The sequence below is a fragment of the Protopterus annectens genome, chromosome 8.part1, assembly GCF_019279795.1.
Source record: "Protopterus annectens isolate FY-2018-M chromosome 8.part1, PAN1.0, whole genome shotgun sequence".
In the NCBI taxonomy this organism is placed as follows: domain Eukaryota; kingdom Metazoa; phylum Chordata; order Ceratodontiformes; family Protopteridae; genus Protopterus; species Protopterus annectens.
The window spans coordinates 78,965,796-79,109,974 of record NC_056742.1 but is presented as its reverse complement, the minus strand read 5'-3'; positions in this window follow the sequence as shown (position 1 = coordinate 79,109,974).

Genomic DNA, 144,179 nt, shown 5'->3' with positions numbered 1-144,179 from the left:
ATACCCCAGGGTTTATTCCTTGGACTAATCCTCTTTAGCATTTACTTCTCAGAGGACAATGCTAAAGTAAAGGGTTTGTGGGTGACCATGTTGGCAGATGACTGTAAATGTAATGCCATGATAAACTTTCAAGAGATCACCAAGATTCTTCAACAGGATCTTTCCCAAACAAAAACTTTTGTCATAACCATAGACTAAAACTAAATGTCAGACATTGCATACTAGTCTCCTTTGACAAACATGACAGCCCCTGTAGCTATCACATCAACAAGAAATCTCTGAAAATTGATTCAGTAGTTAGTGACCTAGGTAGCTATGTGGACAATAAACTATCCTTCAGCCACCATGTACCCACTATTTTAAGAAAGTCCTCTTTCATTGTGCAGCTTATTAGCAAGGGTATGTTGGCTAGGTCCAGAAATGGCATCCTTCCACTGTATTCATCTCTTATGAGTCTGACCATTGAGTATAATACCGCTTTCACTTTATACCTGACCAAATACTTAACACATCTTGAATGGCCACAGTGCTTCCTCTCTAAGAAAATCAAGGGCCTAAATCATATAAAATACTCTGACCATCTCAAGGCTTTGCCCTCTTCTCAGTATCATACAGGCTACTGAGGAGCAATCTTTGCCTTGCATACAGAGACTCGTCTGACCCTATCATCTCTGATCTACTGCTTATCCACAAGCTCAATGGTGAAATAAACACCAGCTCAAGAGATGTTAATCTCTTCTGCAACATAAATAGGAAGTATTGGAAGGGATAGATGTGTATCATAGAGAATACCTCTTCTTTGGAATCATCTTCCTCTCCATGTAAAGCAAAGGGCTTTCTTTACTCTACTCAAATGTAATATGGATTAATGAATGTGAAACTGTAAATTTATCCATGGTTTAGCACCCTTGTCCCTTATGTATAGAGGAAACATGTAAATGATCTACCCGGCTCTGCTCATTCATGATTAAATTACAAGGACTGTAAACTTCATTGCAATGCAGGGCTAGGCTTCTAAAGATCCTCATTAAGCAATAGCTTTGTAAGTACCTGTGAACCTATGAAATAATCTACCTGGTCATCTACTACTATCTGTGTGTTCATTTTGTTTGTAAGTTTTCTTGCTTCTTTATTTATTTGCAATTTGTTGACTGGGTATGTTTCAGCAATGCAAAAAAACAAAGAATACCACTGTTGTAAACTGTCCTGTAAATTCCATACAAACAGCTTTGCTGATTATCGTTTTAATAAAAGGTTGAATGTCACTGCGCTGTTTTCTCTTTTGTATGTTTCAGCAATGACCAGGGTCACATAAGCAGCAACCAGACATTTCTCTAAAGAAGTACACATAGAATTATACATATTTGTACAATGTATATGAAGTAGAAGAGAATAATTGTAATAAAAAATTGCATCATTTTACATTTCTTGATAATTCCAGAAGTTGATATAGACAGATTAGTTGAGAAGTGAATTGTAGCAAAAATAGATTCTTGCAGCAGATGATTTCTCAGTTTAGTCTGAAACTGCTGAGAATGCTTAGACATCTTATTTCTGATGAAAGGTGATTCCATGTAGGTGGTGCAGATTTTGACAGTTTTGAAATGATATCTTATGAGATCAAGTAAACTCTTAGTTAACCGACTTCCATGGGGAGTGATAGAAGCTGGATAACTGTAGTTTCTGGTTGCTTGAGAGTTACTATTAAAATAGGCCTGGCTAATACTGTATCCTATACTATTTGTTGGTTTGACTTGTTCTCAGGTTGGGGAGCGAGGAAATGTATTCCCATCTTCCTTTTTAAAACTCTAAAATTCTAAAAATGTATGTTTTTGTGGGAGAAAACAGAAAGTGCAACACATGAAAATTGTACTGTATTTCTTTTATTTCTTTTTGCTGGTTGCTTAAGAGTACAGGTTGCTTGAGTTCCGGTTAACTGAGAGTTTACTGTATATAACATCTGACTGTCTCAGAGGAAGTAAGAAGGATCTTTAACATAGAATGTGGACCTTAGTGGTGGACATACTGACAATGCAAACAATTTTGAAAAGGCAGATATTGAATCAGTACTGCACACTTCTATACGATAGCCATTGAAAGGTTTTAAGTAAATTACAGTAGTATGTTCTGTTTTCAACTAGAAGAACAATCTTATGGATTTTATTTTTAAATTTTTGAAGCTTTTCAGAACTGGTACTGGAATACAGGGCCAGGACTGAGAAAGAATATTCATGCTTGGGGATTAGTACATTTCTAATGATGGCAAGGTGTGTGTTTGGTGAAAAGAGATGTTATTCTGTAGCAGAGGTTTGGTTGTTATAGGACTTTATTTATCATTTTTGTATGTGGAGTGAATAACAGGGAGAGATCCAACAGGATACAAAAGTATTTTTATTGAGTAACACAAGTACTTTGGTTGTTGCCAATATGTTTAGTAGTATATTAGGAGTCTGAGTTAATTTTTGATGAGTTCCAAATAACATAGTACTAGATTTATCAGAGTTAATAATCAATTGGCTTGTGTAGTGTCCCTTAATGAAGGCTGTGAAGTCTTGTTGTGAGGACTGGCACTAGTAAAACATAATTTGCCACTTTTTATGTATATTTTTTATTTTCTGTTCATAATTCTTATTGTACATAACCTACTGTTTCTCAGGTTACACTCTAATGCAATGTTTTCTACTGCTTCATATAATGTTATGCCTTCAGGACAGGGGTTGAAATGGGGTCATTGGTATTAAGCCACTATGCAGTGAACAAATCTAATAAATACATAAATTAAATTATAAAAAATAAATAAATAAAACTTATAAAAGGCATTCTTGTTATATATTATGTAAACTGGTGTGACGAAAGAGAGAAAAATACATTTTCAGTTTTCATGTAGAAGTACCATGCCTGCCACATTGGTAGGTATTGCTTATAATGATTTTATGTAACACTTCTATATTTAATATTTCCTAAAACAGCTTCTAAACTATTACATGTTTTATGTTGAGACATTGCAAGGTATTGAAGAAAACTATTAATTGTGCTTACACTGTAACTTGTACAGGCCTGAGAAATGTTAATTGTTTATACTAATTATGCAGCTACCCATAATGTATTCATTGTTGTAATTATCTTAAACATTAATCATTTAGAAAGGGATTGCTTGTTGTGGCATGAAAGCTTAGATGTAAGCATATGATAAAAGTACTGCCTATGCTATGTGCCTAGCTTGGCATTTCTTGGTTTCTTGAATTAGCTACAAGTTTCACTGCTCTTATCTTTTTTTTATACTATGCTTGTTTCAGCCAGGTGTCCTCCCATTAGAATTAATTCAATCAAATAGCACAGTCAGATCAAGGAGGAAAATAAAGTATGTACATCATGCAGTTATGTGCATCCGCCAGCGTTACTTTCATGGTTACTATTCATTTGAACCACTGTCTCCTGCTATTCTCACAAATTCTTCCTGTTGCAGGGACTCAGTAAATGGAAGAAAGTGTTGTTATCTGACAGTTTGCAAAACATAGCAAGATGTTCTGCTTCCTGTTTGTGTTCCTACTCCTTCCCCATAGATCATTTAAAGATAATGGAATGACTGTGTAGAATAAATGCTTCCACTCTAAATGTTTAGAAATAAGGTAACACAACTGCCTTATAATATATCTGTGACTATCTGTAAAGTCAGTGGGAAAGCATAAGTTTGTTAACTTGCAGATTCACTTTGGTATGGTCGGCATAGCTATGACAATAAACAGTTTTATACATTATATGAATGCTAGTTAGTATAAGCCACAAGACATTGTTATAGGTCGTATCTGCCACTGTTTCTTCATTCTCCAAAACATATAGAATTGATTTCAGGCCCAGTAATAAAACTTGATTTGCTGACAGTCAAGATTTGATAAAGGACTTTGTTATAAGACAGCTGAAAGTGTACTCCTTCCTATTACTAACCCAGTCACTTAATAAAACCAAAAAATGCTGGAGCATTTTTGGGGTCTATGCCTTGAATTCTTTTTTTTTTTCAATAATTTTTATTTTTGTTTTACATTTGCAAAAACCATAACCATTCCATATTTACAAAATGACCATATTTGCATGTTATTCATTGTGGATAAAGTAGAAACATGTAGGTCATGCAACATACTTAATTACAATATATACAAAGATGCTTTCCCAATTAATGTCATTAGTCTAAAAACAGCACATACAAAAATGATACTTCATCCATAGTTAAGCTGTGTACTTCTGGGAATACTTCCAGTTCATAAGATAAGGTGTACCTGGTGCTTTATGCTAATAAGATGTTATAGGACTGTTCCCAGATTGCTCGGGCTTTCATATTTTTGTTTCTTTTGTCCAATACTATTTTATGTGCTAGTAGATGTTTAATAGCAGATTTCTTGAATTCCTCTCAAGAGATACTTACAGGATCTAACCATTTGCAAGCTATATATAGCTTCATTTATAAGAAAATCATTATAAGTGGGTTAGCTTGTTTTCCAGAGATGTTGGCTGAGAGAATGTGTAAAAGAGTAAATTCCCATGTTAGTGTTGATGCTTGATACCCCATTTTTTTGCAGCTGTAGCTTAAGGGAATTCCAAAGCTTGAAAACACATTTACAACTCCGGAATATATGTATTAGGTCTGCAATCTGGTCTTTACAGTGTGGACAGTATGGGGACTTAGTTGCATTGAATTTGTGAAGAATTGCTGGGGTGAAATAAGCATTATTATTAATCATGAGTTGTGTGTAAGAGAGTTTTTTAAGTGGAATAGTTTTCAATGTTAAGTTGATTGCCTTATTTGCTGGTCATCCATATCAGGCTTTAATTTTCCCCAGTAATTAGAGAAGAGAAGGTCTTTCTGGAATTTGATTTCCCCTATCATTTTGTATGAGTTCGTTATTGCTTTCCTTGACATTAACATAGTCTTCCAAATTCATGAATTGTGCTATTGAGGAATGGGTAGATGTCTTGGATTCTCTTATGTTTTAGCCGAGAGAAGGAGTCTAGGTTTAGCATCTTGTTATTTATTTTTAAGTTAGGATTTTTATGGAGGGGGTGTAGTATTAACATAGCTTGTCCAAGGTTTAAAGAGTGAAAAAGTTTTTATGTTATATTTATAGAATGTTTTAGTTGCTCTGTTATGTTATAGGCTTGTAAATCTTTTTTATTTAAGAAGGGAAGTGCTTTGGGATTGATGTCTAGTGTTTTTATGTACCTCTAGTGTATTGTTACCCGGGCCAGTGAACCAGTCTTTGCCGAGGGGTCATACTCTGCTATTCTCAGTATTCTATTGGTGTTGATAAGAGTAGTAGGTTTTGAAATCTGGCAAGTTCGGACCCCCTTTGTTCTTGGGAAGTGTTCGTTTTTTATAGGAGATTCTGGTCTTTTTATGTTCCCATACAAATTTTGCTAGAAAGGTATGAATTTGTTTTAAGAATTTATTATGTAGAGTTATCTGAGATGTCATAAATAGATATATTAATCTAGTTAGTATGTTCATTTTAATTATTGATATTTTTGACAAAAATGGTAGCTTAAGGGTATTCCATCTTGTACAATCTCATGTTATGTTTTGCCATTTAAGAGTTACGTTATGTTGGAATAATTCCTTGTTATTCTGAAAGAAAGTAATCCCCAGGTATTTGGTTTCTTCTTTTATTTTTATTTTGTCTAAGAGAGTTATTAGGGAGATGAGTCTAGGTGGCCTTAAGGGGAATATATTAGTTTTATTAAGGTTTAATTTGTAGTTAGACATGTATGAGAATTGTTCAATTGTGTTTATTATTTTGGTCATGTCTGAACTTGGTGTAGTAAAGTATATGTTTAAATCATCTACAAATGCTGAGAGATAAACTTTGAAGTTATGTATTGAGGGGGGATTATGATATGTATTTTGTTTAATACATAGAAATAGGGGTTCTAGGTAAAGGTTGAAAAGAAAGGGTAATAGCGGGCAGCCTTGTCTTGCTCCATTTTTTATCGAAATTCTGTTTGACCATGTTTTGTTTATATATAGGGATGTATATGGATTACTATAGAGAATTTGAATGATCTGTATAAAATTTTTAGGTATGTCAAAGTGAGGGAACGTTTGCAGCAAGAATTCAAGATAGACCCTATCAAAAGCCTTGTGGGCATCTACTACCATTGTGAAAATGTTGGTATTTCTCTGATTTGCAAAGGATATTAACGCTTCTAATGTTAGCGTGTTGTCACTGGTCTGTCTACGTGGTGTAAACCCAGATTGTTCTGGAGAAATTATTTTCTCTATCAGATTTTTAACTCTGTTTGCGAGTATTGAGGTCAGGATCTTGGTGTCTATATTTAGAAGAGAGATGGGTCTGTAGCTATCTGGATTTTTAGGGTCCGCTTGGTATTTTAATATAAAAATTGTTTTAGAGGTGTTAAAGTGAATATCATGTATGTTGTTATTTATTATATAGTTCAGCACGTGGTATAATAATTTGGCAACTAGTGGCCTGAAGGATTTATAAATTTCTGAGGTAAGACCATCCGGTCCTGGGGCCTTGTGTGGTTTTAGATGTTTAATTGTTGTGGTTATCTCATTAATAGAAATGGGCTCCGTTAGTTTTTTTTTGTTGATCTAAATCTAGTTTAGGGAATTTTAGTTTTTGAAGAAAAAGATCCCTAACCTCCTTTGAGGCTTGTAGGGTTTGTTTTCCATATATTTGAGTATATATTTGTTCAAATACTTTGATAATTTCCTCATTTCTTGTATAGTTTTTCCCTTGGTAATTTACTTCTGCTATAACTGGGGTAGATTTTTGTTGAGCAATAATTCTGGCCAATGCTCTGGAAGGAATTTGGACTTCTGCATAATTAGCCAACTTTCTTGTCTCATAAAAAGATAAAATTCTGTTCTCGAGCATATATAGGTCTCTTTGTAATTTTAGGAGGTCCATTTCCATTTGATTATTAGGGTTATTTATCAATTCTTTCTCACGTTGTTTTGTTTTCTCCTTTATTGTATGTTCCTCTTTCAGTTGGATTTTTTTATAATATGCTGCTTTTTTAATGAAAGTTCCTCTGATCTGTGTTTTGGTCGATGCCCATTCTATATCCATTGGTGTTTGGGAATTGAAGATCTTTACAAGGGATGTTTTTAATATATCCTCAATCTCTTTTACTACATCTGTTTTGAAGAGCAGATTAGGATTTAATGACCAGTTATTAGCTCTATTGTTTAAAAACCATTTTTTGTCCCAGTTGATACTCAGTGTAACTTTGGAATGATCAGACAGAAATCTAGTGTGTATGACTATTGTAGGGTCCGTGTTAATGAGTATGTCTGAGATTAAAAATAATCTATTCTCGCCCACATTTTATGGCATTGGGAGCAGAATGTGTAATTCCCAGTTTTGTTATCTTTATCCTCATATTTAAAGGGGTCATATAGTTTGAAGTCTTGTTTAAGTTCATTGAAAGGTATTGTAGCTTGTCTATTATGTAGTTTGGTCAGGTTCGATTTATCCTTTCCTGGGTTTTGATATGTGTTCCAGTCACCACCAATTATTAGATAATGATCTTCCAGTTGGTTTAGAATTGGGTACAGTGACATGAAAAAGAGATGTTGATTGCTACAAGGTGCATATACATTTAACACCATTATGGGTTTTGGAAATACCATGTTAGTAAATGTTACATAGCACCACCTTCCCTCTTTGTCAGCCTTAATTTCAAGTATTTTATCCTGAAAATGTTTTTAATTATTATGGCCACCCCAGCACTGTTAGTTTTGTCCCCAGAAGCTATAATGTATCTTATCCACTTTTTTTTCTCAATATCTGTCCATTGCTCTGAAGTTAAATGTGTTTCTTGTATTAAGATGAGATTAGCTTTGGTTTACAGGGCTAAATGCAAAAATAGTTTCCTTTTTTCTTTATTTTGTAGTCCTTTAATGTTCCACATTTCAATTTCCCCCATTTATGTGATGGATATGCTTGTTTTAACTGATCTGTATGTTAATTTAGATTTATGGTTTTTGTATGTGTTGTTATAGTGTGTCATTGGAAAGCATCTAACTATTCCCGTCCTTACACTGTGCCTACCCACTATACCCCTGGACCAGGAATAAACGGGGGAATACAATGTGATTTTAGTATGTACCATAAGATTCCCACTAGTATTAAATTGCATTTTTCCTTTACGTATAAGTTTGTGAAATGGTATCCCCCTTATGTTACTAAATACAATACGGACAAAGCTTAACAGTCTAGTTCTCTACAAAAAAACACTGCTGCATTATATCCCTAGTCTCAACCTTTAAACTATTATACCATTAGAGTGCAGCGGTTAAAGTACAAGACATACAGCTTATAAGTTTATGATCTATTCTTCCTAAAAGTGCATTTTTAAACAACATGTTAATGATCAAATTCTCAATTAGATATGGCAAAATATACAATATAACCTATATTTTTAAGTCAGATATGTCATATTTAAATGATCCTTCTCCAAATAGTTCTCTTACCTTCCCTCTTCTTATATATATATAAATTACCCGGCTTCTGTGTTCAGGCATTCTTCTGTAGCAATCTATAACAAACTCAGATTGCATTATTGGCGTCTAAATAGAAGTGGGTATATGAGGGGAAAAAAGATTGCAAGCTTAGGCAGTTATATATACTGCTAAGACTTGCTTGTTTAGATATTTATAACTTCTGCAGTCAATTAGGTTATATTCATATTGTCATATAATTCCTCTCCTCTAAACTGCTTAAACTCTCATTCCTGCAGTTATTCCAGTTAAACATCATTATTTTAATCAAGAACCATTTACTTGGTCTGGTTCTACCAGACTCACATTCAGAAATTAAGAGTGAGTTCTTTACAATAAGCTTGTATTGGAGAATCAAAGTTGCAATTTTGTTTTGGTAAAACAGTACCTTATTCTTCTGATTCTTCAAAGTCATGTTTGCAAGCTTTACTAGTCATCTTTCAGTCAGTTATTGTCTTATTAATTGTTTTATGTCAATTTTTGTGATTTTGAGTCAGAAATCACTTATTGGTCTTGCTGTACCTTCCTTTTAGGTCATTTTGGTTTTATAGTGAAGATTTTGAGCTCGAAGGGGGACTATTTTAACATACCAGTTTCCTGGGAAATGGTGTCAACTTATATTACACGCATCGGAAATGGCAGTTGAATTTTAATTCCTACCCAGTTTTCATTTCCTTTTCCTGTGTTCCTCATGGCTCCCATCATTGATTTTAGGGCCTAGGCAGCAAGGGGAAGCTCTCAGGGTATGTATCCCATCAAAAACACTCACAAATCGGTCTGATTTTTACTTAAGGCTCATTTTTAATTTCCAGGCATTTTATTTAGTTTCTGGAGGTGGAATCTGCTTGACAATTGACAGAAAAGTCTCTTTTGCTTCCTTGAAGTTAGCAATCATGTATTTAACATCTTTTACATTGAAAAGTAGAAGGTTTGGGGATTTCATCTGGAACTTTATTTTCTTTTCTATCAGAAACTTGCAGTATGGAGATAAAAGTTGCCTTTCTTGCCTTATCTGAATAGGCAGATCTTGATCAAAAGGAATTCCACTATTATTCCAGGTGAGTGTCCCTTTCTTCTTTGCTGCAAAGAGTATTTTATTTACATCTTGATAGTTTAAGATTTTGGCATATACAGGTCTTGGTGTCAAGGATGATTGAGCTTTTCTCAGAGCTCTGTGGGCTCTGTCTATTATTATTTGTTGTGCTGCTTCAGAATCATCTAGTAAAGATTTTAGTATGAGTTTGATAGTTGGTATTAGATCAATGTGTGACACAGTTTCAGGGATTCCCCTTATGATAATATTGTTTCTCTGAGCTCTTGCTTCTAAATCTATTATGTTTGCTTGTAGACTTTGCAGCTCTTTGTCATGGGAATCAGTTCTCTGAGATATAGAGTCTAATTTTATTTCATTTTCTAATATTTGTGCTACAGATTTTTTAATTCTGGTTAGAATTTGATTAAATGAGTCTCTAAATGTTTGAAACTGTGTGGATAAGTCCTGTATTGCTTGTTGAATGGGCAATAAAGCTGTTTTTATATCTTCCAGGCTAGCTGGCTGTTCTGACTTGGTTTTATTTGCAGGCTTGGAATTGTCAGATTGCTTATTTGTCCTCTGTCTTTTTGGAGTTGTGTCTTTGTCTGGTGAGGCTAGTATCGAGAATTTGGTTTTAGTTGCTAAAGTCTCCATATTATTTTCTTCTTTCAACATCTTGCTTTTAGGTAAGTTTTGCAGACTTTATGTATGACTGCAGGGCCACAGCACCACATGGCTACAGATGATTTCTAGAATCTTAATTAATCCTTTTGTTTTAAAAGGAAGCTGTTGTTTTTTTTCCCTTCTTTTGAATGCAGTTTGTTGTCTGGAATAGATATTCAGTCATATTTATTTGTTTTTTAGTCTGCGCTGTCTTCTGGTTTATAATAATCCAGGGTATTTCAGAGAGCTAGGTGCTTGCAGTGCTCACTGAACAGCGGCCATCTTGAACTCCCTCTGCCTTGAATTCTTACAATGTTCTGTTTCTCATATCCATTATATTTCAATCCACACCTCCTAAATGAAATCTGTAAAATATTCCAGTACCTACCCTATGCTAAAAAACTAATTTTCCTTTAATTCTTTCCTTTGGTCTTTCAACTTCCACATCAGCATCCTAACATTCACTTCCCCTTTTGATAACAATTTACCCCTCTTCTCCTTAGCACAGTATGTACTTTATTGCATGTCTCTAAATGTATTCAGAAACGTAACTGCAAGACTTTTGGCAGCCTACCCAGCTTCTGCTCCACTACTAAATGCTTCTTCAAACTCTTAAGCCATGGCTGTCTCTCTTTGTTATATAGTCCATCTGACACATCAATCTACCTGTCTATACTACCTTAAGTGTTCCATTATAACTGTCTCCTTAATCAACTCCTGTGGAATTTTGCTATGAAACCTTTGTAACCTTTTCTTTGAACAAACCTACCCTATCAGTACCTCCCTTTCCATGAATCTGTTCACCACCAACTTGCTTATCTGTACTCCTACCCATTACTTTCTAAATTGTGTGTAAACTGATACCTCACCACTAGTCCATTGCCCATGCACCCAAGCTATGTCCAAGGAATTATTTTTGTTTTTTGTACTATATGTTTTAACAAAGCTTAACAATATAAATCATTATACACACAAGAAAGATATGATCCAAAGACAGCATATATATACAGACATGATCTATGACTTTTTACAAAATGAAGTGAATACATTATACACTGAAGTATACCAAAGGATATGGACAACTGTATTGAACAGCGACAAAAGTGATATAATTTAAACATTTCCAAAATAGTATGCTGCAAAACACAGTTTGCTATATACTAACACCAATAAAATATACAGTCAGAGAGTGGCACACCATCACACCAATAAAATATACAGTCAGAGAGTGGCACACATGAAAATTCTGATACTACTATAAATTCCTCACTCCATATTGTTGTTATACTGCACAGTAAGAGTACAATGTATAGTCATAAATCTCTCCAGCTACTGTAAATTACATTTTAAATGTTTTACTTCTTTGGCCTATCGAATTATTGAGACATTTTCATTTGAAACCATACTGCATTGATTATACACAAGTATCCTGTTTGGTGGCTTTGTTTACCCATAGCTGCTTCTTAGAGACTTGAAGGTGTCATATATAATTATAATCACTCACACCATAGACTCTATACTTTATCAGTGTTCTATACAGGTAAAGAAATATAAATCAATCAGAAAGAAAGAAACATATGTGCCTTCTGATCCTGTAATGTCCATTTACCACTGATCTCACACCATTTCTTGTCTCACTTACTGCATGTGAATACACAACATCAGATATATCACTGTCTTCTGTATTGTTAGACACAGTCAGTTTACTTTCTCTGAAGGCTTCCACCTTTCCTACTTATTCCATTCTGAATTTCTAGTCATGTATTTGTTCACTCTCTTTCTTATAAAGCAATCTTTCTTTGAAATTATTTTTTCATTTGCATGTGTATATATTTGAAAGTGGTTCTGCCTTTTTTTAGTCATGCATCTGGTGGTTCGTCTCATTTAGGTGGACTATTTGTTCATAGTGCCTGCATTTAGATATTAATACTTCTTACATTCTTTGTGGCTGAGCCTTCCTTCTTGTTCACTTTGTTGCAAAGCTTTCTGTCTCTCGTCTGGTACAGTTCTTGTCTTGTACTCATTCACATTTCTTGCTCTATGTGTTCCTATTCATTCAGCTTCCCTTAAAATTTTCTAGTGATTTTTTTAAATTCTAGTAAGCTTTCTAGCATTACTTCTGCCCCTGCTAATTCTTTTTTCTTGCTTTTATCAGACTGACAGTTCTGTATTGCCTGTGTTGTAATCTCCACATCTAAATCGGTGAAAGCACATGTTTTTTCACAATTTTCACTCGTGAATTAGACTTATCCCACGTGAAGAGATTTCCAGTTTTGTAAATACTAAACTGTACATTCTTGTTTGGCTATAAACATTTGTTACTTTACCTTGTGCCTTAAGTATACGTAGTTGCTTCATTTGACATTGTCTTAGATATATAGATATAGTTAAAGATATAGTTAAAGCTGTGTTTTTTATACCAAGTGTGAGCCTTCTTGCCTATGGCTGGTGCGCTGGAAGCTGCTTTGTGTAGATCTCTGATTTTGTGTTTATTCGGCATTCCATTTATTCAAGCAGCAACTATCTTTGTGAATATAGTGTGATATTGTTTATTGTTTACTTTTTACTTTTTACGTTTCATAATTTGCATGCTCCTTGTTGAAATCTGCCCACATCTCTTTTAAATTTCCATAGATTTCTTAATTGACCATTTTTTGCAGAAACAAATGATTATTTAAAAATAACTAATCATAAGTAATACAATAATTAGATATCCCTGTGTTCTTTGTAAGGAAATGTGAACCTTGCCTGTGCCAGTGGTTAAAATTTTGTGGAAAGCAAAAGCCCCTCATATACCAGTTTGTTGTGTGAAGCAACAAAGTCACTACATACTGCTGTCCTCCTTCCCAAGTGCTATATGCTATATTTTATTAAAACCAAAGAAAATAGTGTGTGGACATGCAGCCAGCCAAAAACTCAAAATAAAACAAACAAAAAAAAAAAAACAGCTCAAGCAGTGCTATGCTTCCTGAAGGAGCCAAAACAGTAAATGTTCAAAAACAAGCTCAAAAATCACCTTCCTTAGAACAAGCCATAAAACAACAGTCTGAATGACCACCAGCCAGAATTAAAGTAGTAAATAACAGAATGCACTTTAATATTAAAAACAACAAAATTGTAGAGTGCTTTCATCCATTAATTACAGGACTTCATCAGAACCATTTGATCCAAGAAGTACACACACTTGAGTAAACTCTGAGTCACATGTTCATATTCAAATAGTGAAAAAAGTACTCCTTGTTATTTCTTAAAGTGCAAGGTACTCAGTCAATGAATACAATAGGAACAAAATTAAAATAGAACTTCAAAGTCTGAATTACACAAGTGTAGAATCGAAGAACAATATATAAAAATGTAAAAAATGTAAAAATGTATAAAAGCATGTAAAAACACAGTATTGGAAAATTCTATTACTGTTTTGGATCCTTCGGGAAGCACAGCACTATGTGGGCTGCTTTTTCTTTATTTTATTAACTTAGAATGCCTTATTTATAACTGTTATATTTCATATAATGTAACTTTTGCAAAGTACAACACAGTGTCAGCCTTTTCTGATTGCTTGTAGTCATCTAAAGCTGTTTTAAGTGTATTTTTTACTGTTTGTAGTCATTTAAAGTTGTTTTAAGTGTATTTTTTACTGTTTTTGCCTTATCTTTTCAAAAAAAAATGTCCTTGTTTCCCACCCTTCTAAGCTAGTATAGTCCATTTTTCAGACTAGTGCTGAATTCAGGGCTGTGTTACAAGTTTCTGAGTTGTCCATACTTTACTTGGATAGAAGAATGTTTCTCTGTTCACCTGTGAGAGAGGGAGCTTTGAGCAGCCATCTGTCCCTGGAGGAGTGGTTGCAGCCCAGAAGTTAGTAGCTTATAGGCCATTGTGGGCTAATTTCTATCTATTTCATTTCGCTGTTGTAAAAAATGCATTTGCACGGTTTTGCACATCCGGGCAGTGCCGGTTAGCTAGGGCTAAATTATTCCCAGCTCCACCAAGTATTCTCTTCAGTTTTTCCCTTGAAAGTAGTCTAACTCTCAACCTAAGCACTTAAAAAGCATCCTACAGTCCAGCACTTGCTCAGACCTAATAGCAAGCACTAATATACCCCGACACTTGATTGCCCAGCAAGGCAGGGCTCATTATTCACCCCTCACGAACCAAGCGATTAAGCAGCTCACCCTACTATTCAGGCATAACCACAGGGCAATTTCAGGTATACTCTCCAGTCTAGCTGGTGAACCTGGGTATCCTGAGGCAATGTTACAACTGCCTCATGTACACAGACAACCCTCTCCTCCTACCACAAAACATTAACATATGTGAGAGATGCAATTATATAGCTAAATTGGAGGCTAAGCTCTCTCCACCCAAGACTGGAACAGGCAGTCATGAGGAGAAGGTCAACACTTGCACCACACCTCCAGCCTCACATAGACATACTAAACCAGCAATGGCAAAAAATACACACAATATACTAAATCATACTCGGAGGCTCTGAATAAAAACCTACAAAAGCATCAGAGACCTCCAAAGCAGACACACAAAAAACCTGCACCTCCCATTACAAACCAGACAACACATAAAACACAAAATCAGTGTGCCACACAATCATAGCCCTTAAGGTGAAATAACATGCCTAACACACTAGTAATAGGCAACTCTATAGTCAGGCACACTGACATCCCACTCACTAGGCTGGACAAGGAAAAGGTTACTGTTAACTGCCTGTTGGGAGCCAGAATCCACCACATAGCACAAGCACTCAGGTCACTCCAGAACAAGTACAAATATGACTCTGTCGTTGTTCATGTTGGTGTGAATAATCTGAGATGTACCTCCTTGGGCTACATGAAAAGAGACATGGAAGAGCTCTCTGATCTTGTAGCCCAGGCGGGTATGACCCTGGCCCTGAGTAGCATCCTGCCTTCACCAAGAATGATACCACAGTATAAAGAAAAAAAAGATCAGTTTCAACAATTGGCTAAGCTTCTGGTGTCATTCAAATTGGATCCAGTGTCTGTCAGCCTAGGACGTCATGCTCAACAAGCCTCGTTGCTTTGCAACATACAGCTTGCACCTGCCACCCCTAGGCTTTCGAATACTGGCCAAGGCTCTTGCTGCCCCCATAGTGCCTTTTTTAGGCAAGGCTCAAATGTCAAACCCACCTCTGTAAACAGCACAAATGAGGGTGATGCTATTCAACGCTAGGAGTTTAAATCTCAAAATGCACATGCTCAAAGCACTCCTCTATATGGAGAACATCGACATCTGTGCAGTAATTGAAACCTGGTTCAAGGCTCCAAAGAGCACCCCAGCATTACCGGGCTACAACTCATACCACACATTTCGGCCACAGAACATGGACCGAAACACAAAAGGAGGGGGTGTATCCATATTCATCAAAGATACCTACACCTCCAGGTTAGTGGCGCAGCATGATACCTCTGAGATCATCCATGTGCAATTAACATCGGGCAAATCTGCAATGCAAATTGTGGCCTGCTACAGATCACCCTCCATGACCCAGGACCACCACTCTGCCTTTCTGGAGACACTGGAAAACATGAAGGTCCTACCAAACACCCTGATATTGAGAGATTTCAATTACCCTACCATTAACTGGGAAAACTACTCAAGTACAAACTCCCAGGTCCAGCTCTTTCTGAAATTTATCAACTCAAATTCCCTGGATCAGCTGGTAAACTCCCCTACCAGAGGTGAAAACATATTGAACCTGGTCATCACCAACATAGGCGACAGGAGTTCCGCACTGGAGGTCAACCCATCACTGGTTAGATCAGACCATAAACTAATCACTCTGGATGTCCACACCACACCACCACCCCAACCAAGGAAACCACAGTGAAAAACTTTTCTATAGCAAACTTCATCTTACTTAAGACATATGTGGTAAGTTTCACAGCTCCCACACTAAAGGATAACAGTGTCCAAGATGCAGGAACCTTTACAAATGCACTCTATGAGCACCTACAAGGATGCATGGATCATGCCATCCCTAGCAAAACTAAGACTCACTCCCCTAAGAGAAGGAAACCAGTCTGGTGGACTCCTGCCATAAACAGGCTATACAATAGAAGGAGGAAACTAGTTCAGAAAAAAAGCAAATCCCAAGAAGGAAAGACATCCCTGATAAGTATCAGTAAGAAACTAAGGTCCCTCATAAAATCATGCAAGGCAAACTTAGAAAGAAAAATAGCCAAGGATTCGAAAGATACCCACAAAGCTTTCTTTAGCTATGTCAAGAATCTAAGTGGCAACTTGCAGATATGCTCTGAGCTAGTGCAAAAATAGCACAAAACATACTGAACCTACTGATATTGCCAACATCCTGGCAGATAGATATAGTGCAAACTTCACCCCCTTCTCACCCCCAAAAGGGCCTACAACATTACCAGAAAAGTGTAGTGTCCTGGAAATCACAGACGCACAGGTGAAAACAGCCCTTTCAAAAGCCAAAAGCACAGCATCAATGGGGCCAGATGGTGTCCCAGGCTGCGTCTTGCATGAACTACAGAATGAACTAACCCCCCACCTAAACACACTGTTCAATGTCAGCCTCTCCACAGGCTACATGCCCAAAGAATGGTGCACAGCAATAGTTATTCCACTCCACAAAGGAGGGGCCACAACTGACCCTGGTAACTATTGCCCATTAAGCCTGACTAGCCTGGTCTGTAAGGCTATGGAGTGCATCATCATGGAACTCATTAACAAAGACATTGGGAACCTCCAAACACTTGACCCGACCCAGTTCGGCCTTGTTAAGGGCAGATCATGCCTACTAAACCTGGTTGACTTCTTCGAGACAGTCACCAAGGCCATAGATGAGGGGATGGTGGTTCACACAGCCTACCTTGACCTCACCAAGGCTTTTGACACCATTCCCCACACGAGAATTATAGAAAAACTCACCAGTCTGAACATAAACTCCTACGTCATGAGATGGGTTGCCAACTGGCTTACAGACAGAAATCACACGGTAAGAATAGCGGGTTCCAGGTCCGACTCTAAACCAGTCACAAGTGGTGTCCCACAAGGCTCGGTCCTGGGACCCCTACTGTTCAGCATATATTTCTCAGAAGTACAGGCAGACACAGGAGGACTATGGCTAACCAAGTTCGCTGATGACTGCAAACTGGGAGTCATAATTGACTCTCCGGCTGACACAGACATTCTCCAAAAGGGCCTTACTGAGACAGACACCTAGTGTCAAAGTCATGGTCTCAAGCTAAATGCCAAAAATGCATAGTCATCCCATTTGGGAAAAAAAAAACACCCGTGAATTACCACATAGGTGGCAGCCCCCTTAACACAGAAGAGGTATTAAGAGATCTGGGGACCCAGGTAGATAGTAATCTCTCCTTTGACAATCATATTGCCAAAGTAGTTAGGAAATCCTTCTATGTAGCCCATCTAATTACTAAAGGGTTCGCATTTAGAAATAAAGAGGTTATAGTGCCCCTCTACTCATCACTCATCAGACCCATCATAGAGTACAATGCCCCATTTGGGATGTACCTCACAAGACACTTCCAACAGCTGGAAAGACCACAAAAGTACCTCACCAAGAGGATTACTGGCCTCAAACATATGTCCTATGCAGCCCGACTTTAAAAAACTCTGGCTGTACTCAATGGCATATCGCTTACTCAGAGGTGATCTCTGCCTGACTTACAAAGCCATGTCCAACTCAGAATTGATGGAAATGCTCCACCTAAAAAAATCCAAGTCATTGTGAGCCACTCACTCTAGTGAGCTAAACCTCGCCACAACAATAAATAGAACATGCTGGAGGGATAGATTCCTGTCACAGATACTCCCCATGCTTTGGAACAAAATTCCTAACTACATTAGGCAGAGCCTCTCACTAACATTCTTCAAGAGAAACCTTGACGAGTGGGTGGGTAACAGAAAATACACCACTGGGATCACTTCATTTGGTCTTCTTGACAGAGGCTCAGTTAATTAATCAATGGGACGGCAAAAGTTGACACACTCTGGCTAGGCTTATAAATGCCCTCGGGCAGATAGCCTAGTACCTACCTATGAACCTATGAACCTATTCTTGTATTATTGATTTATTATTTATGATGCAGTTAAAGACCCTCCCATATGATTAAGCAGTAATCCATGACTGTGCATGGGTATATCAGGATTTACCTACAGTTGTTTTTTTTTTATCATGAGGTTGCAGCCCAAGTTATTAAACAAAGACAGCCATGGATAAATCCAGATATACCCACAAACAGGAGTGGATTATTGCTATTATGCAATGACATTATTTAAGAAGGAAATTATTAACCTTTCTTAAATAATCCCCAGGATTCAGCAAGCTCTGCATGGAGTGCACGAATAGTTCAAGAGCTGCTGCAGGCAATATAGCCGAGCGATCCAGGAACAAGATCCCAGGACGTGCACAAGCGCTCCTACACTATTCCTGCATGGACACCACTGCTATATGCTAATTACCCCATTCATTGGTAAAATCCATGCAAATTAGGTGAATTAGTGATCCAGGAAGTAGGCAGGAGTCTGTGCAAGAATAGTGTAACCTGCAGAAATGTATTTGATTACTAACTGAATACATTTCTGCAAATTACAAAACGGAGACATGACAGCTCCAAAGAAAGCATGTATTCAATGTAGTAGGCATGCCAATGGCCAAATATATGGCCATTGGCATGGGAAATAGTTGCAAAATTATAACAAATAACTTTTATTTCTTTTGGCCGATTTTGGACGTTTAAGCGTAGGGCACTGGTGCACAAATGGGATTGGACCGAAAATATGAAAAAAGTTGGAAATAAGCTTTTAAACCCAAATCAGCATTTTGCCATGATAGTCAATGGCATGCATAAGACAACAATACCAGGGAATAGTATTTGCTAAGGGGGAAAACTCAGTGTGAGTGTGGTAACTATGAATTAGCATTCTGTATTATGCAAATGAGGGGATTGATACTGAATCACAGAATTCTTCTCAGTGTTAGCTTGCACCCAACCATGTTGGTGCAGCAACACCATGGTATAAGAGGTAAATGACCTCATAAGGAGGAGTGTCATGCATGCTGTAAGCTTATTGGAGCTCTGCAGTCCGTGTTTGCCCCTAGCTAAGCACAGCTAAGGAAAGGGGTGTGTCTGAGGCTGCCTAGTAGTGTTTACATTTCTTAAACGTGTGTGCATGCCATGCACCATGTTTTAAACAAAAAAAAATAAAAATAAAAAAACACAGGAAATAGCAGCTCTGTTCACATCTGAGCACTGGGTATGCACAGCACACCTCGGGGCTTAAATGGGAAGGCAATGGGAAGGGAAAAAGGCAGTTGGAAGGCAATCAAGGAGAAACAGCATAGCTGGCAGGTGAAATGTATAAGAATCATCCAATTACACAGGCAGCAGCCCAGCCCAGCACACTACTATAAACTATGTAAACAACTTTCACTCTGTTTTTTTCCACAAACTCTACACCACCAGTGTACACAGATGGGGAAATTTTACTTGACAAAACTAACAAAATGTTAGGGGCTGCTGTTGCTCTCATACATCAATATGTGGAAGAGACTGAGGGTGGTGAGCATGTGAATGCTGACAACCAACCCACAGTGAGGAGAAGGAGAAGAGTGTACAGACCCAAGGTAACCTACCAGGGGCAACATGAGCTGGAGATAGTGGAGCACTATAGGGTGGACAGGGACATTCTACAGAAAAATGTTGAGCTGGGCCGGCCACACCTCATACACAGAACCAACAGAGGGGAGCCCATCCCAGTGGATACGAAGGTATATGTAGGCTTAACAATGCTAGCCACAGGTACCTTCCAAAGGCCAACTGGGGATATCATGGGGATCTCACAGGCGTCAGCATCCAGGGTACTCCACCAGTTCCTGGATGCCATGTCAGCACATGCCGGTGAGCACATATATTTACTCAACACCCATGAGACGCTGACCAGAAATATGCATCTCTTCCACCAAATAGCAGAATACCCTGAGGAAGTTGGTGCTATAGACTGCATGCACATACACATCAAAGCACACCTGGTGAGTGGGGTAGGGTCTACATAAACAACAAGGGCTTCCCCTCCATCAACTGCCAGGTCGTGTGCGATGCCCAGGGCATTATCTTGAATGTGTGTGCTGGCAGCCTTGGAAGCTATCATGACTCCCACATCTGGCATATGACACAGCTGTACCACATATTTGCCAGTGGGGACATCCCATATGGCCACCTAGTGGGGGATGCTGGTTATGCACTCGAGCCGTGGCAGATGACACCCATCAAAAATGTACACACACCTGAACAAGAACTCCATAATGAAGCACAAGCACAAACCAGAATCATAATAGAGCATGTGTTTAGGATGCTCAATTCACATTTCCACTGCCTGAACATATCCAGTGGAGCCTTGCAGTACTCTCCAGTTAAATGTACACAAATGTTCATTGAATGTGCCATGCTACACAGTATGATAATGCAGAAATGGCTGCAGCAGGAACAGCATGGGGCAAGGCCACACAGCCCTCCACCATTCCCAAGGCCATCACAGGCACAGAAGGACACGGAGGAGGAACAACCTGAGCCTGCCCATGTAGGCAGAAGGAGGTGCACCCAGTATGCCCAGGCTTTGGCAAAGAGGCAACGCATAGCACATACACTGACACAGTAGCGACCCAGGGAATGACACCTCTCTCTGACTCGCACATACAGTAAAAGGGATGCCAAACATGACACTACCTGTGCTTTACCGTGTATAGGGAGTATACTATGTGCATCCAATATAGTCAGCCCTCCAGCATCATCCTCAATACTGGCACAGCCACAAAGTAAGTCACTCTTCCTATCAACTGCTAAATGGAGTAGTATGTTCTGCTAGTTGTATCTATGGTATGAATGTGAGCATGCTAGGGAATTGGGTGGCTGAATGGGATGGCAGCAGTTAGTGGACACATAGATGGGCAGCGTGAAATCCATAACTAATACTGGTGTCAACAAAGTAGGCAGTACTAGACAAGGTGACAAATCCCACTGCAGTACATGTGGTGACCCAAATGTCTGTTCATAGGACACACACATGCATGTCAGTGAGGCTCACATATCCAACACCAGCCCCAGCCAGCAGGACAGGTGTAGATGACTATAAAGAAAGGCTGTGCTAAGGCCTCCAATTGATGGCAATGGTGAACAGCCCCCCCTCCAGACCTACACAGACAGACTACAAGTCTGGCACTTGTATGTTAGTTCTGAAATATAAGAAGTCTGAAACTGAAATGTAGGTCAATAAAACCTAAGATCTGTACTCAACTGATATGCCTCTAGTCTGCATGATAGGTCATAATACAAAATGAAATGGAAGCCAATAGAGTACCTGAAATACATGTACAGTCAAGGCAAATGTTTAAAGTAATCAGGTGTGCCCCCCCCCCACAATCATATGTAGAAATGCAGTAACATGTATGTGTGAGTTTAATAACAGTGGAGCACAGACTACCTGAGCTGGCCCAATTTATAAGATAGATTGTTGCATGTGTACAGTATGCAGGGGTCCATGTGTTGGGTTGTGTGTTCAATATTGTCTGGAAGTGCTCAGCATGTAGGCATGGAGGGTTGTGTCTTAGTGGCCTATGGCCAGCACTGTTGATGACAGGGCCATGTTCCAACAACTGCAGTGCCTACCTCAATGCATCTCAGTAATACCCATGCCTGCAGTCATCCATACTCACTGTCCAGATGTCAATATCTGTCACCATCTGAAAGAAGGACATGCCATGAATGTGGGCCCAGACATACACACAGTACACAGGTAGTACCCTAGACAGAGTACATAAAATGTAACTGTCAAGTGCACACACCTTTGGAATTGTGCATACAGGTTAGCAGCACAATTAGTTGTTTGTGTAGTATGGAATACTGATGTAGCCTGGCCAGTCAGTGGCAGACCACAAAAGGCACAGTTAGGAAGTAATTAAAGACTGCCTATGTCCTTGCACAAGGCAGTATAAGGGGACTGTCCCAGGTATATCTGTGAGTCAGCTGCAAGAAGCTTCTGTATCATACATGCACTCAGCTCACCCCATCATCAGCCATAGGTTTATCACAGGTCATATCCCTGCTGTTGGGAATGAGTACAGTATGATCCCACACTCCTGTATGGAAATACCCACAGAATGTAGCATGCTGAAGAGGAGTCCCATGCAGGTGTGTCCCCATCTGTAAGCAGCACACTGCCAAGCATCCAGACCAATGGATTAATATGGACAGGAACTATTGCCATCAATACCTTGCACACTTACCCTGTCACCCCAGGGGAATCCAGTGGCTCACGGCCTGGGAATGTAGGAGTGACAGAATGCACTGGCCTGCTACAGGTGACCTGCATCACTACCAAATGGCCTGCACTCCTCTGTTAAAGGCCTGTGCCTTACCCGTATTGCTAATGTATGGTACCTCATGGGGTCCCAACAACCAACATAACACAGTCAAGAGAACATAGATGCAAGGCCATATTTTCAAATCCCAGTAGCATGCCCACCATGACCTACTGCATGAACTGTGGACCAACCCCTAAATACCACTGGGTTGAAGGGACAACTATAGGGATACTTCTCAGATATCGCTTGCATAATGTTAGGAAGAGGATAGAATAACAGTGGAGGGTGTAGAAGCATGGATGTCATAGAGTGTGTGAAGTCTGAAACTCTGATGTGTTCCCATACTACCTCTGCCTGCAAACTCAGTAATGGGTGGCTACAAACCTGCTTGTAAACTACAATATGAAGGAGAACTGACCAGATATATGAGCCCTGCCTCTGGGTAACCTGGGTGAATCTGTACAGCTGAGAGGTATGGGGCACTACAAGATATGGCCATTCTGTTACATCAATATATATACAAGCAGGGGATCCTCAGCCACCACAGTACCAAGGTGCTGGACAATTTACGCAGACCCATCAATAAGTGTCTGCAGCTACCCCTCCAGAATGGCATGAGTTTGCAAGAATATGTAGGCTGCAGACCGCAATACTGGACACAGCTTCATTCATCTTGTATTTCCCAGGAAATAGCTGTGAGCAAATAAGTATATCTGTCAGTAGTTGATGATATCATACATCACATAGATATGTCTGAATATCTCTGCTAACACCAACCATGTAACACAAGCAGCACATGCACAATAGTTATAGTATCCCACTATCTGTCGCCCATTGTGACTCCATATTCTCAACCTATCCATAGATATCCTGCAGAAACAAGTTGCTAGCTGTTGGTGTAGAACACCAAACCCTGGACTGGATTACAACCTACCTGAAATGGATTCACACACTCAGTACAGAAGGTCATACTGGGCATGCTCCTACACTTAGAGAAATGAAGCCCATGTCTGACAACACAGTGGACTATATATATCTGTTAGTCGCAGATATCTGTGCACACACACCACATTGTACACCATTCATGCTTTGCACACACATTGGATAGGAATACTCACACATATCCAAGGCCAACACACTATAATATGTCAAACATACACACACAGAGATGTGGGGATGAGAGAGACAGACAGTGACAGAGAGATTTCCATCATGAGACCTGTCCCACCCACCACACATCCAATTGGCCAATATCACATGATGTGCTGATGTCAATCCCTGTGGACATTGCTTTTGGTAGCCCTCAGCCCTATAGTGTCTGTGGTGCTTGTGGTAACTGTGTAACATGATAGTACAAATCAGTATTCATCTAGCATTGGTATACCCAGTCCTGTCAAATGTAAAGTTGTGTGTGACTGAGTGTGTGTATGTTTCCAGAGGAATGGTTTATGGCCCATTCACACACACTGCACTTCCCATTGCCCATGTTAGCATGCCTGCTGATGTCAGTCACCTTGAAATAACCCTCTGGTCAAGTCTTTGCTCTGTAAGCTGCATGGTGATCGCGATTCATGTATAATACTGTAGTGTAGAAAAGTAGTTAGGTAGAAGGTCTAATCCCAGACATGGCAACTGTGAAAGTTTGTGTGTGTGTGTGTGTGTGTGTGTGTGCGTGAGTGTGTGTGCTGAGATGAATGATTTCAAGGCCATTCACAGTCTCTACACCTCCCATTGCCCTACTTTAGCATGCCTGCTGATGCCAGTCACCTTGAAATAACCTTTTGGAGAAGTGCCAGCACCATAAGCTCCGTGACACTTGCAATAACTGCATAATACTTTAGTGAACCATACTCATTAGGTAGTAGTTCTAATCCCAGACATGGCAACTGTGAAACTGTGTGTGTTTGTGTAAGAGAGTGTGCATGTCTTTGATGATACCTGATTTTATGGACACTGACACTTACTACTCTCCCCTTACCCCTCCTTTAGCACTGCTGCTGATTTTAGTCACATACAAAGATATCTGCAGAGAGCTCTCCAACATATAAGCTCTGTGGTGCTTGCAATAACTGCATAATACTATAATGTAGCATACTAGTTAGATAGGAGTTCTAATGCCAGAAATAGCAACTGTGAAACTGTGTGTGTTCATATAAGAGAATGTGTGTCTTTGATGAAACCTGATTTTATGGACATTGACACTTACTGCTCTCCCCTTTCCCCTCCTTTAGCACTGCTGCTGATGTTAGTCACCTTCAAAGATACCTGCGGAGAGCTATCCAACATATAAGCTCCGTTCATGACAACTGTGTAATGCTATAGTGTAGCATACTAGTTAGGTAGGAGTTCTAATCCCAGAGATGGCAACTGTGAAACTGTGTGTGTTTGCATGAGAGAGTTGGTGTATCTTTGATGATACCTGATTTTATGGACATTGACACTTACTACTCCCCCTTAGCCCTCCTTTAGCACTGCTGCTGATGTTTGTCACTTTCTAAGATACCTTGGCACAGCTCTACTACATGTAAGCTCCATGAAGTGTGCCATAAATGCGGAACAATATATTAGCAGTAACTACGTATGTATGGGTTTGAATCTCATCTATGGAAAGTGTTTATGTGTGTACATATGTATGTCTGTACCTCAAAGATTTTGGTCCCATTTACACCTAGTACACTTCTCAGAGCCTGACTTTAGCAGTCCTACAGATATCATCCACCTTAGAAGTACCTGTTGCCAAGCTTATACCATGTAATGTCAGTGGTGCTTCTGGTAAATGCGTAACATAATGCTCCATAAAGACTGTTAGATAGAGGTTTGAACCTCACCCCTGGCAAATGTAAATGTGTGTGTAGGGTAAAGTTATTCTCACCCCCTACATCACCCAACACCAGTATTTACAAGGGCTGGTGATGTTCCTCACCTTAGAAGTACCTTGGGACAACATCCATCCTATAAGTTCTGTGGCGCTTATGATAAATGTGATACACTATAGTAGCAATACATAGCTAGGTAGGGGTTTGAATCTCAGCACTTGGCAAGTGTGCATGTGCGTTTGTGTGTGTCTGTCATCAGTATCCTGTGTGGAGGTTGCTGTGATTGTTTAATAACAGGATCCATTGTGGGGCAGGTTTTGCTAAATTATTATGTTGAGGACCTAGTACATGTCACAATATCCACCTTACAAGGACAACAGTTGTCAAACACCGGAGAGGTTAGTGTAGACAATCCATAGCCTTACATGTGACATTATGGATTGATGAGCAATATAGGCAACCCTTCTATTACTTAGAGAACACTAACCACCCACGGCTCATACACAAACACACTTGGCTAGGCAACAACCACTATATTGGTAGTTCCCTGCATATTGCCTCACAGAGAGTAACCACGGTGTGATTGCAGTGGACTACATGCCTGTTGACCACAACAGCGCCACTGACATCAGAAAGTACTTTTATGTGTTACATCTCCTGACTGATTGTGTATTATCCACAATGTAAAAGGGCATGTCACCCTGTTTTATCCCCGTAGTAGGCAAATAAATATGTACAGTGGCCCTTTTGCTATGTTCCCCACTGGACACCTGCAACAACTGTAGAGTCTGCAAATGTAACCCACAAAGTGAATACCATGCCTTATACACATGCCTTGTATGGACAGACGCCACTATCTCCACTGAATACCTGTATCATGCTGTCAATGTAGGTGCAAGCATGACCTCAGTTACATAGCCAGGTCTCACTAAATGAGATCAGGAATGCTACATCAGAAGATAATCTGTCCACACAACATGCCCCAGAGACCTCAAGTACACTTCCACATGTCAAAGAACATGCATGTGGGACATGTGCACAACCCAGACATTGTCCATATTATGGAATATAGATCACAAACATGGGAAGCAGTGCACATCACTGGCCACCCACAATAGTTACCCAGATGAGTGGATGGTGAATACAATACCCATCCCTGGAGACCACTCCAGGACTACACCCCTAAGCCACACTGGGGACTATTGTCATGTGGCCTGATGCCAAGGTATTCCCTTTGCCTAGCCTTGTACAGCCTTCAGTCCCATTCACCTACTACACACCTGTGAAGCAATGAACATATGCATCTCAATACTGGCAAGTGTGTGTGTGTGTGTGTGTGTGTGTGTGTGTGTGTGTGTGTGTGTGTGGAGATGAATGAGATGATTTTGAAGCCATTTACCCTCACTACACCTCCTATTGCCCTACTTTAGCATGCCTGCTGATGTCATTCACCTTGAAATAACACTTTGGCCATATTTCAGCCCTATAAGCTCTGTGGCACTTGCAATAACTGCATAATACTGTAGTGTAGCAAACTATTTAGGTAGGAGTTCTAATTCTGATCCTGCCAACTGTGAAAATATGCATGTTTCTGTAAGAGAGTGTCTGTGTATGTGTCTTTGTTGACACCTGATTTTGTGGACATCCACACTTACTACACTTCCCTTACCCCTCCTTTAGCACTGCTGCTGATGTCACTCACCTTCAAAGAAACCTTTGGATAACTCCCCAACATGTAAGCTCCATGTCGCATGCAATAACTGCATAGTGCTGTAATAGCAATACATAGTCAGGTACGGGTCTGAAACTCAGTACTGGTAAGTGTGTGTTTGTGTGTGTGTCATTAGTATCCTGTTGGGGTGATTGTGTAATGACAGGATCCACTGCAGTGTGGATTTTGCTACATCATTATATTGAAGACCTATATGTCCCCCTGTCCACATTACAAGGCCAATATTTTTCAAACACTGTAGAGGTTGTTGTAGACAATCCTCAGCCATAAATGTGTACAGCCATGTGCAATTATTATGTGACAGTATGGCTTAGTAAACAATAGGCAACCATTATAATATTCAGATACCACTCTCCACCCATGGATCATACACAAATATGTTTGAATCTTACTCCCTTCCTTTCTTACTTTCTCTCTGTTTCTCTCTCTCCCTCTCTGGTGGATGTGGAAAAGTACATCTGTTTTGCACAGACAGCAACTTGAGTTTTGTAGGTAATGCTTATGATCAGCTGATGGCCTGTGCATGAATTGAAGCCCTCGTTTGCTAATTGCATGTGGAACAGCTGTGGTATCATTCCTATAGCCAATTGCATGGAAACACACTCCTATAACTAAGCACTTTATGTGGGTGTTGGCCCTTTCTTCACTGTGAGCAGGACTTCATGTGGGTGACTGACAAACAGCATCACAGAAAGTAGTTGGCAATACCTCTTACACCATACACTGTGGAGACAGGCCAACAAACAGGAGGGGGATGTTCCAAACATGGGGACAGAATGTAAGTATTGCTGTTCTACATTTGAAGTAATGTTGGCTTAAAAGGGTTTGTGTGGATATGGCTGTTCTACATGATTTAAAGTCTAGCATGACAGTGTTACCTGGTTGATGAAACTCTCACCTGTAGGGCTATCTGCAGAATGGCCAGAGTTTGGAGTCTTAGATGCAGTGTGTTACTCACACATTTCCTATCTTTAGAAATACAGTAGAATAATCTGATGATTGTAGTCAGTACATGGTGACATCCATGTGAGTTACTGACTTCATAGCCCTCAGAAGAGATATGTCACAGCAAACCCTGTTACACCACAAATTTTCTCAGTTTATCACAGCAATATGTCAATATTGGCCCTGTGTTTGTGCCTCTGCACCCCAAGTCTGTCACCCTTTCTCCATATGTCATGCAGTAAGAGGTGCATATGTACAGTATATCATTATTTACTGACATCATTCCTGATAACAAGCCAGTGATATATCAGACTGCTAGACATGTTATGTAAAGTAGGCCTTATATTTGAGGACAAAACCTGGAGATTTTGTTCTAGTCTGTACAGTAGGGAGGTCTGTGTACTTATGGTGATTGTTGACAGAGTATCAGTATTGTGTAGCAGTGTATTGTTAATATGTTACTTGGCCTGTGTACAAACTGTGGTAGATGTCAGTGTTCTTGGTCCTGTTCTGTCTGACATTGCATGCTGCTCCAGTTTCTGGTACCCTATCAGCATATATGTTTGTAGGGCCAGACTGAGACATGTCCCATACCACAGTCAGGCATCAGACTACACTGTAAATTTGGCCAGTATATGTAGGGTTAGTGTGTGAGTGTCAAATATGAGGATGGTTTTGTTCACACAGTCCATATACTGTACTATGAATTAGGCTTACCATAATGTGACTGTGACTGTGTTGAGATTGATTGTTGGTATGCACTTTCACACTGGTGTCTGTTACTCAATGCTGTTACATGACTGTAGTGCCTCCTATGTTTGCACGTGCATGTGTATTCCCCCATAGGAAACTTGGGTCAGTGTTGTGGCAGTCTGCCTGTAGTTTACACAGTGCTTTGAGACATGCCTAGCAGCTCAGTGTATTTATCTAGTGTGATGTTATGTCCAGATATTTGTCAGATGTACTGTTGCCTGACCACCATATGTGTTGCATATTTCTGAAAAAGCAGTGGGATGCTGTAAAGATGTATGTCACTAACTAGTGGGAAGTATGTGGGCTTGGGACCTCTGCTCCTCTAGTTAATATGTGTTAGGACAGACAGGAGGGTGTGAATGCATCAACTGTGTGAGCTTATCTATTCCAGTATTTGTGTGATATCCCCATTTTCATGGCTGTAAACATCCCCTTTGTCAGGCTTGGTCCACAGGTCTTGCACTAAGGAGTTTTGTGTATACCACTGGACTGACCAGATTGTGTCAGACTGTCCACGTTTATTGGTTATATTTCTGCTGTATTCCACAGAATCATTACTGTGATTTGTGTGGTACTTCACTATGATGATATTATGATGTCTGTCAGTAACTGATGGCGTACATGTCAGTATCAGAAGTGACTTCCTACAAAGCATGTCTGTTGACACAACCCCTGTTACTGTAGCAACATTCGACATTTATACCTGCAATACTTGCATTACATTCCCTTACACTAAGAGGTTGTGACTTATGGTGCTGAGGTATGACTCCACTACATGCGATGGGTATATGTTTTATATATATATATATATATATATATATATATATATATATATATATATATATATAAAATGTATAAATGTATACATAAATATATATGTGTGTATGTACATGTATATATATATATATATATATATATATATATATATATATATATATATATATATATATATATATATAGATATATATCCATATACTTATGTTTAAACATGAGTGTTGTATATACCTTCCCAGATGTATCACACCATATTTATCTATGTGTATATTTAGATATACAAATATGACTGATTGAACACTATTTTCACTTACAAGTACTAAACAATTGTAGTAGTCAAAGCAGTTGTTCACTACTATTCAGTAAGTGTACTGAATGATATATTTGAAAAAATAACAGACATCTTCACAGCTCTGATGGCTTAGTGGTTAACTGCTGTGACTATCGTGTACAGGGTCCTGAGATGAATACCTACAAAGGCTGTTTATTTTGTTGCTAGGCAGAACAAGGACTGTTGCATACAGCATGGTTAAGGCAGTTTTGAGTAGCTTTAAGTGGGTTTGCACGATGGTAAGCAGTGCTAGCCTATGGTTAAACGAATAAGCACTTACACCATGTCAGCTTCACTTACCAGTACGCAAATCTGCTTAGCATTTACATTTAAGCAATTCTTTCACCTGCCAAGCATAGCTCAGCCCTGGTAACTAGTGATCACATTCCATTCTGATAAAACAGCAAGGTAATGACACCTTTAATAAGTGTATTTAATCCCATGTACATAACATGCTTCTATGTGTTTTCATTACAGTAGCAAGTGGTGTGAGTATACTGTATGAAACACCTGAGTATACATGGCTAGTACAACAATCTTTTCTTTTTATATGTGTTTCCTACATGAGTAGTATCCCTGGTTATATGCAGTCACACTTGCATGTAATGTATCATTGCGTTACTACTTTTAACAGTGCTTTTCCAGTAAGAGTAGATTATAGATTGTAGTATTGGAAGCAAACACCCCTGCATGCAAAGCTGGACTCTGAGTACTGACTATCATGTTCTTGGTGTGTGAGCTGTATGTCATTATCTCCTACTGGATATTAATATGATATGTGGATATTAACTGTAGACTACTATCTATTTAGGACATGTCATCGAGGGCTACTGCCATGTAATAATGGCATATCTATCAGTGTCAGACATCTATCTGTCAAAACATTCATCTTAATGCATAACCTGTTGATTAGCTGATTTCTGTCTGTCCTCTGTATAGATGTGCAGATGTCATGTATCCATCTTGGCTGCTTACAGGCAATCTATGACTGACTGACACTGACATGTCTGCCCAGCTGTGTTATGAATGCCACAGTTAGAAAACCCCACCCTGTATGCACCACATGCCATGTATACCTCAACCAGACTACCACAGTCACCAGAACATGCTTGGTACAGGTCTCTAACTCAGACACTGGCCATGTTATGTAATACATGTCAATTGGAGCACCTCACTGGCCCTCTGCAAGAGAAAACCAGACATTTGGTGTGTGCCACATAGTACACTTACAATTGTCCACTGTAGAAGAGCTGCTGACAGCCGCCATGCACTCACCTGTATACACCCCACAGACCAATCAGCCATGTTGCACATGCAGTAACTGTTATACAGACCTGTTACCTGTGTTCAGCTGTACCTGGGATATGACACAATGTGTCAACACAGTGCTACACCCCTTGCAGGGCAGGACAGCAGACCAACATCCTGTTGACACACAGACACCTAGAACACAAACAGAATACATTATGGAGACCACAATCATTCAGTGTTAATAGCAGCTATAATGCATCATGGCTGGACAGCTACACACCCTGACATGTAAGCATTAATCATTCCAGCTGAAAACACGTTCAACAGCATTACGTTGCTAAAGCTTAGGACATTCACCCTGTGCATCAGAACCATATCAGCATGTCCCTGCATTGATGGTATGGATGACAGGGATGTGGCACAGGTATCATCATATGCACAGGGTGTTTTGGCAGGTTTGCCAGAGACCTAGGTTGAGCCATTTGGTTGACATCATGTGTGTGGGTTACGGGGTTCTCTATTAAATGGGATGTGCAGATGTGGTGTTTGAGGGTAATGAAGTGCCCTAGCTGTGTTGGTGAAGTGTGTGTGTATGTATGCACACATGTCTGCCATGTGGCTACCCTATACAGGGGTTTGTTGGACAGCTGCAGACTGTACATGACAGGGTGTACAGTTCCCTGTCTCCTGCCTCGGACACAGGAATTTTACCTGCCAGGGGTTTCACGGGCACAACCAGGCAGAAGTTCAGATATGTTACTCTCCCCTGATGATGACAATTGTCCACTGGATCCATGTCCCTGTTGGGACTGGCCAGGACCATATGTATGTGGCCTGCTGCATTGTAGTGTGGACAGCACCCCCCCCCCACAGTGCTGTTGCTGGTACTGTCATTACAGGAGCGGCTGTGAGTTGTTGCACGTCTGCATAGACCTCCACCTGTCGGTGTTGCTGACCTACGTCTATGTGGCTGCCACCCTACTCCCACCACATGCTCTACCACAGACACCACACAGTCGAGGATTTCCACCATCTCACCCAACCATCTTTCCAGGACCTCTGCAAAATAACGATGGGCACCTGCAAAATCACGGATGTTGTCAACTACAGCAGAATGAGTAGCCCTTTGTAGCCTCAGACTATGTCTGGTGTAACATTCCATGTGTGCCTGTGCCTCCATGAAGGCCAAAAGCATGTGTCTGGTGACACCTGCGGTGGCACTACTGCCAGGTGCATGATGGCCAGCAGCCCTCCTACATGCACCCCTGTACATCTATTTGCATGGTACCTCACCGGTCATCTGGCTATGGCTGCTGTGTACAGACACACTTGCCATAGTCCCCACACTGTCCTGTCCCATGCCACCACCCACCAACTGTCCCTCATTTATGGCCACTGGTGATGGGGTATGTATGGGCATTAAGACTGTGTGTGGGGATGGGGTGGATAAAAGTGGGATGTCAACTGATTGCACAGCTTCAACCCCTGACAACACTGCCTGTGCCTCACCACTCATCCATCATTTTATAAGCCATTCAACAAAGTTTACTAACTTAACTTATCATTCCTTATATAATAATAATAACCATAAACAAACTCTAAACCTCTAAAGTCATTACACAACCCACATTTTTTATATTTATTTCTTATTACACTGTATTATGAATGTTACCTCAAATGCAAAATCAATGACTGTATCCTATATACATTTGTATAAGTATCTAAGCTATTCTATGTTTTATTCCTGCCCTCTGGTTTGCTTTTAAGGCTTTTTTTTTTGTTTGTACCTATTTTGTGTGTCTGTTTTTTGGAGCTTTTCTCCCCAGGACTCCATTGAAAATGGGTTCTTTTAGGCCCAATGGACTATCCTGGTAAACCAACTGCAAATAAATAAAAATAAATAAATAAATAAATTCCTATCATAATTGTCAGAGTCTGTATGGACACTAACATCAGATTGCCTGCAGGACAGACCCTGACCCACCTCACCACTTGTGAGGGGCAAAAAATGTAATTTAAGACCTGTACATTATGGTTTACCTCTGCCCACACTCATTCACACACACACACACACACACACACACACACACACACACACACACACACACACACACACACACACACACACACACACACACACACACACTTACAGGTGAGGTTATACAAAGATATTACACAGACCTCTCATTACCCAACAGTCAACATGCATGACATATGGCACTCAACAGCATTCACTGCAGCCATACTCAATCCTTGTTACCAACATTATATATCTCTGTGATGCATGAGCTGTGTTAGTAGGTGATGCACCCATGTACATGGTATTGCTGTGCACCTGTACAGCACATTGGCATGTAATGTGCACCATACCTCACAAGTGTACACACCGTTGCTGAATGGGTATATGTGTGGCAGTTATGTTTCCTCTGTTGCTCACAGCCCCTATGTGTTTGTCTGACACATACCTGGGATAGTATGAGGGCTGATGTCAATAGTTAATGCCTGACCTCTGATTTGCAGATCTCATCATCAGCAGTGCAAGTATGAGCAATAAAATCTGATTACACTGACAGCCTTCAAATCTTAATGTGGATATGAGGAGTGTACACACACTTGTTGACATGCCAGCCTCTTCCATGGTATGCAATGGGGCCACATCACTGCATATGTTAACATTACACACACCTGATTTGTGACATATGACCTGTGCAATCAAATTCAGTATCAAACAAATGTGTTAGTCCTGCAGATGCTGAATGAGATGCATACAATATGTGGGTTGCATAAGTGTGCACACCCTTAACACAATGGTTTGTTGCAGCACCTGTTAAGTGAACTACAGCAGTCACTATTCCTGGAAGGGGTATACTAGCATGGACCATCTTCACTTGCCATTATTTGGTCACTCCATCCTACAAATGTCCCCCAACTCTGCCGGATTGCAAGGTCAGCTCATGTGCACAGCATTTGGAGGTCACACAGTGGCTTCACTATTGCTGTGGAGTTAGGGTTATGTCTGACACAATTCATGACCTTTACTGTATTCAGATACAGCCATTCTTAATGAGCTTTGGATGCATGCTTCAGTTCACTGTTGTGTTTCAGGATGACACCCCTCCCCAGCCTCAGCCTTATTGCAGCTGCTTGACAACTATGGGCCACACATGAGTGTTATTTTGCAGTGTTCCAAATTCTGAATGCCATGTCTACCAGCCTAGTTCCTGCTAATGAACAGCAAAACTAAAGGTGTACACTGGCACCAGCAAGGTACAAATGGGGAAGGTGGCCCTGAGGTGGAGTGAGGTGTTGATTGTGCACCACATGTATCTTTATGAATACTATCTGTAGGTTTGAGCCTTGGTCTCATGACACCATTACATATTGCAACACATGCCTTTGGGAGGCTTGACGTTATGCATATGCTATCTGTATAGAGTCCTGGATGATGTTGCCTGTGGAACAACTCTTTCATCTGATTACCCTAACCCATAGGCCACACTTATGCAGATTCCAGGCAATTGCTGACACAGGTACTGCACAGGCAGTACTTGCTAGACATTCCTGCAAGTCCCTCAGTGTTGCTGCATGTTTCTTGGCAGCTTCCATGACCAATTTGCAACATGTGTTGTCATCTGTTTTGGATGGGCATCTGTTTATTTTCTACATTAATGTTGTCCCATACTTCATACAGACATATATGACTGTCTGCACTTTTTGCCATGATATATGCAATGGTAAGGTAAGGCTACTTTTCCCACTCCTGAGTGCTACCTTTCGGATATGGGATCAATTTCATGGTTTGTAAGATGTGTGCAAACCATGGCTGCCTCTGTTGCAGGTGAGTGGGCAAATGTCATGGACATACTTCTTGGACAGCAGACCATTACTTGGTATGACATTGAGGCCCTGTACTTGATGGAATGTCTGTACTCAAGAAGAGTGAATGCTGTCAGTACCTCACAAGCTGCTTGCACAATATGTTATTTGGAGTGTGTGCACACATATGCTTCCAGTGTATGTTAAGGTATGTATTCCCCATATTTGTTGTCCTAACATAGGTTTCCATATTACACATTTATTGCTCATGTTAGGATCACATTGCAGGTTGTAAAAGGGGTGGAATGTGGTATTGTGATTTGCTGTTGTTTAGATCATGAACAGTTGCAATTGTAATAGTGGTGTATACACTGTTGTAGCCACTGAAAAAGGGTAATGTTTCAGGCATGTCCCTACTGTAGGCCATTTGTCCCACCATTATGTTCATCTCTGTCCACACATCTTGCACTGACAGGTTGTTAGGTATACTACAGAACTCTTACATACCCTTCAGATATGCCACCATGGTGACCACTGTGATGCAGCGCAGTTAACAGTAACAATAAGTGAACATGTACAGTATGCATTATGGGTAGGTGTGTTATAGGTGTGCATGGCAAATAGCATGGCCATAACATGGCCGGTGTATTGGCAAGCCTGAACAAAACAATTTCATACTCACCAGCTACAGGCTGCTGCCCCAGTTGTATACCAGAGGGACCTAAATAATTTTGTGAGAGACATAATGTCATTAGCCACTCCCATGGCATTGGTACAGTGTGGGAGCAACATTTCAGCACATCAACAGTACAAACCTACAGTACTAAATATTATGCACATCTGTTCATTACTACACTGCAGCAACAGATGTGCATAACCTCTAGTATTGTGCACATCTGTTCATTACTACACTGCAGCAACAGACTATCTTATCTGACATATGCATGTTGATACATTACAGATGAAAATGGATAAGCAACAGTGGTCTAATAATGTGCCCTGGGGCCTTACCTGCATGCATCCATTGTGTGGGTGGCACCCATCTCCACAATGCTGTGTTCAGCTTGCTGGCTTGGCTGGTTGGTGGGTGCCCCAAGGCTGGGAGGAGCTCCTCAGCATATGTTAGTGGGGGCTGGATGGCATGACCCCCACTTGTGGCTAGCTGGGCCCTCTTAACTGCAGCGGCATGCTAACGGGTGTGGTGGATCAGATCCATGCAGTGATGCTGCACCTGCTCATAATTGTGGTTGTGCAGGCTGACATAATTTACCCTGCGAATGAGCTCATTCCATAGGTCGGTCCTCTCCTGCAGATCCTGGGCCCTGTGGCTGAAGATGGCATGATGGACTATGAGGAACTGGATTATAACATCATTTTCCAGGTGTGTGTATGCAGGCAGGCATTCCCGTGTCATTGTACCTGGAAGACATAAACAGGAAAAAAGGTCAGGGGACCTCATACAGTTGTCCATGTGCACATCAACAGTGTGTATTACTTGCAATTAATCCAGACTATACCATAACACTGTAAGCTATCATGCACACTTGACTTGACTTGCACATCTTGCATTACACTCCTGGACCTGACCTATCCAGTTCCCCCAAATGTTGGACACTTAATGGCATAATCCACTACACACCATTCATTTCTATGTAGAGGGATGACAGTGGCCATCTTCCATGTGGATGTTGTGTGGATGGTGGTATGAGTTTGTTTGACTGTAGTGTGCGATGGGACTGTGAGCACATGCCTGTGTTAAAGTAGGAGGCAAACTGTGATGTTCTCATGCCCCATGGAGACTTGCTATTGTTGCCATCAGTCTGCATTATGTCCATGCTCACCACTGATGTGGGCAGGAGTGTGGGTTTTGTGCATATCCCCCTGTACTACTGTTATGGACAGGGTTCTACTGTTCCCACCTATCCTGTCTGATGCAGGTTGCCTGCATCCATGGCATGTGTATATGAGGTGTGCTTTACCCCCAGTACAGGTTGACTTGTGTTACTGGCTCAGAGACTGCATACATATATGTAGACATGGTTGCAACTGGCCTTGGTGGATTGCATATGTCTGATTTCTAGTCATAGTTAGCCTTAGGGGAGGTCATCTGTGAACCTACATGCTTGCTCAGATAGAGATGCACTTGCTTTAAAGTTGTGGTCTGCACCTATGTGTCCTGTACAGCCACTATAGCAACCTATTATGTGCTTTGTGTCTTGGTGGTGTCCACCAAGGGAGATTACTCTATCGTTGGTGGAGGATGGTTGTACAGGTAAGGTACTGCTGATTCCATATAGCTACAGCAGACATGAAGTGCACAATGCATGGTTCTTGTGCAATTGGAACATGACCCCACAAAAGCACATGTCAACACAATCCCTATCTGTGATGTGCTCAGTTCAATAGGGAACATAAAAACCTGTCCTGTGGAAACATATATGTTCATAGATGTGTACTAGGATAATGGCCCTGGAGCCTTTACAAGCCTAGCCCATGGGATTACCCTGGCATCATGCCACTCGACCTTAGTTCCCAGTACCTCTGTCGAATAAAGCCACTGGAGTGATCCCTGTGGTGAATTTTCTATTTCCCATCCACTCATCAAGATTTCTCTTGAAGAGGCCCAGTGAGGTGCTCTTCTTGACATGTATGGGAAGTCTATTCCATAGCATGGGCAGTCTCTGGTTTATGAACCTATCCCTCCAGCATATGGGAAGTAATACTCAGTACAGTAAGCCAGTTGAATGTGTGTGCACACCCTAACACTGGTATGTTATGTAAACACCTGCCAAGATGATTACAGCATCCAGTTGTCTTGGTTTGTACTCTAACGTCATATCACAGCTTCACTTGGCAATGGTTGCTCACCTTCCATGAAACAGCTTTGTTTCTTGTTAAATAGAATTTTACAGGTTATGGGTCACATTTGAGGTGAGAAACATTTTGGCATGACTTCCTGTGGTCTCATTGGCATACAGCACACAGATCTGGCATTCCAACAGGGGTGTGTACACTTTGATATCCAGTGTATATGGGTGTTGATATAGCTGTTAGGTAGGCATGGACAGTGGGTTATAACACAGTTGTGCACTTCTCTGATTACTATGTGATGAGCATGCCTACTGTAGTACCCATACCAGTGTCATGACAATGCAACAATCAGTAGCAGTACACATTTCATTTTGTTGTATGCAGTGACAATGTGAGCATTTTCCCTTTAACTTTCCCATATGGAAAACATCCTTCCTGTGTGTGGGCAGTGGTGTTACAGACAGCAGGTAGCTATACCTCATACAACAGGGCTTGTGCACACAGGCCAACTACGTTTGTATAAGGTTCCAGACCTAGGGACAGTGTGTGAATATTGCTGTTATATGCATTGAATGCTGCTAATTTTACAGGGTTTGTGTGTACATGCTAGTTTTGCATGGAATGCAGTCTGTCTGCATAGCTTTCAACTGTGGGCCTATCCACATGATGGCCAGAGGATTGGCTGTTATGTTTTGTCTGTTCCCCAGACAGGTCTTGTCCCTGACATATCAGTGGCATTCTCTCCGTTGATTGCTTTCAGTACATGGCAACATCCATTTGTGTTTCTGACTTCATATTCCTGAGTAAGGGTATATTGCAACCAACCCTGTAACACCAGCAACTTTCACAGTGTATAACAGCAATATTTCAAATATGGCCCAGTGTTTCAGCCTCTGTCCTCCTCCTATATACCAGGCTTTGTCTAGATGTCATGGAGTAGAAGGTTGACAGTTAATGGTCTATTATTACTTAGTGCTGATATTCCTGCTATCATTACAGTGATGTTGTGGACTCCCACACAAGTTGTGGGGTAGGGTCCATATATATGAGGGCTATAGCTGGACAAAACATGTGTGACCCTGTAAAGTCTGCAGGTCAGTGTATGGAGAACACTGTTATATGCCCTTGTAAGACATTTTATGGGGGAGGGGTATTACATGTTTTTAACCTAGGCTGTTACAGCATGTGTGGAATATCAGTAATAAAAAAACATTAAGGTATATGTCTGTACATTTTCATATATTTCACCATGGGAACAGTGGTGGGCTAGGCCTTAATGTCTTGCACACAGTTCTGTTTGTCAGTGTGACAGTGACATTTTAAGTTAAGCATTGTTATGTAATGGATACATTTACATTGTGACAACTGATACTTTTCCCCCTAGGGGGCTAAGTACAGATTGTAATTTGAGGCTGTTGAACTACATCTGTAATTAAGTGTCGATTGATTCTCATCTTCAAGGCAAGTGTGTTTTTCACTGCTGTACTACTTGACAGCTTTAGCCTATACAGCAAAGTATGTTATGTTTTGCAGATTACTGTATCATATGTTTTCTTTGAGAGTTGCATTATTCAGTTATTATGTATTTCAAACACCTAAATGCTATAAGAAATGGCATAAACAACTGAAATAATACACAAATAAACATTTATATGTATGCAAACTGAGTGTGGTATCATGTCCTTTGCACTGTGTGTGGATATATGTTTCATGCAATAATTCTCATTTGTGGGAAAGAATCAGACACTGGCCATTTGAAAAGGTGGCAACTGTAAGAATAATGGCTGTTTGATATACTGTGCACCCTCTCTCTCTCTCTCTCTCTATATATATATATATATATATATATATATATATATATATATATATATTCTCTTTATATATATCTATAAGTATTTATATTTATATATGTATGTGTGTGTGTGTGTTTGTGTCCTTAGAATGTTTAGTGCTTCCACATTGTCCATTCCCTATGGTAGACTGACTGTTCTGCATGATATGTTAGAGAAATCATCCCAAAATCTTGCAGCTGAGATGGATTACTGGTAAGTTGTTGTGGCTCTGTGTGCAGGGTCCTGGGTTCAAGTCTTGCAAGTGGTGGTTATTTTGTTGCAAAGCAGATCAGTTCAGCTGTAGAGGAAGGGATAATGGCAATAATTACAAGAGATCCCTATTTTGGCCCCTTCATCACCATTTACAGTGCCTTTGGTCAGATGTTTTCCAGTGAGAGGTTCAGAGTGTGGATCCAATGTCTGAATGCAATATATATGTATGTATATATATATATATATATATATATATATATATATATATATATATACACATGCATATACATATATAAATACATTTTCCCTACTGTTGAATGACTGTGCCACATGATATGATTGAGAAAACATAGCACTTATCTGCAGCTTAAATGGCTTAGTTGTAACTTGCTGTGCCTCTGATGCACAGGGTCGTGGGTTAAAGACTTGCAAGGGTTGATTATTTTGTTGCTGAGCAGAACAAGGGCTGTTGGCTGCAGAGTGATAAAGGCATTTTAAGGGGTTGTAAGTGGGTTTGTGCAGTGGTAAGCAATGCTAACTTTCGGTTAAATAGGCTTACAGACAGTTAGCTGAAAAGTGCTTAATCTATGTAGGCATTGCTTAGCACCACACAAACAGACTTAAACCCGCTTACGACTGCTTAAAAGTGCTTACTCCCACTTACACCTGCGTTAATTTATTTAAAAGAAAAGAAAAAAAAGGGGTGATAGGAAAGTGGTGAAAAAGGGGGCACAAAGAGGGAAAGACAATAGGGAAGTAGCTAGGGATGTACAGGACGGGTGTAGGGAAGGTTCATAGCTGTCTATTTCTTCTACAGCAACAGCTGTGCATATATAATGAATTTGGAGGTATATTTGGGCACTCAAATCCCTGAGAGAGGGGTGAGGAGAAAAATAATGTGTTGTGAAGCCAGTTAGACCAGGCAACATGTGTCCAGTGGACGTGTGAAATGGACAGCTACGTATGGGGCAAAATATTTTTTGGGGAACAAATTGCCCTTTTTTTAAGGTGTGAGTGGGATGTTGGGGAAGGATAGTAGGTATATTTGGGGAGGTAGGTTGGGTATGAAGACAGACAAGACAGACAATACAGCATACAGGGGTGGTATATGACACATGTGGGGGGTAAATACCTTGGATGTGGAGAGGTGTTTGGAAATCATAAGCCCATGAGCCCTCAAATGGAAACAGTGGGACTGAGGTCCCCACCCATAGGCAGTCACCACTGCACCTTCATGGCCCCGAAGGTGGCTGTGCTGGAGGATGAACAGGAGGGGCATGCTGACCCTCTAAATGAACCACGCAGCCCTCAAGCTGGCATAGCAGATCTCCAAACTCCCTTTGAAACTTGCTAAGCACCAATCCCTGGACCTGACTTCAGGTGACAGGATCCTGTCTGCGCCCGCTCCTGGGGGGGGGTGAGCCCCATCCCCTGAGGCAGTTCCACCCAAAGGTGGTGCAGGACCAGCAGACGAGGACGTCCCAGGTTGGTTCCCAAACATACTGGAGTCCAGTGCCATGGCCAGATGTGGTGGGAAAGGTGGGTCTGTTGGGACCAGCCTTCACAAACATGCTATGGTGTTGCAGTTTTAGAACATATGTGGGTTAGTAATAGTCAACAAAATCCAGTATTTGTTATAACAGCATGCATAGATATTCCCATTAACCCAAAACACCATATTTGGAACAATTGCATAGCAAACAGAACACATGCATATATGGAACCACAGTGGCCATTACAACGGCATGCAGGTTACATTGATAGAAACAGGTCACCAATGATAGTATTTTAACATGGAACATTAATAGAAACACATTTCAATATTTGTTGAACAATAGGACATATGTCCCAACAGTAGGTTTGGTGTAAACATACCCATTGATTTGTGTGTTTAGATTATTGTTGCAGATATGGTGGGGGGGAGAGATGTCAATTAACAACTTATATATCCTTGCAGTACTCACAACTTTAATGATCATTGCTCTAATCATTACTCTACAGGTATTATTGCAATTCCCTATGACCTTGGTTTGGGCAGTGGTATGTTTGATCACAGTATATACTTCAACTGTTTTATAGCTAAATTCTACATCTCTTACCTGGTATACCTGTGGAGGGAATGTTTGTCAACACTACCTGACTCTTTCTACACATATTCCCTGATTCCTAGTTAATATTATGCACATATCTCTCAATCTCTTAATGCACACACTCTGTACAAAGCTTGACAACATGGGGGTACAAATAGGAACATATTTTGAATATTGCTATTATAAACTTGGAGAGTTGCTAGAGTAACATGATTTATTTTAATATACATTTTCTGAAGGATTTGAGGTCTGAAAATTAAATGTATGTTATTATTTAGTGACTACAATTCTGAGATTATCCCAGTGATTTGCCAGGTAGTCAGAGGAACGGGCCAACAATATGAGCCAATTATCTGGACATTCTGTGAAAATCTGTACAGATGAGAGGTATGATTATTCATACAGCTTACTACCACTGCCAGAATTCGAACCATGGCTGTGTTTGCTAAAAATACAATGTCTGTTTCATCAGAGTGAGCTATTTAGACACCAGTGTCTGTTCCTTCAGTGTTTTCTAAGTCTCTCTTGGTTGTACAATCTGACCATGTAATTACAACAGTCTTATACAACAATTCCTAAACATACTTTTATGTAGCACAGTGTGAGAAACAGTGGTTGGCACAACAGTACTATTCTGATATCAGATGTTAGTTAATGCTACATGTCAGGCCATACAATACTAGGGTAAACACTACCAGTCCAGGATTTAAATCTTTATTGCCAGGCAGTTACAGTTTTCTTATCTGACAGACCTGTGTGTGTGTGGGGGGGGGTGTTTATTAACACTACCTGACTGTTTCTACACATATTCCCAGATTCCTAGTTAATATTGTGCACATACCTTTCAATCTCTTAATGCACACACTCTGGACAAAGCTTGACAAAATGGGGGAACAAATAGGGACATATTTTGAATATAGCTCTCATAAACTTGGGAGAATTGCTGGAATAACAGGATTTGTTTTAATATACATTTTCTAAAGGTTTTGAGGTCTGAAAATCAAATGTATGTCATTATTTAGTGACTACAATTCTGAGATCACTCCACTGATTTGCCAGGGGGACAGAGGAACAGACCGAAAATATGAGCTAGTTATCTGGACATTCTGCAAAAATCTGTACAGTTGAGAGGCATGAATATGCATACAGCTTACTACCACTCCCAGGATTTGAACCATGGCTGTGCCTGCTAAAAATACAACAATTTAATTTTCATAAGATTGTACTATTTGGATATTGCTGTCTATTCCTTCGGTGTTTTCTGTCTACGTCTCTCTTGGTTGTACAATCTGACCTTGTACTTACAACCGTCTTATACAAACATTCCCAGACATTTTTTTATGTAGCACAGTGTGGGTAACAATGGTTAACACATCATTACTATACAGAGAATGCAACACTAAATGCCATATAATACCAGAGTAAGCACAACCAGTCCAGGATTTAGAACTTTATTGCCAGGCAGTTACAGTTTTATTTAAATATGACCTATATGGGACTATTACTGTCATATTGTCTGGTTTATCATGGGTGAGACAGTCCCAGGCTTTTGCTTTATATTGGGGAGCCCTGGTACTGGCCCTGCAGCAGTCTCTCATCATGGTTTTGTACCAGGAGTCCTACCATGATCTTGGACTCCTGTATGTCCTAGCACTGCACCAGGAAGTGAATGCCCTCACCAACTCCTGCCATACTGCCTACAGTGGGAAGTTGCAACCAGTTATGAGCTGTATTCCCACCTGTGGGGTTTAAATACAGCTTATTTCCCACCCTTTGCCGTGATTGAATGGTTTTGAATATGCTGAGCTAAGCTAAGCTATGGGCAAACTTGCTTAGCTAAGGTTGGTAGTGCTTAAAGGGGCAGGGGCAGCATTGTTAACCAATGGGCAAATCCACTTAGCTGGGCTATTCATTGCTTAGTATTCATATGTACAGAGTGATTACTCCCATTCAGTAAAGCTGTGCAGTGCTTAGCATTGCTTGTTTTTTATTTTATAAGCTATCTGCTGTGTGGGATTGATTCATCATTCATTACATATTATAAATTTGTCTACTGTCCCTGACACCCCCCAATATGCTTTCATTACATTTATTCATGTGTGACTATACTGTATGGGGCACTTGTGTTTATATGGGGGTTTCATGTCTTTATTAAACTGACACCTCACATCTGTGCCTACTGCAGTACTCTGGTTAGCAAATATATGTTATTTAGTAGCTAATTATAAAAAAAATGTTAATGTACTGCTTTCACATGTAAAATGCAAATTGGTTACATTGGGGATCGAACCAGGAATGGCTACTTGCAAAGCATACAGTCTAATTACTACACTTTTGCACTACTGCTTTTATTGGTTGTCTCTTGCTATTTAACTTCTTATGCTGTTTAAGCTGGACTAAGCGTAGCTAAGCAATGGGTACACCCGCGCAGCTATGCTTAAACTTTATTGCATGTTTAAAAAAAATATTTGTTGTGTTTTTTTAGTTGTACCCTTCAGAATAGCCATGCTAATGCTGAACCTTTTATTCTATCAACTTTCTGCTTTGTGGGACGATTGTCCCTTTTGGCTTTGTCCATATTCCTTACTCTGACAGGTTGGGAGGTGTGCACTATGTGCTTAAGCTAAATGTGTTATTCTAACAACTTTTGTCTTGTTATGGATGATTGTCCCTTATGGCTTTGACTAGATTTGTTATCCTGATGGGTTGGAGGTGTTTCGAGCATTCTCGCTCATTTTAAATTGCTGAAAGGCAATTCTGGAGTGCAGGGGGCATGTATATTGTGAGAGCTCTGCTCTCAGACACATCCCCTGCACTCGTATATGGAACCATGTCCGTTTTACAGCAGAGCAGTGTGCCTTCATGTATATGCATGGCGCACTGCCGTGATGAACAGGAACGGTCCCTGCCATGCAGGAATAACTTATTCCTGCACAGCTGCTTGTTGAATCAAGGGGAATGTCTTTGTATAATGGCACTGAATTGTTCCTCCATGTTCTTCCTGCATTGCTGATGTACTGAGCATGCATACGGGACTTCTGTCTCAAGGCTTGCACAGTACATCAGTGCAGTACAGGAGAAGCAATGGAGAATAGAGAATCTCCATTGCCATTTTTTTCTGTCAAGATTTTATGAGAGACAGCACAGAAATAGAAGGAAAATTATATACATTTCTGTTTCTTTATTTTTGAAAACATACCTGATTTTCTTCTATTGTACTCTGTCCCTCAGCATATTCCAATAGAAAGTCCAGCCACTCAGTGGTACTTTAGTGGCTGTCCAATCAGCATGCTCATTTTTGAATACAAATGAGCTGTCATCATATAATTCATAATATAATTTAATGTATTTATATATATTGTGTTGACTGGGTTAACCGTGCTGTGCTATGCTCATTTTAAGGGGACACAAAAGAAAAACTACATAAATATATATATATATATATATATATATATATATATATATATAGATATATATATATATAGATATATGTATATAGATATATATATGGGTCTACTTCACTTATCCGAATGCCCACATCACTGACTTCCACTTTACTGAGATGAATACACTGACAAATCAGAAGACTGACATCCAGAACACCGACAATCCACTCGAGGTAAGTAACCACTTAGCCATCCTGTTGAACTTTGCCCCTTACCCCCACAGTAGTGCGATCTTGGAGTTGGTATATTTAGTTAGGGGGTTGAGTGTGGGGTGGTTTACCTTTTTTTTTTTTTTTTGCTTGTTTTGTTTTTCGGGATGGCCAAGCAGTTATTTACCTCAAGTTGGAAGCCGGTGTTTTGGATGTCGGTCTTCTGGTTTGTCAGTGTATTCATCTCGGTAAAGTGGAAGTCAGTGATGTGGGCATTCGGGTAAGTGAAGTAGATCCATATAAATATATACATGTAGTCTATGGGTTACAGACATCTGACATGTGGGCAACCCATAGATACAAACGTGTTGTCGCAATGTCAGAAATAATGTAAAAATAAATACAAATCTTTAAACTTGCTAAAATCTTACCTTAAAATGAAGAATTTTGTTGCATTTTCCTTTTCCCCATTTTCTCCATTTGTGAAGCTGCTCGCACATTTTGTTAGAACAGTTACTTCCACCTTCACGGAGCACAAGCAATCTGATTGGTTAAGACATTGCTCTGTTGGTGATTTCATTGCTCAAGACTGATGGTTTGTACAGTGCACAATATTGAAGCACTTACTGTACTGTACAGTAGAATGGGCAAATGACATTGCTTCTCACTCAGGTCTAGGTGACAGTAGGAGGTCTGGCAGAGGTCTGAAGTTCAGGAAAGAGTGGAAAACATTCATGGGTGATGCCTGTAGTACAGAAATGTGAAGTGAAGCTTACAAAGAGGTAAGTTTAACATATTGTTTTTGTATGGAATGTTCTACTGTACTGTACTGTACTGTACTGCAGCACAGTACAATAGAACATTCCATGTACATGTTTCGACTTACATACAAATTTGACTTAAGGATGGACTAAAAAATGGATCTTGTCCTTAGCCTGGGGACTACCTGTACATATATATATATATATATATATATATATATATATGTATGTATATATCTGAAGATCTCCAGTCATAGCATAACTTAAAATACATTGGCAATGTGTATTGATACATAAAGGATAAATGTCCTTTACAGTCAAAAGAATTATATTAGTTGAGTGTAGATGAAACCAATTTTGGAAGTATCATTCTACCTTCCTTATGATGTCAAACCATTTGTGATACATATTCATCAGAATTTTTTGACATTTCTGTTTATGCAACAAAAGCATCACTTTGTGGTAAGTGATTCTTCTCCGTATCACTTATGTTTTCCATTTTCAACTCATACTCATAGATTTTAATTAAGTTGTCTGACCACCTTTTTATACAGATAGAAGTTACGTGTCTATCTGTTTGCATTTTCTTCTACAAGATTTTTCTTTTTTTAGTTTAGATTTTAAACTTTCATCTTCTGCTTCTCAGAATTTGTCTTCTTCACTACTGCATGTTTATTCATTCATTCATTCATTCATTCACAAATGCGTTCAGTCATTACACACTTAATCCATTTTAGGCTGTCTGCTATGAAACAATAGACCGCTGTGTTTTGCAATCTAAACACTAACATGATGTGTTTGGTTTAAAAATCTTTCAGTCACACCAGTTTTGTGAAACAAAACTGAACAAAACAGTGATGGTGGACTATAGCACACACACACTCCTTACATAAAGAGAAGACGGGTGAGATGCCACTGCAACTCCCTTCTCCACTTAGTAAAAGTAGTTTGTCTGCCAAGAAATTATGTCTATTTGGCTTGTTCAGTTTAATGTGCTGCTAGTGTTTATCATTCCTTTTCTAAGTCATGACATCAAAAACGTTTACCTCTGGCTTAAATATAAGAATACAAAGATGATGTAAGAGACCATGCTATGTTTATTACATGTGGTGTACTCATTCTTGAATGTTAATGATTTATACATGGTTAGTCTGCTAATACACAATACAACTTTCTATTACTGCAGCGGCAACATAGAAAACAGTAGCATGTCATGATTAGTACTGATGTGAAAAGAAAAAAATACTTTGTAGGTCCTCAAGCAATGTAAACCAATAACCACAACAGTAAAAATGCTCAACCATGATTCACACAGGTACTGCTAAACATATTTAATAAGATTAAGCACTTTTTCCACACAGTCCTCATGTTACTTCTTCAGAATCTAAAAAAACATAAATACAACTTCATTCATTTATAAATACAATCGGGGAAACATTACCCTGTCAATTACACAAATCATATCCATCCCAGTTCATTTAATATTATAAATAAATAAATTACATTTTATGAAAACATTTAAAAACTTTCTAAAAAACACAATACTGCACTACTAAAATAAACTTATGATTTAGCTGATCTAAATTTCTATGCACTTCCTAAAGAAATGTGCTTGTTTAAACCAGGCTTGTAGCAAGTGTTTAAATTCAACTGCCAAACTAATTCCTGCTGTTACAGTTTAGTCTCCCAAGAACAACCTTTTGGACTAATCTCTACCCTTTCAGGTATAAAAAAAAATGTTCTTTATGGTGGTTGCAAGTTATGATAAACTTATAAGGTGTCCATATCATTTTAATTGTGAAACATGGGGGTTGTTTACTTACCTTGTTGTCTGTCATGTAACAGTTTTTATGTTTGGAAAACTGAAAGACAATTAAGATAATTTAAGGTATTGCACACTGTTAGCCAGCCTATAGGGAAACTATTTATGAACAGATGAAAACTCTTCTGTCTCTGTGAAGGATGCTGGCCTCTGATCCCAGACTCTTAGCCCCCCATATTTAGAGTTTTCAAATATCTGGAAAGGTAGGAGAAACAAATGGATCAGTGGGTGAAAAAAAGCCTTAATGGGGAGGCAGGCAAAAAAAAACATACAAAGCTGGAGTCTAACTTGGTAAAACTGCTTTCCAAAACTATCTATCAAAAGTAATGCTGTTTATGCAACATTTTACTTGGTCATACAATAAACAGCATATGTGTTAGCATTGTTTGTATGTAATAGAGATATCCAGGTCAAGTAAATAATCACATATAAAGCTATTAATCAGTGTAGCTATGTAAAATCTACATCTGTGTATACAATACAATATATCACTGCCAGAAATAACTATTATTTAGCAAACTGGTTTAATTCAAATGTTTTGCTTGTAATAGTTTACTAACTTTTTAAAGTATAATTGGTTCAGTTTCTCATATTCCAGTTCTGAACAAATTAAAATGTTTAGCAGGAGTTTGGAAATCATATTATTGTGAGAGGCAAAGACTCACACACCTTTATATGTAGGAGATTACTTATCCAACTGTATTTACTTATTTAATCAACCTTGAGTTCACTGCACCTTGGGAAAGGGGAGTTTCTTTTTCTGTAGCCTTCTTCAAAGAAAGCACTTTAACCATCACAAATATTATCTACCACATGGTCATTGATAGTCAGTGATGTCTGAAATTAGTGGACGGCACTGACTGAGATTCCTAAACAGTTGCATAAGATGCAGGTCTACATTGTGCAGACTTGTGTAATGTGCAATAAAAAAAAAACGAGCATGCTTTTCTGTGACACATGCAAATGCAGCAGTCTATGAATGTGGCCTGGGTAAACTAGGCTGTCATGCATCTCAAATGACTACACAGACTACATTATCTCAGAAGCTGCATGTATGATCATTTAACACCCTTTTATCTAGAGTATGCTGAGACTTCCTCCCTCAGCTCTCCCTAGATGAAGCTGTCATTGCTTTTCAACTCTGTGTTTCTGGATATCATAAACTCATTAGCCCCACCTCAGAAAATTAGGACAAAAGCTAAAATATCTCCTTGGCTAACAAAAAACGCAAAAACTCTCATGAAGTCTATAGATAAGTCCTGGAAAAAATGGCTACAAACAAAGACCCAAATGACCTACAAAGATATAAAGAACAAATAAACCAGGCCAAAAGACAAATCAATAAAGACAAAAAAGAATTCTACTACAATCCCCCTACAACACTAAAATCTGACCCAAAGACATTCTGGAATGCTATCAATCAAATACTTCATCCAGGAAAGCCTACCCCACCCAACCCTACCCCAGAAAATACACCATTTGAAACTGCCAACACTTTCAACACTTACTTTGTTGAATCTATAGCCAAACTCTTTAACTCAAACAAATAGTTCCAATATAATGAACCCCATAAACCCAGTTTCCTCTTCAAATACTACCCCTCCCAAAATCTTCTCCCTCAAGCCCATCTCCACAACATACATCCGAATCCTACTCTCCAAACTAAAACCATGCTCGGTATCTGCTGATAACATCCCTTCTTACTTTCTTCAGACAGCTGAGCACTCACTTGCTTTTCCCATTTCTATCATCATTAACCACTCAATCTCTGAATCCAAAGTACCATCCATCTGGAAACAGTTCTATACCTTACCTATCCACAAAGGATGTAGCTCCACTGAAATCTCAAATGTTGGACCTATTGCCATCCTCTCCCCCTCTGTCAAAAGGTCTTGAAAAATGCATACATACTCAGTTCATGGATCATCTCTCTCAAGAAAACCTGCTTACTCCTACTCAACATGGTTTTCAACCAAAACATAGCACCCATACTGCACTTCTATCCTTTCTCAATACTATTTCCCTGGCTATAGATGAACAAAAACTTATTTCTGTCTATTTCTTGATCTCTCAAAAGCTTTTGATACTGTCTATCACTCTCTACTATTAAACAAATTGTCTAACCTCAACTTCTCACCTGAAACAGTGGCATGGTTTGAAAGCTATCTAAAAGATAGACCCCAATCTGTAAAATGGTACACTGCTTTATCTACTCTCCTTCCAATACAAATGGGTGTCCCTCAAGGATCCATTCTAGGGCCACTACTTTTCAACATCTTTACAAACCTGCTCTACACATCCTGCCCACACTCCTCTATTACAACAATACGCCAATGACTCTACAGTCATAGCAATAGCTAACGCCCACTCTGAACTCTTAAAAGCTACCCAGTCCTCCTTTAACTCTGTAGAAACATGGCTCTCAAACAACCAACTCATCCTCAACCCTAAACAAACAAAACTTCTACCTAATCTTCCTCCCTAAAACAGCCAACCGCATAAAGACGTCTTTTACTATCCTGTCACTCAACAAGACTCCTATTGTAGTTGAACCTAGCTCAAAACTCCTTGGTATCACAATTGATGACCAACTAAAATTCGACCTCCACATAAATAATTGTATCAGGAAAACTCACCTTAAATTAGGTCTTCTATATAGAAATAACAAATGTCTTACTCAGGAAGCTAGAATAGCCCTCACTCATGCCTATCTTCATTCCTGATTAACATATTGCTCACAAATTCTTAGTAACCTTAACTCCTCTCTGTTGACTAGACTTGAGACTACATATCACAAAGTAGCCAGATTTGCAACCCAACAAGCCTATAGATTGCACCACTGTCTCTCTCTAAGATATTTAAACTGGCTAGAACTACCCCACCTCCTCCTTCTCTCTCAGTTCCAAACCAAACACTCAATTCTTTACCAGCCACCCTTCTGTCCAGCCTTACACTCCATTATCTCCCACTATGCTCCTTCCAGAAATCTCCGAAGCTCTTCCCAAGATGTCTTAAAAATCTATAAGCCCAAATCTAAAGCAGGATGTAACTTATACAGCTGCCACCCCTCTATTGAATGGAACAAACCTCCCCTCGAAATTAGAACACACACGCATCCCAAAAAATTTAAACTAACTAAAATAATATTTCAACAGGAACTGGATCTGCCAGTGCTCAAACCCTCCCTGAAAACTCTCAACTTCAACTTCCTTAATCTGAGTCTTCCTCTTCATTATGCATGTACTGTATCCTGTTTGATAAATTGCAAAAAAGACCCACCTATGTTGCTGTTTTATACTAAGTACTACTTTTTTTTTTAATTGTTATGGCTGTAATCTGTTTTTAACATTTTTTCTAATTAAATAATATTTGTACAATGACTAAAGGTAATCTGTAAACTCTCAAAAATGCCACTTGTATAATATCTGAAATCAGTGACTAAATGTTATATGTATGTACTGGAGCTTTTCTCCCTGGGCCTCTGCTGAAAAAGGGCTTCGGCTCAGTCAGACATTCCCGGTCAACAAATGTAAAACAAAATAAATAAATAAATAAAATAAATGATGAAGATTCATAAATGTCGAATCTATGCATCTTCTGAGTAGACCAATGTATGCGTACAAGTCTATTAAACATGAAGACCTACTACAGGGAGTCAACAGCATATCATTATACTCTGTTAATCATGTAAAGCAAATTTGTATCCACACAGCTTAGTGCTATGCCACTAGAGTGTTTTCCATGGGATCCCCATCTGCAGTTCTTAGAAACAACTCAGATGGTGATTCACAGATGTATGCTAGAGCATTTAATGGGATTAATTGGAATGCTAGTTATGCATGTCTCTGAATCCTATCTTTTCTGAACAGCACAAGTTCAACACAGTGAACAAAGTGTTGCTCTCCTCTGTTGAACATCATTGAATCCTAGCCATTTTTGCTAGTTAATTAATTAATTTAGAAGTGAAGGTGGAAAGCAGGACTACAGCTCTACCAGTCACAGTTAACCAGTATGACTTTTGTAGGAGTCTGAAATAGTCTGCAGAAGATTTAGTATTATAGGATGAATGTAGGACAATAACTGGAAGACCATTTTCCTTTTAGTGGAGTAAAGTGATTTTCAGACAAGGGCTTCCCTTGCTTTGGACGATAGGAGGAATGAGATTTTGTAGCAAAATTTTAGTTGCTTGAGTGCCCTGTCTATCTACACTTCAATATTATACTTAAAAAGTATAGTGCTAAATCAAGATGCAGACTGAGGTATTTTGTTGAGTAACCTGGCTTATCATGTTATTTAAAGCTTCCTTAAGACAGTTGGGGTTGTATCTGCCAGTCATTGAGCAGTTTCTAAAACATTACTTCAGTTTCTTGGAGTTTATAGTATAGTATAGTTGTTCTGAATATCCATCTCCTAAAAGTTGTAAAATCAGTTTGTGATTTCTCTTTTAATGTTGCTAGTGATGTAGTTGATTTAGGAGATCATTAGCATACATAATTCAGTGATTGCAGATCATGATTAAAATTGGTAAGGAAGAATGAGAAGATTATTAGCCCTAGGACAAACCTCCTAGAGAACATACTAGAAAAGTTCTAATATCCAACAGGGTAAAGCTTGTACTTACCGTGAAGGATCTGTTTGAAAACTAACTGGGGAACCAGGTGATCATTCTAGGGCTAAATTCATTTTTTATCAGTTCTGACAGTAATAGGGCATGACTGATTAGCTCAAAAGTAAAAGTCATGTCCACAAAGATATTGCCTGAGAAAAGACCACTAAATTATAGCATACAGTGTCAGTTAGTTTATAAATGATGGTCATACAACCAAATCTGTATCAGAAGCAATGATGAGCATGAGATACAATACAAAGCAAAATTGTTAAAGGATCTGTGATTTGAGCATTTCTCAAAATTCTTTATCATAGGGCATATGCTAGGTTTGAGATGAAATTCTTGCACTGTGGATGGAGTCGAGAATTTTATTATGGTAACACTAAAGCCATGCCTGAAATGAGCATGTACTTAACTGGTGGTCATGGAAAGGTTTGTTTGTTTGGTTATTTATTCTTTGCTGATTGAGTGTGTGGGCTGTTTCCTGAACCCTTCCAACCATGCCAGGGTACAGAAGGCACAAAAGTACAAGAAAAAGATTCAAATACAAAATTTCAAACAGTACACAACAACACAAACCTTCGTTATTCAACTTTTGCATGGACTAAAATCTTCTGCTGTCTAACAATCTAAAACCATTTAAAGCACCAAGGACTCATGTATGAGCAGTAATACCTGTACAGAGAAATTTCTTTCGGAAAGAAATTGGAGTCAGGAGATGAAAGACAAGTAGGGGTTAAAAACTTTAAGGGGTTAAGAAAGTTGTAAAAGACACAGATAAAGAAGACAGATAGTGATTAGTGAAATGGATACATGAGTGAATGTGGTTCTGATTCTTTAAGAACTACCAGCCTGAGAAAATAATGATGTAGTTTGATAAATTTAATTCCTATAGTCTCATTGTCAAAGGAAAAAACTTCAAAGACCAATACACGTAAGGTTCAGATAAGGCACATTTAATAACTTGCTGCAAGGAGACAAAAACATGCAAATACAGGATTTTGCCTAACTACTAACAGGAAGTATGCTATTCTTATACTGTTCTACAAGACATTGCCTTCTATGGTTGATGTAATCAAACACAACTTTCAGTATTGTTCTACAGCAGATGTTACTCAGATTTTCTGCTGACATGACTGGATTTATGAAAAACATTTTGAGAAAAACAACCTGGCCTTGGTGGGCTCTAGCCCGTTACAAGCTTCTATTGTGTAATTGTAATACATGTGTTTCATTTCAAGGTACTTTTCTAGCTTAGGCACAAGCAAATGCTGATTGCAGTTCATATTTTCAAGCAGTCTTTGTTCTGATTATCTATAGCTTCTGCAGCTGTGTATTTTCTCACAGCACAAGCGGAACTCCTTGTCTAAGTCTCACAACATTAATACAAGTGATACATCTATTCATTATTTTCCTGACACAAGCAGAAATTATCTGCTTCCCTGTAAATTTCCAAAGCATAAGCAAAGATTATAGCTGTGCATATTTCATGACAATACAAGGTTAGAAAGCTTCTGCAATTTGTACAGATTTTATGCAGTGTGAAATAGAATAAATGTGTTAACCCTTTTCAAGCCTTAAATGCACTAAGCATATTACTAATACATACATTAATAAATATTTTTCTGACATTTCCCCCCTTTTAATACTTTTATTCTACTTTCAAAATAAGCATAAACAGTTTTTTCTTCTCCTAACCTCTTTCCACTTAGGATTTGCAGTTAAGAGAGTCATTCAATTTAAACTTATGAAAGCATTTTCAATCTTTTAACAGTTCTTCAAACTCAGTACTTTGATATAAGGTTTCAGAAACTGACATGTCTATAAAGTCTTTAATCAGTCTTTTCATGCAGGGGATGCCACAGCAAACACATACTCCCAGTAGGATCATTCCTACACAAATGGCAATCAGGATGTTCATTAGGATACTACCCCCCCCAAACCATTTCTGGAAAAAGTCTGTCAGTGGGTTTGGTCCTGGTTTGGTCATGGCCGACACTTGCTGAATTACCTCAAGGTGATTGTCTATCTCGTGTTTATGGTCAGGAATATACAAACAGCATTCCTCCTGGATTAAATTGCAAGTACCGCCTCTCGCCGCTATGGTGAAGTCGAGAGCCATGCGGCTTTGAAGCACTACAGTTCTCATGGCATTCAGTTCGTCAGTCACCAATTCGAGAGCAGAAAAAGTTGCATTACTCATTACTTTGAGAAGTTTAGACAGTTTTCTCAGCTCCCAGATCGATTTCACTGCTCCATATGCTGATAATATGCCTGCCCACGATATAACACTATCACTCAAGTCCATGTGTGTCAGTCCATTTCCTATAGAATGATGGTTTTTCCAACGCTCATCGATTTGCCCCACTGGATTTACAGGTTTCTTGATGACTTCTCGGACATTCCAAATTTTTCCTCAAGGTAAAACTGCAATGTGTCATATGGTCGGAACCAGGTAGCCCAAAAAACAACTGCCGGACCAATTCTCAGGTAACCACTTGTATGCCTTTCTGCCACATACAAAATAACAGTCCTCTACTTTAGTAGTAACTTTGCTATGAATATACACTCGCCCTGCATGAAACATTTTTCTGTCAATTATAGACAGTTGTTTATAGAGAACAGAATTATGCTTTACTTCATCGATTGTTTTGTGCGTGAGTTCAAGAAATGAATCATAGTTTGTATTACAATAAAAACCTGCATTGTTAGCTTTAGTGTAACATTTATAAGGAACAGTCACATTGCAATTGCTCTAACCCACCTGAACAGTATCACTTTTATAAAAACACACAGTTCCCTTTTGTGGAATAGACAAGTGCAATGCTATTTTATCTTGTGATGTAATGGTTGAGGTATCATAAATTAAGTTTTCCCAGGTCTCGTTGACCCCTAGGGGGACTGTAGTCATTAATAACCCCCCGTATGCTGTCGGCAAAGCTGTGCAAATCCAGCAATTCAAAACATTGAAAGTCAGCATACACATATTTAATTGCCTGGTAAGTGTTGAAATTTGGGTGCCAGTCTATGAGTAACGCTTCACGTTTATTCAGTTCAGTTTGTGTGGCTGGAAAAAGGAATGGCCACAACAAAAAGATTATTGTCACTAGTACAGTTAACAGGATGATTATGCAATACTTCTGAGGAAATGGTTGTTCTGCATTCCTGTTTTTCTGGATTTTATCATTTTTGCTCTTGACATGTGACAAGATTTTTGTCCAGTTCAAAGTTCTTAACTAGTTTGCAGTGCATCAGGTGGATCCACGAGGCACGGTCTGTGATTTTGACTGCAGTGGGTGTCGACAGAAGCACTTGATATGGACCTTCCCACTTTGGTAACATCCAATTCTTCTTTTTTATTGTCTTCACCCAGATCCAGATTCCTGGAGCCACTGCCACTTCTGATGGTCTGGTTTCTTCTTTAACTGAAACAGAATTTGACTGCAACAGATGTTTAGAATTCAACAAATTTCTCATATACTCTGCTAGTGTACAGTCGGCTTCCTGGTCTGCGGGCATGAGAGGTTTCCACTGAGGTATATAATAAGCCCTTCCAAATAGTTTTTCAAAAGGAGTCAATCCTTTTGCATTCGGAACAGTTCTCATGCTCACCAGTGCCAGGGGCAGACAGTACACCCAATTTCTCTGTTTCTGCTATTAACTTTCTTAGCTTACTCTTTAAAATCCCATTATGCCTCTCAACTAACCCTGCAGATTGCGGATGATATGCACAATGATTTTTTAAAGAAATACCAAAATGTTTACTTAACTGCTGCATGGTTTGGTTTACAAAGTGTGTACCGTTGTCACTGTAGATCCTTTCCGGAATGCCGAATCTAGGGATGATTTCTTTAATGAGGATTTTTGCTACGGTAGCCCCATCTGGATTTTTAGTCGGAAAGGCTTCCACCCATCTGGAAAACATATCTATAATGACAAGACAATACTTCTTATTTTCACATTTGTTCAATTCTATGAAATCCATGCAGATAGTATGAAACGGATATGGTGGTGTAGGGAAACTCCCTTGCTTGGGCTTTAATGCCCCTTGTGCATGATGTTTGTTACAAACGTGGCACATTAAACAACATTTTTTAGAGTAGTTTAAGAATCCATATGTCGTGAACACTCGGTTCACCAGCTGTACCATCCCCCCTGTTGAGACATGGCATTGCCCATGGCTCAACAAAGCTGCATATCTAAACAAATTAGATGGTAATATCGGTTTCCCTTCTTTAGAGATGTACAGCCCCTTTTCGAGAATTGCTCCTCGTCTTACCCATCTTTGTTTTTCAGCCTGCGTAGTAAGTGGCTGCATTGTCTTTAACATTTCTAAGTCTAAAATCTCAGAGGGTTGTAATTCCTCATTCAAAAGAAATACTTCTGAAGCTGTCTCTTTTGCAGCTGTATCAGCTCTCGCATTACCTTCTGAAATCCTATCCTGTTGCTTGGTATGAGCTGTGCATTTACAAATAGCTACTTTCTGAGGTAACTGAATAGATTCTAAAAGATCTAAAATAAACTGTGCATGATTGATTGGTTTGCCAGTAGATGTTATCATTCCTCGATTTTTCCACTGTTGCGCAAAAACATGAAAAGTAGAAAAAGCATACTGGCTGTCAGTAAAAATGTTCACACATTTACCCTTTGCTAAGGTACATGCCCGTGTCAAGGCTATCAATTCTGCTGCCTGTGCAGATAAATTGTGTGGTAAAGGTTTTGCTTCTATAATCTCAGTATCAGAAACTACTGCATATCCTACTAGGTTCTCTCCTGCAGGACCCCTTTTGCACAAGCAATCCACGTAGTATGTCACCTTGGCATCATCCAAGGGGACATCCATGAGATCTTTTCTAGGCAGTGTCTTTTGCTCAATCACCAGCAGGCAGCTGTGTGGTGTGCCATCTGCAGGGGTTGGGAGCAAGGTAGAAGGGTTCAAAGTCGTGCATCGTTCAATTGTCATATGAGGTTGGCTCAACAATATAGTCATACAGGAAAGATGCCTAGCAGGGGAAAGATATGCTACCTTCTCTTGCAGTAAAATAATCACGACTGCATGAGGCACTCTCAATGTGAGAGGGTGGAACAAAACTACTGAGGCCGAAGCCTGTACTGCCATTGCAGCTGCAACTACTGCTTTTACACAGTGGGGTAAAGACCGTGCCACTGGGTCTAGTTGTGATGAATAATAAGCAATAGGGCGTTGCTTGTCCCCATGCCGCTGTGTTAACACTGATGTCATATAACCTTGCTTACAATCTACAGTTTGGAAAAAACGTTTATGATAGTTTGGTAATCCTAAAACTAATGAGGACGCTATTAACTGTTTCAGTTTGCAGAAAGCAGATTCTGCTTCTGGTGTCCATTGTAACAAATCCTGTGCTGCCATAGGCTTTTTATATATAAGGTTAGTCAGTGGTGCAGATTCCAAGGCATAGTTTGGAATCCAGTTCCGGCAAAAATTAGTCGTACCCAGGAAAGACATAATTTCCTTCTTGGTAGTGGGTTTTGGTGCTTGCAAAATCGCTACTTTTCTGTCCTCATCTAATGTCCTACCCTCTTTAGATATTACATATTCTAGGTATTTAACTTGTTTTTTCCAAAGCTGCAGTTTATTTTTGTTTACTTTAAGTCCTTCAGTGGCTAAAAATTGTAATAGCGCTATGGTATCTTCTTTGCAATCTTGCTGGGTGGGAGCGGCCAGCAGGATATCATCAACATAAAGTAAAATCTGACTGCCTCTTGATGGGGTAAATCCCGCCAAGTTGCTTGCCATTTCTTGAGAGAATATTGTCGGACTTTCACAATATCCCTATGGTAGTGGCATATATGTATAACTTTTCCCCTGAAATGTAAATGCAAACCAATATTGGCTGTCAGGGTGTATTGGTAACAAAAAGAATGCATTGCTGATATCTACCACAGAAAAATATTTCTGTTGAGGTTTTAAATCATTCAACAGGGTGTGTGGGTCTGGCACTGTAGGTGCCCTTGGTATTACTGCATCATTTGCAGCTTGTAAATCTTGGACCATACGCCATTCTCCATTCGCTTTCTTAACAGGAAATAAGGGTGTGTTACATGGTGAATCAGGAGATTCCACCAGCACCCCTTCCTTAAGTAAAGCTGCTATAATAGGTTTGATTCTTACCTCTGCATCTTTTCTTAAGGGATACTGTCTTTTCTGTGGTCTAAATGCTGACTTTGGTGTGATAGTAACTGGTCCCGCTGTACGAATCTGACTTTCCTGTTGACCAAAGAGTTTCTGGTATATTCTGTAAGGCATTCTCTTCCTCCTTTAATAGGAGTGCTAATCAGCTGTCCTTGCTAGACTGCAAGTGCACAGCTGGGTGGGTCTGAGTTATCCAGTTCAACTTCTGCATTTGTATTCCCTGTTCTGACAGTTCTAACTCTGTATGCTTTTCCCATCTTGTGACTTTTTCTCCTAAGTCTACCCATTTTACATTCTTGTCCTTAGTTAAGCTAACATGTGGTAATCGATTAGATTTATAGAGTACAAAGAACTCCTGGGGCAATGAACAGCTGGCTACACTGTTCCCTTCCATGTCCCAGTACAGATTACATAATATCAATCTGTTTGCACGATTTCTAAATGATTCTTGCTCATATTCCTTATCAGGTCCTGGTGTGTTACAATAATACAGTGTACAGTGCAACAAATGTTGTTTATCAATGTCAAGGGAGGGGAACTTGCTGATGGCTATGTTCATCAACTCTTCGGTCACTGCCCCTGGACTAGTCGTAACCAAGTCCTGGCTGTACCAATAGAACATTTCACCCTCCAATTGCATTGCAAAGGTATCAATTTGTCGCTGTGCTTCCATAACCTGCATAGTCGGAACTACTGCTATACCAAATAGCTGCATAAGGTCTCTGCCCAAGAGGTTTACTGGGCACTTTGTGGAAACAACAATTTTGCTTTTCTGGGTCAATCCTGAAACAGGATCAGTTATTGCAATATTATAGGAGAGGGGCTCCCGATATAGCTGTCCATTAGCTGCTTTCACTAGTATGTAATCAGGTGACTCTGAATTCTCTGGCAGTTTGGAGGGATGTATCAGGGTCCGTGATGCCCCTGAGTCCCACAATAATTTGACCTCCCTCCCTTCTACCAGGAGTGTAACTTCTGGTTTTGTGTCTGCTATATAGAGCTCTAAGCTCAATAAAGCTAAATCCAATATTTCATTTTCTTCACTATCTGTAACTTCCTGCACTTCCTCTATTTCTTCTGTCACATCCTCTACTCCTTCTATCACATTCTCATTTGTCCTTTCTCTGCTAGCCCCTTCTAGTGATTCTTGACTATCATATAGTCGGTCCTCACCACCTTGTCTTCTGTGGTTGCCTTCTTGTTTTTCTTGCAATCCCTTGCCAAGTGTCCCTTTTTACCACATTTAAAACATTCACCCCTTTTCTTTCGCCCTTCAAAGTCCTCTGATCACTGATCAGATTGTTTGTTTCCCTGGGCATTTCTCTTGCCCTTTTTTCCGGACTGTACTACATAAACTTCTGCTCCATCTTCTACAGAAAATACTTGGGCTTTCTTTTTCTTTTGCTATTAAAATGCCTTTCAGCATGCCTAGCATATTCAAGTAATGACTGTAACCTGCTTGTACGATGATCTACCATGTGCTTTGTAATAAAACTGCTTATGGGTGCAATGCTGCCTTTCAAAAATGCATTCTTTAACTGCTGCTCATATGGGGAATCTTGTGTCTGATCTTCAGGAACCTGCATTCCACAATGGTTATTAAAACATTCTAACAGTCTGGCATAATATCTGTTAATAGTTTCACCTTCTTGTTGGATGCATTGATTAATGCAAGTCCAGTCTGCCCTAGGCTTCCATTTCCCAGAGATGCGGTTTGTAAGACCTTTTACTCTGTTGTCTAGTTCTGCGCTGCTATGTGGGAGGGGCCTGTGTGCAGCATCATGGGGATTCCAGTTGCCACTAATCATGTGCCAATCTGGTCCCACAATTTGTCTGACTACTTTTTCTACCTCTTCTCCATTTAAATTATAACTTAGCCTCATTCCTTGTAAATCTTCTAAGAACTTTCTAAAATTAACTTTTGGATGGGGAATTCCCTCAGTGGCTTTCCGGATGTCTTCCGGAGTCCAGGGTCTATACATTAGAATAGTTGGGTCCTGACCTTCTTGCCCTGCCTGAGGATTAGGTACTTCTATAAGTGGGCATATTTCTTCTTCACTCATAGATCGTGAATTTCTACCCATTTGATATAATTCAATTTGAGTTACCTGCCCATGTTTGAGACCTGGTCTCGATGGGATCTCTAATAAACGGTTTTGCTTTTGTAGTGTCTCTATTTACAGTGGCAGCAGGATATCGCGGGGGTGGACTAACTTGTTCATATTCTGGTAAGGGGGGCAGAGGGGCCGATGCTATTACTAAGTTATTGTCCTCCTTATCTAAAAACATTGCTTTTGAATTATTATTCTTTTGTTCCCTATGGTTTACTTCCTCAATCCACCTGTGTGCCTGAGGAATTCCTAATTGGCGCTGCTTTTTTACCCAACCTTTGGAATCAGTTTTAAGCTGTTTGACAAGTTTGATAAGTGAGGATTTTTCTAATTTACCGTCAAATTCATACTTATTCACCTACTTTGAGTAGTATTTAATATTATCAGCACGCTGTGACTGCATGTATTTTGCGTCTTCGGTTAACAGCAGATTTTGGGGTCCTTTTGTGCAATTATTACCCATTTTGTTCTACCCTTTTTAATCATTACGTAACTCCTTATTTTTAATGTGGTACCACGGATTTTGTTATAGTCTCTTCAGAATGACTGCCTACCTACTCTGTTTCCCTGATCTATGACAAGACAGTAATCCTTTCTGTCCCTGACTTGTAAAAATACAGTCCTGACAAAAACAATACAAATCTAGTCCCTAATCTAAAACAGAAAAAAGGTAGAGTCACCTTAGCTGAGCCTTCGTGATTGATCACCTGGTTCATGAAAAACCCGTCCTTCAGTCGCAGATCAGAAAGTGGCTGGCCTCTTTTGTACAACAATTCAGTCGGAGGGCTTTTCAAATAAGAAGAACCGTTGTGGTTTCTTCCCCATACGGTTTCAAGCCACCTGACCTGTCTGATCCGAGGTGAAGTGAGGGTTTCCAGTTCAAAGGACCAAGCTGTCTAACAATCTAAAACCATTTAAGCACCAAGGACTCATGTATGAGCAGTAATACCTATACAGAGAAATTTATTTTGGAAAGAAATCGGAGTCAGGAGATGAAAGACAAGTAGGGGTTAAGAACTTTAAGGGGTTAAGAAAGTTGTAAAAGACACAGGTAAAGAAGACAGATAGTGATTAGTGAAATGGATACATGAGTGAATGTGGTTCTGATTCTTTAAGAACTACCAGCCTAAGAAAATAATGATGTAGTTTGATAAATTGAATTCCTATAGTCTCATTGTCAAAGGAAAAAACTTCAAAGACCAATACACGTAAGGTTCAGATAAGGCACATTTAATAACTTACTGCAAGGAGACAAAAACATGCAAATACAGGATTTTGCCAAACTACTAACAGGAAGTATGCTATTCTTATACTGTTCTACAAGACATTGCCTTCTATGTTTGACGTAATCAAACACAACTTTCAGTATTGTTCTACAGCAGATGTTACTTAGATTTTCTGCTGACATGACTGGATTTATGAAAAACATTTTGATAAAAAACAACCTGCCCTTGCTGGGCTCTAGCCCATTACAAGCATCTATTGTGTAGTTCTAATACATGTGTTACATTTCAAGGTACTTTTCTAGCTTAGGCACAAGCAAATGCTGATTGCAGTTCATATTTTCAAGCAGTCTTTGTTCTGATTATCTATAGCTTCTGCAGCTGTGTATTTTCTCACAGCACAAGCGGAACTCCTTGTCTAAGTCTCATAACATTAATACAAGTGATACATCTATTCATTATTTTCCTGACACAAGCAGAAATTATCTGCTTCCCTGTAAATTTCCAAAGCATAAGCAAAGATTATAGCTGCGCATATTTCATGACAATACAAGGTTAGAAAGCTTCTGCAATTTGTACAGATTTTATGCAGTGTGAAATAGAATAAATGTGTTAACCCTTTTCAAGCCTTAAATACAGTAAGCATATTACTAATACATATACTAATACATATTTTTCTGACACTTGTATTGTTTAGTTTTTTTTTCAGGTGCTTAGCAATACTTCAAGATCAAAGATATTTGGAAAAAAGAAAGGATATTGATTTTTCTGTGAGTCTGCTGATTATGTAGCATGTACACCAAATTGCTGTTTTTATGAGATTGGACTGAGAGTTGTTTGAGGTGAAGGTACTGAAATATTTGAAGGTATGCAGTTTCTGATGTCACTAGCATGGACTGTGCATTCCAAAGTATATGTAAGATGTTTTGGCTTAGTTGTTTATGCTGTAAATATTTTTATTGATTTCCATAAAAGTTTCTGTTTGAATGTAATGGCGACTTGTTTTTACTAAGATAAAATGTTTGTTTAAAATTAATAGAATCAGTAGTTATTCTGCTCTGATTTTTGAGGTCTAGGTTGTATCAGTAATGACTGTTGTCTAGTGACTGACCTTTGAAAGATTTCAGATTTTTGCCCTTTTGCCTTAGGATGGCATTTATGTCTAGCATTAGCCAGAGACATTTCAGTGTCATCAGTTACCTGCATGATATAGAGAACAGCTTTCCCTGTAGCGCTGTAATTTACTCCAGAAAGTGACAGGGCTGTTTTCTGTAGAAAGGTATCCAGTCAACATCTTTATCATCAGTTAAATGGCCCACCTCAAGTCCCTCGGAGTAAACCTTGCTTGAAATGTACTGTGGTGACAGATAATGTTTTAAATGACCAGTATGAGAATATAGGATAGTAATCACTAAGACGATTAGCCTAGATTGAAATTTAAAAATATCTATGGAGTATGCTAGTCATTACTAGATGAAGAAGGAAGATGTGAAACATTCCTTAGTTTGGTCTTTTAGGCTGTTACTAATGGTTTTAGTCCTACAATGTTGATAAACCCATAAAATGGTCTACATTTGCCTCAAAGACTAACATTGAAATTGCCTAAAGTACAAGTTTGGGGGGGATACTTTTGCCGCATTTATATCACGCTATAGAAAGATGAAAATAGTGAATGCTATTTCATCGAACCTAAAATATCTAAACCACATAATATCGAACATTCAGAACAGAGAATTTTTTTCCTTGGGGAAAAAATTTGCTATTTCGAAACACATACACACAGCACAAGCACACCTAAAAAACATCAATCCACACAAATACACTTATAATCCTACAACTAACCCTACACTAAACTGTACATACGCTACTATCTATCCACTTACCTTAACCCAAACCCTAACCCTAAGGTCCATCACTATCACACACTCACCTAACCCGCGCCCTAACCCTGGCTCACTTAACCCACCCCTAACCCTAATTCACCTAACCTGCGCCCTAACCCTAACTCACCTAACCTGCGCCCTAACCCTAACTCACCTAACCCATGCGCTAGCCCTAATGACCACACAATCGCACACTTACCTGAACCTGACCCGTAACTTTCCGCCACAGTGCTGAAAATAGCGAAGCTACAGAACCGGCCAGCCAAAATTTTTCCCTAGGAAAGAATTTGGTGTTCTGCAGCTTCGCCATTTTTAGCGTTCACTCAAAACGGGTTGATATTAGAACATTCAAAGCTTTAAAACTTTGATGTTCTGATATAGACCCCTTTTGCCTTAATGTACTTTTGCTGTCTTTTACACTCTGTGCTCTAACCCTTCACTGTTTCACTCTCTTCTTCTTTTTCTTCCCTCCTCACTCTAACAATCCTTTCCAATTGGCCCTTATACTGTGTACTTTATTATTATTACTGTTATTGATTCTATGCTATCTTCACACAACAGTTTGTTTGTATTCAGAATAAAACTTAGGTTCATAGGTTCATAGGTTCATACTAGGCTATCTGCCCTGGGGCAATTTTAAGCCTAGCCCGATTCTGTATGGCTTACGCCACCCCTTGATTTGAGTATACTGTGCCCTTTTTAAGGTTCAGTTTACTGTGCCTCTGTCTAATAGTGACACGGGAGTAATCCCTGGGACAAACCTACGATCCCCCATCCACTTATCGAGATTCTTCTTGAAGAGATTCAGTGAGGTGCTCTGCCTCACATGAACTGGAATTCTATTCCAGAGCGAAGGGAGCCCCTGGGTTGTGAACCTGTCCCTCCAGCAAGTTCTATTTATTTCTGTGCTGAGGTTCAAGTCCCTCGAGCGTGTGGCTCTAATGGATTTAGATTTACTGAGGTGGAGCATGTCCATTAATTCTGGATTTGACATAGCTTTGTATGTCAGGCATAGATCGCCTCAAAGTAGGCGGTATGCAACTGAGTAGAGCTGGAGTTTTTTTAACCGAGCAGCATATAGCATCTGTTTGAGACCCTTGATCCTCTTGGTGAGATACTTTTGGGGTCTTTCTAATTGGTGCAGGTGTCGGGTAAGGTACATCCCAAAAGGGGCATTGTATTCTATGATGGGCCTGATAAGGGATGAATAAAGGCACGATTACCTCTCTTGATCTAGATGTGAAACCCTTCGTGATGAGGTGGGCTATGTAGAAGGTCTTTCTAACCACTTTGGCAATGTGGTTTTCAAAGGAGAGATTGCTATCAACTTGGGTCCCCAGGTCCCTAATAACTTCCTCTGTACTTAATGGGTTTCTGCCTATGTGGTAATTTGTGGGCACATTGTTTTGCCAAAGGATATGACTATACATTTTTGGCATTTAGCTTTAAACCATGGTGCTGGCACCAGTTATCTGTCTCTGTGAGACCTTTTGAAGGATGTTTGTGTCAGCTGGAGAGTTGATTATGGCGCCCAGTTTGCAGTCGTCTGTGAACTTGGTGAGCCATAGTCCTCCCACGTTTGCCTGTACCTCAGAAAAGTATATACCGAACAAGAGTGGTCCCAGGACAGAACCCTGTGGGACACCACTTGTGACCAGTTTCGAGTCTGACATGGCTCCAGCAACTCTCACTCTGTGGGTTCTGTCTTTGAGCCAGTTTGCGACCCATCTTGTGACATAGGGGTTTATATTTAAGCTGGATAGCTTGTCTATGATGCCCGAGTGGGGAATTGTGTCAAATGCCTTTGCAAGGTCCAGATAGGCTGTGTGGACTACCTTCCCTTCATCTATGGCTTTGGTGACTGTTTCAAAGAAGTCAACCAGGTTCAAAAGGCAGGATCTGCCCTTGACAAAGCCGAACTGGGTAGGATCTAGTGTCTGTAGGTCCCCAATGTCTTTGTTTATGAGCTCCATGATGATCCTGTCCATAGCCTTGCAGACTAAGCGAGTCAGGCTTATGGGGCAATAGTTTCCAGAGCCCATAGAGGCTCCACCTTTGTGGAGTGGGACCACTGTTGCTGTACGCCATTCTGTGGGCACATATCCTGTAGTGAGGCTGAGATTGTATAGTTGTTTTATTTGAGGGATTAGTTCCTCTTGTAGTTCATGTAGGACGCAACCTGGGACGCCATCTGGTCCCATGGAAGCAGTGTTTTTTGCTTTGGAGAGGGCAGCCTTCACCTGAGCATCTGAGATGTTTGGGAGGCAGCCCTCTGCCGGGATAGATACTTGGTCTTTTGGGGGGGAGGGGGTGGAGAAGTTTGCACTGAACCTGTCTGCCAGGATATTGGCGATGTCTGTGGGTTCAGTGTATTTTTTGTCATTTAGAATCAACTCAGAACAAGTCTGGGAGTTGCATCCCAGGTTTCTAACATAACTGAAAAAAGCCTTATGATTGTCTTTGGTGTCCTGTGCAATTTTTCTCTCGAAGCTGGCCTTGGAGGATTTTATGAGGGATCGTAATTTTTTGCTAGTACTGATCAGAGATGCCTTCCCTATTAGTTAACTTGTTAGCTTGCCTTATCTACTGTAATTTATATTTGCCCAGACTACAAATGAAATAAGTCCATTTGGATCAGTGGTCTGCCTCGATTACCAAACTGAATAACTAAGTAAATAAAGATGTATTTTATCTGTATATGAGTGAGTGAATGTGCTTTCCTAGCACAAGAAATGGCATTCCCATAATGAAGATGAATGTAAATTTTTTCTTTGACAAAATCTCCTCCGGCTATATAGTACTGCGTCTGTTTTATCTGCATATTGACACATTTTGAGGGACTTAGGTATGGTAGAGTGGCAAAAATCATAATTTAACTACAGTTCTCTGTTAGAAGTAATATCTACATTTCTACATTTTTGAGAAGCAGCTGTACCTCAAACTAAGGCTATTTGTTGTTGATATTATTAACACTGAGTGCTTATTTTTAGTCCTTTTGCAGAAGTGATTGGGGTTATAGGTACGGATTATGCTGAGCCTGACTTGTAGTGGATATCACCTGTTTTGCAGAGTTTAAGGAATATGTGACAGGGCCTCATGAAAAGCTGTCTAACTGTGGAATCTAGTAATAGATACTTCTGAAGAAGCTGGACTTGCATATGGAGTTGTTTTGAGGTGTGTTTTTTTCCTGTTAATTAAGAAGGCCTTAGAAGGCATTTTGTTTTGTATGTGGTCTGTTCTTGAATTTTGATGTATATAGGGATGGAATATAGTCTATGATACTTAGGCAGCTAAGTAGGCCCGTTGCCTAAAGGGTGGCTATTACTAATGTCTTTATGAATGTCATCTTATGTATCTTAAGCAATGTGGTAATGAAAGGATGAGTTCAGTTCTTCAGAAATATTGAGTAAGTTATTTATTGAGAGGTGGGATGTTTAGATAGTTTCCAGAGAGTGTGCCAGTATTTGTTTATAGAATACAAAAAGGTAACAAATCACACACTTTCCAAATTGTTTTAACACACTGTAACTTAGTTAGCCATGAAGATGTTTGAGCTATAATAAAATGCATTGCTTGCTGTATTGCAGAGTTGGTTTTTGAAAATAAAATGTCATGTACTCAGAGTTTGCTTTAAGCTTTTTCTTTTGGCTGCTCCCATTAAGGGTTGCCACAGCAGATCATCTTTTTCCATTTCTTCCTGTCCTCTACATCTTGCTCTGTCACACCAGCCACCTGCATGTCCCCTCTCACCCCAACCATAAACCTTATCTTAGGCCTTCCTCTTTTCCTCTTACCTGGAAGCTCCATCTTTAGCATCCTTTTCCTAATATACCCAGCATCCCTCCTCAGCACATGTCCAAACCAATGCAATCTCACCTCTCTGGCTTTGTCTCCAAATCATCCAACCTGTGTTGACCTTCTAATATACTCATTTCTAATGCTGTCCATCCTTCTCATACCCAATGCAAATCTTAACATCTTTAACTCTGCCACCTCCAGCTCTGACTCCTGTCTTGTCATCAGTGCCATTGTCTCCAACCCATATAACATAGCTGGTCTTATTACCATCTTGTAGACCTTCCCTTTCACTCCTTCTGGTACCCATCTGTCAAAAATCACTCCTGACACTCTTCTCCACCCACTTCACCCTGCCTGCAGTCTCTTCTTCACCTGTCTTCCACACTCATTATTATTCTGAATTGCTGACACAAGTATTTAAAGTCATCCACCTTCTACAACTCTACTCCCTACATTCTCACCATTCCTCCACCTCATTTATATGCATGTATTCTGTCTTAGTCCTGCTGACCTTCATTATTCTCCTCTCTAGAGCATATCTCCACCTCTTCAGGGTCTCCTCAACCTGTTCCCTACTCTCTCTACAAATCACAATGTCATCCACAAATAACATAATCCATGGGGACTCCTGTCTGACCTTGTCTGTCAACCTGTCCATCACCATTACAAATAAGAAAGGACTCAGAGATGATCCTTGATGTAATCCCACTCCACCTTGAACACATCTGTCACTCCTACCGCTCACCTCACCACTGCCACACTGCCCTCACACATATCCTGTACCACTGTTGCATACTTCTCTGCCACTCCCGACTTCTCATACAATGTTACAACTCCTCTCTAGGCACCCTGTCATATCCTTTCTCTAAGTCCACAAAGATACAATGCAACTTCTTCTGACCTTCTCTATATTTCTCCATCAACACCCTCAGAGCAAACATCACATCTGTAGTGCTCTGTCCTGGCATGAAGCCATACTGCTGCTCACTAATTATCACCTCCCTTTGTAACTTAACTTCCACTACTCTTTCCCATAACTTCATGATGCTGTGGCTGATCAGTTTTACCCTTATGTCGTTACTACAGTTCTGCATATCACCCTTATCCTTAAAAATCGGTACCAATACACTTCTCCACTCCTCAGGCATCCTCTCACTTTCCAAGATTTTGTTAAACAATCTGGTTAAAAACTCTACTGCCATCTCTCCTAAACATCTTCATGCTTAAACATGTATGTCATCTGGACCAACAGTCTTTCCATTCTTCATCCTCTTCATAACTGTCCTAATTATGTTCTTTCAACTATGCTTTCATGGGGTCAGGGTGTTTTTTAAATGTACAAACATTGATGTATGATAGTTATCTTGAAAAGGTCTTATTCCTTCTATTATACTTAACCTCTTTCAGAACAAAGACAATAACTTTAAGGAATTAAAACTTATAAGGACATATACTTGGAAAATGTATTTTCCTGGTAGCTAAAATTCCTGCTGTTGGAGCTATATCCACTACTCTAATGGTAATGCTAGCAAATTGTATAATGATACACAAACACAACTAGCTAGCCAGTGTAAAAAGGTAAATAGTGCTGGTACTCATGTTTATAATGCAGTAATTTCTGCGGTAGCATTGTCGCCTCACAGTAAGACGCTGTTCGGTTCGATTCTCAGCTAAAGCGTCTTCTGCATGGAGACATGCGTGAATGGGTGTACCTTCGTTGAAGGTTGTGCATCAGGGCTGGTAACTCGGCATGTAAAAATCAACTACCAATCATTAGCAGACCGGAGTTCCGCTGTGGCGAACCCTAACTGGGAAAAGCCAAAAGACTCAACAATTTCTGTAAATAAAGGTACAACCATAGCAGTTTTTAAAATGAACTTGTGATAGTATCCTTTGTCAAAATGTAATGATTTTTGTAAATATTCAAGTAAAGGAAGATCTATGCAAGTTATTGAGCTGTAAATATTGGCATTAATGTAACCGGAATATAAATAATCATTTGAAAAATAACTGGTAAGGAAACCTGCTTTGTAAATTTTGCTTTGAAAAGCTGTTACTGTCTCTTGGTCAAGATCATGGCTGAAAATGGTCCTTGAACCAATTCACTTACCCAGTTAACAAAGCCAAATAAATAAATAATAGATTCTTCAGAAATGTTTATGACATTATAGATTTTATTACTGGATTCTTCAATCATATTTATATACTTCAAGAAATAGTTTATTATAGCAATAACCCATGCCTGGGTGTGGGTAATGCTGGATTTACCCACAGTTGGTGTGGTTTGGTCACGAGGGCGAAGCCCGAGTGGCCAAACAAAGCTAACCGTGGGTAAATCCAGCATTACCCACACCCAGGCGTGGGTTATTGCTATTATACAATGACATTATTTAAGAAAAAAAATAATTACTTTTCTTAAATAATGGCATTGTATAATGCCTCCTTGCTGCCCTTCCGCAGCTGTCTGGTATTCTGCGGCAGTTCTGATGTACTGCGCATGCATATGCCTACGCAGTACATCAGAGCTGTGGGCAAAAGCAACGGAGAAAGCAAGATCTCTGTTGCTTTTTACAAACTGTTTCGCTATGTTAAATAGGTTTAACATAGCGAGACAGCTTTAAAAAAAATCAATGGAGAATCTCCGTTGCTTTTTTTAAAGCTGTCTAGCTATGTTAAACCCATTTAACATAGAGAGACAGTTTTGAAAAAAGCAACGGAGAAAGCAAGATCTCCATTGCTTTTTACAAACTGTCTCGCTATGCTAAAGGAGTTTAACATAGCAAGACAGTGTGAAGCAACGGAGATCTTGCGTTCTCTGTTGCTGTAATAAAAGAGTTATAGTAATGGAAAAAGTCTGGGCGACTGGACCTTTTTCCATTACTATAACTCTGATTTACAATGTGTATGCTGACCAATCAGCATGCGTGTTTTTGAATATTAATGGGGGGGTCGTTGTATAACTGTAGTGGGTCCATGTCGTCATCAGCATATGTCTACAAAAATACAGGAGACAGATAAGATCCAGAATTATAGCTGGTCTCAGAAAGGTACAAATATAAAAAAAAAAACATAGAGAGAGAGAGAGAGTGATAGGAGAAAATGTTTATATCCATACTATGAATTCAGTATTCCAGAGTTTGGCCTTGCGGGTTGCGGAGGAAAACTGACTTCTTGATATTTTTATAACTTATCAGACAGACCAGTTTATGTTTAAGCTCATCAGTATTTTTTGTAGCTTTTATTGCATATTGGAATTTCCTCCAAACCTTTGATATAGTTTGAGCAATGTACAGGTCATGCTTTTTAGTACAGTTAAGAGTAATCAACATCCTTATAGAATAATATTTTAAATTTCAGTCCCATAAACACAGATGACCTTCCATCAGTGCCTAAAATTATTCACAACTCTATATCCTGAATGCCAGGCAAGGTTTACTTCTCAAAAAAATATAAACAATGTGCTTCCTGCTTGTCTGAATGTGGTAAAGAAACAGATGCAGGTAGATTTATTTGAGTAGAAGTACAGATGCAGAAAACAAATTATATTGAAGTATTAGCCAAATTATAATAGGTGTACTGAATCAGTTAAATACGCAGTTTTAAATAAAAATAAAGTAATAATCCAAACAGCTTGATAGCCCTTTAACCTGACTTGTTCTTTGAATGTCAACTTTTCATTCGTTAATATTTCTAGGTCCTTCATATATACAACTTATTGTAATATGTCCGTATATAGTAAGAAACTTCTATTAGCTACTCTTTTTTCTAAAAATTAAAAACTTATATTTTGTTATATTGACATTAAGCACAATCATTTTTCACTGTTCACTTACCTCATGAAAATAATCATTTAATGTAAGCATATCTAACTCAGATAGAGTCTTCTTCTTCTTTTGGCTTTTTTCACGGTTAGGGGTCACCACAGCGGATCACCTGTCCGCTCATGATTGGCAGTGAAGGTTTATGGTGTAGTAACAGCCCCTAATTTACAGTAATTGGCATAGTGTGCTAAACATGTATAAAATGACCCTGGAAACATTGAAAAGACTAGAGTAACATGAGACCAAGGACGCATCCCTGCAGAATACCAATCCTTACATAACCCAATCAGTATATGGATTAGTTATTTTTAATAATAGATATTATTTAATTGTGGGCTAAAGTGTTAGGTCTTGGCTCAATCCAAATATACAGCTATAACTGTAAGACCATGATTCTTAACCAGTCTTACTAGATTATAAAATTCTGTAAGGTTAACCATGTAGAGTACCCTTTAATAAAACCATACTGTATAAAGTAAGTCTCCTTCTTATAAACATTCTGTTGTCATATTTTTGACTTTATACATTTTTTCAAAACATTTTTCAAAAGAAGAAAGACTAGTAGATAGTTTGTATCAAACAGAGGTCACTCTTCTTATAAATAGGAACCACACTGGAGTTCTTCCAAGAATTGGGCCCCAATTCCAAAAGACTTGCTGTCAGTGTAAGTAGCCACTTATACTGAGAGCAGGCTGCTAGTAGGTGTTTTGGAATCTGGTCCACTGTGCAAGCTTGTTTATAGATAGGCCTTACACCAAAGTAAGTCACTTACACTGAGAGCAAGTTTTTCAGAATCAGGGCAGACATACACTGACAGCAGCTCTTTTGGAATCTGGCCCCTGTTCTAATTTCATGTAACTCAGTATAAGGGCACAGAATGCTCTTTTTACAAGGATGAACAATTCCTTAATATCTGAACTATGAGATGAACTACAAGTAGATGGAAATTCTTATTGAATTCTTTAGTCATACATTTTATATCGAATACCCAACAGTTATCTATAAAAAGTAGAGAAATATTCTTAGTAACTCCTTTTTCTGACTTTTCATATTTAAAGTAAGCTTTACTCTTCTCTGTTCATGGCTTTAAAGAAGTGTCATACCTAACCCTTGTTGCTATTTTTGTTCATTTAACTTTCTTCGCTATCTTATTTGACTTTTCTTATTTATGACTTTCTGGAAATTCTCTGTAAATTGCATTGTTTTATTTTTTATTTTTGTACATTTTAAGACAATTGTCCTGCCAAAAATGGTAGTTTATTATATGATGAATTGACATATTTAGATTTTGCAGTTATTTCCCCAAAAACACAAAAAAACTAAAATGTGGCCCTATAGCTCTTTGAATTTTGCCCAGAAATCTTAATCCAAAGAGTTTCCATCAGAACCGTTCTCATATTGTTAATGTTGATTTTGTTGAGTTAATAAATCTTTGTTTACTTCTTAAAATTAAACATTGAATTAATATTGGGAGTGATAACACTACGGTTAGAAATTCCTAGAGATTCTCTCATACCATTAGAAAGGAATTATATTACTTCTGTTAGTAAGAATCAAATCTAAGATGTCATTTTTGTCTAGTAGGATTGTATAGCCTTTGTGTGATGCTACTTGAGCTAAATATGTCAAGTAATATTTCCTCACAGAATATGGGACACACAGTTTCTAAGTTAATATATGGATAGCTAAAATTACTAAGAATAAGTTATTAAACTAGTTTGTAAATTCTTTTCTAGTACTTGCAGGATCTGTATGTGCTGGTAACAATTTAATTTTGGACTTTTATTGCACACAATCAGACTTAATACATTTTTTGTATATTCCTTGATTTACTACACATATTTCACATTCAGCATAAACCAGATAAAAACTTCCATTTAAGGAAGGTGTATTTGTGCCAATATGCCACCACTGATAGTTTGCATTTTAAGACATTAAAATTTCTTGTATCCTTCAAAGAAGAAGCTAGTTGTGTCCCTTTCTTCAGTAATTACAACATACTGATAGTTATGCCTTGAGCTCATTATGTTTTCTAATTATATTTCTGGCACTGAAAAAAAGTACACTTTTATAGCATTATTACATTCAGTGTGTTCAGTGTCTAATGTGTAATGCCGAGAGTCTAACATGAGCATTAAAATATTTTTACAAGAATGTAAATTTTATCAGCAGTACAGTGAGCATTATGCCATTTACATGTCCTACATTATGCAGCTAAACTGCACTACCCACTGTGAAAAATATGTTAGAAACTGATGCCTGGGCTGTTGGTCTTTCCTATGACAGAGAAAATGTATAAACATGTTGAGGTGTAGGAAACTGAAATCAGGCTAGTTAAGATTAGGGGTGGAAAAAATTTAAACTGTTATTTAGCATGGGAAATAGTAATAAAAACAATATGTGTGATAATTCTTTGTTAAATTTATTCTCAGAATATGTCATTTTACCATCTAGTAAATGAATGGAATTGCTACATAATTTTCATTACCTATTAAATGGAAAAATCACCAACAGTATTATAGGAAGTGCAAAACAGCCATGGGATTGTGTACAAAGGCCACAAATACAGTTGCAGCTACAGTAACACATAAAAGATTACATATGTAAAGTGATCTGAAATTATCTATTATAAACATCCAGGAAACATAGTTAAAAATATATCCAAACATGTCCCAGTGTTCTTTTTAAGACACCAACATATTTACTTTTGGAATTTGGTACCATTTAGGCCTGCAGTTTTGCTTATACTTGATTGGAGTGAGAATAAATATATCTATATTTTAACAGAACAGTGAATTAAGTATTATCAGTTTATCATGCAGCAGTTATGTAAGGTGCAGAGCAATCTCCTGCAGCCTGAAATGTCTGACAAAAAAATGTTCTCCTCCCTAAACTAGAATATGATGTTTTACTTTGAACCTTTTTCTCAGTCTACAATACCAGTACTCTGCAGAACACTGAAAATAACAAATGCAGATTTGGCCTACTGGCCAACAGTTAATAGCACCTCAGTAATCTACAAAAACTAAAATGACTCCTAGTCACTGAAAGGGCATTCTGATATAAAAAATACTCAGAGGTAGTTATTACATACCTCTGAAAAGAAAACTTTCTGTTAGAGACCAGATTTACTCATTAAGAGGTACACAAGATGAACGTATTACCTTCAGCAGACAAATATTGATTTCCTTGTGGTGGATTTTTGGTTTATAAATATTAATTTCAGTCTCATCCCAGGGATGTACACATATATCCTATTAAATTTGTCTGTTAGTATTTGTTATTATATGATTAAGGTTGTTAAATATACCATAGTGTCTCCTAAATATTTTGACTGATTATATACCATGTACGTTGAAATTACACAAAGTGTTGTCACCTTATGTGTGCATGTACCTGACTTACATAACAACAGTTTTGCCTAAGAATGTACTTTTCCCTCTCTGTTTTCTACAGACATAGGTAATAGCTGAAAAGGTTCCTTGGACCAGTTCACCCACCTAGTTATCAAATAGTAAATAATTAAAAAAATAAATGCAGTTCAGCTCTGCACAGTGTTATTTAAGAAAGTAAAATACATATTCTACGCTCTGTTATGATGGTGTGTCTCAGTTTTCCAGATGTCATCCACTGTTTATGACAGAAGTATCACAAAAGTTGATATAACTTTCATGGTTCAGGCATTTGATCCTGTCTTTATTTGATGCAATGTTTAGATAATGCTGCTATATTATATTATATTATATTATATTATATTATATTATATTATATTATATTATATTATATTATATTTGATGGAAGAAAGGCACAATAATACTACTTAGTCTCCCTTACATACTGCTTTAATGTTCTACCATGCTTCCATCTCTACCTGCCTCCTTACTTTTTTACTGACTGTCCTATGTCCTTTTGAATGTATCTGTGAATTCCTGTTCCCTCACCCTTTCCAGCAGTCTATTTTGTGTCCACAACACTCTCTGTGAAAGTGTACTCTTTGAGGTCCAGGGAGTAGCTAGTCTCTACAGTCTGTGACTGTGTTCCCATTTATCCCTCTGTCCTTTCTGTTCAGAATGACTCCTTTACTTCTTCCTGTGATAGTTTGTTGCCCTGTCTATTTCAGCTCCTCTAGTCTCTGTCATATTCCTTCCTGTCCATTGCACTATTCTTTCTGTTAGTTTTCCTATGAATTCTTTCCAACAGCTAGATGTTCTTCTCTTTATATGACCTTCAAAAGTACAGAAGCTACTCAAGATGTGGTCTGCTTTCCTCCTCTCCTTTCCACTTCTTCCAGCTGATACTTCACTTCAAGAATTTAATGGACCAAATGCAGTACTTATACATTGTACAGTGTGCATTTTGTAGAGGATAAAAATTGTTCTGGATCACATTTGTTGACATATTTCTCAGACACCTTATTAAAATGATCCTGCAAGATGCAACAAAAGCAAACGGTAGCTGTAAAGGTTGTGGTATCTTACAGTCTCATATTATGTTGATGACCCTGTACCAGGAATGAGTCATAATCTTTTCCATCAGAAACGGAGCTGGGTGGAGTAGATATAGACAGGCTCACTACCATAGTAATCTTTGACAAAAGCAATGATAGGGGATCCAGGAATTCAAGAGACAGAGAGAGAGGAGTGGTGCAGTCACCCAACTTTATAAGAAGACATGCATCCACACTAACAATATCAATTATTAATCTGTAATGTCAGTGATTAGAGGTGCAGAATGTTTCCAAGAAAAACTGTAGTGGCTCAGTACATTGATAACAACCATGATACACTTTGTAATACTGGTATAAGGTTCTAAGGTTTAATATAGGTGATGCTGGGATGAAGGGACTACACAAAATAGGGAAAAGAGAGGAATGCAGACTGACCAGGACAAAAGATCAGAAACTGTCCACACACACTCCTTACACTATATTTATATAATGCATTTTAATACATTTTTAATTTAATTTGTTCTATTAATCTACTGTTTGCACTGCAGTCCATTGGACCTCTTCTTGTACAAGCTTGCATATTACAATGTGAAATCAAAAGAAGACACCTCAAATAAAAAAAAATTAAGGAATGTCAGGACTCTGTGACAGCCAGTAATAAAATTCATTGTTATGACTTATAATGTAGACCACAGAAAACATATTTCCATAAAGTACCAGGGCAGAAATAGAATTTGCAGCAAATCATTAACCAATACGAAGCCAGATAGCAATGAATATGGAGATTAGCTGAGAGTCATGTCCTTGGTGGCCTAACATTTGGATCAGCAGGTTACACTACCATGCTGGGACAATTATTTATTTCTGCAGACAATAAATAAGGGGGTCATAATAGGAGCATCATGTAAATGAAACAAAAGGAATGTACAGAATCTGAGCGATATAGGATGCCTAAATATGAGCAAACTGGGGGCTAGAATAGACAGTTAAAGATAAAATAAAGTAGCCACCAAAAGCCTTACAAAATGACTTTGGAAAGGAATACAGATGCACCCAAGGGGAAGATATTTCATATCTAGAAGTATCTACTTAATAGGCACAGTCACTTATGGCAGACATAATCCTTAGGATTGTGAAAAGACTATTATCTGCTAATTTACGCTGATACAGCTGAGTAGAAGGTCAACGGAACAAGACATAATTAATGTATGAAATGTATTAAGAATGCTAAGGATTATGAAAAATGGGTAACAATCTCCAATTCTTACAAATGGATAAATTCAATCAGATCATCTTTACATGTACTTATTGAACATTTATCAGTTATTGTACAAACAAAACACAGGAGTACGCCAAAGCTGAAGGAACTATTTCACATACATGGAGTGTCTTCAAATAAATCCACAGAATAAAGGCAGTTTAAACTCCAAGCCATCTAATGAATAAAAAGTAAAAAACTGGCAAGCGCTTTCACCCTCATGGGCTTCTTCAGACCAATTCATTCGACAGCTTGGAGTTTAAACTGCCTTTATTCTGTGGATTTATTTGAAGACACTCCATGTATGTGGATATTTCCTTCAGCTTTGGCGTATTCCTGTGTTTTGTTTGTACATTAACTGTTTATTATCTATATCACGGGAGTGCTTGTTCCTGGGTAGCTGCTTTTGTATTTTTATTTATCAGTTATTAAACTGGTACTAAGCATAACTACACATTTACTTTTTTGGTCCAAATTAATTATATTTCAGTATTTTTTAACTTTCTCTTTTATTGTGTGCCACTAGAATATATTGATAAAAGAACAATGTTAGGTCATCACATATTAACATATAGTAGAGCTCTTATAATTTTAAATAATCTGCTAAGAAAAAAATATCACATCTGATGCTATCTCACCCTGCATTAGCCATGGACTAATGTGGCCTCAGCATTTTTCATTGCACTGTTTCAGTGTATCATCATTACTGCTGGAAATAATGAAATCCACCATATACTTAGTAGATTACTTGACCTCTCAAGCTGGAAGTCCCTTTTTGGGGGTGGGGGAAACAATGTTACCGTATAGGCCATAAGATTAGTTTTGAAAGTGCGTATTAAGTTAGTAATACATTAAGTGTCTAAATATTGAAAGTCATCAATTGTGTCTTTGAATACAAAACTCAGAGTAGGACAGTATTTGCAGCTGCTGCATTTTTGCGCAGTCAGTTGTTGTACACCAAGTGAGTGACTATCAAAAGTATTACAGCCAATTTAGTACACAGGTAAAAGATCATTGATTAGGCAATATGTTAGATGTAGATAGATACTTTATATGCAAGGCTGTTTTTGTAATTCAAAGGACAAGTATCAAACTAAGGTTTAACTTTGGTTTATGTACACCTTCCAGTTGAGGAGCAGCTGTAATTTGTGTTTATGTGTGTTATCTCCTTTTATGTGCATGCATGTGTGTGTGTGTGTGTGTGTGTGTGTGTGTGTGTGTGTGTGTGTGTGTGTGTGTGTGCGTGATATGTTTTCTGCCTTATGCTTGTTCAGTGCTGAGATACATTTAAGCTGATTACTATTAAATGAATGAATTATCATTTTTCAAATGGATGAAGCCAGCAGCAGCATTAAATTCTCAGAAATAAAAATGCAAATGATCAAAATACCATGTTAGTAAATTATACAAATTACATGGGAAAATGCATACTGTGAATATGCTTGCAGACACACATTCACATGCACGCGTGCACACACACACACACACACACACACACACACACACACACATACACACACATATATATATATTTATATACATACACACACACACACACACACACACACACACACACACACACACACACACACACACACACACACACACACACACACACACACACACACATATATATTTATATACATACACACACACACACACACACACACACACACACAAACACACACACTCTTGTTCCCTGTATAATTGCAACAAGTTAAGTACATTAAGGATAACAGTAGGAATCCTTGCAGTTCTGTGATATAAATAAATGTTGTATCACAAATGTTTAAAAATGTGTCTCACCTAAATGCGAATCAGATTCTAAAATGGGACTGCTGTGTCTGGCCAAATGAAGTACTGCTTCAACAATTTCAGAAATTAATAACAACAACAAATATAGTTGAAGATTCTCTGCAGGATTTAAGCACCCTATTAAAACAGTGGAACACCAAGATTCCAAATGTCTGAAAAATATTCTATAAGATGACAGCCTTACAGCTACTATGTCAGCTTTATAACCGCTGCCAATCTAGTAAACTGCAGGCAGATGTGGAAAAATGCATCACAGAACTTATCAAAATGCCATAGTTCAGTGGTTTAGCACACAATGAAAATGAACCGTCAAAACTTTAGGATTACTACAATTTTCAGTTTGGAACATTCAGTGAATTGTTAGACAAATACAAATTATTTTCCTTCCTCAGCAAGTGACTAGAACTCAAGATTGGTGACGTTTGTCCTTTTTTCTGAGCTAAAATCAAAATAAAATGGACTTGCCGATGAATGTTCCAGACTAAAGTTCAGCTCAAATATTTTGTTATATAACTGAATGACTTAACTTCCATATCCTTGAGAAGGATGTATGTCAGAATAAAGGATGTACCCTTTAACTTTCTTGCTGTTAGTATTGTATATATTCCTGTTTTTAAACAACACTCACTAACTGCATCTAGAAGCTAAGATATACATAAGCAAAATGCAAAATAATAAATAGCACATTATTTAAAATAATGGAAGTTAGTTTCATCATTTGCTGTAATAAAAAGGTAAGAATACAATATATCAGAATTCTGGACTGGAATGGAAGTATAAAAATAATAAAAAATGTCAGTGTTAACACTCATTTTTTTTTTTTCATTTTCAGTTCAAAAGTAATTTGTTAACCCTTTATGACGTTTTCTTCTTCTAAGAAATCCCAAAAAGTTGCCATCTTGCCAGGGATGAGATTTAAAAATGCTCCAGATCTCTGATATTCTTTCATCTCCCCAGCACACTTTAATGTTGCTGGAAACACTAATGTAAACTTAACAAACTCACAAAAATACTGCTTTCTCACAAATTTACATCATTCATTTTAGCTCAGAAGCAGAGCATAGCCTGTACTACACTTAGTGAGCTAAGCTTTACTAGAAAAGCTTACCCAGAATCTGCCACAACTTGCCGTGAGGGAAAGATTAGTCTGTTTTTTGCTTTCTTGTATTTTGTGTTGCTTTTTTGCCTTCTTCTGTTTTGTATATTATGATTAATTTTCTTTATACTGTGTTTTACTGAAATTCTGCTTTTAATTGCATATTTAAATTAGGAAAGAGACCTCTCTCTTGTGAGTCACACAGAAATTAACTTTATCCCCTCCCTCTCAGCCTAGTGCTGTAGTGTTTTGAAACTCAACTTTTTTTCTAGTTGCCTTCCCCTTACGTTAATTTGACTACATATCCCCTTCCCTCTCCTCTTTCATTGGCTATTGTGAGTAAGAAGAAAATTAGCATTTTGTGAAATCACTCTCCTTCAACTATTTAAATTTATTGTATATCCCACTGTATTCCATAGAACCAGAATACAAAGTGCCCACCCTTTCCAATCTATCTTACTCTTTTAAAATTAGTGGCTATTAACTTAGAGTGCTAAAGTTTAAGGTACCCCTTCTTTCATATCTAACTCCTTATTGTACACTGCAGCTCTTATGATGTTATCCCATGTCCATCTTATCTTTAAAATCTGCAACATCTACTCCAAGACCACCAATTACTGAAATACCCACATTCTACCTCTCAATAGTCATCTTGGGATTAGTGTTCCTGTTTTGCTCCTGGTAAGAGAATAATCATGGCAACATTTTTTTCTGGGAACTGCTTATCACTGGAAAGCCTAATAATGGTTTCATAGGTGTCCGTTTGCAGTTTGTGCTTATATTTTGCTCCTGGTGAGAGAAGGAACACAATGCATAGATTCCTGGCTCTTTCTGGTTGAGGTGTGAGTGTCTGTGCTTGATCTTCCTGATTGGTCTGGTTGCTATTCAAGATATCTACCAGAAAAGCTTTTGGGGAGTTTGGACAAAACACGTTATGAAACATGACACAAGAAGAAAGGAATGCACATGGCTGGGATGGGGGGAGGGGATGAGCAACTGATGTATTGTCTCCAATTATGGCCTAAAGGTATAATATAGAGTTACACCCCCCCCACGTGATGGATCTGGCTGGTCAGTGCTAAGGATCACACCTTTCATACCGGCTGTATGATAGCAGCTGACCAGTCAACCTAGTTTGCAGTTTGCTCCAGGGAGACGTCCATACAGGTCATATATCTGCCCACCTGCCCACTACTCTTTCTCTTTCTCTCTCTCTCTCTCTCTCTCTCTCTCTCTCCACCACAGCATTCATCACCTATGCCAGATGCAACTCAGGCACTCAGACAAAGCAGGCAGGATAGCTAATGACGAAGGGCTAGAAACCTTCTTCGAGCAGGGTGTTCCTAGCAACATGACCTCAGTTACAACCTCAGCAGGGCATGGTTAAAGCATCTACAGAGAAAAGTTATCTTTTGAACCTGTAGAGAGGACACAACATTTGAATGTAGTCATAAATAAATCTACCTGGACTTTGGGCTTATTAATTTAAGAGACATATCAGCAATTGTGAAAGGAACTAATTGTGGCTGGTTGTAAGCATCTCCTGCATCCTGTGGAAGGCAACAAGATTTGTGTCACACTATGTTCATGTTTAAAGTGAAAGGACATATCAGAGAACCATAACAAGTGTAAGGGGGAATAGTATAACAACAGATATAATTCCATAGGTGTATCCCATTAGGTGAGTGACAAAAAGCAGACAAATGTGTGTCTCCTCTACACACAATCAGAATATGACACAGGTGTACCAGGTAGTGTGCAATCCCCATAGCATTATGCAGCATGACCACACTACAGGAAGGGGTCCTGTGGAAATCCACACAAAATGTAGTAGGCATATCCCATGCATTGTCATCACCACCACCACCTTCACCTGACATGGAGTATCCTGACAGAAGTAGACCTAAATCTTAACCTAGTCCCTTTCCAGACATATACATACCTCTTTCTCTCTCCCTTTTCTCACTTCACCTAAATTGTTTCTAACTTTTTATCTCCACTGCCACACTCTAAACTCTTACTATACTGTCTGTACCACCTTGCAATGCTTACTTAAATGCACCCTATTCTAAAGTATAAATCATTTACTTTCTGCAAGAATTTAGAGATACTAGATCTGTATGCACTTATAAATATTGATATAAACACTTTATTGTATATACCTGTCTTGTAATTATAGAGATCCAAGAAAACAAATGGGTCTGGAACGAAGCAGGTATAAAAACAATATAATCCACAAAACGTAGAAACGGATGAAATCAGCTAAATTTATTGTCCAACAGATAAGCGCTTTCACTATGTAAGCTTCTTCAGATCTTTAAAAAATTTTAAAAATATTGTTCCAAATATATATACAAGCCTTTAAATCAATTAACCTATCAAATACTATTCAGCATCTTAAAGAAAAAGGACATATCTTAAACATGTTGTACCAAGAATGTATGCATATACGTACAACTTATATACAAAGTACTACTAAAAAACATCTAATAAAAACAATGAACATAAAAAATTTTTGGCATGTACATAGACTCCCAGAAAAGCCAAGAAACACATACACCTACATATCTCATCTAACATTTCTATGTTTCCTCAACCTGGGTTTAATTGAGGCTCTTTCATTAAGTCCTAATCCACTATATGCTCTCAGTAGAACTATCCAATCACTCTCCTTACTCTCCGTATGGGTCCTGATGTCACCTCCCCTCATAGTAGGAATTACAACCTCTAGAACCCTAAATAAAAACTTATGTGTGTTCCCAAATAAACTAACATGTTTCACCAAAGCATTGTGGGGTGAGCCCTTTTTAATATGATAGACATGTTCTCTCACCCTATCCCTAAGGGGGTGATTGGTTTTGCCCACATAAAAGGATGAGCAGGATTGACAGACAGCTAAATATACTACATGACAGGTCATACAATTAGCATCAACATTCGTATTGAAAACAACCTGTAAATCTGGGTGCAAAGAACTAGTACTAGCATCTATGAAGGGACAAAAATTACAATGACCACATGGCTTAGTGTGGCCAAGTTTCCTAGAGTTCTTCTCAAACTTTGGGTAGCATAACATCCTTTTTAGGTTATTCTTATTCCTGAATAAAAAACGGGGTTGAGCACCCACTATATCCTTCAGATCACCATCTACCTGTAAAATACTCCAATACTTTGTAATGATCTCCTTAACTTCAAGGTGATCTGATGAGAAAGAAGTCGAGAACTTAACATAGGACTCTGCTCTACCATTGTCAATGACATCATTCGAGCTAACTGGTCCAAAATACGGTGTTGCTACTGTAGAACGTAGCCCACAAGTGTCTTCTAAATAGGTATTAATCTCATTGACATTGTATCCTCTCTGTGTTAATCTTTCTCTCAAATCATCTAATTCAGTTATAAAACCGTTGTCCGTAGGATTGAACCTAGAGGCTCTAATAGCCTGACCCTTCATAATGTTCTTAAAAACAAAAGGTGGATGCATGCTCGACCTCATAAGCAATGAATTACAATAACAGGCTTTTCAATAGACCCCTGTATTTATGAGGCCATCTGATAGCCTCTCAATATATAAATCTAAAAACTCAACCCTATGTGCTTGAATTTGAGACAACTAGTCAAACTGTTCATGATCGAAAACATAGATTGAAGTTGTGCTATTGTCCCATTCCAAAGAACAAAAATATCATTGACAAAACGTTGATAAAAAACAGCATGTTCTATGAATAATGCCTCACAAAACAGTACATGTTCCTCCCAATAGGCCAAGAACATGTTAGCGTAACTGCTGGCACAGGGTGTGCCCATTGCTACGCCATCTAATTGCCTATATATAGTTTCATTGAACATGAACAAATTGTTTTCCAAGACAAGCTCCAAGAAGTGCACGATCAAATCAATCATGACAATTGTGTAGTCACTATGTTCCTTCAAGTATTCTAACACATATGTGAGTCCCAATCCATTGTAATTATGTTTGTTTTGTTCTGCAAAATGTAACTGTTGTTTTTCTGAGAAGTGTCTAAATTCACTTAATATAAATGTACTGTGATGGAGCTTTTCTCTCCAGGTATCAATTGAAAACGGGCTCTGCCCAGTCAGAGTTTCCCAGTCAATGAAGACAAATAAATAAATAATAATGCCCAGGAGTTACTTGACAAATACTTGCCAGAAATAACAACAGTCCTCAATCCTACAGCATGATAAAAGAGAGAGATAAAAAAACCCAGAAAAAATAATTACTAGATCACTAAACGATAAATGAATAAATAAATAAAACTTGGTATAAAATTTCTGGAGCATTCCTACCTAACTTTCACATCCCATGTATGGTGTTCATCAGGATTCCTGCACTGCAGGTCATCCAAACTAATGTCTGCATTGCCCCCCCCCCCCCATCCTGCTGATGCCTGTTACTGAGGAAAACTACTTGGCCGAGTCATACCAGGCATCTACCTTTTTAAAGGAAACATGATAGGGGCCTTGCAGGTACTCTCTCAAATGGCTGTAAAGGAAATAAAGTATTATCATTTCTTCTCCATGCACAATGAAGACAAACTCTGGCAGCAGAAGTATAGCTAAGGCAGCGCAAAAGGGAGGCGCCACCCTGGAGTGCAAGGTGCCAGCAGCTATGATTGGCAGATGTTCATTGGCTGCTAGTGCAATGCTAGCATTCAAAATGCCAGTATCTAATGAATGCTGGTATCACAGTCAGGGCTGAAGCACTGCTGCTTCCTCTAGCAGTCCTTTTAGTATTTTTATTTATTTAATTATCTGAGTACTTATTTATGCGCATTTGTTTACTGGGATTATTTATCTAGGTATAAATTGCCTGTTTTAAGTGACTGTAGCCAGCTGTTTGTTATATTTGTGACAAGTGGTTTGCTTCTGTTATTTAGAAATGTTCTTTTTTGGCACCTAAGTTTGGAGGACATTTGTTTGTTTGTTTCTTTGTTTTCTGTTTTTTGGTCCACAACTCATGAGAAGATGGTATCCAGATCAAGGAGTTATACCACATGCCACTACACTTAGATAAAGCTCTGTTTGGAAAGCACTAGCATAAAATCAGAAGCTGCCATTCTACAGAATAACCTTTGAAAATGGTGCCACACTCATGAGGAACAACTTGGGTGCCTGAAAACCATACCTACAACATGATTTCTGCAAGGGGTCTACTCAAAAAATAGTGTAATACGTGTACCCATTCAGGTCTCCAGTTTGAGCTTGTGGCTACATGCTGTGAGAAGTGAGTATAAGCAGTATGTTGCACCTTATTCTACAGGTGTGCCACAACAAAAATAATGATTCACAAGCATTCATGCCTCCTGACCTAGTTTGCCTACATGTTGTGCCAGTAAGTATAAACTTGCATAGTTTTAGAGGTACGCTACCATATTCTGTGCTAAGCTGCACACATTTTTGTCAGCTATACTACATACCCAGGCAGCATTATTAGGAGGAATAGTATCCATATTTCAATCTGGACAGACTGAGGAGGCACATAGTATAATGACATTGTACAGTGAGCTGTATTTGTCTACTTTCCTAAGGATATGCACCTTTCCACTGGAATTTGCATTGCAAAAAGATAGCAACATGATTATGTGCACCTGCATGTGTCTCACATTTGCAGAATCTGGCACCACAAAAGTAGCCCACAGTATAATTTGTTTCTGCACATGCTTGCCACTGTTATAGTACTGTTATGGCCAGTATAATGTATACTTTTGCCAGTGCCGTGAGTACAGTAGTCATAAGCATACACACATATTTCTCACAATTGCTACATTAGAACCAGATCAATGGCAGTCATACCTCTCAACTGTACAGATTTTTGCAGAATGTCCAGATTTGTGCATCATATTTTTGGTCGCTTCCTCATAAAATGGGTGATTTTCTGGCAAATCATTGAAGATTGAAGTCACTAAATAATACTAAATAATGACAGACATTTGAGATTCAGGTTTTATATTATTCAGAAAATACATAATTATGCAAAACCTGTTATTCTAGCAACTACGTTTATAGGAGCAATATTTAAATTCTGTCCCGAATTTTGGGCCTTTGCCCCACATTCTTACTGACTTTGTCCAGATTTCTTGCAGCGAGAGGTTGAGAGGTATGATGGCAGTTACCAAAATGATCCCAACTTTCAGCAGCAAGGATGTCTGCCTTATCCTACACATACCTGTGGACACATATACCTGCTGTATATATTCCCATATTTGTTCTTGCAGTTGCTGTATGGCATATCCCCATATCCATTTGTTTGATTACAAAAATGGTCTAACTTGGCTAGTTGTTTGGCTGTTGCTGTAATTCTATCAATCCCATTTCCCAGTAATATACAGTTTATAGCTTTGTGTCATGTGTGTTTACATGTGTCTGCTTGTTTGGGGTACAAAGTGGATGGCAGAGAATGAGCAGTTTCATCCCTGAAGAAAGTGACGTCTAATTAAAAGTACTCAGGACATATGGGTAACATCTAATGGAGAGAGGGGTGTGCTCCCCACCCTTTATCTAACCAGTATAGTAGTCAGTGGTTCACGGCATGAATATTTTATAGTAGTATCATATGTGTGCTACTGAAGTGCAATGCTATGTCAAGTGAAAAGGCACCTTCCATAGCACTGAGAGGTCACCCATGGGAGGAGAGGGTCACTGCATAACATCAGCTTGACAGAGAAAGAGGAGAGTTTTGTGCCTCTACAAGGGATAACTGCTTCTAGGAATTATCCCCAAAGGGGTGGACACTAACATATGGATGGGCACACTCCTCATTCTCTGTGTGGATGATGCACCAGATTAGTACCTTTTATACCAGAGTGTATACAGCTGCACAATAAAATTGACACTGTTGGCTGATCACAACTACTGCTGGTTATGTGACATTTGACACACCTCAGTTATCCAGCCACATCTGGATGGTAGCAGAGGTAGCTTGAGTTTGCATGGTACATCTTGCATTGACATCCTAAGTGATAGCATGCATTCCACAAGGAAAAGGTTTTGGCACAGGTAGATATGCTTACTCCAGTGTGTCTTTTGTTCTGTATTCGCAAGGAAGAGCATTGATACCTTAGCCCCTTTAGACGCTAAGATACAATGACAGCCTGTTGTTGGCATGTTCATTGGCTGGGGCAGATGATGATGATGGTGAAACACAGATATTCCCAACCTGGATGACAGCTACCCTCAATACAAGTTGAAGGTATGGCCTCACCCACACAAGAACATGAGGCTGTGCAGTGGGAGTGCTCACCATCACCAATACAAGAGGGATCCCTCATGACACCAGCCTTCAGCAACATCTCCCCTGTGGTTGTGGCAAAAGATGCACACACTTCAGCTAAACTGGGTATACTAACCATTTTGTAAACTCATGGATTGGTCAATGCCATTACTTGTCACAGATGGTCCCTGACATATGAGCAGCACTCAGAATCAATCAGTAGTATGGGTACAATCTGCAGCAACACAGTTCAGCATGGACCTCATTGTTGTGTTGTATAACATCTGTGGAGACACAAAGGTTAGGGACAGAGTAATGATACATACCTCATTTGGAGGATTGATGGTGCCCCCAACATTGTACTGTCTGACAGTGTTCAAAGTTAGGCAGAATACTGTAGCAGGGGTGGCTCTATGCAGCGGAGGCACCACAGGGTATATAGTTATCACCTGCCTCTTAGCATGTGCCATGCTACCACCCCCCATTATGAGGGGCCATGACTCTTGCCCTCCATTGGCAGGACACCTCATGTACATATCTCATCCAGGTCACTTTCCTGCAACTGCGCACCATCCTTGTCAAAGAGATTATAGGCCTTAGTGCAACAAGCCTGCAAAGTGGCCACAGATCACAATCATGTAGTGACAACCCAGACACATTACAAGAGGTAGATGTTAATGTGCAGAATACCCTCCACCATGGGATGCCTGTGTCTACATCAGCCCATGATCACAAGGTGGAACTCCCAAACTACTTCATATTAGTAGACTGTTCAGCACAGAATCTCAGATTTTTGTGATATTCCCCCATTCAGAGTGTGTCTCACACACACACACACACACACACACACACACACACACACACACACACACACACACACACATACACAGACACACACATGCACACACACACAGGCACACACACACACACACACACACATACACACACACACACACACACACACACACACACACACACACACACACACACACACACACACACACACACACACATCCTTTATATTCTCATCAAACAAAGAACACTCATGAGACCAAAAGAAGAAAGAGAGATCATTTTATATAAAATCTAAAATGATTGAAAACAACAAAAATTAAAATTAATTTGTTTTTCAGGTGGCAAATACCACTGCACCACCCACACCCCTTACTAATTATATATAGTAATGCTGAGATTGCAAAGCAGCTGTTAAGGGCAAATTTCCTTACCGCACTACACCATGATCCCATATAAAAGGCTGCTGTCAAAAACTCCATTGAAAACAGTATTCGCTCATATGAGCATTTGCTGTTATTCCCAGCCTAAAAATGTATTTGTAGTTATGACCTGTATATATATATATATATATATATATATATATATATATATATGTGGATTCACTTTACAATTTCGAAAAACTGAAATCCCGAATTTCAGTTTTTCGAAACCATAAAGTCGAACAGCCTAAATCCCAAAGCTATACAATCACGAAACACAAAATCACAGACACACACCATAAACCACACAACATATGCATCATCCAACCCATGCCACAACAAACAAAACACACACAAACACAAAAACATAAACAAATAAACCTGCACTACATATAAGTAGGGAGTCAAGCCCCCCTGCACACCCCCCTACAAATATATATATATATATATATACCAACTGCGAGATTGCACAAACACACACAGAAAGGAAACTCACACCCACACATTCTACAGCCCCTCGCATAACACAAACATCACACATATACAAACACCAACACATCCAACACTTACACACCCATACTTTCACCTGCCTACCCTAACCCACATGTACAACTAACCAACACATTCACACACACTCAAACTCCCACACAAAACCCTAAAAAACACTTACTTACCTTAAATCATACCTAAATCCATACACAATATGAAACACCATTCAATCACAACACCGCACACAACGCACCATAAAGCCATAACCACAAATTAGAGATATTCGGATTCACGATTATGCACTTTCGCGATTTTCAACATTCAACTTTATAAGTTTGAAAAACTAAAATTTGGGATTTCAGTTTTTCGAAATTATAAAGTGAACCCATATATATATATATATATATATATATATATATATATATATATATATATATATATATATATATAATATATATATATATATATATAGAGAGAGAGAGAGATATCAGTTCAGTATATGCATACGTGCATGTGTAGTGTGTGTGAGTCTATGTGTGTGTTTGTGTGCCTGCCTCTGTGTGTGTATATGTGCGTGTGTGTTTGTATATGTGTGTGTACATATGTATAAACAACTAAAAGCAAATTATTTGAGAGTTGCAGTTTTAAAGACTTTTGCAGTAATCCACCAAAAGGGACATTTTGTATTTATTACTATAACTTTAAGTTGTTCTTGAATTAGTGACACACATTTTGCTTTTATATAGTGGGAACATGTAGAAATGTTAACTTACATAAAAAGACAAATGAATACTTATAAAGCAGTGACTCCAAATCCATTATCTGCCCTGTTACATAAACATCATGTTCTGTCTTTGGATGTACCATCAAAATGTTAGCTCCTCTGTTTGATATTTACATAATGCCATAATAAATTACTTTGAGGGCAGTATAACCTCAGAATACAAGCAAAAAAATGACATTTTTATATGCCCAAATAAATGTCAGCATTTATTGCATACTGTATTAAATATAGACACTAATCAACAGGATGGAAGGAAAGTGAATCAAATAACTTATAAATATGTAAATTGCAAATTTATTTTGCTTGTTTCTTCCACATTCATTGAAAATAATAAGATTTGTGATGTTACTTTACAGCTGCTTGTGGAAAAGCTTTAATACTGACATCGATCAACTTTAAATTGTTTCATGACATCATAAAAAAGGCCACATCAGTGTAAAGCACATAACCAGTCATGTTAGAAGTAAAGTCTAATGCTTTAGAAACACTATGCCATTTTTATGTAATATTTATTAATTTATCAGGTTTACTTTTCTGCAGTAGTAATGTTTTCATGTGATGGGTTGATGTTTTAGTCACAAGAAACTATGGTATTGATTTTAAAATCAATTCAGAGTAGTACCTAATGAAAAGTCATATAGGATATGCTGCTTACTTTAACATTTCTGAGTAACATTGTTTTATTATCATAAACACAGTCTGCTTACATATGAAAAAATTAAACTGCATCTCACTGTACGTGCAAACACAAAATAAAAGTTGTATACATTTAGAAATGTATAAATAAAGAAAAGCTATCAAACTGAAGATAAAATATGTTCGAAAAAAGCAACATAATGATTTCACTGTTTGTTAATCATAATTAAAGCACACAATAGTATCATTCAGAATACATGTATATTAATAATACATGTATTTTGAAAGATACTATTAAGAATACATGTATGCTAGTAGTACTAATAAAATGTTCTCAGTACTTTAACTAGGATGGGTTTGTTATTTCAGGTATAAAGCTAAGAACTTTGTCTAGAAAAGGAGCAAACATATGACAGAGTAAAGAAATCTGTATAATATTCTCACACATGTTTTGCCTAATGTGTTTCAAGTCTATTGGCTCTTTAACTGTTTTCCTATGACTCACCTCTTTTTCTTTTCTTTTTCCTTTTTTATTCATGATATGATTTTTCATATATGCATTCTAGCAACTTTATTTGTAAGATAACTTTTTCAAGATCATTAGGATGCTGTGTATATATTTTTAATTTATTTTGAGTGTGGATCACATTTTTTTGGGTGTCTATTAAACTTGGTGTGTTTGGAATTGGTTGCCTTTTTTATTTTTAGATGCTGTGTATATAAATAACAAGTATTGTGCCTCTTTCATTTTTGTGATTATCCAAATTATACTACATGTGCAGACATTTTACAACTTCAAAGCCCTATATAAACCCTTGAAGTGAGCCATATAACTATTAAAAAGAAGCAATATGCCAAGCTTATAACTTACAGTTCAAATTCTAGTATATCTTATAATTATGCAAATTCTGTTGGAATAAGTTCATTGGTTCTTACAAAGCTCATAGGTTCATAGGTCAAGGATACCATTGTGAAGCTCTGCCATAGCACTGAGTACTGTGTAAATCTAACACTATATACCATTAAGCATACTTCCACATACATTTAGTAAAAATGAGCAATCACTTACCTAGTCATTCAGACTGGTTTTAAAAGTTGCTAGGGAAGTACTCTGCTTGATAGATAAGGGCAGCCTATTCCAGAAATAGAGTAAATCATTGGGTTAGGTATTTATCATTTCATTTGCTGTCTGTTTATGTTGAAGTATAGATTTAGATTTTTAGAATTAGTGTTTGCTTTGCCACTGGTGAAATGATTACATGCAACATGGAAAAACTTTTAATCATTTCATATACATCATGATGTTCAAATGCAGAACACAAAGATGTAAAAAGAAAGCTTTAGTTATATAGGGAAAATATTTCACTCTCAGCTTAATGTCTCCATTCCTTTTGTGAAACAAGGCAACAAATGCAGAGTTTGCCTTTTACATAATGTCCAAAGTGGCAATGCAATATACTCAAAACACGAGGTCTACAATGCATTGCAAAGTTTCTTTCCACTAAAACTCTTATTAGATATTTTAATATAAATAAACAATGTTGTGTCTTGAAATAATAAGTCAGGTGGAGAACAGCTATTAATTAATCCCTTATTTATTTGTTTATTTACTTTTTGATTATTAGCTGTGGTAATGGAATGATTCAAGAAATATTAATTTCAGACACTGTCTATGCCTATGCAGTTGGATGTAAAAATAAAATACATTTACAAAATAGAGTGGAAAGGAAAGAGTCACTATGGCAGCTTAGACTGGGGGCTGATAATCCCCTAGGTTTAAATGAATTCATTAATATTAAATGTTTTTTAACAGATAGTAGATAGGAAATATATCTGTTTTAATTGTTCTGTATTTTTATATTTTTGTACTGAATAATTTGAATATATGACGCATTTGAATTTATTAGCTTAGTACAACGTATGCATTTATTTAGTCAGACTGACACAAATTCATTTAGATATGCAATTTTGCACAATTTAATGTTACTAACTAGTTTAGTGACAAGTATCTATTAATGTAGTCATATTTATTTGGTAGATGAATAGTGGATCAGATTTTTGAAATTCACGTTATGGAGAGTTTTTTTATATAATATGTATGCTTTTAAATGTTAATTGAATGATTATTTTTGCATTATGTGCTTGCTATATAAGCAAGTATTTGTGTGTTTGAAAAGTTTTCAAGGTCTGATGAAGCGGTTAGTGAAAGTGCTTACCTAGTGCACATATTAAAAGACTTTTAAAAAATTTTACAACAAGACTGGATTATTGGAAGCCTCGTGGTTGCCTCTCTCTACTTTTCGCTGTTGGGTTTTACATATATGTTGTTACGGTCAGTGGAGAGGCATTTGCTCTAGTAGGTGTGCTGTTTTTTGCTATTATATTTTTGTATGTTAACTACTAAGTTATAAATGTGTATTTAAATGTTGACTTATTGGTTAATTGTACCAAATAATTGATTTAGTATTTAATTGGGATTTTAGGTGGGACATGATTTTTGTATAAAAGTGTAGTAAACGTATGCAATTTTATTTCTGAAGAAGTCTTTGAGATGAAAGTGTTGAGTAAAGAGTTTTTTACGCTAATTCTTGTTGGTGTCTTCCTCTGTTGCTCCAGTGTTTTGGATTTATTTGGTTTTGGTACACTGGTGGTTGTTTTATTCAGTAGTTCTTGATTATGGCTCATGCTCCAGAGGATGACTTGATGAACATGTCCTTACATCGTAAGATCGATAGCCAGCAGGTTGAGCTGACAGGTTTGTTTATTGAGTTACAAAGCTTACAGAATTAATTAGCTGCACTTACTAAGAAGATATATATATAAAAATGGAATTCCATCTATGGATATTGTTTCTAATTCCTGTAACCACAGTGGTATGAAAAAGGGACTGTCTTAACTGGTTCAGAAGAAGGTAATGTGGTTACTAGTCAATTTACAGCTTATACAGATGTTACAGCTGCTTTGAATGTAGAAAATGATCCCTTTATTCTGACTACTGCAACTGATAACTCTGACAAAAATGACAATGTTAGTTTATCTGACCAATTCTTTCTTTCTTCTTGAAAAAGCACTTAAGAAATATAAAACCTAGTACTTGAAAACAAGTACTTTGAATGTTGTATAGTTTTGCAAATTGTACCTAAGGGACTGAGGTTCTTTAAAGATCCGAATGGAGTATTTAAGGAAGATCCTTTTTTCAAAGAACTAGTCTCTTTTTTAATCAAGCAGGGCTTGATTTCTTAAAACGATTGGTCAATGAAGGGCTGTTAAAAGACTTGAAATCTGAACTAGAAATCCTTGATAATGAATGTCAGGCTATAATAAATGACTCTAACAGTACCTTTACATCTTATGAATGGATACTAGATTCAGTTGACAAGTATGAATGCATTGTAGTTCAAAGGAAATTTAAAAAGATCTATAGAGACATTAAAGCCTATAAAGATGGTAATGCCTTTTTTATTAATGAGAATTCATTTAAAAACAGTCATCTTAAGCCTCCTACCAACAGAGACAGTAAAGGCAATAAGCGTTTATATAGCTCGGCAGTGCTAATCGGGCATTCCACCTTAAATCAAGTCTCTTCTACCTTAACATCAGCTGCTACAGCATCGGACATCATACATCAATCACAAGAGAATGTTAACGGTTCTAATGGTTCATCCACATTAAAGAGCAACACTACAACTTATAATCTGAGTTCTAGTTCCACTAATAACAACAAAAACACTCAAAAAAATGGCAAGGGATCATCATCGAATGCACGGGTGAAACAGAGATGAGGAAGGAGTCATTTTCAGAATTAACAGCTCAATACCATGCTGATTTAAGACTGGCTTACAGTGTGAGTTCAGACATTAAAATTTATAACCTATCTGACCTCGTTTTATCTGAAATGCAAACAAGTTTGCTTAGATTGGGACTTAATTTTGTCCCAAGTAATAGAACAGAATTGGCTAACACCTTGCTCAATTTAAAGCTGTATGTTAGAAAATTAAATTTGATGCATATTTTCAACGATGTACATGTACCACATCCTGCTAGTTTTAAAAAAAACTTCAGCCTTTAATCCTACTTTGCATAATACTCTGAAATTGTTTGAAGCTTTTTGTAGTAAAGACACTAGATCTGTGTTAGGAAATAAACCTGAACATTTTTATTTTAATTTGTTATGAAGGGAAAAAAGCTCTTCAAGAGCTTCAACATATAGATAATATTAGGCTTATGAAGGATGACAAAGCGGGTGGGCTGGTTATCATTTCTAATACAGATTACTTTACAGCGATGGAGAAGTTACTTAATAATGCAGATGAATATATGGAAGTAAACAGCAGCATTATAGATAGAAGTTACAGGTTTGTAAAGTATGTATTATATGATCTGTTGAGATTTCTGCTGAAATTTATGATTTTCTTGTTATAGATAATCCTAGATTGGGTATACTATTTGGTATACCCAAAATTCATAAAAATACATCTAATCCACCATTTAGACCTATTGTTTCTTCTGCTGGTAGTATTACAGAAGGTCTATCATTATACCTAGACTCATTACTTAACCCAGTGGTCCAAAGATTGCCTTCATTTATTAAAGATTCGTGGTCATTCTTGGATCAGATTAGGCTATTTAGTCAATGTTAGGTGAACTTTAATACTGATGAGACTGAGTTTTTTTATAATGACTGTAGATGTTGTTTCACTGTATACGTGTATCCCACAAACTGAAGGAATAGAATTTGCATCTCAGTTTATTTCTAAATATACTACTTGGTCTGAATCTTCAGTAAAAACATATTGTTCCTTGTTGGAATTATTATTAGATAATAATTTCTTTATTTTCAACAAGAAAAGTTATAAACAGCTTTGTGGTGTAGCAATGGGGGCAAGTGTAGCCCCAGCTTTTGCTGGGCTGGTGATGGCATGGTGGGAGAAAGAACTCTTACCTACTATTAGTCTTGCCTCAGATATTTTATTTTACTGCAGGTACATTGATGATTTGTTTTTTATTATTAAAGGTCCTTCTGATAATCATTCTTTGTTTCTAACACAAATGAATGCAAGCTGTGACTTTTTAAAATTTACATTAAGTGGTCATAGCAATACTGTAAATTATTTGGATGTGAGTCTGGAGTGGAATTCTTTAGATAGATGCTTTTCTAGTCGTATTTTTAGAAAGTCTACTTATGTTAATAATTATTTACATTTCAGTAGCAACCATCCCATGTATATGAAGAGGAATGTGCATAAGGGTCAATTTATTAGAGCAACATGTATAACCACAGATGATAATTTATTTCTTAAAAAAGTCAAATTTATTAGTGATTTATTTTTGTGTAGAGGGTAGCCACTGTCTTTACTTCAAGAAGTGAGTAGTAACATTATGGAGAGAAGGGAATCAGTTTCCCCCTATTATTAAGAAGGGGCTTTGTGTTAAGAATATTGCTGGTCATTCTACCTCCAATTCATTTTTGACTACATCTAAATGTATTATTAATATGACTATAGGTAGTAATAAAATCAAATCAGTAGTCTAACAAATGGAAAATTATTTCCGGCAATAATGAACTTTGTATCCAAAAACACAATAGTCACGAACAAACAGCTTTAATGAAGCTTTCGGGTCTACACCCTTCATCAGCACATAAAATCAACTTATATAAACCACATTTAAATAGAGGAACATTTGAAAATCACATGAACAAGCCAGCCATTCAGATAAAGACCCAAATTAATCATACAAATTACTTAAAAACACATATCTAAATTTCTTAAATATTCTATTATACTTATAAAATACATATATAAAAATACTTAAATCATCCATATTAAAATATAAAGAACATTAGAAAAAATAATAATAAATTCTCATTAATTCTCCCTTTGCCGCTTAACTAACACTGGTTTTATACTTACTGACCCATTTAGGCCCGGAGGTTTGTCAGCCTGTAAGCGTACTATCCATTCATATTCCTTCAGTAACAGAATATTATCTAGATCACCACCCCTAATGCCCATTTGTACCGTACAGATGCATCTAAATTTAAATGCATGTGTTTGAAATTCATGTAAATGTCTGAATAATGCATTTGTCTCAACTTTCCTTTTAATCTCTGACCTATGCTCTGTTATTCTATCTTTAAGCTTCCTAGATGTTTTCCCCACATAAAAAACATTACATAAAGTGCAGTTAGCAAAATAGACTAGCTTAGTGGTATTACAATCTGCTCGAGAAATAAATTCAAAACATTCACCTGTTATGGAGTGCTGGAAGCTATTACTGCTATCATTAATATCAGAACAACAGAAACAATTATAACACTTAAAGGTCCCCATACTAGTTCGTATAGGGAAGGATTCAGTCAAAAAATCCTTATAACATAAAATTTGTTTAAACGTTTGACCATTTCTAAAAGCAAACCTTGGAACTGGACCTAATAAGTCTTTTAAGTCTAGTTGGGACATCAAAATTATCCAGTTCTTTTTAATTATTTTACAGACATTATTAGTGTTGGCATTATAAGTGGTGGTAAACCTAAGAACAGGGCTGTTGACTAACCTATTACCTTCCCCTTCTGTTGTATAACAAAAGTGGTTCAAAAATATAGAACCAAAAACTGGTCTATAAGTGCCCCTTCTTCCTTGCTTCACCTCCTCATAACTCATATTAACATCTCTAGGATGATACCCATTTTCAATAAATTCTTTCCTCATCTTCTCAGTTTCTTCCACAAAAACTTCCTCATCAGTTGTTAACCTACTAACCCTTATCAGCTGTGATTTTATAATACCTCTATAGACATGCATTGGATGCATACTGGCAGTATTTAAATATCTCGCTGCATGCACATCCTTTCTATATACCCTTGTTTCCAACCTACCAAGTTGTTTATAAAGCCTTACATCTAAAAACTCTATTTTGTCTAAGGAGAAATCCATCTTAAACTTAAGAAAGCATGTTGTGGTGTTAAGATAGGAGAGGAAGCTTTCTAACTGAATCAAAGTCCCCTTCCAAATGCAAAAACAATCATCCACAAATCTACAGTAACAATCAAATAAAGACGCATATTCATTACTCTCATTTAAAATATATTGCTTTTCCCACACATATAAAACTAAATTAGCAAAAGTATTCACCACAGATGTACCCATGGCCACCCCAGTTAACTGCTGGTAGGGAACACCATCAAAAACAAAAATATTCTTTGTCAGAACTAAATCTAATAAAAGACAAATGTTTTCAATTTCACGTGCTTGCTCAAAAGATTGCATCGTTAGGAAACCTCTTACTGCCTCAATCCCATAATCTATTGGAATAACTGTAAAAAGCGATGCTATGTCCAGTGTAACCAAGAAGTAATCAGAACTAGTTTGGTCATTATACCACATATCTAATTTTTCTAAAAAGTGAACCGTATCTTTCAGAACAGTTTCACACTTAAGTAGATACTTTCCTAACACTTTTTGTAAATATCTTGAAATTGGCTCGGTCACCCATCCCTTACCAGACACGATCGGCCTTAATGGTAGATCACTCATTGATTCATGCACTTTGGGGATACCATAAATTTGTGGGATTTTGGGACATGTTACTGTTAAGTAACTAAACAATTCAATTGTAATATTTTGATTCAGTTGCATATCATATAACACCAAATTCACCTGAGAAACATAATCTTTCACATTTGCAAATGTTAATACCTTAAAAGTACTTGCATCGGACAAAAATTGCTTAAACTTATTCATATACCATACCCTATCCATCAACACTGTAGCCCCTCCTTTATCAGCTTGTTTTAGTATAATACTACTATCTTTTTTAATTTGCAACAACAACTTGTATTCACTGAAAGATAAGTTATATTTAACATCTCTGTTTCTATACTTATTCTTAATACTATATAAAGCTCTTATCTCATTTTCAACAACATTCAAAAAGGCTAAAATAACTGGTGAAAGTTGAGGTACAAATACACTCAGTTTTTTACTTACACAGTTCATATCATTAGTTTGCTTAAACAAAGATTTAAGCATAACGTTTCTTGCAAACAATTTTACATCAGTTAAAATGTCCACAATATTGTCCTTAAAAGTAGGGATGAATTTCATTCCATTTTTTAACAAATTATAGTGTTGGTCAGTCAAAATATAGTTAGAAAGATTGATAGTACCTTTTAACAAGCAAGTCCCTATCCTCACCTCCGAGGAGCCTTGCTGGGTAGTTTCGGACTCTCGTTCTTTCTCTTCAACGCTTGTACCGATTTCTGCAATGTTTTTTGCCCTTGGGGCTCTTGTAAATTTCTCTGCTGAACCACTACCTTCTCCGGTTGTTTTTAGCCTGAAAGGTAAAAAAGAAGAAATCTCCATCTGTTTACGCTTTTCCTTTACTTCCGTTCCAGATACAGAGATCCCTGCTACGGGTGTAACTACAGACTCATCAACTTCTCCGATGAGCTCATCACTCGGTAGTATCTCCTCCCTTCTGGCACCTCCATTCACCGTAGTATGCTCACATTGACGCATCAAAGCAGGAACTGAAACAGACGTACTTGGCATGCCCATTTCATTATTGGCTACAACTAATGCTGGTGATGGCGGCAATTCAAATTTATCCAATTCATCGAGAAGCCTATTAACCGGCTTCACTGACCTACTATTAAGTCTCTCAGTTCTCCGCTGAGCAAAATCCCCTCTCGGCCAACTAAAAATATGGCCATTTTTAAAATCTTTAATATCACGTTGTAGCTTTCGCTTCTTTTGCATTTCTAATCTATAGTCAAGTGCTTGAACACGATTAATAAACAACTGATACTGTTCATTCAAACACTCCGTACCACAAAGTTTAAAGACTTCCTTTTCAAGACAGTCTATTTCTTCTAATAATTCACTTTCCACTTTCTCGAAAAATTGATTCATTAATTTCATATAACTCTTACTGAGTTCAAGATTCAATTGCTGCCACTGCATTAAAAGTTCCTGGTGGGTATTCCCATATGATGGCATCTTTAGTATACGCAATCCACGTGGTACTACCCCCAAGTCTAAATAGGCTAAAAAACTAAGCCTCTGCCACTGTAAATGCTTATAACTTTGAACTTTTTTCTCTAAATGGCCAAGCAGCTTATTAAACTCAGTTAAGTCATTAATTACATTATCACCTTGTGAAGACTCCACAACCTTGGATTGTAGCAACGGATTAGTTGACTTAGTTAATAACCTTTTAATAGTTGAATTCATCCCTGCAACAGCAGTGTAGATACACAACAATATCGAAACAGCTGGCTTTAAATTCCTCCTATATTGTTGTAAGTGGCCACCTGCTACAACAATGTTCCACCACAAAAATACACTAGATCAGAAAATGTCAAATAGTATCCAAAAACACAGTAGTCACGAACAAACAGCTTTAATGAAGCTTTCGGGTCTACACCCTTCATCAGCACATAAAATCAACTTATATAAACCACATTTAAATAGAGGAACATTTGAAAATCACATGAACAAGCCAGCCATTCAGATAAAGACCCAAATTAATCATACAAATTACTTAAAAACACATATCTAAATTTCTTAAATATTCTATTATACTTATAAAATACATATATAAAAATACTTAAATCATCCATATTAAAATATAAAGAACATTAGAAAAAATATTAATAAATTCTCATAAATTCTCCCTTTGCCACTTAACTAACACTGGTTTTATACTTTTATTATTATTAGAAGAAATAGACTGTCTTGAAAAGGAAGTCTTTAAACTTTGTGGTACGGAGTGTTTGAATGAACAGTATCAGTTGTTTATTAATCGTGTTCAAACACTTGACTATAGATTAGAAATGCAAAAGAAGCGAAAGCTACAACATGATATTAAAGATTTTAAAAATGGCCATATTTTTAGTTGGCCGAGAGGGGATTTTGCTCAGCGGAGAACTGAGAGACTTAATAGTAGGTCAGTGAAGCCGGTTAATAGGCTTCTCGATGAATTGGATAAATTTGAATTGCCGTCATCACCAGCATTAGTTGTAGCCAATAATGAAATGGGTGTGCCAAGTACGTCTGTTTCAGTTCCTGCTTTGATGCGTCAATGTGAGCGTACTATGGTGAATGGAGGTGCCAGAAGGGAGGAGATACTACCGAGTGATGAGCTCGTCGAAGTTGATGAGTCTGTAGTTACACCCATAGCAGGGATCTCTGTATCTGGAGCGGAAGTAAAGGAAAAGCGTAAACAGATGGAAATTTCTTCTTTTTTACCTTTCAGGCTAAAACAACTGGAGAAGGTAGTGGTTCAGCAGAGAAATTTACAAGAGCCCCAAGGGCAAAAAACATTGCAGAAGTCGGTACAAGCATTGAAGAGAAAGAATGAGAGTCCGAAACTACCCAGCAAGGCTCCTCGGAGGTGAGGATAGGGACTTGCTTGTTAAAAGGTACTATCAATCTTTCTAACTATATTTTGACTGACCAACACTATAATTTGTTAAAAAATGGAATGAAATTCATCCCTACTTTTAAGGACAATATTGTGGACATTTTAACTGATGTAAAATTGTTTGCAAGAAATGTCATGCTTAAATCTTTGTTTAAGCAAACTAATGATACGAACTGTGTAAATAAAAAACTGAGTGTATTTGTACCTCAACTTTCACCAGTTATTTTAGCCTTTTTGAATGTTGTTGAAAATGAGATAAGAGCTTTATATAGTATTAAGAATAAGTATAGAAATAGAGATGTTAAATATAACTTATCTTTCAGTGAATACAAGTTGTTGTTGCAAATTAAAAAAGATAGTAGCATTATACTAAAACAAGCTGATAAAGGAGGGGCTACAGTGTTGATGGATAGGGTATGGTATATGAATAAGTTTAAGCAATTTTTGTCCGATGCAAGTACTTTTAAGGTATTAACATTTGCAAATGTGAAAGATCATGTTTCTCAGGTGAATTTGGTGTTATATGATATGCAACTGAATCAAGATATTACAATTGAATTGTTTAGTTACTTAACAGTAACATGTCCCAAAATCCCACAAATTTATGGTATCCCCAAAGTGCATAAATCAATGAGTGATCCACCATTAAGGCCTATCGTGTCTGGTAAGGGATGGGTGACCGAGCCAATTTCAAGATATTTACAAAAAGTGTTAGGAAAGTATCTACTTAAGTGTGAAACTGTTCTGAAAGATACGGTTCACTTTTTAGAAAAATTGGATATGTGGTATAATGACCAAACTAGCTCTGATTACTTATTGGTTACACTGGACATAGCATCGCTTTTTACAGTTATTCCAATAGATTATGGGATTGAGGCAGTAAGAGGTTTTCTAACGATGCAATCTTTTGAGCAAGCACGTGAAATTTAAAACATTTGTCTTTTATTAGATTTAGTTCTGACAAGGAATATTTTTTGTTTTTGATGGTGTTCCCTACCAGCAGTTAACTGGGGTGGCCATGGGTACATCTGTGGTGAATACTTTTGCCAATTTAGTTTTATATGTGTGGGAAAAGCAATATATTTTAAATGAGAGTAATGAATATGCGTCTTTATTTGATTGTTACTGTAGATTTGTGGATGATTGTTTTTTCATTTGGAAGGGGACTTTGATTCAGTTAGAAAGCTTCCTCTCCTATCTTAACACCACAACATGCTTTCTTAAGTTTAAGATGGATTTCTCCTTAGACAAAATAGATTTTTTAGATGTAAGGCTTTATAAACAACTTGGTAGGTTGGAAACAAGGGTATATAGAAAGGATGTGCATGCAGTGAGATATTTAAATACTGCCAGTATGCATCCAATGCATGTCTATAGAGGTATTATAAAATCACAGCTGATAAGGGTTAGCAGGTTAACAACTGATGAGGAAGTTTTTGTGGAAGAAACTGAGAATATGAGGAAAGAATTTATTGAAAATGGGTATCATCCTAGAGATGTTAATATGAGTTATGAGGAGGTGAAGCAAGGAAGAAGGGGCCCTTATAGACCAGTTTTTGGTTCTATATTTTTGAACCACTTATGTTATACAACAGAAGGGGAAGGTAATAGGTTAGTCAACAGCCCTGTTCTTAGGTTTACCACCACTTATAATGCCAACACTAATAATGTCTGTAAAATAATTAAAAAGAACTGGATAATTTTGATGTCCCAACTAGACTTAAAAGACTTATTAGGTCCAGTTCCAAGGTTTGCTTTTAGAAATGGTCAAACGTTTAAACAAATTTTATGTTATAAGGATTTTTTGACTGAATCCTTCCCTATACGAACTAGTATGGGGACCTTTAAGTGTTATAATTGTGTCTTTTGTTCTGATATTAATGATAGCAGTAATAGCTTCCAGCAGCCCGTAAAAGGTGAATGTTTTGAATTTATTTCTCGAGCAGATTGTAATACCACTAAGCTAGTCTATCTTGCTAACTGCACTTTATGTAATGTTTTTTATGTGGGGAAAACATCTAGGAAGCTTAAAGATAGAATAACAGAGCATAGGTCTGAGATTAAAAGGAAGGTTGAGACAAATGCATTATTCAGACATTTACATGAATTTCGAACACATGCATTTAAATTTAGATGCATCTGTATGGTACAAATGGGCATTAGGGGTGGTGATCTAGATAATATTCTGTTATTGAAGGAATATGAATGGATAGTACGCTTACAGGCTGACAAACCTCCGGGCCTAATTGGGTCAGTAAGTATAAAACCAGTGTTAGTTAAGCGGCAAAGGGAGAATTTATGAGAATTTATTATTATTTTTTCTAATGTTCTTTATATTTTAATATAGATGATTTAAGTATTTTTATATATGTATTTTATAAGTATAATAGAATATTTAAGAAATTTAGATATGTGTTTTTAAGTAATTTGTATGATTAATTTGGGTCTTTATCTGAATGGCTGGCTTGTTCATGTGATTTTCAAATGTTCCTCTACTTAAATGTGGTTTATATAAGTTGATTTTATGTGCTGATGAAGGGTGTAGACCCGAAAGCTTCATTAAAGCTGTTTGTTCGTGACTACTGTGTTTTTGGATACTATTTGACATTTTCTGATCTAGTGTATTTAATAATGAACTTTGTAACATCTTAGGTGATAAACCTTCTTTTGTTTATAAAAAATCTAATACTATTGAGTAGTCTTGAAAAAAATTAGACTATAGTAGCCATGCCAGTTACTGATAAGCCCAGGGGCATGTATAAATGTCTTCATTGCAGCATTTGTAGCTATATTTATGAAAGACCTTATATTAATTTACTTCACTTAAGTCGTACTATCAGTGTACCTGGGAGATTCAACTGTAATTCTACCAATTTAGTGTATATGTCAATATGTTCAGGTTGCACTGCATTTTATGTAGGGATGACTACTAGGAATCTGAGCAAATGCATTAAAGAGTATTATTAAACCAATAAGATGAAGGATGATAAAAATGCATTGTTCAGACATAAAAAAATTTCCTTTACTGTCTTGGAACATATTGTGGTTGACTTAAGGGGAGGTAACTTAAAAATAGCGTGGAAAGGAAAGAGTCACTATGGCAGCTTAGACTGGGGGCTGATAATCCCCCAGGTTTAAATGAATTCATTAATATTAAATGTTTTTTTAACAAATAGTAGATAAAAAATATATCTGTTTTAATTGTTCTGTGTTTTTATATTTTTGTATGTTAACTACTAAGTTATAAATGTGTATTTAAAGGTTGACTTATTGGTTAATTGTTTTAATTACTTGATTTAGTATTTAATTGGGATTTTGGGAGGGGCATGATTTTTGTATAAAAGTGTGGCAAATGTATGCAATTTTATTTCTGAAGAAGTCTTTGAGACAAAAACATTGAGTAAAGAGTTTTTTACGCTAATTCTAGTTGGTGTCTTCCTCTGTTGCTCCAGTGTTTTGGATTTATTTGCCTGTATAAAAACTATGGCATCCTGAGCAGACCGCCAGATAGACTAAACCTGTTGTGGCACAATTACCTTTAGCAAACCTAATGTTGCTGTTAAGCTCATTGTCAAGAGTAATTTATTTCTGCTTGGTAATGTGGGGCCATGATTTACAAAACCCACATGGAGTGCTGCCTTTACTATGCCCAAGTCCATTAGTGTGGGTAACATAACTCTGGAAAATTTGTTTTAAATTGAATGCTGCCTTCTACTCAAATGTTGTTTCAGCACCTAAAATGTCCATAGGGGTGGTGTTAGAACTAATAATGCACCAGTTCCTACTGATAATATTTTTAACATAGGGGACTACTACATTATATTCTACAATTAGCGCCCTTTTGCAATCATGGTTCTTATCTACAATGGAGTGTTTCTCAACTACCATGTTTTTCTTTTCTAGATGTTAATCTAGTCCTAGTAGGTGTTTGTGTTTGTTCCCCCATTCATGTAATATTTCCATACTTATAGTGTTTACAAAATCTATTGGATAGCCCCTCTGAGTGAACATGTTCTTTAGAACAGTGAATTATTCCATTCTTCTTCGAAGGCCTCTTTACTAGAGGTCATTCTAACAACTTGAATGTATTGTCCTTTTACCAAACTCTTTATGTGACTCATAGGGTGGTGGCTGTTGCAGTGCAAATATGAGTTACTGAAAGCTGGCTTTCTGTAAATCTTAGATATGAACCCATCTGTTTCAGATGAAATTAAAGTGTCAAGCTAGTTTATACTTTGTTAAAATTCAAAGTGAATTCTAGAAAGGAAGTGGAAGTATTAAGTTGTTTAACAAATTCTGGAATGAACACCAAGGGACCCTGCCAGAAAATAAAAATGTCATCCAGGTATCATAAATATGTTTTACAGAATTTGAAAAATTCTGATTTAAACACATGTATCTTCTCCCATGAGACCAAGTTGGCATATGAAGAAGCATTGTATTTGGTTATTGGTCTTTTACTCTATCCGCTGTTCTTTTGCAGTTTTATAAAAAAATTATTGTAGCTCAAAATGACACTAGCTGGGATTTACAGATAACCACACTGCCCCGAGCAAGGGCATGCATGGGATTACATAATATTTGTACACCATGGCCAACAATTCAAAGAATGAACTGCATTAAATATTGCCAATCACAATGGACAAAATTAAGCAGGTCATCAATGCACTAGATGCATAACAGACATGAATGCTCCAGGAGAAATCTATTATCTTGCAGTAGCAGTACATGCAATCACCCTGTATCCTCAGTCCTACAGTGCTCCCCACCTCAGGACAAAAGGGCCTGCATTACTAACTGGTTACAACATTGCACAAAATGTATGCCTACCATAATATGGTACGCATATCATCTACCCTAATCTGCATAAAAGGGAGGTCAGTACCAGAAATATTGCAGTGTGTTGTTGCAGGGCAGGGAGACTCTGAAAAATACATAAATATGGATATATGGTGATTTTGTCAGAAACCATAGTGAGAGTAAATTATGCAAGGAGCATGAGCAAACTGACAGAGATGTACTCATCCCTGATTTATCATGAATCTTGGGTGGTACTACTCAGTGGCCAGTTACAACAAGGTAGTGGCTGGTTAGGGACAAGATAGTATAATCCCAAATCTCAATGTCGACTACAAGAGCACCAACCAATGAGAGACAGATATGAGCCAGTCTAGTGACAGAATAATACAGCCCTTTTCACTATAGCATATGTGTACATAATTTGGATAAATTATAGATAAAGTAGTGACAGTGGAATCTTTAAATGAAAAACCTACTATTTGGTGGCAATCAATTAATTGATATTCACTATATGCATCTCTCTCTATATATATGTATATATATATATATATATATATATATATATATATATATATATATATATATATATGTGTGTGTGTGTGTGTGTGTGTGTGTGTGTGTGTGATTTGTGTATATATATATATATATATACATGTGTGTATATTGATTACCCAAAACCCATAATTTTAAATGTCAGAATGTCGAGTTGACAATGCCAGATACTTACAATCATGAACAGATGAGTATTCCCAAGGCAAGGAAACGCTTGTACTAAATGTAAGTAAACCTCACCGATTTATGTAAAACTCATCTAGGTGTGGGGGGGGTGCTACACCCCCACACCCCCCCAATGTGGGTGGCTACACCCCCACACCATCCCTAACTATATATACCAATTCTGGGATCACACTACAGTGGGGAAAAGGGCATATTCACTCATGCTGGGCAAGTGTTTACTTGCCCTGGGAAACATCGGCCGTTCATGATTGTCAGTCATCGGTATTTTCATCTCGACATTCTGAACATCAGTGTTCTGGGATTTGCGATTTAGAAGGGGATCCATATAAATATATATATATATATATATATATATATATATATATATATATAAATATATATATATATATATATATATATATATATATATATATATATATATAGGATGTTTGCTCGACTGATCAAACGTCCGAATCCATAAAACCCAAACACATTTTAACGAAAGCGCTTTTATTGAAAAAGCACTTTCGTTAAAGCGTATAACAAAAAAAAAAAACACTACATTTACATTTTTGCAGGGGGGCTTCACCCCCCCCCCATGTGGGGTGCACAGCCCCCCACAGCCCCCTTCTTTAATATTCTCCCTCCGAGACCGCACTACAGTGGGGAAAAGGGAAATTTCCCTTACCCGCACCATAGTACAGCCTTGGCAACAGTCATACTTACGCGAAAGTGCTTCTTCGATGAAAAGCACTTTCGCATAAGTATGCCCGGCTGTTTGGATTTCGGTCATTTGCTCAGTCAAGCAAATGTCCTAGATCATTTTATATATATATATATATATATATATATATATATATATATATATATATATATATATATATATATAGAGAGAGAGGGGGGGGGAGTAGAGGCTTGTCGATATATTGGGGTACAAGGAGCTTGGCCCTGTGAGAAATGTTTTTGTGTGTTTCATGGCCATTAGATATGTTAATGCATAATTTCAGGCAGGCAGACATAAGTCATATAGTACCCTTTCTAGAAATAGTCTAAGTTAGTAAAGATCTCACTTTGGCTACTGACATATTCACAGTGTTTTTGTTTTGTTTTTTTTTTTGAGCATTCTGACAAAAATCCAAATATCCCATATTGTTACGCAAGATATAATATATTTGTTTTGAAGATTTTGTATGTATAAGTTCAAAATTATAAACCACAGTTAAAAATTTCTGATTTCAACCATCAATAATTATTTTACTGCAAGGTATTTTAGCAGAAAATTGGAGGCTTGAATTGTTGAAGTTCAGTTTATTCAACAATATGAACAAATTAGCCATGGAACCTAAATCGGAGCAGTGCACCATATTTTTCTCTGTTAATATGGAGGAAGTATTTAAAGACAGAACTTTAGGAATTCATGTGGGCCTAGAAAGAACTTCACATTGACTTGTAATTTGTTATTAACAAGGGCATAAAGTCCTTTAGAGTCTATAGGTATTTATCTTACTGTGCTAAAGACCTGAGGGAAAGACCAAATTTAATGATTCATTAAGAAAAGACAGAACTGGCTCTTGTATAAAAAATATCAAACAAGCAGCAGGTCATTAAAAGAAGAAGACCTGACCTGTTGAAAAGCCAAAAATAGCTGAGAAGTTATAAGTGTGTAAGATAAAACATGGGACTACTAAAAAGGTGAAAATGAGAAAGAAAATGAAACTGTAAAATTGTAATTGAAATAGTAATGAAAAATGAGGACCATGGAGCACACAGGAAGTATACCATTACTGAGATTAAAGCCTTATTTACTAATTATGACTATATACACATAGTAGGACAGACTGGCCTTCATCTAATCAGTTCTGTAGAATCTGTGGTTGAAAGAATAATTTTTTTTTCAAAATGTGTAAATGCAAAGACAAATATATTTAAATGAGTTTACTAGTAGATTCAGAAAAATTTGGAAACAACTTATTTGTATGAGGGGACTGAAAGGAGTTGGCATAGTGAAGTCTGAAAATGTATAGGAAACATTCAGACAAGAGTCAGTGTTAGCAAAAAATGCTAAGAATTAATTAAAATAATTTTGAAATTAAAGTAAACACAGCATCAGGGCTTCCTGATGTGCATTGATAAAACTCATATTAATGATGAAATTAAAACCTTGACTTTATTTCCAGTTAAAGAAACACCACCAAAGGTGTTCTGGGGAGGGGAATGCACCCCAAGCACATATAATAACCTACATGTTGCACAACATAGGGGAAAGAGGAGAGATTACCTGGCAGCTAAACTCTTGGACCTTGCACTGCATGCTGACATGTGTGTAATTACAGGTATGTGTGTGATACTGTCCTGCACCATCGCCTGCTATTGTGTGTGTTATGGGGTTGTGGGAGCTGTCTGTAGGTGCTGTCTAGTGGAGTGCATGGGTTGCCATGCATGTCAACTGCATGTGTGTATGTCTGTGTATGGCCATGTCTTCACATGTGTGTGTGTGTGTGTGTGTGTGTGTGTGTGTGTGTGTGTGTGTGTGTGTGTGTGTGTGTGTGTGTGTGTGTGTGTGTGTGTGTGTGTGTACTGTTTAGTGGTGTTGTACAGGTCTTACAGTCTGTGCCCTGTTTTCCCCTCACAGGTGGCGAGGAGGGGCTGCCCCCCCCTGCAGGGAATCTGATGTCACTGATACAGACACTGACCATGAAGATAGGTGTGTTGAGGCATAGGAAGGGTTGTCAGGGGCTGCTGCTGGGCCACCAATTGACAACCCACACTTATCCACACCATCCACGCACACAGTCACACTGCCTCTGCACACCTCAAATTTCCATTGTAACAGGGTTTGTTGCAACATTTGTCCTGTGAGGGATTTTAAGTCAGTAAATGTCACGGCCTTCACCATCTACAGACTGCAATCCTTACACTACCTTCTGCATTCCATGGATTGATGCACTGTGGCTAACACATGAAACCATAGGCACAACACTGCCCAGTCTGCAGATGACCCTGCAGATGGGGATTCCTCATATACATGGAACTGAAATGGCCGGTATTGCGACATGTATGACAGGCAAATCCAGACAAACACTGTTAAACCAACATTACTCCAAATGCAGTATAGCAGCACTTACAGTCTGTAGTCAAGTCAGGCCATCCCCCTCCTGTTGGTTGCCCTCTTTCCACAGTGTATGTTGTTAGAGATAAATGCCCAATCCATCTGGGATACTGTTTGCCAAACAGCAAATCTAGTTCCTGCTCACAGTGACTGCAAAGGCCCAACACCACCATGATGTTCCTAGGTATTGAAGTGTGTTTCTATGCAATTGGGTATGGGATTGTTACCACAGCTGTTCCACATGCAATCAGCTAGGGGAGGGCTGCAATTTGTGTAGAAGCCATCAGCTGATCATGAGCATCTCGTAACATGCGCATGCTGCTGTCTAAGCAAGGCAGGTGTGAGTCTCCACATCCACCAGAGAGGGAGTGAGGGAAGTAGACAGATGCAGATACATGTCAGGGAGGGGTGGGAGGGTAAAATTTAATCATGTTTGTGTAACACACCTACCAGCACAGGGTGTCAGCGGCCACAGCTAAGGCATTGCTACAGGGTGGCTGCAATATTACAGTACAACAACAGCTGAAGTCCACAGTACTACAGTTTATGCATTACTACTTATCAGTACTACACAGCAACATACCCCACATCTCACATATGCATGGTCTGCCTGTACAGATGCAAACACTACAGTAGTCTACTGATATGCCCTGGAACCTTACCTGCATGCTCAATGTGTGGTGTGTGAGTAGCACCCACCTCCATGACTGTATAAGTCTGGAGCTCTTGTGGGTGGGCAGGTGCTACCAGGCTGATGAGCAGCTCCTCAACTCTGGTGAGGGGGGTGGATGTTATGGCCCCCTCTGTTGCAAGGTGGTCACCCCGCATGGCAGCAGCACAATGACGTACTTGCCGGAGCAGGTCACTGCAATGGTGGCAGACCTGCTCATAAGCTTAGCTGTGCATCCCCACCTCATTCACCCTGTGGACCACATCAGTCCACATGGCTGTTCTCTCCTGCTGGTCCTGGCTTATCCGTGAGAACAACAGCTGATAGTTGTGGATGATGCTGGTGATGATAATCTCCTCCTCAGCGGCACTCTATATGCGGGGTTCCTCAGGTGTGCCATATTCCCTGAAAGACATAATGATGGAAATATGTCTGAGCAACTCATATGTCAAGTTTACCATAATACAATACACATATCAGTCTCCCGCCACCATATCAGCTCCAACATAATGTTCACACTATGCTAGTGGTATGTGTCCGATATGTATACCATTGGGCCATATATTGTATTGTAAAACACTTTCTGCTATGTGGTTATAGACATGCTCCCTGTGGGGACGCTAGAGTTCCAGGGCTGTTACAGGGAATTTCACCTGCATGCCATTGTCACTGCCACTATGTTTCCACATATGCATGTGGTAGGCCTGCTATGTGATTGCTACGCAACTGCCATTCTGCGGTACTGGAGATATCTATGCATGCTGTTGGACATGTTCTGGGATTGTGTGGACTATTACAGCCCACATATGTTCCATGACAGTTACATACCAGTACGTTTAGGGGTTATTTGCCAGCAGGAACACCACTCCAACCTAATGTGCACATGTTACCAGCCCACATCACATCTGTGGCCCACCATGGAACCTCATTATCTACTGTTCCATCACTAGATAATGAGGTTCCATGGCCCACCATGGAACCTCATTATCTACTGTTCCATCACTACCTTCATGTGAAGCCACCTCAGGGGATGGCACCCCCCCCCCATGGAGCACACACAGACATGTGTCTGTCACACAGTTAGGTCGTGGGTATTGTGCATAGGGAGCTCCACAGAGACATGAGGTATATGCTACATCACCTGGAGTACACATACACAAGGTTCGGCATGCATGTCCCTCCTGCCCAGCACACAGCCCAGGCACCTTTATGTCCATGTAGATGCTGTCATGACTGTCCATGAGTGGACACCATGTTCCCTTTGTTCCCATGTGGGAGCTCAATGGCCTCCACATTCCAAATGTAACTACCCGTCCACAGTGTTTAACCACCACATGTGTCATATACCAGCCCTGTATGCTGTCTTGTTTGTCACCCAACCAGACCTACATACCAATATGTTCCTAATACCCTTCACCAACATATATATATATATATATATATATATATATATATATATATATATATATATATATCCCACCATCTCATATAACTGCAATGTGTTCCCAACATGGGTTACACACCTCACTCCACACTCCATCTTTCAGCCATGTACTGCTGTGTAGGTATGTTGTGTATTGATGCGTGATGTTCTCTCACACATGTCATTGCAGAGTAAATGTATTGACATGTATGTATATATATATATATATATATATATATATATATATATATATATATATCTACACACACACACACACACACACACACACACACACACACACACACACACACAAACACACACACATATATATGTATTTTATATATATATATATATATATATATATATATATATATATATATATATATATATATATATTTATTTATTTTTATTTTATTTTCTATTTTTTATTTTCCATTTGTTAACCGGGCTAGTCTAGCTGGATACATGTCCATTTTCAGTAGAGGCCCGGGGAGAAAAGCTCCACACAAAATTTAAGCATACTAAGAATATACATTTAGTAATAAGTACAACAAAAAAACCTAGGGCACTTATGAACGTTTTACTAGGTAGTAGAAGCAAAATTGTAAAAATTGTACTAGGTCATTAGAAGTGGACATTAAAAAGCTAAAGATTAGCTATAAGTTTTAGAAAATTGTCAAAGAGAAAGATGTAAAGCAGGAGATGTGAAGGAATTAATGTAGAAATACAAGAGAGGGAAAGAGTGAGAAAACAGTAGTCAAGTAAAGTGACGAGTTAGGGAGATGGTAGAGAGGGTGGTGGAGAGAAAGTAGGAGTGAGTCAGAGGATTAGAGGAGAACAACAGGGCAAGAGAAAAGAAAAAGTAAGTATAGATATTAGTCAAAGAATGAAGTTAAGGTTGAGTAGGGGGAGTAGGGCAAGACAAAAGAAATAGTAAGTATAGGTATTAATTAATGAAAAAGTTAAGGTTAAGTAGGAGAAGTGCGGAAGGTTAGTCAGGAGTCCTGCAGGAACAAAGCCAGTGGTTTTGGAAGTACTGCTTGATTTTTTGTTTAAAGAGTGGTAAGGAGGAGGTTAGAGTGATATCTGTGGGTAGCAGATTCCATGTCCTACCTACAGTATTAGTAAACAGAGAGTCACCAGCTAAGTTGTGGGATTTTACAGATTTGGTCATAAGTTTAGAAGAAGATCGAAGGGAGGTAAGATTGTTATAAGGGACTAACAGTTGTGATAGTATTGGGGTGTTTTCAGGATGGTAAAGTATCTTGTGGGCAATAGTAAGTTGTGAGATCATAAGACAGTTTTGAAGCTCAAGCCAGCCTAGGAGTTTTAGGTTGTGACAGTGATGTGTTCTGAAAGGGTTACTGGTGGCAAAGCGGGCAATGCTATTGTAACAAGTTGCTAGTTTATTTAGGTTAGCCTTCTTAAGGTTACTGAAAATAGGTGAGGCGTAAAAGAGAGTAGATATCAGATGGGAGTGGGCGATAGTAGCTCTGGAGGAAGGTGTAAGAAATGGTTTAATACGGTAAAGAGAACCTATTTTTTGTTAACAGTTTTAATGATGTTATTGATGTGTTGATCAAAAGTGAGATTGTTATCAATGGTTATTCCTAGCAGTTTAGTTGTTGTGTCAGGAGTAATGACAGTGGTATCATTAGACAAGATGTTGAAATTTAAAGGGGAGGTTCGACTGGTGGGAGTGAAAAGGAGAAGTTTAGTTTTTTTAGCATTGAGAAGAAGGTAGCGTCTAGTAAACCAAGTTTCTACAGTGTTGAAGGTAGTTTGAGTTAGAGAGAGTAGCTCTGAAGAGGTAGATGCTGAACAAATAATAGTAGAGTCGTCAGCATATTGGATGCAGGTAGCCTGAGGGATTACAGTGTTAAGATCGTTTATGTAAAGGGAGAAGAGAAGAGGCCCAAGAATGGAGCCCTGTGGGACTCAATAGAAACAGGTAGTAAGGAGGAGATATGGTTGTCCCAAAGAACAGCTTGTTGTCTGTTACTTAGATAAGAAGTAAACCATTTTATAGCCAGGTTGTCAAATGACAGGGATTCAAGGATGTGAATAAGGGAGGAGTGGTTTACCATGTCAAAAGCTTTAGAAAGGTCAATGAAAAGGGCAGAGGTGACAAGGTTAGAGTTGCGAGAGTTGTTGATGGTATCAACAAAGGAAAGGAGGGCAGTTGAGGTGCTATGGTGTGGTCTGAAGCCATGTTGGCAGTTAGCTATAATGTTATGTAAAGAGAGATACTGTACAAGTTGCTGATGAATGCATTTTTCCATTATCTTAGCTAGAGGTGAGAGAAGAGCAAATGGTCTAAAGTTAGTGTAGTCGATAGAGTTACCACCTTTATGTAGTGGGATGATATGAGAGACTTTCCATATATCAGGTATGGTTCCCTCTTGGATAGTCCTATTTATGAGTATAGATATAGGGTAAGAAATTTGTTTAGCAGCCTTTTGAAGAAAGAGAGAAGGGAGATTGTCAGCAGAGGGGGTGCAGGGTTTGAGTTTGAGAATAAGCTTATAGATGAAAGAGGTAGAGATGGGCTGTAGAGTGAAATTGTGTGGGGAGTCAAGTTTATTTGGAGGGTAGAAGTTATTAGTGTTAAGTTGTTTAGCAAGAGATTGAATGGTTTCTATGAAAAAGGAGTTAAAAGCATTTGCAGTATGGTTAGGGGTATCTGGGTCAGCGTTTAGAGGGGAGGGAGTTTTAGTTGTTCCGGGTGAAAGTAGTTTGTTGATTGAAGACCAGAATTGTTTGGGATTGTTGAAATGGTTTTGTTGTAGTTCACAGTAGTAGTTCTTTTTGTCAGAGATTATAGCTTTTTTGTGAGGTTTCTAAGTTTACAAAAATGAAGAAAGTCAGAGTTGATTCTGTGGTGTCTCCATTTGGCCCAAACTTTATTCTTAGAATGAATTAAATTCTTTGTTTCCTTTGAGAGCCAAGGGGCTATTTTAGATTTTATATATGTGTGTGTGTATGTGTATATATATATATGTGTGTATATATATATGTGTATATATATATGTGTATATATATATGTGTGTGTGTGTGTGTGTGTGTGTGTGTGTATATATATATATATATATATATATATATATATATATATATATATATATATATATTCATATATATGTGTAGACACACACACACATACATATATATATATATATATATATATATATATATATATATATATATATATTATATATATCTGTCTGTATACATATGTGTGTATATATATATATATATATATATATATATATATATATATATATATATATATATATATATATGTATGTATGTATATATACATATGTGCATATATGTGTAGATATCAATTTGTGTTGTTTATATACCTATATGAATGTATAACTGTCCAAGATTCTGTACACATACACAGCTGTGAATATGTATCACACATATATGTATCTGTATGTGGAGTGCATACAAACATCTGGACCATAGTCACGTACCCTCTTTACTTCACAGCTGAACTGTTCGGCCTTGCTGCAACATAGACAGGTGTCACATGTGAACACAAACTAACTTTAGGGGGTATATATGGAGACAAACATTAGATAACCATATTATACTGCTATGGCAGTTGGGCATGCTATGCTACACTTTAACATGACTGTCCTGCAGGTGGTGTGGTCTCTCATCCATGTGTCTATCATGGCAGTATTAATGCACCCACCAGCCGTTGGCCACAGTAATTTACAGAACACAGATATCATGGGTCACATCTTCGCCATTCACTGCGGGTCTGCACATTTTCCAGGTATGTCCCACTGACCACAGGGACTGACACTACTGTCCAGCGCAGTTGTTGAGCACAACATCATTACAGGAACAAGTATTGATGGCACATATATATCCTTTCACGGTATACATCCTATTATTCTATTTCCTATACTACATGCCAGTAAATGCACATCTGTTTCACATACCTGTTATGTTGTTTCCGCTATAACACAAACCTCTTTCTCTCTTTCTCTCAGTCTCTCCAGTAGAGTGAATGAGCTGATATGAATAGATTGCCGCATGCTTTTGTAGGTATTGCACATGATCAGGTGATGGCCTCTGCACCAGTCAGTGTCCACCAGTTGTTAATTGCATACAGCCTGGTGTGTAGTATTTCAGATAACCACTGTCATGGCAACCCTGTACTATAAAGTGCTGCCTTCTGTGGGCATTGTCCCTTCACCTTTACAGTATGGATGACACCCTTCCTGTGTGTGGACATCAGTGTTACAGACAACAGGTAGCAATGCCTCTTACAGAAGAACCTGCAGACATAGGGCACATCCACATTTGGGTAAGGTTCCAGAACTACAGACAGCGTGAATAGTGTTGTCGTGTGCAATGTATATTGCTGTTCTTACAGGGTTTCTGTGTACATGGTACTTTTTCATGGATTGTTGTCTGTCTGCATAGCTCTCAACTGTGGGCCTATCCATATGATACCAGGGGGGTTGTCTGTGCACCACACAGGTATTATCCCAGATTTATCTGTGGCAGTCTGTCAGTTGAGTGCTATCAGTACATCACTACATTCATTTATATTTCAATGTTGTATCCCTGCATAAGTGTATGCAGCAATGAATCCTATAACACCAGTAATGTCCAAGGTGTGTAACAGCAATAATGCAAATATGGCCCTATGTCCCTGCCTCAGTCCTCCACATATATGCCAGTCTTTGTCCTGATGTGATACAGGAAGGGTTGTTAGGTAAGGCCTATCATTATTTACCGTTAGCATTACTGCTATCATCCCAGTCATGTCATGGACTCCCACACCAACTGTTGGGCCAGGTCCATATATATAGGGGCAACAGCTGGAGAACACATTTGTGCCCTTGTACATTCCAGAGGTAAGTTTGTGGTACACAGTGTTCCTTGCCCTTGTACAGCCTTTTATGGGGGGGGGGGTTCTATGCCAGTAACCTAGGCTATGGGACCTTTTCAGGGTTTATAACTGTTAAGACGAGGGTCATTCAGTGTGATATTGTGATGTTAGGTTAAGCAATGTTATGTAAAAGATACTGTGACATTAACACAAGTGCTACTTTTCCCCCTAGGGCTTGACTACAGGGTGTAATTGGAGGCTGCTGAACTACATCTGTAATTGTTGATTGTTATGTATCCTGAAGGCAGAACCTGTTTCTACTGCTGTACTAATTGAAGGCCTTGGCCTGGGCAGCATAGTATGGTATATATACACATTGCTTGCATCTACTGCTTTGTGTGGGCCTTGCATTCATGACTGATTACATATTTCAAACCTTATGTGGTGTCAGTACTGGCATACATTATTGTATAGTACAGGAATAAAGGTTATCTGTGTATACATACCTGTATGTCATGTCATGTCCTTTGAATTGTGGGTGGGTATATGTTTAATGTCAATATTCTCATTGGTGGGAATGGTTGCCACACTACACATTACACAGGTGCCATTTGAAGGGCTTGTGGTTGAGGGATATACTTTGCACCCAGTACGTCCACACTACTTCTGCATATGTATGGCTACTGATACCCTTTGTGTGTGTGTATATGTGTATGTACCTATATATATATATATATATATATATATATATATATATATATATATATATATATATATATATGTATCTATAGATATATACATGTGTGTGTGTGTGTGTGTGTGTGTATATATATATATATATATATATATATATATATATATATATATATATATATATATATATATATATACACACACACACACACATACATATGAACATATGTGTTGTATCTATATACAATTGATGTTATATGATTATTTGTAAGTCATACATTAATATATATCTACATATAGCTGTCTATCTCTCTACATTTACAGATCTATATCTGTCCATATGTCCATGCATGTTTGGCTCATATTTTGGCCTGTTCCTCATTCACTTGGCAATTGTCATGGATAATCACAGCATTGAAGTCAGTAACTAGTGGCAACAATTTTGTGTTTCAGACTTCATCTCCTTCTATGTGTACTAATACATATAACTGTATAACTAGCAACATCTTAAGTGTATCAGAGCATTAGTTGACATATATCCCTATTTGTACCCACAGTGTGGCATACTTTGTCCAGACTTCTTGCATTAACAGGATATGTGGTGTGATAATAATACATTTCCTGTATTGTTGACGGATTGTGCTGCATGATATGTTTGTGAAAACATCAGATTATGTATATCTGCTATGGCTTGGTGGTAAATCATTTTGTGTATGGAGTGCAGGGTCTTGGGTTCGATCCTTGGAGAGGCAGTTTATTTTGCTGCTGGGCAGAACAAGGGACGTTGGCTACAGAGTGATTAAGGCACTTTTAAGGGGTTGTAAGTGGGTTTGCAGTTGTAAGCAGGTTTGGGCGAGTTTGCACGACGGAAAGCACTACCAACTGTCGCTTATGTTTCCTTACAGTCAGCTTTGAATTCCTCAACCTGTGAAGGCAATGCTTACCCCCACGCAAATGCACGTAGACACGCTTACTACTGCTTATTTGTGCTTACACCTGCTTACTAGTGCCTTATTCATTATGACACTAACACTTCACATGTGCATTTCATGCAGTACTCCAGTTCATATTTAAATGTTATGTAGGTTATACGGCATAAAGATGTAAATATATGTTCATATACAGTTTTCACATGGAAAATGATATGTGCTGTAGTGGAACTCAAACCAGTAATGCCTGAGCGTTAGGCAGATGCTCTAAGTCTAACCACTCCACTATTGCTGTGCTGTTTCATTTGCATATATATTCCTTGTTATCCTCTTCAGCCTTTTCAGCTGCTTTCGCCATAGCTAGGCGATGGGCAAACTCGCACACCTACGGTTAGCTATACTCGGGGTTTTAATAAAATAAATACAAGGGTTTCTTCATTTTATTTCAATATACTGTTGCTGTTGTACACATGGGGACTGCTGGTGGAGATATGCGGAAACCTATGAGTGGTTTCACTCATTTATTTGCACTTTCCTCTGTCTACTTTACAGGGGATTGTTTATTCTGAGAGCTCTGCTCTCAGACACACCCCCTGCACTCGTCCACACTCAGTGTAGGATGTGGAGCTCTGGCAGCGTGCCTTCATTATTATGCATGGCGCGCTGCCATCCTCCTCTTAAACTGCCACTTACATGCAGGACTAGTTTAGTCCTGCATGGCAGATTAGTGAATCCGGGGGAGTGTTTCTGCTGTTTCTATTTCACAGCCCTTATTTTAGTCATTCCTTTTACTTATTTAATTAGTGGCTCATATCCTCTCAGTGCAGTGCCAGCCTGGAAGTTTCTTTTCTGTTCTTGTAGAAAGCTAAACTAATGTCTTTTGGCTCTTCCCGGTTAGGGGTCACCACAGAGGAATGCCAGTCTGCTAATGATTGGCAGTAGATTTTTACAGTGCCAAAGTGCCAGCCCAACCTTCAAAGAAGGCACACCCATTCCCACACACACCTACCTGTATGTCTTTAAACATCACTCGACTGCAGGGAGAGCATGCAGACTCCACACAGAAAGTGCTCCAGCTGAGAATCAAACTGGAGAACCTCTTGCTGTGAGGCAACAACGCTAACCGCTACACCACCGCAGCACTCTGTTCTTGTCAAAAGCATTTAGAAAGCATTTTCTTCTATTTCCATTGTTTTCTTTCCTTATGAGGTATTTTTTTTCTAAATAATTTATATTCTTATTTATAGCTTATTTAACAAATGAGATGCATATTGTATACCATTTATATTTATGAGTTTTAAGATAGCTTAAAGATATTGTAAGTCACACTGCATTCTTATATAATGAGTTAAGATTTACATCAATCATATTTATGGGTTTTTAAATCACCTTTTGTGTGTCTCATGGTATTCATCTAATTTTTATTCTTTGGCTTGAAAATTTAATCAAAGCTAAAAAAAATTTGTATTGAAAGATTAGGACTTATACAACCTGTTGACATGGTATAGTGTGATAGAGTAAATATTCTATTCTTAATCATTTCTTTTGGTTGTATTTATTTTTAGATGTTATATTCAGTTGATCATAACCAGTTGTATACTAAATGCTTACTGAAGAAGGTCTACTGGAACTGATTTAAAAATACTACTCATATAAAGCATTGTATGTGATGATACCTGCACAGTACTTCTCTTCAACTGAAGTTGCACTCCTGTTTTCCTTTAGATCCTTTTACAGATATAGCATTAAGGATGGCATTGTATAGGAATGATCTGATTGAACATGTAAAATAATGATTATGCTGTTTCTATTCATTGCAGAGGGGAATACTGTTTTTTTAGATCTATGGAGAAATGTCTGATATAATGTTTCTAGCTTTTAGTATCTACAATGAGTTTCATCCCAGCAAGGTTACTAAACTGCTTTTCAGCTTGGTCATTACAAAGCTCCAGGTATAAATCTGAGGGTGATTCTGATTATCTTTTTATAGAATTTATAAATCCATACCTTAACAGTTATTATAGCCAAATGCATGTTTGCTCTCCAGCTTGAAAATGCAATGTAAAAAAAAATCTTGGCATTTGAAACACCTTCTTACACCATAGGTTCATAGGTTCATAGGTTCGTACTAGGCTATCTGCCCTAGGGCATTTATAAGCCTAGCCAGAGTGTGTGTGGCTTTCACCACCCCTTAGGATGAGAATACTACGCCCTTTTAGGGTTTAGTTTACTGTGCCTCTGTCTAGTAGTGACACAGAGATGACCCCCGGGGTAAACCTACGATCTCCCATCCACTTGTCAAGATTTCTCTTGAATAGAATCAGTGAGGGACTCTGCCTAACATGGACTGGGATTCTATTCCAGAGTGTAGGGAGCCTCTGGGTTATGAATCTGTCCCTCCAGCACGTCCTATTTATTTCTGTGTTGAGGTTTAAGTCTCTTGCTCTCGTGGCTCTGATGGATTTGGATTTTCTGAGGTGGAGCATGTCCATTAATTCCGGATTGGACATGGCCTTGTACGTCAGGCACAGATCACCTCTGAGTAGGCAGTATGCGACTGAATAGAGCTGGAGTTTTTTCAGTCGGGCAGCATATGACTTATGTTTAAGACCCTTTATCCTCTTGGTGAGGAACTTTTGGGGTCTTTCCAACTGCTGCAGGTGTCGGGTGAGATACATCCCAAATGAGGCATTGTACTCAATCATTGGCCTGATAAGAGAAGAGTACAGGGGCACAATGACCTCTCTTGAGCTAGATGTGAAATCTTTCATGATAAGGTGGGCAATATAGAAGGTCTTCCTAACCACTTTGGCAATGTGAGTGTCAAATGAGAGGTTACTGTCAACCTGGGTCCCTAGGTCCCTGATTACCTCTTCCATACTTAATGGATTACCACCTATGTGGTAATTTGTGGGTACCTTGTTTTTCCCAAAGGGTATGACTATACATTTTTTGGCGTTCAGCTTAAGGCCATGGCTCTGGCACCAATTATCCATTTCTATGAGGCCTCTCTGAAGGATGTTTGTGTCCGCTGGAGTATCAATTATGGCGCCCAGTTTGCAGTCATCTGTGAACTTTGTCAGCCACAATCCTCCTATGTTTGCCTGTACCTCAGAAAAATAAATGCCGAACAAGAGGGTCCCAGGACTGAGCCCTGTGGGACACCGCTTGTGACTGGCTTAAGTCTGACATAGCTCCAGCAACTCTGACCCTGTGGGTTCTGTCCTTGAGCCAGTTTGCAACCCATCTTGTGATTTGTCGATTGGCAACCGTGAGTTGATTGGTGTTAATTGCTCATTAGTACGCCAATTACCCTGCTTCGGCATTTCCTTCTTTTCTTCCCCTGCCCTTCCTGTTTGTGCTCTTGTTAGCGGCGTGCATCCGCTTACCGGGTTTCGGGCACGATTTCATCCCCGTACACATGCGCTTTCGGGCACCATGTGTGCTCTCAGCTAAATGGTTCTATACCTTCCTCCCCACCCCTGTCCTGCAGCTTTGCTTAGCAACGGCCAGGCCAGATTTGCATTGCTCCAATGTGCTTACTGATATGGTGGCACACCCCTCTGCTGATGTCATGTATCACCTCTGATACACTCCTCGGTGTTATAGCGCTGCGCCATCAGGTACATCCTTAATCCAGCGGGACGTTTGCGATTCAGTATTACCTGCCTCATTTGCATGGCATTGACTACTAATTCATAGTTACAGTGCCGAACACTATAGCGGGCCCTTGGCAATCCTTGCGCCTTGCTTGTGGTGTGCCATGCCTACCATTGCGTATTATGGTGCAATCCTGATTTGTCTTTCATTGCGATTTTATGACATTTGTATATATTTCCTTTGTATTCCTGTTTGCGCACACATGCCCTGCGGTTGTACTGTGCGTTAAAGTGGACATGACATTAAATGTTGTTTTTTAGGTGTTGTACATCTTTTCTTGTGCCATTGGCTGTGTATTTCGCCATTGGCATATGTTAACTTTGTAATACATGAGTCTGGTCCGCTTCCATAACTCCGATGTTCTGTTTGGGAAAATGTAAACCATGTTTTTTGGTTTACATTTCCATGGGCTTGTGCTACGCCTGCACCACTTCGTGAATCGCTGTATGCCTTCATTAGCATGGTGCGACACTGCACATGGGGTGATTTGCATACCTATGCCGAGGGCTGCATAGATCTGGTGTACGCCGGTAGGGCACGTGGAGTTGGTTCATACCTGAATCGCTCGGTGGACATATTTGGCGTTATCCCGCATACGCTATGCCTGCGCCTGGCGCAGTCTTCATGAATCCAGGGGAAAGAGAGATTTATATATTGTGATGACATTTTAACATTTTTTTTTTCAAAGAAATTGAATTTAAGAGTCCAATAAAAGAGGTTTGGTAAAATAAACAATCAACCATGATTTGGAATCTGTATGGATTCTAAGCAGATCTGTTCATGCATTTGCTTCCATATAGAGCAGTAGGATGGATTTAACCACAATGTTATATTTTTAATAATGGAAAAATGGAGCACATGCTTAAATATCTGGAAGGTTGATTCCTCCATCCTCCCAATCCATCAAGTGATTGTTTAGAGCAATTTGAGGTTTATTTGGAAACCAAAGAAAGCTTACTATCATCTTATTATATTTTTGAATAATGTATTTAGATGAAGGAAGAGAAAAGACTTGTATAAGATATAATATCTTGGGTAATATAATTGATTTAATCAGTAATAATCTGTCGTCCAGTGTAAATAAATGTTTATTCCAAGTACACATCATTAGATCAGTTTTATTTAAAACAGTATTATAGTTGAATGAGAGTGTCTCATCTAAATCTTCTGATAAATAAACTCCTAGTCTGCCATCTCATACAACGTAATTAGAAATGTTGTTGTTTTATATATATTTTTTTTTATAATTTAGAGGCAAAATTTTTTTTTGTCTTCATTAAACTACAGTCCAGATATATTTTGAAAAGTATTCATAGAGTTAAATATGGTTTGCAAGGAATGGTTGGTATTAGTCAAGGTTCAGAGTATGTCATCTGCAAACAATTGGAGTTTCAAGTTTAAAACCTTAGTGAATTGTATACCTTGAATATTAATACCTGATCTAATACTATTCGCAAAAGGTTCTATCAATAAAGCAAAAAGTAAAGGGACAAGTGGCAACCTTTTTGGTTGCTTTCTTTACTGTAATGGGACCAGACCTATACGAACCTAACTTAACATACACAAGAGAATTTTCATATAGGGCTTTAATCAGTATATTAAAATCTTTTGGAAATTTATATTCATCTAAGACTAAAAGAAGGTAGCTCCAATTTACAGAGTCAAAGGCACTGTTTATATCTAAGGAGACCAAAGTCATATCCATGCATTGATATTTAATATGATCAATTAATGTTAGGATTCTTTTAATGTTATCATATGTATTTATCCCTTTTTTAAAACTTGTTTGGTCTTCGTTGGCTAATAAGGGAAGAAAATGTTTGATTCTGTTAGCGTAAATTGCCATAAACATTTTATAGTCTATATTTAATAATGATATGAGTCTATATGAAGTACAATATATTTCATCTTTACTGGACTTTATTATTGTGAATATGGGGGGGATATACTTATATCTTTTTAGCTATGGTGTATACATTTAAAATTAGAAGCAAAGATTGTCCTGTCAATAGTTTATACATTTCAGGTAGGATATTATCAGGGCCAAGGGCTTTATTCATCTTGAGTTTACTGATTTGTGATTTTAGCTCAGTCATGGTGATTGGTATATTAATAATATCAATTTGCTGCTGAGTTAACCTAGTAGATATGTTTTATTAAGAAATGACCTAATCACATTTATTGGTAAAGATTTAGGATTTGAAGAATTAAGTGTATTATAATGAAGTCTAAAGGTTTCTAAAATATTATTTAAATCAGTTACTTTCTTCTTTGTGTATGGATTGTATAGTTCTATTATTTGTCTAGACTTAATTTTTGTGTTCTATTAGCTAATTGGCTTTGATTAACAGAATTCATGGAGTAAGAATTTAATTTTCACAAGACTTATTATAGTTTTATGGTATAGTATTTCTGAATATTTGTTATTGGTTTGTGTTAATTCCAGTATTAAATTAGAATTGCCTTTTTGTATTTCTTGTTAATATAACAGGATAATGTTTTACCATAAATGTATGATTTTAAAGAGTCTCAAATATATATGTCTGAGATATTTTCAGTAGAATTTATTTCAAGAACAGTCTTTATTTCATTTAAATAGAATTCTTTAAACTCTTTTAGGTTTTTTATATATGATGGTATTCCAGTGACTGGGAGGGAATGAGTTGGGACAAGATCTATTTCAAACACTCATGCATTGTGGTCTGATAAACTGCAGACTATAACAGTAACCCCATCTAATTTTGTTATTAGATCATTTAAAATATAAACCCTGTCAATACGAGAGTGAGATTTATGCCAATGTGAATAAAATGTGAAGAATAATGAGTTTGAGTCAGAAAACTCATAAATATCTTTGACAACCACTGTAGCAATAAATTTCAAAAGAGCTCTTGATGAGGGAGACTTTACATTTTGAGTCAGTATCCTTGCCATCGATAATACAATTAAAGTCTCCCGCCATTATCAAACTACCTTTGGCAAAGTATGTTATATCTTCAAACTGGTGATTAACTGTCTTAGCCCCAATTCCCAGAATCCAGCAAAGGTTAACTAAAGTAGATATTTTCCTGTTTATTTCAAGAGGTACTAGGCAGAACATACCAGAAGAATCATGATGTGTAGTGATTATCCTAGGAGAAAGAGTAATGTTTTTAAATAAAATGGTTACTCCCCTTTTTCCTGTTTAAATTGAGAACTTGCTAATACTGTCCAATCATTGAAATTTAACTTGTTTATGTCTTCATTTAAAAGATGTGTTTCTTGAAATACCAATTGTGGTTTATGTATATTATGGTATTTGAATAAACTTCTCCTTTTAATATTCTTATTTAGACATTAACATTAATAGACAAACACTTCATAGTCTTAATGTAGATAGGAAATTATATAACAGTGTATACTTATAAGATAATATATATGTTAAATGAGAAAATGACAAGCATTTACATATTAGAGAATCATGAACATTTCTGATAGACAGCCAATAAGCAAAAGTTAAAAAAATTGAAGATATAGAAATCCTAATAATCAAACCAACACCCAACACTATAAGGTTTGTAACCTTTTGCTTGAGTAGAGAAGCCACCCAAGCAACCCCTCTATCCATATCTGCTCTGTACGAATAAGTTCTCTCAACCTAAAAAATTGTATACGTATTGAATATTATTATTTTAAATATCAAAAAATTCAGCTTACAATAAAAGATACATAGCAATTCTAAGTTATACATCAAATCTAACGGATATGTATATGTGAAAATATTTACAAAACTCGTAGAACAAACCGTATCATGAAAACACATATTAAAAACAAAAACAAAAAGATACTATAGAAGAAATAAAATTATGCAGTGTTCAAATCAACTAAACATTCAATTTCTTTGTATGCAAAGTAATGCAAGAAGTAATGGATTCATGTATTAGAACCTTTACTTATTTAACCTAGTATTAATAGCTAGTTCTACTTATAAAATGTAAGATCTTTCCCTCCTCTTTTCTTCCATTAACATTTTTCTTAGTTCTTTGACTAAGAATTACTTTCTTGTAGAATATGACACATTAATCTAATGCTAGTGCTCAGCATACCTTTCAAATGCTCTGATCTTGACAGAATGTCCAGGCTTTTGCCCTACGTCTTTGTTCCAACTCTCATAAAATTTTGGTTCTCTTGGAAATCAGTGAAAATCAGCAAAATAAATAAAGCTAGGCAGACTGACAGACAATTGAGTTTCAAGCTTCCTGCCATTTGGATAATTCATGCTAATGCAAATATGTCATCCCGTCAAAATTTCACATTTGTAAAAGCAATATTTTAAAGTTGTCCCCCTCTTTAAACCCTTATCCACCTGTTCTTAATACTCTTTCAGATTTCTTGTTATAAGTGGATGAAAGGTATGATGCTCAGAAATGTTCAGAACAAAAGGTTATGAAACAACAACAATGAGAATATCAGCTGCTGAATCAAATATAAAAAAGTAATGTGAATGTTCTAAGCCACTCTTATAAACATTAAGTTTTTCTAATGTTCATATGGTATCAGCAACTTCTCTTCTTATATAACCTTAAAAGAAAGCCATAAAGATTGTGTGACAGATATTAATTTTGACTCTAGTAATTTTACATACTCAAGTATGCTAACCTTCTGTTTAGCCCCTCCTTACTGTCTCCCTTTTCCTCTTCCTTTCTATACATGTCTTTCTTCTTCTTTTATGTATTTTAAGGTGTCAGTGCAGTTACAAATCCTGCATGGCTATATAGCTTTATGTGGGTGTCCTGTCAAGAGAAGCACTAGGACATGCTTCAGAGCAACTACATATACTGACTTACTTTTAAGATGCATTGGTCTGTTAGTTCATATTTTCAGTTCTCATGAGATCCACTCATTGTGAGCTTTGGTCTCTGTGGCCTATGCCTTGCGCTTCTCTATATGTATGTATTCACTGAAATAATATGTCATCCTGTACCAGCTGTTGTAGTGCTCATTTCCTTGGTTTGGAGTATAGCTAAGCACCATAAACTATGCCTGCCATGTTTTGGATATTTCATTACTCCATATGTTATTACATGGTGCCATCCAGCTGTGCAAGCCTTGCCCAAAATGTAGTACATCTCTGTGAACCCCATACAAGATATCTTCTCTCATCCAGTATGTGTATTTATCATGTTATGTAAACCCAGATATGTATAAACAGACATGGTTTTATCTGTATGCATGAATGGAGTTATGTATTAAAACAGAGATTTACGATAACAAGACAGTACAACATAGAAATGTCTCAAGTTGTTGAGGGTGATCTTTAGTCTACCTTGATGCTTTGAGAAGTAAGCATGAAGCCATGTATGTAAAATGTCTTCAGCTTATAGAATGAAAACATCACCTGCAATCCACTTCACAATCAAGGCAAGTAACATTGCTCTACAGTACACATTTTTAGCCTGCTTCATGTAAATTGACTTGTTACAGATACTTGCTGTATTTGAAATCCTCCACTATACATGAATGTTTGCTGTTTACTTGTAATAAACATATTCCTGCAGAGAATGCAGTCTGTAGGCTAAAATCTGGTGGGAGGTGTTCATAGTAGTCCAGGGTTTACTTCGATGTCTAGAGCCATGTAGATAACTTTATATTAGAAAAGTAGTTTTCTTTCATTCCCTTCACCCCCATTCCCTCGCCTCCCTGTCCCACACTTCTCATCTTTCATTTCCTTCTCTTCATCGTTTCTTATCTCTTCTTTTCATCTCCCCCCCCTTTCATATTTGATCAGACACTGTATCTACAGCATGATGGCATGGCTATGGGCACTTCTTGTGCCAATAGCTATGCCAACATGTTTCTGGCTCAGTGGAAGGAAGAAACATTGTTTGTAAAAGACACATTTCAACCATTTTATCGCCGTTTTGTGGATGATATTTTCCTTCTATGGATTGATGATGTTGCTAGTTTGAAAACCTTTGTAGAGCAGATGAATGAAATGACTGAGTTTTTAAAATTTACTTTGAACTACTCTACAGTAAAGATAGAGTATTTAGATGTCTTTGTTGAAAGACAAACTGATGGTTGTATAAATACAGGGGTATACAGGAAAGAATGTCAAAGAAATACGTTGCTACATAGAAGTATGCATCCACAATATACCTTCAGGAACATTATTAAGGGACAAGGCATGCAAGCCTCACGTCTAAATGCATCGGAAGAAGGTTTTCAGAAAGAACTTAATATATTAGAGAGTAGACTGGTAGATAGAGGGTATAGGAAAACTGAAGTACATCAAAGGTTGAGTGAAATCCATGATTTGAGATCAAATAGAGCTACCCCTTATTTTTCAGTTAATGCAATATACTCAGATTTGGATTCTACACCTACTACATATTTTGGAACACAGATTCCCATGTATTTCACTATGGATAACAACATAGTATTTGATGCCATTAACAGGCATTGGGATATTCTAACTACTGATCCAGTAATACATGATATAGTGGGAGACAGACCAAAATTTAGGTTCAAGAATAAACCGAACCTTAAAAGATTGTTATGTCACCCCAAAGTTAAAAATGTTCAATCAGAGGGACAAGTATTAGGAACTTTTCCATGTTGACAATGTAATATTTGCATATGTATTTAGTAGTAGTTTTGTGCATCCGGATATAGGAAAACAATTTATTTTTTCACTACATGCTGATTGAAATACCCCTCATGTGGTTTACCTGGCCATCTGTAATGTTTGTAAGTCATTTTATGTAGGCAAGACTGATAGGCCTTTGAAAAACCGAATAAGGGAACACCTTTATGCCATTAGGATTATGTTACCTACTAATGCCCTGGCCAAGCATGTGATGAATTGTGGTAAAGAACATCACTTTAGGTTTTTAGTGATAGATGTCATCTCACCTAGTGTAAGGGAAGGAGATATTCGAAATGCTATAGAGAAGAAAAAAACTTGTTGGATTATGAGATTGAGGGCACATAGGGGTAGTGGCCTTAATGAGAGGGCTTTGTTGAAGCCCATTCTTAAGTCCAGAAAAATTGTTAAAAAGTAACATATGTATATATACTTAGTTACATTTTTAGTTAGTTATGTTTATTTTTTCATTTTTAATGTATTTAAAAAAATATTTCTTCTTATATACTAGCATAATGGTTGGAGTTATATAGATTTATTATTATGCTGCTATATTTGGTGATGAATATATATATATATATATTAGAAATGCTATGATAAATTTAGTGCAATGTTATTATATATTTTTTTATTAACACATTAAGATGTTTAAATAAACTGTTTTTATCAGCAATAAATATGCTAATAACCCATTAGGTAGTGAAGGATGATATGACTTTAAAAGACCTGTTAATTATAAGTGAATGAATTTGTTGATTGGTTGACTTAAAATATTTAAGCACCATTGATGTTTTATGCACATTATTGGTCTGAAGAAGTGAAATGTGAAAGCGCTAACCTGTGCACAAATAAAGACGTTTTAATCGTATTGTGGGTACTGGAGGCTAATTGCAACCGTGGTTGTTTCTGCTACCTAATTTACTTTTTCTGCTTTATTCTTATCTAGTTTGGTGGCGAAACATTTATTCAGTGGGTAGTACTATTTTTCGTTTTTGTACTACACTCTAAGCTACAGTTATAATATGATAATATCACATGCTAACAAAACTATTTTATTTATTTTATTTTACATTTGTTAACCGGGCTAGTCTGGCTGGATACATGTCCATTTTCAGCAGAGGCCCGAGGAGAAAAGCTCCACTATTAGACTAAGACAATACATGAGGAATACTTTACTAAATAGATCAGTCTTTTTTAACAAAAGAACAAAAACAAGACAAAACAAAAATGTACAAAGGCAAAATACAGTTTGTCTTGACTAACTTAACTAGGTTACAGTAAGATTATAATCAAAGTTCACATCATGTGGCTGAGGAGATAAGCTCAGGCACCAAAATATACAGTTGAGTTAAGGATATCTGAAGTATAGGTACATAAAATTAATCATTGGTCAGAAGGTAGAGGACAGAATTGGTAATTAGCAGAGTGAAAGAAAGCTAGTAGTTAGAAGTGTTAAAAAAAAGCAAGTTAGAAGGTAAGGAGGTATATTGGTAGTAAAGTTAAGGGAAAAAAGGGATAGGAGGAAAAAGAAAAGTGTGGGTAGAGTATGTTTAGATAGGGTAATGGTATTTTATCAAGTTAAATGTTAAGAAAGTAAAGTTAAAAAGGAGAGTGAGGTATATAGGCAATGAGATAAGGGAAAAGGGTGAAACTAAGGGCATTGTACTTGTATATCATGCTGATGGAGGTTCATCAACAGATGCAACTATGGTTAAAATTACTGATGTATCACAGCATGAAACACATTTAATTGCAAGAAAACAGTTGACATCTAGCTCTGCTAACCACAAATATTTTCAAACATCCAGAAATAAATTCATAAGAAAAACTTGTAAGATAATACCTTGAGAAATAAATATAATTTAGAGGAACATATCAATTTATCAAGCTTTTTTTTTTACTTTAAACTCTCTATATACATACATATATATGTAGATATATATATACAGTCATGCTGCTTTTCATTTTAGTCTGAGTAAAAGCATTCTTAAGAACTACTTTGAAAGTGCATGTTCTGAAACCTTTCAAGAAGCGGTCAGCTTCTGTAATTTTCCAGCACACGTTCATTTTACAGTGACTTAGCACTACTATTTTTATATGACATTTTATGATTTCATATGAAATCCTTCATGAAAACTGATGAATTCTAATCAAGTTCTTTGGGTCCTGGTTATTTGTGAAAAAGGGTCTGGAGGACAGGCAACTTATGAAGTAAACCAATGCACAAATAAGTATTTTTAAAAGATAGTTATGCTTGTTTTTATTGGTATTATGTACAGTAGTCCATTTTTACATTATCAACAATAAGGGTTTACTATAATTAATCGTATGCCACTTCAATAAAACACATTTACAGTTAAAATTTCTAATTCTGCAAACATTTCACAATGTAAACAGCGGCACTCTAACTCACACAACACTCTAAGCAACTATTTCTGCAGAGGTACAAGTCTCCCTGCCTCCCTCAACATGAGGTAAGCTCCCAAATCCTCTCTCTATCTATCTCTGTCTCTAGATACACCAATTTTGAGGTTACAGAATCACAGTAAAAAGGGAAATGGTAGAATTCTGACATATAATTCGCCTTCTCACTCCTCTCTCAGTCCCACAAACCAAAACTGCAATATAGGTGTTCAAATACAGCAAAATGTCGATCACTGAATACTGGGATAGACTTCAATTCTCTTAGCACACAACACTGGATTAAGCAAGTGATTGGAGAATGAATACAAAATAAGAAATCCATTAAGGAATCCATCCACCATCTATGTTGGTTCATCTTCATGTGCTCTTCATTATTCATCTGCTTCTATTTCCCCTTCCATCCCAGCCATAACAATTCAAATCCATTTAGAAAGCTACCGTAATCTAGCTAAGCTATGCAAATTGCAATAACTGTCTGCTGCTTTCTTATCTTTATGCTCCTAAAGTTCCCTTGTACGTTACTTTTTGTATATTACTGAATTTTCCATTTCTTCTGTTTTTAATATGATTTATAACTATATTAGGTATGATTCTAAGCATTATACTTATGTATATTTTGCATTTGTTTGAACATTTGCTCTAAACCGTAGGTGAAAGGGATCTATATCATATGAGCAAATAGAAAAAACTGCGAATGCTCACAATCTCGAAAGTACTCGACCTAGAAATTACTGTTGTGGGGGCTACGCCCCCCATACCACCGCAAAATATATATTCCAACTCCGAGATCACACTACAGTAAGGAAAGGACAAATATTCCATTCTTCACTGTACCATGATCTCAGAAAAAGCACTTTGAAGTCTGATATTTTCGAGGTTATGAGCATTCACAGTTTTTCCTATTTGATCATATGATATAGACCCGGTGAAAATGCATCATCTTCTTTTAGCAGACCATTTCTTTTTCATGCAAGTGGATAATATGTTAGAAAATGAATGCTGTGTGTCAGTTTTCTATGACTGCAGCTAAACCTTTTACAAACCACCAATAATTGTAACTTCATGATAGGAGCTTACTCCTAGTATCATTGTGAATATGCAGACTCAAAACATTACAAACTGTATTCTTATCAGGATGATGAGATGGATAGAAGTGTGAATGTATTTAATACTTTAGAATATATTAAAGGTCGACAAGCAGCATTATCTTTTGCTGATAAAGTTATATCTAGAGGGGTGGTATTGCAGATAATTTTGTATCACTTTACAGTATGGTCTAGATGCAAAAATAAATAAAATAAAGAAAATAAAGAAGTAGAGCAGCTGTTTGCATAGCTGTTACCCGGGACAAACACTTTGTACTGTGGTTTGGTCCAAATAAATTAAAATGTCTTTGCCACTTAAGAGACTGGTTTAAAAAGAACCTTGGAAAATATGCTCCCATGTTCATTAGTCAGAGAGCCAATGAACATATTGTTACAGTAAGCCTCCCTTAATGCATTCAAAGCTGTTAATTTTACACATATACACATACATTTTACACATACAAAGAAAGCCAATCTGGTGGTGCCCTGCCATAAACAAACTCTACAACAGAAGGAAGAAACTGTTGCAAAAGAGTAAAATCCCATGAGTGGAGGAGCTCCCTGGTCAGCCTCAGTAAGAAGCTGAGATCCCTTATAAGATCCTCCAAAATCGACACTGAGTTTAGAGACAACCACAAAGCATTCTATAGCTATGTCAAGAATCTCAGTAGCAACACCCAGATCTGCTCTGAGTTACAGCACAACAGCACGAAAATTACAGAACCAACTGATATTGCCAACACCCTGGCAGATAGGTTCAGTGCCAACTTTACCCCCCTCTCACCCTCTAAAGGGCCCATATCTATACAGGAAGAATGCAGAGTCCCTGTAACCACAACTATGTAGGTAAAAGCTGCACTCTCTAAAGCCAAAAACACAGCGTCCATGGGACCGGACAACATCCCAGGCTGCGTTTTACACGAACTTCGGAACAAACTGGCTCTCCATCTAAGCACCATGTTCAGTCATAGCCTCATGTCAGACTTTGTGCCCAGTGAATGGCACATAGCAACAGTTATCCTACTCCACAAAAGGGGAGCCACCACTGATCCCAAGCTACATGCTCTAGGGACCTAAACCTTGTCACCACAATAAACAGGACATGCTGGAGGGATAGATTCCTGTCCCAGAGACTTCCCATACTCTAGAACATGCTACTCATCTACGTCAAGCAATGTTCCTCATTAGCACTCTTCAAGAAAAATCTTGATGAGTGGATGGGAAATAGGAAATACACCCTGGGATCACTTCTGTGGCTCTGTTCAACAGGGGCCCAGGAAAATAACTTTCTTGGGTGGCATAAGCCAGGGAACCTTGTTGACTAGGCTTACTTAGGCCCTTGGGCCAATAGCCTAATACCTACCTATGAACCTGTGAACCTATGTTCAGACAGTTATTTGCTTGTTTTTGACTGCAGACTACATATTACAGAGGTGAACTTTAATGTATTAAAGTATATTTTTCTTTTTCTGAGACCAACTCCTCTGAGATAAACATTTTTTTTAATTATTATTCTTCCTCCATGATTTATTGACTTCAGAGTGCAAATGATAAAGTAAGAGAATATAGGAAGTAAAGAAGTGAAGCCTTCCATATACAAGGTGCTGACAACTTGTCTCCTTGCAAACATTTTTTTTTTAATTTCTGATGGGAGTCTGTGTGTATAAAACAAATTGTTTCTCAAGTTGTTCCTCAAATTTATTACATTGATCTTTATGTACTAAAGAAATACATTTCATGCACTAGTGTAAGATACAATGTGTTTTAAGGGATGGTGAATTGAGGTGATAGAGTAGAACTCTTATGGCAAATGCATTAAAACAGCAATGCAGTCTGTGACTATAATCATAACCATTATATTGCTACAGAAAGCTTCTACTGTCACTGTGGTGAGCATAAATTAGGCAGCTTCTTAATTGCATGAGAAACAATACTGCACCTCCTTCACATAGGTTGTGGCATAGTATCCACTACTCTCTAAATAAGTAGGAGCTAGGTTTACATAAGATTGGAAGGAAACCATGCAACATCACTTAAAACCATACAAATCTAGGTGTAATATGGGAAACACAGTGTTTATGTATGGTTTTGGAGGCTTCTGTCTAAAAAATTAGTGTAAAAATGAACTGAACTAAATACATCTTGTAAATTATTGTAAACACTTGGGCTGTGGTTAGGTTTCTATCTGAGTATCAGAACTGATGGAAACTCATGGTCTGCATTTGCTAAAATAAACAGAAACATAATATTCACCCTTAGCAGGCCTTATACATAGGGAAGCTAGGTGGCTGTCTAGAGTGCCACTTTGCTAGGGGCACCTTTCTACCATTTATTTATTTATTCTTCTAATTAAAGAAGTGTATCAACAGTGTTTCTGCATTTCTTTATTAAAAATAAATAAATACATAAATAATAAGCAGAAAGGCACCCTCATACCTCTTAAGTGCACTGCCAAAATTCTAATTTTCAGCCTTGTTTCAACTCAGGGAAGCTTTTTTTTCTCAAAGTGCATAGTCATCGTATTCAGCAGGATTGGAGGAGCCATCAGGATCAGGTGACAGTGCCAGAAAGCACAGATGAGAAGGAGAAGCAAGACAGAACCATGAAGATCCAAACAACTCAGTGTCTTCACTCTAAGACAAGTAACTAATATAGCTATTACCAGCCAGGCACCAGTGACTGTCTTTAATAAAATAAGTATAAATTTTAGTCTGCCGATTCTAAGGTAAGCCATGAGAGATCCAACAAGAGTGTATTAGCCAGCAACTGCCACTAGTTTTAAGTAGGTAAAACAATCAAAACAATGCTTCATATATAGTACCCATTGTATTTGTATTACATTTGAAAGTTGTCAGCAGTTTCAGTACTAAAATTAAATTTGCAGTCAGAGCATACCTCTCAGCTCTCCCTAGTTTTGTAGAATGTCCCTAATTTTGACTCTTATTTTTTGCCCTGTCCATCATAATTTTGTTTGGTTTTCTGGTAAATTACTGATAAGTACAATTAGTCAAAAATGCTAGACATTAGAGTTCATACTTCTTTTTTTTGTTAAAAATATATTTATGGAGAAATAGGACTTCTAGGACTTCATCGAAATTTTGTAACAAAACTAAATCCATGTCTAAATAGCTTTTATTAACCAATCACAACTTAAAATCAGGTCCTGGGACTATTACAACTTGATTTCCAACAGTTTAAAACGGTACCTACCACTTCTGCTCAAAAAAGGTACTTGCGTAATAAAACTTATCTAATCATAATTGTACTCTGGCTGTTTTGATTATTAACAAACATGTAGCAGAAATGTTGCCATTCAGAAGTGGGAATCTATCAACCCCTAGTCATAATTGCCAAGTCAATTTTTGTTTTTCTAGGAGAGATTCCCATAGTCTCCCTCTAATACCTTTTTCTATCTTCTCTAATGCCATAAACTTGAATTCAATAAAATTTGTGCAAATCTTAGTATGTTTAGAGAGATCATTGCTCATATCTTTCTTAGCAAAGTTATGTGTTCTTGAATCCCAATTCGCAAAAGATGTTTTCCCAATATGACAAAAGGGGCAGGACATGTATCTATGTAAATAAACAACCCTGCTCATACCACAGATAAAATTATTTTTGGACTTAATTATACCAATACCTGCAATTTCAGTGGTTGCGCCTTCCAACATGTACTTGCATTGACTGCAAGTGCCATATTTCTTAGCCCCCTCTGAGCTGTTTTCTTTATCTGCAGCTTTGTATTTTTCTATATGGTCTCTTAAGTGACATGCTTTTTTTGGAGACCAGTGCTGGCCTTGGCCTCACTATATTTGAACCTTTAGGAAAGTATTCAAAAATATGCCAGTTATTATATAAAATCTGTTTGGCACTAGATGCCTGTTCACAATATTTCATTACTATAGCCCTAATAAACCACTCATTGTTTTTTTTGTGTGTGGGAAAATGAAGAATTCTCATCTCGTAACTGTGGTGTATATGTACCGTCATGTCTTCATGCTTCTTATTGTTCAGAAAATACAGACTGATGGAAACCTGTTGTTCTATTAACTTTTTAAAGTTAATTAGATGAATATTTAAAATTGCCCCTGATTTGAGACCTTGCCCTCCCCAATGATGTTTTGCTTTGTTCAGAGTTCTTGACCAAAGAAGCTCAGAGGTAAGAATCAGAGGCTGACGTTTTGGGTTTAAATACCCTCATCCCCCAAAAGATTTTGGCTTTGTCCCCGAGTCCTGACACAGCAACTTATGTGCTTACTTTCTTATTTTTAGTTTATAAGACTTGGACATCTAAAATATACTTAGACAAATTATAACTGCTAGGACTGTCTGTGAAAGAAAATGACTATCTGATGCTATTTACACATTATTCTGGCTTAATGTGGTTTGTCTGAAGCAATCTGGAACACTTTATTATGTGAGTACTGTCTGGAACAAAGCTGAGCTACATTACATGGTCATAATTATTTTTCACAGTTATCTGAATTACACACACAGGTGGCTGTAACTGTTGGGTTGAGTGGAAGTAGTCTGCGGATGTAAGTAGATGACCCTTTTGTTGTAATTTACTCAGTATAAACAGTCGCTCATCTGGCTTTGCTAAACTGTTGTGCATTTATGTAAACTAAAACAGAGCACTTTATTATTGTGACCATGATTGATTATTTTTTATCACAAGTGGATATCTGAGGTGTACATAGTCAGTGAAATGCCTGTAATTGTTGTGTACATAGGCCATTTATGGATACAAGTGACTTACTCCTTCTTTTATTTGATCACTATTAACATTCATTGATATGGTATGGCAGGAACAGTGATACAAAATTTACTGTATTTATTAAAATCAATGCAAAGTTATTGCTATGGTTTATGCTTGCTTGTGTGTGTGTGTTGAGGGGATTTGCAGTCATTTACTTATATCCATTGAGTAGTGTTCAAAAGACATGCCTGCAAAAATGGGCATGCCTTCGTTGAAGGTTGGGCGCCAAGCTGCCACCTCGGTGTTTCGTAAAAAAATCTACTGCCAATCATTAGCGGACCGGAGTTCCACTGTGGCGACCCCCTTTCCAGGAAAAAAGCTGAAAGACAAACAACTTATATCCACACACTACTTCCACTCAACCCATTAAAGAGTAATAAGTCGGTCATAATTTATTTCACATTCCATCATAGCTATCAACATTGCACATGATAATTAGCTATCTTTGGTGGTCTAGGCAGAGTGGGATATGTGTGAAAATAACTGATCACTGGCACAGTTGCAGAGTGAGTAGCATTGCTATTCTCAGCATATAGCTATGGGTAAGCCCTTAGCTATGGCTTCTTTGTGTGGAGTCTGCATACCCTCTCTGTCACTGTATGGGTTGTGTTCTGGTTTCCTCCAATATTCCAAAGACATGAGATAGCTGAAATGACATTCTTACAATTTGCATGGAGTTAAGCCTGAAGCGTGTGTGTGTGTGTGTGTGTGTGTGTGTGTGTGTGTGTGTGTGTGTGTGAGAGCATGTTAAAAATCAGTGCAGTGCATCTTTCAGACCTGGCTTCTAAGGGCAGAGTCAGTATATGTGTGTGTGTGTGTGTGTGTGTGTGTGTGTGTGTGTGTGTGTGTGTGTGTGTGTGTGTGTGTGTGTGTGTGTGTGTGTGTGTGTGTGTGTGTGTGTGTGTGCGTGTGTGTTTGTGTGTGTGTGTGTGTGTGTGTGAGTGACTGTGCATTTATGTGTACATGTAATTGTTATCTGTGGACATAGAGTATTTCCAGGCACATAGATAACTCTTCAGAGTAGAAGTACAAGAAAAACACATCAAGTTGTTATCATTCAGAAATAAGGCATAAAATATATTATAGAATATCCAGACCCTTACAGCTTCTTGGGGCCTAGCAGCCCCCAAAACCCAGTCTGTTTAGGAGGGCTTGACACTGGCTTAGTATTAATCTCTGCCCTGAGCCTCACACTGATCCTTCTCTGAGGTGGACACAAAATATCACTATGGCTTGCATGGGAGCTGTTGACAATGTGGTCGTTATTTCTTTAGCTTTCCTTACAAATGTCAGAGATGTATGCAGAAGGACACTATAGCTTGTGTTGCTGGGGACAGTGTAGTCATTATTTTGTTAATTTCGTCAAAAGCCAACATCATGATAAAACCTTGGCTATAGCCCAGGTGACCTGGGTTTGATTAATGATGTCTGAAGTATTGGCAGGGTGAGGACATGTACATGAACGCACTTTGGTTTTGATCTCTAGTGTAGGTTGGGGAAGTGTAGTAGGCTCTTTCCTAAAGATGGAGCAAGTGGAGACCATTGATTGAGTCACAGTGGAGGTAGAATGATATGCCAATACATCCCCATTGCACATCTGCCCCTGAGCATTCCCAGGCATGCACAGGGGAAGGGAAGCTCAGGCTTAAAACAAAGTCTCCTCAGCAGCAATATGACACTGTACCAGGAGCCTCATTCTCCTCATTAGCCCCAAGCATGGGTGAGAGTAAGTCCAGTGGATGAACAGGAGTGCCTAGTAGACACAGTGGAGGAAGAGAGGCCCTGGTGGCAGCTGATGGTCATGTGCGAGAAGGAAAAAAAACTTTCCTCACAGACCACAGAAGTATGCACAAAAAGTCACTACAGCTTGTCTAGGGACAGTGTGCTGTTAAGGAAAAGCAAGCTGGAATACATTACTGTGACCTTTTTCACTTTTTTCACAATCAGACCTCAGACATATAAACAGGTGGCTATCTTTGAGTACAGAGATAAGGAGGCATTCTGTTTATATACATTAGACAGCGACATCTTGAACTACATTACTGTGATCTATTTGTTCTTTTAGATTCATCCCTGTCTGATATTCAAGTGGTATACATAAAGTCACTGCCTTTTGGGTGTAGGATTAAACAGGCTTACTGTATATATATATATATATATATATATATATATATATATATATATATATATATATATATTTATATGGTTCCTCATCAAAACATCTAATTCTCATAACATCAAAACTCAAAACACTGAGACCATAACGCTGAAAATGTATAACATTGAGTAGTGCATCATCAAACATGCAAATGTTATAGTTTAATCTGTTAATTTTGTGGTATCACTATAAGACATTGTAGTTTTTATTTATGTAGTTATTATTTATATCGTATAGGAATTTATACTATTTATATAGTATTTGTTGTGATATAATAAAATGAGACCACAATAAATCACTTCAAACCTTTTCCCACCTTTAATGTGACCTATAACCTGTACAATTCAGTTGAAAAACAAACAAATCTGTTAGGAGAAAAAATACAAAAAATAAAAAACGTGCAATAAGCTGGTTGCATAGGTGTGCACACCCTTAAACTAATACTTTGTTGAAGCACCTTTTGAATTAATTATACCATTCAGTCTTCTTGGGTACACACCTGCAATCAGTTAAAGAGACTCTGATTAACCGCGAATAAAGTTCAACTCTCCTAGTAGGATTTTCCGGACATTTACTCAGTTGCCTGCTACAGCAAAAGCCATGGTTTGCAGAGTGCTTACAAAGCATCAAAGGGATCTCATTGTTGAAAGGTCTCAGTCAGGAGAAGGGTACAAAAAAAATGTCCACAGCATTGGATATACCATGGAACACAGTGAAGACAGTCATCAAAAAGTGGAGAAATATGGGACAACAGTGGCATTGCAAAGAATTGGACGTCCCTCCAAAATTGATGAAAAGAAAAGATGAAAACTGGTCAGGGAGGCTGTCAAGAGACATACAGCAACACTGAAGGAGCTGCAGGAATTTCTGGCAAGTACTGGTTGTGTACTACATGTGACAGCAATCTCCCATATTCTCCATATCTCTGGGCTGTGGGGTAGGGTTGCAAGACTGAAGAGTTTTCTTACACAGAAAAACATCCAGGCCCAGCTAAAATTTGCAAAACAATATATCAAGTCTCCCAAAAGCATGTGGGAAAATGTGTTATGATCTGATGAGACCAAGGTTGAACTTTTTGGCCACAATTCCAAAAGGTACGTTTGGCGCAAAAACAAACACTTTGCATCACCAAAAGGACACCATCCCCACGGTGAAGAATGATGGTGGCAGTTTCATGCTTTTGGGTTGTTTTTCTTCAACTGGAATTGGGGCTTTAGTCAAGGTGGAGGGAATTATGAACAGTTCAAAATGCCAGTCACTTTTGACCCAAAGCCTTCAGGCATCTGCTAGAAAGCTGAAGATGAAGAGGAATTTCACCTTTCAACATGACAGTGACTCCAAGAATACATCTAGATCAACAAAGCAATGGCTTCACCAAAAGAAAATTAAAGTTTTGGAATGGGCCAGCCAGAGCCCAGACCTAAATCCAATAGAAAATCTGTGGGGTGACCTGAAGAGGGCTGTGTACAAGAGATGCCCTCGCAATCTAACAGATATGGAGTGCTTTTCCAAAGATGAGTGGGCAAATATTGCCAAATCAAGATGTGCCATGCTGACAGACTCCTACCTAAAAGGACTGAATGCTGTAATTAAATCAAAAGGTGCTTCAACAAAGTATTAGTTTAAGGGTGTGCACACTTACACAACCAGCTTATTGTACATTTTTTATATTTTTCCCCTAACAGATTTGTTTGTTTTGCAATTGAATTGTACAGGTTATAGGTCACCTTAAAGGTGGGAAAAGTTTTGAAATGATTTATTGTGGTCTCATTTTTCTATCTTTAACATTGGTGTGTAAACTTTTTATATCCACTGTATATATGTATATATATATATATATATATATATATATATATATATATATATATAGATATATATATATATATATATAGATATAGATATAGATATGGGTCTACTTCAGTAGACCAGAAGGACACTTAACTGAAACTCATTTAACTGAGACAACTCCACCAAAACTTAATTTCAATGAACCGACGATAATTCGAACAGGGAAAGTAACCACTTGGCACTTTTCCCCAGTATAGTCCAATCTTTGAGTTAGTATATTTAGTTAAGGGGGTGTGGAGGGGTAAAGCCCCCCATTACCATGGTTTTCATTTTGTTTTGGTGTTTTCATTTGTGTCCTGGTGGCTAAGTGGTTAGTTTACCTGTTCAAATTATCTGCGGTCCATTGGTTCATTGAAATTAAGTTTCGGTGGAAGTAATCTCAATTAAATAGGTTTCGGGTAAGTGTCCTTTTAGTCTACTGAAGTAGACCCATATATATATATATATATATATATATATATATATATATATATATACACTATATATGTATAGATTATAGATCCTGTGTGGTCAAATTACTGTTTTGTTGAAAGTGTAGTGTTGCAAAGAAGGTGGCCCAGTGCTGGTTTTGTCAGTTGCATTGTTGTCTGAAGTGTATATTTGCCAAAAGGAATAGAATAGTCATAGTAGGTAAGTGGGGATTGTTTTGCTAATGCCAAAAGATTCAAATATACAGACATTTTGGCAATAGGCATAAGGAGTGTGTGCAATTGTATGCATACCAGGGTTAGTGTTTGGGTTATTGTAAGGGACTGGTAAGAGGATAGATTTTTTACTGTTTGAATGTCTGTGGGTTAGGATTAGGTTGAGTAAGGAGACAGATTTAGTGTTGAGCTTCTGTGTGCTTCTTTGTGCATGCAGTGTGGGTCTTTGTCTATCTTGTATAATGGTGGTGTTATGGAGAGGGTTTTTTTAAAGTAAGAGATTTTTCGAAAGTTCATGTTTAGGGCAGGGTTAGGGATAGGGTTAGCAGACATTACAAGATGGATAGGGTGACAAAGCTTCCCTGCCCACCTCAGTAGTGCTATAGCTCTCTCTCTCTCTGTCTATATATATATATATATATATATATATATATATATATATATATATATATGGATCTAGGACTATTGCATGAAATTACATTTCCACGAAACGTAAATGACCAAACGCATTTTAGCGAAAGTGCTTTTCACTGAAAAAGCACTTTCACTAAAGTGTGCAAAAAAAATTAAAAATAAGCAAACTGAAAAAAAAAAACATACATTACTCACGGTTACACAGGGGGGCAAGCCCCCCTGCACCCATCCCCCTACATTTACCTACTGTCGGTTCCTAAGTGAAGTTCACCAGTTCAGTCCTAAGTGAGACTCACCAGTTACCTGTGTTGCACAGATTACAATTTCTACTCCTCTATTCCATCCTAAGTGAAGCTCACAGGCTACCTATGCAGCACAGATTACAAATTCTACATCTCTGTTCAATCCTAAGTGAATCTCATCGGCTACCTATATAGCACAAATTACAACATCTACACCTCTGTTATATCTTAAGTAAAGCTCACCGGCTACCTATACAGCACAGATTGCAACTTCTACACCTCTGTTCAGTCCTACACGAGACTCACCAGTTACCTGTGTTGCACAGATTACAATTTCTACACCTATGTACAGTCTTAAGTGAAGCTCACTGGCTACCTATACAGCACAGATTACAACTTCTGAATCTTTGTTCAGTCCTAAATGAAGCTCACTGGCTATCTATGCATCACAGATTAAAACTTCTACACCTCTGTTCAGTCTTAAGTGAAGCTCATCAACTACCTCTGCATCACAGATTAAAACTTCTACTCAGTATTCTGATATTTAAACTCCTAAATCTTAACTCCTTCACTTATCTTGCAGTCTGATTTACAATCAGTGAATGAAAAAAAACGGCATTCATAGTTTTTCATTCCTTGGTCCAAAAACATGGCGCATATTCCTCTTGACACTGGAGATAGTAGCATCCTTCTGGAGTTCAAGAAAAATATAAAACACATATTTTTTAAGATGCTCGTATAATTGCTACTCTAGTATTACGTGCTCATATATTCATATTCACCTTTCCTTTCCTATACATCACTACCCTTATATCATTTTAGTTATAATCTTATCATCATATAATCTTACCTATTTGCTCTTTATTTATTCCCTTCCTTATATAGGTTCATAGGTTCATAGGTAGGTACTAGGCTATCGGCCCAAGGGCCTACGCAAGCCTAGCCAACAAGGTTCCCTGGCTTACGCCACCCAAGAAAGTTATTTTCCTGTGCCACTGATGAGCAGAGACAGAGAAGTGATCCCCGGGGTGTATTTCCTATTTCCCATCCACTCATCAAGATTTTTCTTGAAGAGTGCTAATGAAGAACTTTGCTTGACATAGATGGGTAGCCTGTTCCAGAGTATGGGAAGTCTCTGGGACAGGAATCTATCCCTCCAGCATGTCCTGTTTATTGTGGTGACAAGGTTTAGGTCCCTAGAGCATGTAGCTCGGAGGGATTGGGATTTCTTTAGGTGTAGCATGTCCAACAGCTCTGGGTTTGACATAGCTTTATATGTTAGGCAGAGATCACCTCTGAGTAGGCAATATGCTACGGAGTAAAGCTGGAGTTTTTTGAGGCGGTCAGTGTAGGGCATTTGTTTGAGTCTAGTAATCCTCTTTGTGAGGTACTTCTGTGGCCTTTCCAGCTGCTGCAGATGTCTTGTGAGGTACATTCCAAAAGGGCCATTGTACTCTATAATGGGTCTAATGAGTGATGAGTAGAGGGTAATGATGACCTCTTTTTTCCTGGATGAGAACCCTTTTATGATGAGGTGTGCCACATAGAAGTATTTCCTGACTACTGTAGCGATGTGACTATCAAAGGAGAGACTACTGTCCACCTTGGTCCCAAGGTCTCTTATCACGCATTCAGTGTTAAGTAGATTGCTGCCTATGTGGCAGTTCATGGGTACAGAGTTTTTACAAAAGGGGATGACACTGCACTTTATGGCATTGAGCTTGAGGCCATGGCTTTGACACCAGGCATCAGTCTCATAGAGGCCCTTCTGTAGGATGCTCACATCATTTGGGGACTTGACTATGGCTCCTAGTTTGCAGTCATCTGCGAACTTCGTTAGCCAGAGGCCTTCTGTGTTAGCCTGTACTTCAGAGAAGTAGATACCAAACAGGAGCGGTCCCAGGATGGAAACCTGTGGTACTCCACTTGTCACTGGTTTGAGGTCAAATTTGGAGTCTGCAACTTTTACAGTGT